We start from the raw sequence: 115,893 nt of genomic DNA, 5'->3' as shown, positions 1-115,893 counted from the left end.
AGCCTTTCATCCTGCTGTGGCTGGCTGCTAGGCCATGAACATGCTCAGCAGAGCCCTTAGTTCTGGGTGGATGAAGGAAGGAGCCCAAGAGGAGCAGCCCCAGACCTCTGCACTGGCCCTGCCACCATGCCCACCCAGCCTGGACTTCACGGGAGCCCCTCCCAGGCCTCCCTCTACCAACCTACTGCCCAGGGTGAGTCCCACTCTAGTCCTGCACCATGGCCATCAAACCTTTGGGGAGAAAACCTCATATCTGCTGATCAGCAACCAACAGATTTATGGTCTCCAGGCTTGGCTGGGCCTGGCACTGCCCGGGAGATACCAGAGCCTTGCTCAGTTCTCTGCTGGTTCCACAAAGTGCCTGGCACTTAGGGTGGGCACATAATGAATGAATTCCAAGCCTGCACATCCCCCCAGCTCTGCCACCACCCCAGCAAACAGCAAAAATAACAATACCCAGAAGCACGTTACCCACATTATGTCCTTCCATCCCCGCAACATGATGGGTTTATCGAGAAGGAAGGCAAAGGACAGTGGGTGTCTTTGCCCTTCATTTCGTTGAGAATAAAAGAACCAGGCCCCTCACCACCTCCCCTAGACTCCCGAGCAGCCCGGGGTTCCACCTGACTCCACCTCTCAGGCAGGGCCACCCTTTGCCTGCCACTGCCCCCCTCCACAGCCCAGCCGAGCCCCCTCTGCACGCCTATGTCTGTCCTTGAAGGTGAGGGGTCACCAGGCCTATGGCCCTCTGCTTCCCACTCCTTCCATCCAGACCAAGATTCCAGAAAGATATTTTTCCCACATTCTCCCACCACACATATTCAGATGCAAAACAGGCCTCATAAGGCCTGGGGGAATTCATGTAGGCAAAGCGCCTGGCCCAATGCCTGGCACGGGGCAGACTCATTCTGGTATGGGCCCCTGCCCACAACCATGCCGCCTCCCGTCCCCCACTTCCACCACACATGCTCCCTCGGCCTCCCAAACATCAATCATCTGTCACCTTTGACTTGATACTCCAAACCATGACATTCTTAAGCCCCCTCCAGCATTGGTGGTCCACACCTTCCTGGCCTTTGTGGTAGGCTCTCTCCTGACCAAGTTTTTTGCCTCCTTTCAGCTCGACTGTGCCCCTTCCTCCTTTTACACTCCTGGGGCCCGCTTCCAAATCCCAACCCTGCCCTCCTGTGGGGCCCTCTCCCAGCTCCCCAGACTCCCCCTTGGTTTCCATGACAACTTGGTGGGGTGTTCTGTTCATAGCCCTCCACTGACTGCCCTTCTCTTCAATGTACCCTCCTTCCCCTCACTGCTGCGCCCCTTCCTCTGATCTACTCTTTCTTCCTCGGCACCTCTTCTAACATACTCACTTCCTTACTGATTAGTGTCTGTCTTGCCCTATGAGAACATAGGCTCCTGTGGTTCACTGGTGTGTCCACAGCCCTGGAATAGTGCCTGTGCCCCATAGATGTGAAGCGTATATCTGCCGAGTGGATAAATAAAAGCTTCAACCCACAGGCTCTTCACACCCACCTTTCTGTTTTCACATCAGACCCTCTCCCAGACTCCAGCACAGGACACATGAGGCAGGAACCCTTGAATGTTGAGTTGACTGTAAAACTGTCTGGATCTGGTGTATTTTTTGTGGGTAGGTTTTTTGTTGCTTCCAGTTATTTAATGTCTATCAGTATATTTAGGTTCCATTTCATCCTGAGTCTAATTTGTTCGCTTTAATTTCTGGGAATACAAGCTATTTCTAAAGAATCAGGTTTTTTTTATTATTTTGCTAATCATCTCTATTTTCTATTTTGTTTTATTCTGTGATATTTCTCTACTTTTTTATTGTGTTATGACTCTTTCCAATTTTTGAGTGGATATTTAACTCAACATTTAGTCTCTCTTTTCTCACAATAAGCGCGTAAGGTTGTCCATTTCCAAGTGCCACTTTAGTTATGTCCCTTAAGTCTTGATAAGTAGTATTTCTAATTTCGTGTTGTTCTGATCTTATAATATCAATTATTTTTTTGGCTTGGGAATTGCTGAAAGTATGCTCACTTACATTTTCTTTTTTTTATGTTTATTATTTTGAGAAAGAGAGAGACGGAGGGAGGGGCAGAGAAAGGGTAAGAGAATCCCAAGCAGGCTCTGCACTGTCAGCACAGAGCCCGATACGGGGCTCAAACCCACGAACTGTGGTATCATAACCTGAGCTGAAATCGAGAGCTGGATGATCAACCAACTGAGCCACCCAGGCACCCCAAGATTTTTTTTACTTTTTAAGTAATCTCTGCACCCAACATGGGGCTTGGACTCACAACTCTGAGATGAAGAGTTGCATGCTCCACTGATCCAAGCCAGCTAGATGCCCCCCATTTTTTATTTTATTTATTTATTTATTTGTTTGTTTGTTTGTTTAAAATTACATTTTTATTGATTTTAAAGAGAAAGATCATAAATTGGGGAAGAACAGGAAGAAAGAGAGAATCCCGGGGCGCCTGGGTGGCTCAGTTGGTTGAGCATCTGACTTCGGCTCAGGTCACGATCTCACTGTCCATGAGTTCGAGCCCCGTGTCGGGCTCTGTGCTGACTGCTCAGAGCCCAGAGCCTGTTTCAGATTCTGTGTCTCCCTCTCTCTCTGACCCTCCCCCGTTCATGCTCTGTCTCTCTCTGTCTCAAAAATAAATAAACGTTTAAAAAATTAAAAAAAAAAAAAGAAAGAAAGAGAGAATCCCAAGCAGGTGCCACCCTACCAGTGCAGAGCCCAACTTGGGGCTAAAACTTATGAACCCTGAGATCATGACCTGAGCTGAAATCAACAGTCAGACACTTCACCCAGGCACCCCTACATTTTCAAATGTATACTAGGTTTTTTGGAGGGAAGACTAAACTTTGGTTGCTGATTTCTTATTTTATTGCATTATGGTGGGAGAAGGAGGAGGTCTGCATAATACTGATCTTTGGGGATTTTGTGAAGACTTTCTTTATAGTGGTATACATGCCCTGCAAGTTTCCTGTTTAATAGGAATTATTGGATGCATGGGGATATATAATCTCCATTATATCAAGCTTGTTAATTGCATTATTACAGTAGTCTATGCCTTTTCTAATTTTGCATCTACTTGATTTATAAATTACCAAGAGAAATGGGTTAAAATCGCACTGCTATGATAGTGGTTTTAGCGGTCTCTCTGTGAAATTTGCCAGTTTGGGTTTTAAATGTTTTGAGAGTATTTTTAACTGTTAACAGCTTTAGAGTTATTATAGCCTCCTGATAAATTATTCTTTTTGTCATTATACAGTACCCCTCATTATCCCTAATCAAGCTTTTGGCCTTAATTTTGTTTTTTCCACCAGTTAGTATACTACAGTCCTTTTTGTGTGTGAGTGTTGACCTCATATATCTTTTTCCATTATGTTCCTTGTATCTTAGGTATGAATTTGATGTACAGTCTGTGTAGCTAGATTTTTTAAATCAATTTTACAGTTTTAAACCTCTAATGGTGTGTTTATTATGTTTGATGATATGCTTTAATTCATTTTTACCGTCTTCCTTTGTATTGTCTACCATTTCTCTCTATGCTTCTTTTTTCTCCCTTTCTGTCCTGAATTGGATGGATCGAGTATTCTATAGTTCCCTTTCCCTCAACTTCCATTGGTTTGGAAATTATGCATTGCCTATCACTTTCATAAATACACTTAAATTTTCAACATGCATAATTAACAAGTTCTAAAGTCATTTACTATCTCTATCTCTTTTCTGTGTAATGATAAAACTAGAACGCTTTAGCTGCAATCATTTCTCTCATCCTCTAGGTTCCTGTCCCTGCCATTTCACCTCCAAATTAATGTTTTTCATTGTTATTCTCACTGTGGAGCCATCAGCACTGGTTTAGATTTGGCCATATGTGAACCTGTTTCTTCACTCACTCTTCCTTCTAGGTTGAAGTTTCTTTTTCCTGAAAGCACACACTTCAGATATTTTTAATGAATGTCTGGTAGTGATAAATTCTTTCAGTCTCTGAAATTTCTTATTTTGCCCTCTTTCTTGAATGAAAATTTAGCAATGTAGAAGTTGAAATTGACAATTATTTTCCTCTCAGTACTTTTTTTTTCCTCTGTGTGTGCTATATTCTGGATAATTTCCCAACTCTGACTTCCACCTCATTAATATTCTCTTTGACTGTGTTTAGTCTGCTGTTAATTCTATCCATATAGTTGGGGGTTTTTTCCATATAGTTTTCTATTTCAATGACTATTGATTTTATTTCTAGAAGTTCAGTTTGGTACATTATCAAATCTGCTCTCTCTTTCTTTATATGGGTTTTTCTTTTTTATTTAATGCAACTTAAAAAATGTCTTCTCTTACCTTTAATCATTTAAAACTATTTATTTTTAAATTTCTAGGCAATAGTTCCATTGTATGACTTTTTTGGGGGGTCTAATCTTGCTCTTTGTGGTGTCTACTGGCTGTCACTCATGGTAGATTATTTCTGTGAAAATTTTGTAATTTGGGGCCATGAACTCAATTGGGCCTGTATTTATGCAGGAATCCTAAGCAGCCTAAATGTGTCCCTTCAGAGAAGTGCCATTATCCCAGGACTCCTTTTTTTTTTTAACTTTTTTCTTTTATTGAGAGAGGGGGAGCATGTGCACGTGTGCATGCTTGAGTGGGGAAAAGGGGGAGAAGGGGAGAGAGAGAATCCCAAGCAAGCTCAAGGATCAGTGCGGAGCCCAGAGCAGGGCTTGACCTTATGACTGTGAGACCATGACCTGAGCTAAAATCAAAAGTCAGACACCCAACTGACTGAGCCATCCAGGTGCCCCTATCCCAGGACTACTTTTACTTTTTTTTTTAATTTATTTTTTTAAATGTTTATTTATTTTTGCGGGAGAGAGAGACAGAGCATGAGTGCGGGAGGGGCAGAGAGAGCAAGGGAGACACAGAATCTGGAGCAGGCTCCAGCTCTGAGCTGTCAGCACAGAGCCCAACGCGGGGCTCGAACTCACGGACAGCGAGATCATGACCTGTGCCGAAGTCAGACGCTCAACTGACTGAGCCACCCAGGTGCCCCTTTTTTTATTTTTTTTTTATTATTATTTTTTTAATGTTCCAGGACTACTTTCATGGTAATTTCTTAGCTTGGTGGTCCTGGGGACTACAAAGAATGAAATAACCCAAACTCCAAAGCTTATGGGGTCAGGCAATAGTTACAACTTCACAGTGAGACTTTTCTACAGAGAGACCACCACAAGGCTTTATGAAAATTGCTTAAATAAAAAGGAAATATGTAACAAGAATTATGAAAATAAATTACTTACTAAGGTGTTTGAGCACTACATGTCCTTCACTAGCCAGCCCCTGTTATTGTTCTCATTTAGCAGATGAGGAAACAAAAGCCATCCAGACTAAGTAACTTACCTTGTCCAAAGTCATGTATGGCTAGACAGTAGAAACCAGGACCTGAACCATGGCAGTGTACATGTGATCCACCAGGGCAAGTGACAATCCTGCCCTGGGATTTTACCTCTTATAACTGTTTCTCCACTCTTGAGATACATAAGAGAGATCTGAACTCAGTAGCTACTGGTGACCAAGATTCCAGCCTTGAGAAGACAACAACACTGAGAGAAATATAGATACAGGAGACAAGGAAGGCTCTGAAGCGTAAGTCCCTAAACGGTGCCTGAAATCTGAAAGCACTTCTGCTTCTCTTGGAGACCCAATACACTTCCCTTCTGGGTTGAGAGTCCACATAATGGATGGGTTGAAGGGCTGTCCTTATAGCAGGTGCCTGGATTAAAGTCCCAGTTCTGCCTCCAAACACCTGGGTGGCCTAGCTGGGTAGGCCTAGCTTTCCTATGTCTTTCCTATGTCTCCAGAGCACAGCTCCATGCTCTGGTAAGTTGAGGACAATGGTAGGAATTATTTCATTCCTTCATTCATTCTGACTACATGCCAGGTCCTGTTTCAAGTTGCTGAGTATGAGGCAAGGCTCACAGGTTGGCTTCTGGCCTCCTGGGCCATTGTGTGGACTAGATGGGATAAGTGGACGTGAAATGCTGACCATAGGCGTGGTGCAACATAAACACTCGAGTTTTTATTAACATCATAAAGCTAGTTCAGATCTGGTTTCTGTCATTTCAACCCAAGGAATGCATCCTAGTGAACATTTTCATACATAGTGGCAAAACAGAGTGATGTGTGGGGATGACTGATCTTTGTTGTATAATCTTAGAAAGAGCATTAGATTTTAAATATTATTTTAATAGTGAAATTAAAAGTTAGAAATATCTGCCTATATAATTTCACAATTAGGATTCCAATGACATTTTCTTGCAAGACTGAGTTTTGCTCACATGTTGACCCATTCCCCCTAACCAAAGATCACTGACAAATCAAGAACTATGTAGGTTTTTTTATTATTATGGTGAAAAATACATAACATCAAAGTTACCATCTTAATCATTTTTAGGTATACAATACAGTAGTGTTAAAAAGAATGATGTATATTTTTAAATCATAAATCCATCCCAGTATTGGAAGACAGGCACATGGATTGTAAATGGAATAGTAGTTTAAAGGAGTCTCTAGGGGCCCCTGGGTAGCTCAGTCGGTTAAGCATCTGAATTCAGCTCAGGTCATGATCTCACGATTTGTGGGAGTGAACCACTTCAGGCTTCGTGCTGACAGCTCAAAGCCTGGAGCCTGCTTCAGATTCTGTGTCTCCCTCTTTCTCTGCCCCTCTCCCACTCATGCTCTCTCTCTCTCTCTCTCTCTCTCTCTCTCTCTCTCTCTCTTAAAAATAAAGTAAACATTAAAAATTTTTAATTAATTTTTTAATTAACAGAAATTAATTTAATTTAATTTAATTTAATTTAATTTAATTTAATTTAAAAAGTGATTCCCAGCCCCCCCTTCTGGATTTCCTCAATGACAGGGCAGCCCTGGCCTACTTTCTGCCAGAGTAGCCTTCCACCTGCTCATCCCTGCCCTCTGTCCTGAAGGGAAGCCCTTCTAGGGATGAACTTCACTCAGGTCATCCTTTTCTATGGAATATTCCATTTTATGAAAATGCCACATTTTGTTTGTCAATTCATCTGTTGAAATGTATATTTGGGTTGTTTCCAGTTTGGGACAATTATGAATAAAACTGCTATGAACATTTGTGTAGAAGTTTTTGTGTGGACTTTTGCTTTCATTTCTCTTGGGTAAATATGTAGGGTTAGAATGGCTATGTCTTATGGTAGATGTATGTATGCTAACTTTTTAAGAAATTGGCAAGCCGTTTTTCCAGAATGGTAGTATCGTTTTAAATTCCTTTAACTTTTTCCTTTCCTCCACATTCTTGCCAATACTTGGCATTGACTTTTTTTTTAATCCTACCCATTTTAATAGATGTGCAGCGGTATCTCCTTGTGTGTTTAAATATACATTTCCCTGATGATACTGAGCATCTTTTCATATGCTTATAGACCATTCATGTGTCTTCTTTTGTGACATGCCTGTTCAAGTCTATTGCTCATTTGTTTAAAACTGGGTAGTTACAATTACTGAAATTTAGTATCTTTTCATATATTCTGGACACAAAAATATTCTTTTGTCCTAAGAAATCTTTGCCTACCACAAGATCACAAAAATTTTCCTCTGTTTCTTTCTTTTTAATTTTTTAAAATATTTATTTATTTTTGAGAGAGAGTACAAGCAGGGGAGGGGCAAAGAGAGAGGGAGACACAGAATCTGAAGCAGGCTCCAGGCTCCTCTGCACTGTCAGCACAGAGCCTGACATGGGGCTCGAACTCCTGAACTGTGAGATCATGACCTGAGCTAAGTTCAGATGCTTAATGGACTGAGCCACCCAGGTGCCCCCCACCTCTATGTTTTCATCTAGAAGTTTTAGTTGTAACATTTAGGTCTACGATTAATTTCAAGTTAGATTTTGTTTGTGTTTTCCATTTTGGGATGTCCAATTGCTTCGGGCCACTTTTTTTTTCTTTTTTATATTTATTTATTTTTGAGAGAGAGAGCGAGACAGAGCACAAGCAGGGGAGGGGCAGAGAGAGAAGGAGACACAGAATGCGAAGCAGGCTCCAGGCTCTGAGCAAGCGTTCAGCACAGAGCCTGACGCGGGCTCAAACCCATGAACCTTGAGATCATGACCTGAGCCGAAGTCAGTCACTTAACCGGCTGAGCCACCCAGGTACCCCTCGGGCCACGTTTTAAATTATTTCAAAGAGCGCCTACATGGCTCAGTCAGTTAAGCCTCCAACTCTTGACTTCAGCTCAAGTCATGATCTCACGGTTCGTGAGTTCCAGCCCCACATTGTGCTCTGTGCTGGCAGTATGGAGCCAGCTTGGGATTCTGTCTTCATTTCTCTCTGTCCCTTCCCCGCTTGCTCTCTATCTCTCTCTCAAAATAAATAAAAATAAGCTTTAAAAAATTTTTCAAAATATTTTTATTGTGGTAAAATATATATATATACATATATATAATATAAAACTTACTATTTTAACCATTTTTAAGTGTGCAGTTCAGTGGCATTAAGTACATTTGCAGTGTTGTGCACTCATCACCACTATTTATCTCCAGAACTTTTTTCATTATCCCGCATGGAAACCGTGCCTTTACACATTAACTCTCCATTCCTCTCTCCTCAGCCCCACTATTGTCTTCTGCCTCTGTAGATTTTGCTGCTTTAGAGGCATCCCAGCACCATTTTGAAAAGGCTTTCCTTTTCCACTGAATTGTCTTTACACCTTTGTTGAAAATCAGTTGATCACATATATGCATATCTATTCCTGATTTTCTGTTCTTTTCCTTCCATCTATATTTATACTTTCTTCAATACCAGGTTGTCTTAATTTCTATAAAGTCTTGAAATCAAGTAGTATAAACCCTACAACTTTGTTCTGTTTTAATCTTGTTGGCTATTCCAGGTCATTTTCATTTCTATATAAATTTTAGAATCAACTTGTCAATGTCTACAACAATTTTTTTAAAACCTGATAGGAATTTGACTGATATTGCATTACATCTATAAATATATCTAGAAAAGGGGCACCCAGGTGGCTCAATCAGTTAGGCGTCTGATTTCAGCTCAGGTCATGATCTCGTGGTTCATGAGTTGGAACCCCACTTCAGGCTCTCTCTGCTGTCAGCACAGAGCCCGCTTCAGATCTTCTCTCTGTCCCCTCTCCAAAAATAAATAAACATTTAAAATATATATCTAGAAAGAATGGATTCTTAACAATATTGAATATCCCAATGTTTAAGCACAGTAAATCCCCTCATTTATTTTGGTCGTCCTTAATTTATCTCAGCAATTCTCAGCAAAGCTTAGTAGTTTTCAGTGTAAAGTTCTTACACATTTTTGTCACATTTATTCCTAAGAATTTTGTTATTTCACATTATTGCAAATGAAAATTTAATTTCACTTCTTTATTTTTAGAATTCATTATTATTATTTTTAGCATGTAGTGTTATATTAATTTCATGTGTATAATATAGTGATTCACTAATTCTATACATTACTCAGTGCTCATTGTGATAAGTGTACTCTTAATCCCTGTCACCTATTTCACCCATCCCCCTACAGTCTTCCCTTGTGGCATCCATCAATTTGCTCTCTACAGTTAGGACTCTTGTTTTTTGTTGGTCTCTTTTTTCCTTTGTTTATTTACTTTGTTTCTAATTTTATTTTATAATTGTTTATTGCTAGTATACACAAATACAACTGATTTTTTTATATAAACTTTGTAGTTTGTAAAATTGTTAAATTCACTTAGTTCTAATAGCATCTTTATTTTTTTTTAATATTTATTTATTTATTTTTGAGAGAGAGAGAGGCGGGGAGGGGCAGAGAGAGAGGGAGACAGAGAATCCGAAGCAGGCTCTAAGCTATTAGTGCAAAGCCCGACATGGGGCTCAGACTCACAAACTGTGAGATCATGACCTGAACCGAAGCTGGATACTTAACCAACTGAGCCACCCGGTTTCTCCTAATAGCATTTTTATGGGTTCCTTAGGATTTTCTACATAAAGAATCAGGTCAACAGCAAATAGCAAAATATTTTCTCCTTTTGAGTTGTCAGGCCTTTTATTTCTTTTTCTTGCCTTGTTGCAACGGCTAGGACCACCAGTACAGTGTTATATAAAAGTGGTAAGAGCAAGCACCCTGGCTTTTCTCTCAATCATAGGAGGAAATGTTTGATATTTCACCATTAAGTACGATGTTACCTGAACGTTTTTTTGGAGGTGGCCTTTATCAGATTTAGGAGGTCCTCTTCTAGCCATCATTTGCAGAGTTTTCACCATGAACAGATGTCTGACCTTGTTAAGGAACTTCTTTGAAATCTTGCTTGATGACTCTGCTTCATCTCATTGGCTAGAACTGAGTCTGGCTGCAAGTGAGCCTAGGAAATGAAGTCCTTTCTTAGGTGAACACATTGTTGATCCCCTACAAAATCAGGGCTCTGTTAATAAGGAAGAAAACATGATGGATATTAGAATAGGCAGCTAGCAATCTGTCACCCTGCGTATATAATTCTAGGTTAACAGTTATGTACACTCCACGTTTTAAACCCACTATGCTGTTGTCATCTGTGTTCTATGTTGACATTGAAATATATGCTGTTTTAAGTTATTTATTCTGTAGATTATTCTTTCTGGATGCTTTTAAGAACCTATTGTCTTTAATATAATTCAATTTCAATATATGTGTAGGTGTTATTTTAGTTTTAGTTGTCCTATTTGGGATTTGTTATGATTCCCAAATTTAGGGGTTATATCTTTCATCAAATCTGGATATTCACTACTTTTATCTTTTTTAATGTTGTGTCTCCTCGGTATCCTCTATTAAAAATATGTTAGATCTCATGGATGAACCTTGAAAACATGAAGTGAAATAAGCCATTCATAAAAGGACAACGATTATATGATCACTCGTATGAGGTATCTCAAATAGGAAAATTCATAGAAACAGATGGCAGACTAGAGGTTACCAGTGGCTGGGGAAGGAGAGACTAGGTTGTTGTTATTTAAAGAGTACAGAGTTTCTGTTTTGTATGATAAAAAAGTTCTGGAAATGGACAATGGTAATGATTCCCACAAGACTGTGAATATATCTAATGAAACTGTAAAGTGTGAAATTTTTTTAAAGATTAAAAATTTTTAAATATGTTAGACCCTCTTGTTCTGAAATATTCTCATCTCCTAATCTATTTTGCATTCTGGGTAATTTCTGTAGGCCCATCTTCTAGTTCAATAATTCTCAGCTGTGTCTAGTTTGCTATTTAATCTGCCCACTGAAATTTCAATTATAGTTTTCTTTTCTAAAGTTATATTCTGTTCATTTTCAGATCTATCAGATTCTTTCCCTTTCCCTGTTTTTTTCTGATCTTTTCTGATTGTTTCTCATCTCTTACTTAGGTTTTCAACTGCTTTTTCTCTGTGAACATTTTTAGCATACTTATATGGTTTGTGATTTTAGATTGTGATCTCATGTTTGGCTAATCCAACCTGTGGGAACCTGGAGAAATTGAGTTCAGACTGATGATTTGCATTTGCTCCTGCTAGGTGCCCCAATGCTGCCAAACTATAATCACTTCAACTCAATCCCAAACCACCCAGGTAGTCTAGATTTAAAACGCACACTCATTTGAAGGTAGTCTATACTTCATGAATTCTGAGGAAAGATTTTATTTCCATCCTGTGGTAAAATTGTTACAAAATCTTTTATTTCTCTTTTTTGAAAAGTAGCCTTTCACTTAAGTTACCTCCGATCTCACTGACTGTAAAAGCTAGAGTTTGGATGTAGATTATAGACTTGTGTACAGCTAATTAGAGCAGAGAAGGATTTAATACTGGAATTAGTGCCTACAAAGTCATTGGAAGGACTGAAAGAGAAGCATCTAGTCTGAACTTCTAGAGATATACTCTCCCCCAGCAGCACCATAGAACTGGTCTCCTAAGGAGTTACTCTTTTTTGCCACAGTTGGCAAACTGAGGTGTCAGAAAGCTGGTGCCCCAACACCAATAGTCCACACCTCTTGGCCTCTTTTGTATCTAGGTCGGGCCATGTCACAGAGTTCTGGAACTGATCTGGGTAGAAATGATATGTGCTGCTCTAGACCTGACCTGTAAATACCTCCTGCTCAAGCCTGCATGCTTTCTCTTCACCCTTCTGCTTGCTGGGTGTAGGCATCCAGGATCCAGGCATTAAAGATGACCTTAAGGGGCGCCTGGGTGGCTTGGTTGGTTATGCGTCCGGCTTCAGCCCAGGTCATGATCTCACGGTCCGTGAGTTCGAGCCCCGCGTCGGACTCTGTGCTGACAGCTCAGAGCCTGGAGCCTGTTTCAGATTCTGTGTCTCCCTCTCTCTCTGCCCCTCCCCTGTCCATGCTTTGTCTCTCTCTGTCTCAAAAATAAATAAACGTTAAAAAAAATTAAAAAAAAAAAGATGACCTTAAATCCACATTTTGAGAATGGCAGCCTTTCGTTTGCCCTGGTCCCTAAATGACTGTATGGAGCAGAGACTCCCCAGTCCCTGCCAATATTGTAAACTTGACTTTCTGTGAACAAGAAATAAACATCTGTTGCATTAAGTCTCTGAGATTTGGAGATTTAGTTATCAATGTGGCTGATGTTTCCTCAACTGATATAAGGGGGGAGCTCTAGAGGCCTCCCAATGGCCCATATGGGCTTCCTGCCTTGGAAGTCCTTGCCTGGACCAGCAAATAGTGTTACATTGGCTGCTCAATATATTTTGAGAACTGGGGAAATTAATACAAGATAAAGTCACATATTCACTGTGTCCATTGTGAGATGAACTGGTCCAGAATGCATATCTCACCTGACCTCCAAAGCACCCTGCTGATCAGTAGACTTTGGAGGCATCAGAGTGTCTGGGAAGTGGCATTAGCTCAGAATCAGTACCTAACAATCCCTGAAAACCTCAAGTGTCCCTCCCCAGCCCACCCCCTGCCCCACTCGCCAGTGCATGGCAATCTGGGCAAAAGTTTGCACCTCCCTGCAGGGGAGGCCACAGGGAAGACTTTGCATGGCCTCGGGTGTTTCCGCCAGGTCTTTCCCTCTGGCAGAAGGCTCAAGGTCTCTGAATGACTCATGTCCAGGAATTGGAAGAGGAGCTGGAGGGACTTTCCTGCATTGTGAGTCAATACAGGCCAGTTCCTGAGACCCAGGGTCTTTCCACCACCGCCCAAGCCTCCACTGGCACTGTCCTCTGTTTGTGTCCTGGAGGGTGACTCCAAGGCAATGAGGCAGTGGTCTCTGAGTCCACACCATTTTGTTTGATCATCATGATAACCACATCTGCCTGGCCATGTAGCCTCTGCCACCCCAATATCTCTTCACCTTGTTCCTTTTCCTCCCTACAGCAGCCAACTTTCCCAGAACCTTTCAAGGGTGTTGCTGTTCCCCTGTCTACTCCAAACTACACTCCTTAATGTCTTGCTGACAGGGTGTCCTCCAGGCCCCCTCAGAGGACACTTAGGGGACAACTGAGCAATTCAAGCACAATACCTTCCTGTCTCAGTCTTTGGATGCCTTTTTCTCCATCGCTCAAAAGAAACAGCAGGCCCCAAGATGGAGTCACTTTTGCTAAGCCCCAGCAAGACTTATCACCTAACCTAATGGCAGTTTCAGCCTCTCCCAGGAGTGGAATTTCAAACCAATGAATCTGCAATTTCCTAGTCAGCACAGTGAGATCATCTGCATGATAAGACCCCTTGTCTTCCCTAAGGAAAGGTGACCTTACCTAAAGCATTCCACTCTTTTAACTTCCTTGTCCCCCTTCCTTCTGCCTATAAAATCCTTCCATTTTGTACAGTTCCTTGGAGCTCCTTTCTACTTACTGGATCGGATACTGCCCCATCCAAGAATCACTGAATAAAGATCATTAGATCTTTAAATTTATTCTGTTGAATATTTGTTTTTCAACACCATTAAACCAAGGAGTTTGCAGCATCTCAACTCCATCACATGGGCCAGTGTGAGGCCTGGTTTTAATTACTAGTGCACAGTCAACACCATCCCAGCCCCTCAGATCCAGAACCGATGCTCACTGTCAGTCCCACCGGATTTAGGGTCATCTTCCTCCAATATCCATCCATCAGGACTTTGCAGAAGATGTGCAAAATGGTGCAATTATCTTGGTGCCTAAGTCTTCTGTTCCCGTGTTTACATTAAATTGCCCCTGTCTTGCTCTGAAAGGCTACACTATGACCAACTGAGAAGTTCACACATCAACCTTATCCCCCTCAAGCCCTTGGACCCGTGCAGGAGCAGCTGCCTCCCAGCCCCACAGCCAGACCTGCACCAGGCAGTGGGTGTCCCGGCTGCCATACACATGGGGTCTAGAGTCTGCTGCTAAGTATTGGATCTGCTCTGGAAGATGTTCATTCTGAGCTTCATCTAGTTCCTTGGAAGCACTGGCAAGGAAAAGTTGTCCCCCACCTGGTCTGTGCAGAACTTCCTTCTGGGAAGAAATCATCATTCCTGATGAAATATGCACATGCAATGATCTGATGAACTTTACTGATGGCATAATTTGCTCTGAAACCAGTCACTAGCCCAGCTGAGTGTCATTCACGGATAAGTGATCTGTAACCAGAGGTTGTTTTGTATCTAGTGTGACTAGTGTATCTGGTGATTCTCCTTCCTGCCCTGAGTGGATCTTTGAAGTGGTCTCAGGCATTAAGGATGCAAGGGTTTTCCCTTGCACGCAAGATTGAATAAAACTTGACCAACTTGACCCCTGTTTGTAACTCAACTGACAAGTTGTCTTCGTCTCTCCACCTTGTTGTCGCCCAGATAAGCCTTATCTTCCCTAGCCCCCTGTGGCCCCTGTGAAAGACCCTCCCTGCCAAAGTCCTCATAGTCCTGGCCAGGCACCACTGCATAAGGACAATAATGGTAAGAATAATAATACAGATTTGCTACATGCCAGCTGAGGCTAAGCCTTGCCTGTGTCAGTTAGCTTATTCCCCCACCAACAGAGGCCAAGGGCAGCAGCTCACAACTAGACAGAGGGGTGGGAGAGGGAGCTCAGACACCAGGGAAAGCCTCACCGAAAGAGACATCCCAATGGACCTGAAGGACGTGGGAGCCAGCCATGCTGATACAAGGTCAAGAATTTCAGATAGGGAGGAGCAAGGTCAGAGGTGCAAGACTAGAAGATGCCAAGGGCAGGGGGCCAAGGGACAGCGCCATCCAAAGCTATACCTCTTCATGCCAGCCACAGCACTCCTGGGCACCCCTCTTCTATTTGCTCAGAACAGCACCCCCTTCCTGGGAGCCCTCCTGCCTCCCGCTCCATTCCAGTGGATGCCATGAGAACCTCCCAGTCAGCACCTTGTTAGAGAATTATTTGGGGGCGCCTGGATGGCGCAGTCGGTTAAACATCCAACTTCAGCTCAGGTCATGATCTCACGGTTCGTGGGTTCAGGCCCTGTGTCAGGCTCTGTGCTGACAGCTCAGAGCCTGGAGCCTGCTTCAGATTCTGTGTCTCCCTCTCTCTCTCTGCCCCTCCCCTGCTCACACTCTGTCTCTCTGTCCCTCTCAAAAATAAATAAAAACAGTGAAAAAAAAGAAAGAATTATTCATGACACTTGTTAAAATGGTAAGCAGTTGGTGGGTAAGCAGTTGGCGGGGTGCAGCCACCATGGAAAACAGTATGAGGTTCCTCGAAAATTTAAAAGTAGAAACACCATATGATCCAGTAATTCCCCTACTCAAAGAATAAGAAAACACCAATTCAAAAAGATATATGTACATTTTTGTTTATGGCAACATTATTCACAATGCCAAATTATGGAAGTAACCTATGTCCACTGACAAACAGATAAAGAAGATGTGGGATATATATACATATAGATATAGATATGTAGATATTATATATTATATAGTTGGTGGGATATATATAATGGAATATTACTCAGCCATAAAAAGGAATGAAATCTTGCTTTTTGCAACAACATGGATGGAGCTAGAGGGTATAATGCTGAGTGAAATGAGTCAGTCAGAGGGGCGCCTGGGTGGCTCAGTCTGTTGAGCATCCAACTTTGGCTCAGGTCATGATCTCGTGGTTCGTAAGTTTGAGCCCCACATCGGGCTCACTGCTGTCAGTGCAGAGCCTGCTTTGGATCCTCTGTCCTCCCCTCTCTGCCCCTGCCCGCCCCCTCATAAATAAAGAAAGAAAAACAAAAAAAGAAATGAGTCAGACAAAGACAAATACCATATGATGTCACTCAGGTGTAGAATTTAAGAAACAAAACAAATAAAAAAGAGACAAACCAAGAAATAGTCTTTTAACTATAGAAAACACACTGATAGTTACCAGAAGGGAGGTAGGTGGGATGGGTGGAATTAAGAATGCACCTATAATGATGAGCACTGGGTGCTGTATAGATTTGTTGGGTCACTGGGGTGCCCAGGTGGCTCAGTCAGTTAAGCATCTGACTCTTGATTTCAGCTCAGGTCATAATCCCAAGGTTGTGAGATTGAGCCCCACATCAGGCTCCACACTCAGCATGGAGATTCTCTCTCTCTCTCTCTGCCCTTCTCCCCTGCTCACACTCTGTCTCTCTAAAATTAAAAAAAAAAAAATTAAGCTTATTCATTTATGTTGAGAGAGGGGAGGGGGCAGAGAGAGAGAGAGAAGGAATCCCAAGCAGACTCCACACTGTCAGCACAGAGCCCGATGTGGGACTCGAACCCACAAAATGTGAGATCATGACCTGAGCCTAAATCAAGAGTCAGACGCTCAACTGACTGAGCCACCAGGACGCCCCTAAAAACATTTTTTAAAGAATTGTTAGGGGTTCTGGGTGTCTCAGTCACTTAAGCAACCAACTCTTGATTTAGCCTCAGGTCATGATGAGCCCGAGTCAGGCTCTGTGCTGACAGCGTGAAGCGTGCTTGGGATTCTGTCTCCCTCTCTCTCTGCCCCTCCCCTGCTCACACTTTCTCTTCCTGTCTAAATACATAAATAAACAAAAAATAAATAAATAAATACATAAATACATAAATAAACACTAAAAAAAAGAATTGTTAGATCACTATCTTGTATATCTGAGGCTAATATAACACTGTATGGTAGCTAACTACAGTTTGTTTGTTTGTTTTTTTTTTAAAGAATACATTTAACCGGGGCGCCTGGGTGGCTCAGTCGGTTGAGCGTCCGACTTCAGCTCAGGTCACGATCTCGCGGTCCGCGAGTTCGAGCCCCGCGTCGGGCTCTGGGCTGATGGCTCAGAGCCTGGAGCCTGCTTCCGATTCTGTGTCTCCCTCTCTCTCTGCCCCTCCCCCATTCATGCTGTGTCTCTCTCTGTCTCAAAAATAAATAAATGTTAAAAAAAAATTTTTTTTAAAAAAAGAACACATCTAACCAATTAAAGAAAGTGGCAAAGCAGACTTCATTTATTCAGGACCATCTCAGTAGGCACCCAGACCACTGTGATAAAATTATGTGGCAGGGGCTCAACTCTGATTACAGCATGGACAAGTGGGACCTGATAGTGATGGGGTTCAGAACATGCTACCCCAAAGTACGACACTTTAGCATACTGAATATTTGAAGCTGAAGGTATTTGAGAAAACAGCAGAACTGAGACGGTCACTCTGACCTCTCTCTCCCTTCCCCCCTGAAACAGGCCATCAAACCTTCCTGTGAGAGGTACCCTCCCTATGCCAGGAGAAAAGGAGCATCCTTATGCCACATACAAAGGAAAGAGCCCCAACAAACTGGCCTTGCTGAGTTTCCTCAGTTTACTAAACTAACCTCATACTCCTTAAGCTGTCATATTCCTCCACAACTGTCCAGTCTTCATCAAACGTAGCAGAAAATACTCAAGTTTAACTGTTTCTTTGGATCGTTTCCGTATGAAGTCTCCCATGTCAGGTGAAACTTATAAAATTAAACAAATGTGTGGGCTTCTCCAGTTAATCTGTCTTTGTCCGTTTAATGTTCAGACCCAGCCAGGGACCCTATGAGGGTCAAGGAAAATTTGACCTACAATAGCCAAAGGGTAGGAGGGGGCCAGTAGACAGAAAGTCACTAAGAAGAAACAATCAGGGGTGAGAGGGGTTCTGGCTAAACCCATCTACCAGGATTCTTGCCAGACAGGCCAGGTGATCAGACATCAGCTGGGGGTGGTGGGGGAGGGTTCTTGCTAAAACTGGGTTTAGCAGATGGGCCTAGAAGAAGGTTCAGGAGCCTGACTAAAGTTTGGTCAAGCAAACCAAAGCTCAGTCCCTTGGTTGAGACATGCACCCACCAGCAGTGCCCTTCTGGAACTAGGACCAATCACACTACCTCAGGGTGGCTGCGGGGAAGCAAACGGGAACAGCGATAGCTGAGAGCAAGGAGCCTGCACAGATGGCCTCCAGTGTCCGGGGCCCGACAGTCAGCCAGTCCCAGAAACCACCACAAAATTCCTTCATACAAGCTTGGGTGTTCGCACTTGAAGCCGCTCCCCCACCCCACCCACCCCACGCAGGCCCAGGAGACGGAGGCCTCTTATCCCTAGGTACAGAAAGACAAGACCAGCACCACTCACTGCAAGGCCCCTCTCCTAACTGTGGGCGTCAGTTCCAAATTAGCAATGTCCCAGGCGTCCAGAGCCACTTCCTGCGCGCTGGCAGGCTGCCCCCCATCAGGGCTCTATCCCAAGCTGACCCTCCTGCCAGCTCCTGCAGCAATGCCAAAAAAGAACTCACATCTCCAAAAGACTCAGACGCCTGCAGAGGCTTGGCTTTGAACAAACATAGCTGGTAGCACACAGACCTTCCCCCTACCTAGAGGTCAGGGCTGGGCTGGCTCAGCGGTCCCGTGTGCGCACACCTGAGCAGCCTCCGGAAACCACAGGGAAAGTGCCAGTCATTTGCATAACATTACAACCACAGGCAGGCTCTTCCCAAGAATAAGGGCAGGTCCTCAGCTGCCTGGGGTAGTTCCCAGCTTGCAGTTAAAAGGGAAGAAAGTGCTTTTGGTCGACTCCTTTTAAACTCCGATTCACAGCGCCGACCAGCTGTGATAGCTCCAATTACAGGTTCAAAGATTTCTGGGCCATGGAAAAACTTTCTGTCCTGGCCACCCGACCCCATACCGCTCCCACGCAAAGGCCCAGAAACCACCCTGGAATGTGCCACCAAGGGGATGGGTGGCCAGAGACTGGTGCCTTCCTTTCCCCACAACGTCAGCAGAGCCTTGACCCCAACCCAGTGTCCAGCCGCATCTCTGAGAGTTCTTACCCTTTCAGTTTTGCTCCCCCACACCCTCCCCGGTCTTGAGCTTTCATGTTTCATGGCGGCTGGGCTCCAGTGGAAGGAAGCTGTGTTCTGGTCCCCCACCCCAGTCCCCAGAGGCCGAGCCAGGGCCCTATCCACTGTCCCGCTGGCTCCAGGGTCAGGAAGCACAGAAAGCCTCCCCAACCAGAAACCCAGGTCCTAGTCTTCCTTAGGCCAGAGGTCCCACAAGGATGACATGAGTTTGTGGGGGAACCTGAGGCTGGAAGGCTGCCCTTGGCAGTCGGGGGGCAACTGCTGGCTGGGGGCCCCCCATTACTACACCCAGTGACACCCGCCTAGCCTTTTTCGGACGCTCCCTCTCACTGAGACAGCTAAACCAACTGGGGAGCAAAAAGGTGAAGTCATCTGTCCAAGGCGATCCAGTGATGGAGCTTAGTCATCTCCGCAGGCAGGTTCTTCCCAGTGTGTAAGCGGGAGGCAGGCCAGACCCGACACCCAGACATGCACACACACCACACACACATACCACACACACACACACTGACACGCAGACACATGCACGGAGGGGAAAGGGTCTGAAAGAATTTGCAATCTCGTGTTTCGAAAAAGCACCAAAAGTAACGTTGAAGGAAAAGTCAGCAGCAGACAGTTGACTCCGCGGCTTTCATTTCGCTTTGTTCATCCAGCGATGCCCACAACACCCAGGTGCTCAGGTCCTTTCAAAAAGGACCCCGAGTCTCCCAGTCCCGGAGTTTGGGGGCCTCGCCCCGCCCGTACCCGCGCGCCGCCCCAGCCTGACCCGCGCCAACCCCGCCAACGGCCTCGGGGTGCAGAGGGGGACCGAGTACGCGCCCCGCGCCCCAGACGCGGACCCCGACCCCGACCCGAAGCCGAACCGGAGCGCCTCTTAGCGTGAGCAGGCCCCGCCCCGCCCCCGCGAAGCCCCGCCCCGTCCCCGCCCCGCGAGGTCCCCGGCCGCCGCGCGCAGAGGGTCACGGGACACGGGGCGGGGACCGGGGGCGGGGCGGGGCCGAGGCGGAAGCGCCCGCGGAGGGCACTGCTGCCAGCTGTCCCGACCCGCCCCGTCCTCCGCCGGGTACTGCCTTCGTCCAGCCGCGCCAGATCCCGCGGGTCAGTGTCATGTGACTTCTGTCTCTGACCACGAGCCTGAGCCTGAGACCTCTGGTGAAGAGGGTCAGGTCGCCTGAGAATCAGGTGTCCTGGTCCCCGAGGGTCTCCAGGGAGTTATATCCCAGGTTACGGTCTCCTGGGTTCTGTTGGGGTCAGGGGTCTCTGGAAAGTCCGGAAGTCCTCTGAGACTTCAGGAAGGGAGTTATCTGGGTCCGGGAGTATTTGGGTCTGGGGTCTCAAGAGGGGGATAGTGCCTGGGTCTGGGGTCTCAGGGGAGAGGTAGTGCCTGGGGTCTCAGAGGAGCATAGTACCTGGATCTGGGGTCTCAGGGGAAAGATAGCGCCTGGATTTGGGGTCTCAGGAGAGACATAGTGCCTGGAGTCTCAGGGGAGGATAGTACCGAGATCTGGATTCTCAGGGGAAGATAGTGCTTGGATCTAGGAGTCTTTGGGTTAGAGCTCTCTGGAGCCAGTTTGCTTTCCTTCCCAAGGGTCTCTTGTGATAGGCCCATCTGTGCTGTGTGCCATGGTGGTACTGTGGGCCCTCGCTCTGGCCTTCGCCATAGGCCTGGCCACTGCTGGCCCACCTAACATCATGCTGATCTTTGCTGATGACCTGGGATATGGGGACCTGGGCTCCTACGGGCATCCTAGCTCCACCACCCCCAACCTGGACCAGCTGGCCGCGGGGGGGCTGCGCTTCACCGACTTCTATGTGCCCGTATCTCTATGCACACCCTCCCGGTAAGTGAGGGGGCCAGGGGAGCCCATACAGCATCTCCCAAATTCACTCTGGGCTCCTATGGAGGAGGCAAAAGGCTCCGTCTCTTTGGAGAAGTTCACGTTTCTCGATCTTTCTCCCCTATCTTTCCTCCTCCACATGTCCACTTCAGCCTTAGTTTCTCTCTGTCTCACAGACTCTGTGACTTGTCCTATAGGGCTGCCCTCCTGACCGGCCGACTCCCAGTTCGGATGGGCCTGTACCCTGGAGTTCTGGAGCCCAGCTCCCGAGGGGGTCTGCCCCTGGAGGAGGTGACCCTGGCTGAGGTCCTGGCTGCCCGGGGCTACCTCACAGGGATAGCTGGCAAGTGGCACCTTGGGGTGGGGCCTGAGGGGGCCTTTCTGCCCCCCCACCAGGGCTTCCATCGATTCCTGGGCATCCCATACTCCCATGATCAGGTAGGAACTTCCAGGGCCCTCAGACACCGTCCTACCTACCTCCTAACAATCCCCTTCCCCTTGACCCCTTGAGCCCCACCCCACAGCCCAGACTCCTCAATGGAACTGCTCCGCCAGGGCCCTTGCCAGAACCTGACCTGCTTTCCGCCATCCACCCCCTGTGATGGCAGCTGTGACCAGGGCCTGGTCCCTATCCCGCTGTTGGCCAACCTGTCCGTGGAGGCACAGCCCCCCTGGCTGCCTGGACTTGAGGCCCGCTATGTGGCTTTCGCCCGTGACCTCATGGCTGATGCCCAGCGCCAGGGCCGGCCATTTTTCCTGTACTATGCCTCTCACGTGAGTGACCTTGACCCACCCCCCGGGGCTGCCCCTGACTCCTACCCAGTGCTAACTCCTGTCTCTGCCCACAGCACACCCACTACCCCCAGTTCAGCGGGCAGAGCTTCTCGGGGCGCTCAGGCCGAGGGCCATTCGGGGACTCCCTGATGGAACTGGATGCAGCGGTGGGGGCTCTGATGACAGCGGTGGGGGACCTGGGGCTGCTCGGAGAGACACTGGTCATCTTCACTGCAGACAATGGGTTTGCTGACAGGGGGGCAGGGGGTGGGGAAATGCTGGTTGGTCCCTCACCGCGGGTCACTGGGGTCTTCCCATCCTGACTACTGGCTGAGGACGTGGTAGGATAAGGGTGTCTGGGGAGATGCTGGCTGTATCACGGTGACCTACAGGGCACGTGGGAGGCTAGGGGCCATGTGCTGGTCTTGGCAGGACACAGAGGGGACAGGCACATGCTGGCCGTTTTTATGCATAGCATGTAACTCTGGGGCTGGGGTCACCAGGGGTCACCCTGAGCTCCCCATCACTGACGACCTCCTTGTGTGTCCCAGGCCTGAGACCATGAGAATGTCCCATGGCGGCTGTTCTGGCCTTCTTCGCTGCGGGAAGGGGACCACCTTTGAGGGGGGTGTCCGAGAGCCTGCCTTGGCCTTCTGGCCAGGCCACATCGCTCCCGGTCAGTCTTAGCCCCCCCCCCCCCCGCCACGAACCCCTGGCCCCACTTCCCCCACCCTGGTGGCACATGGAGTGGTCGTCCTCTGCCTCCAGGTGTGACCCATGAGCTGGCCAGCTCCTTGGACCTGCTGCCAACCCTGGCAGCCCTGACCGGGGCCCCTCTGCCCAACGTCACCTTGGATGGTGTTGACCTCAGCCCCCTGCTGCTGGGTACAGGCAAGGTAGGGCCAGCAAGGCTGAGACCCCGGCCCCCCCGCTCCGCCCCGCAGACCCTCTGGCGAGTGGCCTCCAAGTGGTGCTGCCAGTGGTGTTCCCGGGTGGGGCAGGGGGCAGCAACGCATCCGGGGCCCAGGCTGATGGCTCTAGGTACGTGCACACCAGTGCTGGAGGGCCCTGCCCACCCTGTGATCCCTGACTTTGCCCCCAGAGCCCCCGGCAGTCTCTCTTCTTCTACTCGGCCTACCCAGACGAGGTCCACGGGGTCTTTGCTGTGCGGAGTGGGAAGTACAAAGCGCACTTCTTCACCCAGGGTAATTTCCTCTCCCCCAACCCTGCCAACCCTGTTGTTGCCCCAGAGCCTGGTCCCTCCTCTCGCCCTTGCCCTTTGCACAGACATGCCCCCCCTCCCCAGGCTCTGCCCACAGCGACACCACTGCGGACCCTGCCTGCCACGCCTCTAGTCCTCTGACTGCCCACGAGCCCCCGCTGCTCTTCGACCTGTCTGAGGACCCTGGTGAGAACTACAACCTTCTGGGAGGCGTGGCTGAGGTCACGCCCGAGGCGCTGCAGGCACTAAAGCAGCTTCAGCTGCTTAAGGCCCAGTTTGATGCTGCCTTGACCTTCAGCCCCAGCCAGATGGCCCGGGGCGAGGACCCTGCCCTGCAGATCTGCTGTCAGCCCAGCTGCACCCCCCGGCCATCCTGCTGCCACTGCCCAGAGCCCCAGCCCTGACAGCACTGGTGCAGGCCAGCCGGGGGCCCCTCGCCTGACCCGGGCACGTGATGGTTGACTGCTGTGGTGCGGGTGTGTGGAGGCAGTTTGTACCTGATAATGCTAATAACACCAGCTGGTACTTACAGGTGTGATAATTCCTCTCATCCTCGTGATAACCCCGACGTAGGTGCTGTTCTGCCCGTGTTACAAATGAGGAAACTGAGGCATGGAGCGATCCAGCGACTTGTCTGAGGTCACCCAGCCAGTAAGAGGTTGGGCTGGGATCTGAACCCAAACATCCTGGCTCCGGGAGCTGCCCCACAACCTTTGTGATTGTATGTGTTAGTGCATGCAAGCTTGGGTCCTGAGTGTGAGCACATCCCTTCATGCAGAGCTGTGCTGAGTGCTTTTGTGTGCCAGGAACAGGGTGGGGTGGGTGTGAGGTGTGGTGGGCAGAAGACCCCGAAGTTGCCAAGCCCCCGTGAGCACCAGGTGTCCCCTGGAGGAAGCATACCTGGAGGCTCAATAACCGGACTGTGGGCTCTTAGGAGAAGCCTGTCTGAAGGCAGGTGATGAGGTGCACATTCCAGGCGCAGATCAGGGGAGATAAGCTCTTGAGATGGACCCCGGGCCCTGCCTCTGCCCCTTCCAGAGCTCTCCATTTTCCGCTTTCCCACACACTTCCTGTCTCCCTCCTCCTCCTTTGACTTCAGACAAGCGTTCTCCACCCAGAAAAGACAGACATCAGGTTTGGTTCCTGCTCAAAACTCTGCAGACTTCCCATCGTGCTCAGAATTAAATTCAAACTCACTCCCTTAGAGTGGTCCTGTACCCTCTGAGGTCTGCCCTTCTCCCCACCCAGTACCCCTCATCCCTCAGGCCTGGCATGCTGGCCTGGCTGTCCCCCTGTGAGGCCAGCAGAGAGGACTCACGCAGCAGTGTGGGGCCCGTGCAGAATCACCCTGTGTGTTGCCGACGTCAGGTCCCGTGTGCCTCCAGAGCCGCACTGTAGCCTATGCTCCCTCAGTGTTGGCTCAAAGAGAAGAGCGTTGTCTGGGTGGCCAAGGCCCAGAAGGCAGCCGTCCCCTTCCCTAACAGACCCCCACCGTTCCAGTGGTGGTCAGAGGCCCGTTGAGTAGGAGGTACGTATGGGCTCTCCCTGACCCAGTCTGAGCCAGTCACAATCCAATGCAGTGAGTGGTCCAGGAATGGCATGTAACTAAGAGTCCTGGTCAGTGAAAGGTCGGGGCCAGTCTGTCAGGATCCTTGGGTCCCCTCCAGCATTCCTACTCTGGGGCAGTGAGGGTGGAGCAGTGTTATCGCTGCCCCTGACCAGACATCGTGCAGCTGCTAAACCAGTGTCCCCAGCCACCTACCTCCTAGAGCTCACAGTATAATAAACCCTACCTGTTAAAGCCAGTGCTTGTGGGTCATGTTACTTTCAGCCAAAAGAGGTCCTGCTGGAATGAGACGAGTGAGTGGGATGTATGGCAGCCACGTGTATGAGTGCACGTGACCTGGAGAGTGAGCCTATGGTGTCAGCTGCAGAGTGCTGAGGCCCACTCTGTGTTCTCCATGTGGCCCTCCCATCACTTCTGGTCTGGTCTGGTGCTGCACTGACCATGCCCCAGATCCCACAGTGTCTTAGGGCTGCCCCCTCAGGGCAATGGTTTCCTTGGGGGCCCTTGCAGCCGCTGATGCTGGCATAAGGAGGGCCCAGGTGCACGTGTGGTCGGAGTGGAGGCACTGGCCCCAGATGGGCGAGGCGTGCCGCACCCCTGCAGCCTGCAGCTTCTCCTCCAGCGGGACACACGGTCACCTCCAGGTGCCTTGGTTTCAGAGTGAGGACTGAGAACTGAAGCAGGCACCGTCTGTGCATGGCATCCGAAGACCAAACACTCAACAAGAACCACAGAAATGCTAATACCCAGGCACGACACCAGGCCTGCCGCCCACCTGGGTGAGGAGCACACTTTGTAGTTTATCCGCCACCCAGTGCTGTGCATAGTGCTGGGGTGCAGATTGCCAGAGGGGACCCACCCCTCTTCCCAAGGGACATGAGTATCAACCCTGAGATCTCAGGCTGGATTTCCAGCATGAGAGGATCCCTCCTCCTGTGGGGAGAGTGGGTATGTGGGCTACTGCCTGGGAAAGGACACTAGGGAAATTTCAGGAGCTACAGGTGTTCTCTAACTTGAGGGTGGAAACATGGTGCATACTTCCGTTGTCACATGTTTTTTATACTTTGAGAGAAATGAGAATTTAGCTGGTAAATAGCACAATGGGAGAGTACTTCGTCCTATAAGAGCATAATCATGAGAGGATGCAGAGATAATTGAATACATCAGGGATGCTTCTCTGTTGGCGGAGATCTGAGGAGGGTGCTGAAACCCACCCTCTGCAACCAAGGCTCGAGAGAGAAGCAGATTCACTCACTTGGTCACTACTTTTGATTTTCTCTGATGCTTTTGCAGAAATGCTTGTTTGGCATCGTTTCCGCTGCTTTAGTGGGAGGCACCCTCCTCATACAGTCTTTATGCACACATATGCCCATGTTTGTACACACACACTTGCAAACATGCACACACGCACAGAGACGCACACATACTAGCACATACATGTGAGCACACAGCACACACAGGCCTGCACACATATTCGTGCACACACCTGGCGTGGCCCCAAATGCTGTCTGCACCATCCCTGCATTTCCCATTCTTCTCTGCTATTGTTAATTAAAAAAACAGCTCCTTTTCCTGTGAGCTGAAGATTCATCCGTTCACCAGGCTGGCGGCTTTCCATTCCCACAGAGTGACTTCCTCAGGCAACCCAGTCTCTTCTGGAAGGAGCTATGTGTGTTTGGAACCAACAGAACAAACACATTGGTGCTGCAGTTTCCCGTCAGGTGCGTTAGGAAGGAAGAGGAGGTGTCTGGAGCAGAGGAGCGCCTTCAGGGAGACCACCCCTCCCCTCCATCACCCACTCCTTACTCGCCTGTCCCCCAAGTGACTGGAAGGGGGAGCAAAAGTGACAGTTCGTGGACTAATATTTAAATTCGCCTCTTCCCTGAATGTTTTTAATCACAAAAGGACCGTGCACTTGTTAGAGCTCCCCAGGCAATGCCTGCAGCCACAGTCCAAGGTAAGAAACACTATCAGGCTCTCTGTGCTCACACAAATCATGTTCTAACCGTAACACTAAGTGTAACCTCACTTTGCTGCACCCTGACAGTGCCTGTCCACTGTCCAGTGTGTCCTGTCCTTGACCCCAGGGCTGGTTAGCAATAACAGAGGGAGGGGTGCATTTATTTATGCCTTCCCTCAGCCTCCTTGGTTCCTCCTCTGAGTGGTCACAGCCACAGGGGTGAGGTCTGACCTCTCCCTGCCCCAGCACAACACACCCCACAGCAAGGAGGGAGGACGGAGTCTCTCTCCTCAGGTGGTCTCAGAAGAAAGGGACCCAAGGTAGAAAGAGGGGTCTAGGGTGCCATCTGAGCTGACACGCAACCAGGGCCCTGGAGGGAACAGGTGGGGGGTGGCCTGGCCCAGGATTCCACAGCAAGAATGGAAATACCTTCTCATCACTTTGCAAACCCTGTAACGTGATGCCCAGAGTCTGCCCTCCCCTCCCCAGCGAATACCCAATGCCCTACTGGGACTGCAGCCCCCTCTAACCCCAAGGGAAGGACAGTCAGTCCAATGACCCTGCCCCACTCAGACATGGGTCTCCAGGTGCGGGGAACCCACAGAACACGAGAAAGGGGTCGGTCCATCTGCCCACAGCAGAGCTGCTGCCCATCCATTCCCGAGGTAGCCCCTGACCCTCTGGGGCACCCCTTGTCTAGCCTTCCTTTCTCCCCTGGGAGTCTCCAGCACCCCCCCCCAATAAATTTCCTTTTGGTTAAGTTATCAAGAGTCAGTTTTTATAGTTTGGTTGTGACCACAAAATGCTAACTGATACAGAAGGAAATTAAATACTAACCCCCACCCCCATAATCCCAGCAAATGTGGGCTGGCAGAGAGAGGACTGGTCCCTGCCATCCAGGTCCCTGCCAGAGATTCAGTATAATGTGCTGTGTTTGAGGTAGCAGATGGGGCACTGCTTCCTGGAGACATGAGGCACAGCCCTGGGGGCCCACCTGTGCCCACCCTGCCACCCCTGGGTGGGGGGCCTGCCTGGGAGATGAGCTGTGTCTGAACAGCATGACCTCCTCTGTCTCCTTTGCCACCCTGACTGGACAGGTCACCTCCCCTGAGACGCCCCCCCCCCCATGCGGGCTGCATAGTCCAGTCCCTACCTGGAGGTCCCTGGGGAAGAACGGGGCACGACCTGGTGGCTGGTGGTGCTGAGCCCACTCAGGCTGGCCCCCTTCCCAGGAGCTTCCTCCATGCCCCTCTGCTGCCCACAAATGCAGGGTGGTCAGCCTCCTCTGCGTGTAAGCCTCATGCAGGATGCCCCAAAGGAGCGCAGGTCATGCCCTCCAGGGTCAGCATGTTCTGTCTAGATGAAGGCATGTTCTGTCTAGATGAAGGATGTCTAGTCCTGGGCCCACCGGGTGGTGAGTGGGGTTCTGCAGGGGTGGGGCCTTGCACAGGGCAGGGGCCAGGAGCCAGCTGCTCCTGTCTGCTCCAAATCTCATGAAGAAATAAAAAATAAAATCAAAGTTCTCCTTTTTGCCACCAACTCAAATGAAGGCTGAGACAGCTTTGGGTAGACCGTTTTATCCTCCTCGCTGCAAAGTTCTGCGCATAAAAGGACTTCATTCACAGGTGTGAGGGAGCAGTAGCAGTGCAGCTGACCTTGGATTTGGTGGGTGTGACCTCGGGAGTGGAAGCTAGACATGTGCTGGGTCCTGTCTTCTGGGTTATGTGCCAATTCCACAGGACATGAGCCATGCAGGGTAGGGGGCATGTTCGGGGAGAGATTCCATGCTATGTGCCAATTCCCACCCCCACACACCTCACACTCGTGCAGGTCCCGCCACACCTGTGTCCACACCTGCAAGCCAGGCAAGGCCAGCTCACGGCGGCGGTTTTGGGGATAAGGAGCCCGGTGTCCTGGCTCTGCTCAGCACCAAGGCGGTGTTCCTTAACATCACCTCTGCAGAGAGAGTGCCATTCATGTCCCATCACCCTCATCCTCGGGGGTGGTCTTGGATCCCCACCCGGCAGTTGGAGGGGGGTCTTCCGCCAGGCTCCCTGGTCGTGGGGTTTGCCCTCTGTGCCTCTTTTGAGGAAGTCAGAAACACTGCTCAGCTTGAGAGGCTCAGAAGTTGGGGGCAGGCCTTCTGACCTCAGCTGTGGCTGGCTGGGCCATCCTAAAAGGACTTGCTTCTTCACTCTGCTCTCAGCCTGCCTGTGGGCTGCACACTCCTGGGGCAGCTCTCAACTGGTGGGGGCCAGGAGCCAGCAGGTAAATGTTCCTGTTCCCCAGCCTTCAGGTGATGGTTCAGGGAGGCCTGGAGTTTGGGTCTCCACCAGCTTCTCCTCCCCCCAGTGCCTCTCCCCTTCCCACTCCTCACCAGGGCACTCAGTGGGGCTCTTGCAAGACCAGCTGCCTGCCCCTTTGTCCATGCTCTTCTTCTGTCATGAAAAGGAGCACAGCGCCAGGAGGTACAGCAGCCTTCAGGCAGTCATGAGGACAAAGACCAAGCACCCAAGACCAGGACCAAGGGAAGGAGCCTGCTATGTTCCGAGTAGCCTTCTTCTAGAAGCCAAGCCAGCCTCCACACCTCGTACCCTAATTGATCAGATCGGTCTCCCTGGTGTTTTCTCTTAGAGCTGAATGCTTTGCATCACACCTATTATATGATCTATTGTTGAAATATTTTCATTGACATCCCAAAATAACTGTGTTCTCTATATGCAGAATGTAAAATCCAGGGTGGATGTATGTTTGTTGTACTTCAGTAATTATATATATATATATATATATATATAGAGAGAGAGAGAGAGAGAGAAAGGAGACTAGAAAAAATACACCAGAATATTAGCAATAGTTGTCTTTGAGTTGATATGAGAATTTTTTTATCTTCCTTCTATTTTCTGCAGTGTCCAAAATTCCCATAATGACCGTGTGCTCCTTATAATGGAAAAATAACACTTTAAAAAATAGACAAATTCTATTTTGAATAGTGTTTATAAAAATGATAATGAGCACTATGTGATGAAGTGCTGTTCTTGGCCTTGTCTGCGGGGCAAGTTCATGGAAGCCTCATCAACGTCCAGAGATGCATACTTGTATTGTGGTCCAATAACCTTTCTTGTTTGCATTTAATTAATATACCTTTACTTTTGTATTTTTAGTTTTTCTGTAGATGCTTCTATTGCACTTGGGAGTCTCTAATAAGCACATATAATACTTGAAACAATTAAGACAAGTTCATACAGGAAAAAAGGAAGAGAAGCAGTGAGACCGCCCTTTTTCATGTTCACTCTTTTTTCTAACACAGGTTCTGCACGCTTTTTTTCCTACCATAGCGTAACAAATGTTTTCTGGGTTATTACTTTTTTCATACCTGTCCGATATTTCAATTAGGTAAGTATACCTTAATTTAGCTGGTCAAAATTTAGATTTTTATGCTTTCAACATTTTAAACAAGAATGAATGCAAAGCTTTTCGTTTAGAATGCTATCCTTAGCCTGGTTTCCAGAAGTCAGAGCCATGGCATTAGAGTCTTAGCACACAGGGCTCCAAGGACTTCAGCATGTGTGCACTGGGCTCCCAGAGGACAGGGGGCGTCAGCCACACCCCTGCTGTCTTGGACTCATATTCCACAGCCTCTGCCAGGGGAGCAAGCAGGAGAGACCCCTAATCCAACTCCAAGGCTCAGGGTCCCCCAGCACCCAGGAGGACAGGTCACCCAGCAACATACAGAGGACAACAGATGACCACAGGGAGCTCAGAGGTTCCAAGGGCAGAAAAGGGGTGGAGGGACTGGGGCCTCAAGAGGGGCAGGAACAGGGCAGTTTTGATAGGGAGCCACTGCAGTTTAGGAGGGATAGTGTCTGCTGAGGTTTCTGTTTAAAAGCATGGGGTTAAAAGTGCCAGTGGCTTCACAGATGCGGGTTGAGGCAGGAAGCCTGGAGGAGGCTTTTGATGCACGGAGGTATATAGGCGGACATCAAGGTGGTTTGATCCAGGCAGAGGTGGGGGGATGAAGGGGCAGACTTAGGGGTGGCGGGGTGGAGGTGAAGGCGGCTGCAATGGGGTCTCTAGGGCAACTCTAGTTCAGGTGCCCGAGAAAAAGTGTAAAACCCAGAACACAGTTAAACAAGAGCAGGTGGGGAGATGCTTATGTGAGTTCTAAGTGTCCACAGCCCCTCCTGAGCTGTCTGGGCCCTCTGCACCTCGGTGCTCTCATTAGGGTCATTGCATTTACAGTACTCTGCAAAGCCCCAGCCCACTGACCAGCTGAAGGAGTGGCTTCCAGTGTCAGCTGGGATTGGTGAGTTAATGTGTAGCACACGACTGAGCCAAGTGGTCTGCTCAGAGGCAGAATGTTGGAGCTCTGTACAGGGAAGGCATTGAGTCCAAGGGAAGAAGCCAGTGAGAGAGAACCCAGGATGCAGCCAGGGATGGGGTCTACAGCACAGCTGAACTAGAGGAAACCCTGAGATTCAAGGAGCAGCTGGAAAGGGGAAGAAAGACAGGCAGGTGCAGGAAAGGAGGTCAAAGAGATGGAAGAAAGATGGGCAGGTATGGGAAGGGTCCTGCTAAGAGGGAGCCGTTCCAGATAAAGGACACCCAAACATGGCCAGGCTGGAGGGAAAGGTTAATGCTACAGAAAAATGGGGAGATGATTTGGAGGAACTGAGGTGGAGGTGTGGGTGGGCATGTGGTGCCTTTCCTGGGATGAATGAGGACAGTGAGCACAGGTGGGCAGTGAGGACAAGAGGGCAGTGAGGACAGGAGGGCAGTGAGGACAGGAGGGCAGGAGGACAGAAGGGCAGGAGGGCAGTGAGGACAGTGAAGACAGAAAGGCAGTGAGGACAGGAGGGCAGGGCATGGAGAATTCCTACGTGAGTGAAGGAAGAGCAGAGTGCAGGTGGGTTGGGGGGGGTCCTTTTGGTGATGCACCCAGAGGATCTGTGGGTCATGCTTCCGTGCCCAGGTACATTAGGGTGCAAGTTTCAAACATACACAGCTAGGGCTCTCTGCCTCTTCACAACTTAGTGGGAAAGTCTCCTCACAGACATTCTACTTGGACTCTCGACAGTCGAGCTGGAACGTTCCCGTGTCCTGGTTTGTAAGCTGCGTGTCCACTGCGCAGCTAGTCCCTGCTCTGTTGGTGGGGCTGTCTACATACCAAAGGTCCGGACCATTTATTAACTCTTATTTTGAGTAGAGGCATGTGATTTTTTTAAGTCTGTTTATTTATTTACTTATTTATTTATTTATAGCACGCGAGTGGGGAGAGAGAGAATCACAAGCAGGCTCTGCATCGTCAGCACAGAGCCCCATGCAGGGCTCAAACTCATGACCGTGAGATCATGACCTGAGCCAAAATCGAGTCAGATGCTCAACCAGCTGAGCCATCCGGGCATCCCCACAGCATGTGGTTTTCATAGACACTAGTTTTAAATTTATATGCAGTGAATCTGTCTAACCTTCCCATCACTCACTCTCATTTCATAACTTGTCCTGTAATCTTCCTAGTGTTGGTTGCACTGGTCTGGCTCTGGGGGAAGGACCCAGACCCACCCTCATGAAGGCCCTGCCTGTCACACTGACCTCAGCACCCAAGATCTGGGGCTCACCTGGGGACCGGGGACAGGAAACCCATTCTCCGGTAGATAGTATCTACAACCAGCTAGAGGCCTAGTGACAAATAGCCACATTTCTTCTTCTGGATTTCTGTGAAAAATTTTTTCAACACCAATTTTAAGATTGAAACAGACTGACCCCCTGCTCTCCCTCTCACACACTCACAAGCGTGCATATACACCCATGGGCACATGCACACACACACACATGCACACACACTGATCTGAGCTATACCAGCTCCTCCATGTGACCACCCCCAGCCTGGAGATCTGGTGTGGACAGAGGAACACACAGGTGTGACCAGTGCCCCCTCTCTTTCTCTGGGCCCAGCTTCCTCCCTGGCCAATCAAGCACATTTGGGGAGAATCCCTAGGAAGGTCCACGGCATGATTTTGGAGAGTACTTCTCACGGCTCCATCAACCTGGAGTCTCGGTCCCCACTGCCAGGGGCAGCTCCCAGTCCCTTATCTGTGCCACCGTCCCCCAGAAACAGCCAGTGTCACACCAAGCAGAGAGTTTATTGAGGCGCTAGACTGCGGGGAGTGTGTGCAGCGGCGAAGCGGACGCTGGTGCGACCAGGGCCAGGGCGGGCGCCCTCCTCCTAGCGTCTGGGGGCTTGGGGTAAGCATCCAGAGCTACTCCTAATCTCCCCCAAGCCCCTTCTGGGGAACCCCTCCCTGCTTCCCCCTGAGCTCCACGGAGGGCAGTATGGGGGGTCCCTCTCTTTGTCCCTGTGGTCAAGGATGGGATAATCCCTTGAGATTCACTATAAAAATTAAAATTCCTTTATAAATCACAGGGGAGGGGCAGGAGGGGATCACCTGGGAGCTTGGTGCCACTGGCCACCTAGAGCCTCTCCTTCCTCTACAACCCTCCCAGTTCTGACCCCAAGTAAAGAGCAGAGGGTGAGAGTTTGCAGGCACAGAGAGGGGCAGAGACAGAAACAAGGAGATAGGAGGAGGTCAAGGGGCAGATGAGGGCGACACAGAGAGAAAGAACGGATCGGAGGGAAAGTGGAGAGGTGCGGACTCCTCTCTCCCGAAGCCCCTGGGGAGCACGGAGGAAACCCCTGGACGTCAGTTCCCACGTGCCCCCAATCCAGTTCTTGCCAAAGCCGCAGTGGCTTCTTGAGACACACCCAGCCCCAGCTGCACCTGCAGCAGGAGACCGGTGGCGGCTACTCCAGGTAGATGTCCTCTGTGGGGCAGGCGTACTCCAGGTGCTCCTGGTAGTACTCCAGGAAGGCGCGGCTGGGGGAGAGAGCGTCATCTACCAGCCACTCGGGGCTACCTGAGTCACCCGCACCCCCACGCCCCAAGTTCTCCCTCCTCACCCACCTGGGCCTGCCCATGTCACCCCTGGCCCCCATTCCTCAGCTCTCCAGGCCCGTGGGGCAACATGCCTCTTCCACCCCCAACACCCTCCCCCTAGGCTTCTGCCCCACATCTGCAAACTTGCTTTCCACCAACTTCTTCCAACTCTCCAGCTCTATGGCTCCTCATCTGGCCTTCCCCTCACTCCTGTACAAACTCCCCACCCCATGCCAGGCCTTCCCCACAAACCTCACCTCCCTGCCTGTCTTCCCAGCCCTACTCTCCCCACCCCCCGCCGGGCACTCACGCACCAGTTCTGCGTCCCACACGCCCCCCAGCCAACCCTCCCCACCCCAGCTCACCCCACACTCTGGGCCACGGGCCTCATGGACTCCTGGGACACAAAGACGTGGCAGGCAAAACGGCTCAGCAGAGGGTGTTTGGTGATGAAGCCGAAATAGCTGAAGGGGAGTTGGTGCAGAAGAACGTGAGAGCACACACACCGCAGGCCCCCCTTAAGATCTGGAGAGGAGTCGGGGACAGAGGGCTCCGGAGGAGAGTAAGGGGAGGGGACAGTGTGTGGGTCACAGGACTTCAAGATTTCAAGGTGACTTTTTGGGTTCTAGTGCAAGCACAGTGCTCGGCACCTAAGAGGAGTGAGTGGCCTGTGCTACTTTCTCCACGACAGGGGAGCCCCGCCAGGGCCACCCGCCTCCGTGGCTCCCCACCCAGAGCACACAGCAGGGCCTCCTTCCTGCCCTCTAGATGTGAGTCACGTGAGCCTGCACAGTCCCATCTCTGGTCCTGCAAACTCTTGCAGCTCTTATCTGAGCTCTGATTCGGGGCATGGCGTTGGCCCTCAACCTGCAAAACCCTCTTCGTGGAGAGACACCTCCCACTCTGGTTCTGTCACAACCTTTCAGTCACCGCCCCAACTCTTCCCTGAATCTGCCCTGTTCTCTTCACGAAGACATTAACGAAAGTTACTGTCCAGAGGGAGAGCCTGTCAGAGCCCCACGGCGTGAGTCTGGAGTCTCCCCCACTGTGGCCCATCCAACCCACATCACACTGGATTGGGCTCCTGTGGTTCTGCCACATGGGAATCCACATGACAGTGTCACGGCCAAAACAACATGCTCATGCTGTCGGTGAAGAGCCGCACCTCAAACGCCGCGTTCAGTCACATTTATCGTCACCGACGCTTCGATGGGGCTACCGAGTCCTGGGCACCACCCTCAGCCCTTCCTGTTCTCACCTCACATAAACTTCACGACAGCTCCGTGAGGTTAGTGTCCCGTTCTACTGTCTCTAGATGATGGAAATGAGGCGCCGAGGCAGTCAGAAACCTGCCCAAGGACGCACGGCCAGTCTGTGGCAGCGCAGGAGTACTTGTGGCAATCTGTGACCTAACAAGCCACATACTCCAGTTTCATCCGGCACATTCCGGACCCGCTGCCTCCTTCACAAGGAAATGAGCTACCCCTTCGCCTAACGCTATTTGCTCAGCGCCTCCTTACCATGAAGGACTGCACCGAGTTCTGGAGTAATACGTATTAGGAAGGTCTGGGCCAGGAGAGCAGCTCCTGTGTCCCCTCCCCTCCACCCACCACCTCCACTGCTTGAATCCTAAACCACTGGTCTGACCCTCCTTCTCTCACGGGCTTGCACTTGGGTCGTGTTTAGGTGTCTAGACCTGAGCTTGTGGCGCATGCAGTCTCCCTCCCGGTAGTGCCACCCTCAGCCCGCCGCCCATGCAGGTGTGGCCTCCATGCAGACCAGTCCTGTGGTGCCCAAGCGCCCTGCTGTTTGGTCTGAGCCCTGACACTCTATCCAGCTCTGCATCCTGACAAGCCAGCTGGTCAACCCAACTGAGTCACATTCAGTGACACCACTGCAAATGGGATGAAATACAAGCTCTTTGACAGAGTCAAAGGGCACCGGTACTCCTAGTGTCCCTCCAGCCTCATTCCAGCTGTTCCCCAAGACACCTAGTGCCCCCCACCCACAGCCTTGGCTCAACTGGCTCCCTACCAAGACCTGCCCCGTTACTTACTTGTCTTCCAAGGCTCACAGAATGCTTTCCAGTCCCCACCTGCGTCCCAAGAGAACTCACCCACCTCTCTACAGGTCTGCTCACTGGAGCCCCATAGCGACATCTGCCAGGCCCCGATAGATGCTTCTAGTGCTCACTTGTCTAGGTGTCTGTTTCCCCACCCGGACCAGATGGGAGCTTGTTTTAGCCATGTCTCCTGAGCCCAGTGCAGAGCGGGCGCCATGTAAGGGCTCAACTCACAGAGCCACGTGGCTGCAGGCAGGGCAGTCAGGGCGGTGGAGGACGGGACTCATAGAGGGGCGGCCCTTGGGTTTTATGGGGACTCTGAGGAAGAGAAGGCTCTCACCAGCTGTTGCGGGGATGGCAGCCACAGAAGGAGATGTTCTTCATCTGGAAGAAGTGGCTGCAATGCTGGAACTAGAGCAGAGGCGGCAGGCGTCTGCCAAGTTAGACGGAGGGCCTGGAGCCACTCCTGGCACCCTTGCCACCCTCCCTCCGTCGGACCCTCTTGCCTTAGCCCGTCCCCAGCCTCCCCTGTGCCTCAGACCCCTACACCCCCACCTCAGGTCCTCCGCTTAGACTCAGCTTGACCCCCCGAAGGGAAATCTCAAGGTCACAGGAGGCAGGAGGACGCAGGTGGACCGTCAGCTTCCGGGCAGTAGCAATCTGGGGAAGAAGTTAGGGAGAGAGGGTCTCAAGGGCCTACAAGGGTGTCTTCGTCTCCCCTTGGTGCAACATTTGCATTATGGATGAACGCTCTTGGCACTGACTCTCGAACGTGTGAGCCAGGGGTCTTGGCCATTCCTTAGGCTCAGGACCACCTGGTCACCTCTCTGCACAAAGCCTGCCATTTCCTTCTGTTCCTCCAGCTCCCACCACCCCGGCCTCCTCGCTGCCCACCCCACGAGCTGGATGGGAGTTCTCAGGCACAGGGCCGTCCTGCTCTTCGGCTGCTTTTCTACTCAGTCACAGGACCAGTAGAGGGCAGGTGCTCATTAAATGTTGACTAAGAACAAATGAGGGAGCAAATGACGGAGTGAGAGTTGGTCTTGATTTGCAGACAAAAAGAAGACGGACTGCAGGAAAGTAGAGGTCCCACTGAACCCGCCAAGAGACCCCAAGGTGCTGGGAGGCAGCTGCCAAGCTCTGCCCTCTGACCAGGCCTCTGAATCAGAGCTGGGATCCCTGCCCCCTGAGGCTCCCAAGGCCCCACCTGAACCCTCTGTGGTCAGAGGCCTGGGGCCTCCAGAGGCTGTGAAAGCCTACAGGACTGAGGTGGACCCCTGCCTCCAGACTGACCTTCTGCATGGCCGCACACAGGATGCCATTGCCCTGGTGACAGGGCACCTCTACAGAGCCCAGGAACTGCACGTCGAAGCGCTCCACCCAGCAGGGACTCCGCTTGCTCCCTGGAGGGGTGGGGAGGGGAGGGGAGTATCATAAGGGGTCTAGCTCAGACCAGTGGCGGGGGGCGGGGGGGGAGAGGAGGAGGGCGGCGGCTGGGTAGCAAACTACACCTCAGGGATGGGACCTCACCCAGCAGGTCCTTGGCAGGGCCGGGCACCGCGTGGGCGTAGAAGGCAGGGAAGACCCCACGCTCCCCTGTGCGCATGTTGAAGCCACGGAACCAGAAGTCGTCCTCCTCGGCCTCCACCAGCACCGGGTCATCCACATCCAGCTCCAGTTCATCCGGATGGCGGGGGATGAACCTGAGATGAGGTCGGAGGTGGGAGATCACTGGAGGAGGGGCAGCACTGGCTGGGATGCGTCCCCCCGGGCCCAACGGTGTCTGCAGACCGAGGTTGGGGATCACTGCCGGCACCTGAGGAGGCAGTACCTGAAGACAGCCCGATGGGTTTGCTCTCGCTCCTCCCCGTTGACCAAGCAGGAAAAAAGGCCAAAGGACTCGGTGCCTGAGTGACAGAGACAGGGAAAGACAGACTCAGAGGTGGGAAAGGAAAGTACTTGAAGGCCTGGCCAACTTCCTCCCCCCAACAGTCTGCTGTAGGTCGTCCTGAGTCAGGGAGGGAAAGGGAACCGGCCCATCGGGGCGAGGAGGAGCATCGATCCCCGCAGGCGTCCCCGCCCTGTGAGGGACCTCAGGCTGCCCTGGGCGCACTCTGGGGACCTGCCTGCTCCCCGGGACCGTCCCCCTTCCCCCACTTCCCACTCACTGGAAGAACGAGATGTGCTGTTGACAAAGACATTGAGGAACTTCTTGGAGAAGGTGAGGTCAGGGCTGTCTGGGGAGGCGTCCTCCGGGCCCTGACCGCCACTCAGAAGTGCAGCTGCTGTCTCTTCCTCGCTGGCCTCCCCGCCACTGTCCTCCTCGCTGGCCTCCCCGCCGCTGTCCTCCTCGCTGTCCTCCCCGAGGCCAGCGCAGCGCCGAAGGCTCACCAGCTCTAGCTGCGTGTGCTCGTCCACCACCAGCGTGTACTTGACCGCATCGTACACCAGCGAGGCGTCCAGCGGCGCGGCGGGGCCCGCGCTCCGGCCCCCAGGGGGCCCCGCCTTGTCTTCAGTGTCATCCTCTTCCTCTTCCTCCTCGTCGTCCTCCTCCTCCGAGCAGGCGGCAGAGCAGGTGCGGCCGGGACGGGCGCCGAGGCCCGGAGCGGCCCACAGCGGCGTGATCGTGTCGCGTGTGGGGTTGCTGAGGAAGAGGCAGGGCCCAGGCTGCGCAGGGCCAGGCCGGGGTGCCGAGGGCACGGGCGGCGGCGGCCCGCACAGCGTCTCTATGTCCACCAGCTCCACGCCGCCCGGCCCCGCAGCCGCCTCAGGGGCCTGTATGGCCCCGCCAGCCGGCGACACGGGCTCCCCCGAGGGACGCGACGCGGGGGACAGACACTGGCCAGGGCAGCGGATGGGCGAGGAGCCCTCGGAGATCATGCGGCTCACGAGGTTGCTGAGCAGCCAGGGCGAGTCGGCGTCCTCGCTGAGGTCTGGCTCGGACTCGGACCCTGACTCGTACTCGCTGTTGGTGTCGTCGTGGCCCACCGGCAGGAAGGCGGGGCGGCGCGGGGGCTCGCACGGGGCCTCGGGCTCGGGCTCGGGCTCGGAGGCAGGCGACGAGGCCTCCTCGATGGAGTTGGTGAGGTGCGAGGAGCGGCCGCTGCTGCTACTGCCGCCGTCGCTGCTCAGCTCCAGCTCCGTCTCGGAGATGGAGGAAATCATGCGCCCCAGGCGTGCGGCCCCAGCGTCCTCCGAGTCGGAGCCTGGCGACGACAGCTCCTGGCTGCTGCGCCGGCCTCCGCGGCCCCCGCTGGAGCGGCTGCCCAGGTCGGCCTCGATGCCAGGATCTGACGAGGGCGAGGCCCCACAGGGCGCGGGGGGGCCCACCGGCCGGTTCCCTTCGCAGTCGCAGCCTGGGCGCACAGGCGACTGTGCCCTGCAGGGGCTCGCGTCTGTGGGCTGGAGGGGGGCGGGTGACTCTGCCGAGCAGGGGTATATGTCAGCAAGCCCACCCGGTTCCCTTCCTCCCTTCCTCCCTCCCTCACCTCCTGTGACCCCACCACCAGCACCGCCACCCCGCTAACCTCTGGGGGGCTCCTGGGGAGGTGAGCACAGGACTGTTTCCTGCCAGGAAGCTGGAGGCGCTGGGGCAAAGCCTCCATTGTTGTTCAGGGAGTCCTGGGGGGGGGGGGGTTGGGGGGGGAACAGCAGTAAGACAGTGGTGCCGAGGAGGGTCTCCAGCTCTCAGGGGTAGGACAGGCTGTCATGGGGAGCAGAGTTCCAGATGGTGGAAACCCAGGTTTAGTTCCAGGGTGCTGTAGGTGGGTCTGGATGCTCACCTGGGCTCCCAGTGTAGTCAGGTGGAGCGTGGTGGGCCGATTCTTGTGGGGCTCCTCCATGGAGGGGGAGGGGATCAGGGCCTCCTCTGGGGCAGGGGCCTCTAAGCCAGGGCCTCCTCCCTCCTTGCCCTCCCCTTCTCCTTCCTCCTCTTCTTCCTCCTCCTCCTCCTCTTCTTCCTCCTCCTCCTCTTCATTGTCATCGATCATCTCAAACTCCTGGAAGTCATCCTGGAAGGAGCAGATGGGGTGCGGCTGCTCCGAACGTCCCAGGGAGAGACTGTCCTGCAAGAAGGAGGGACAGGCAGAGCTGGGCCAGAGCTCAATAGTGACCGGGGGTTCCAGGTGCCAGGAAAGGGGAAAGCAGAAAACTGTAAGTTAAGGGAGAGAAGACTCCAGTTCACTCTGCTCCCCATCAGCTGATCAGTTGTTTATTTGTTTGTTTTTCAACCTGCATAAGATACAAAAGGATCCCTTCAGTTCTTGCTAAGAGCCCAGACTCTTAAGCTTAAGTGACAGAAATTCTCAGAGCGGCCGCAACCCACCTGCCATCCTCATGTTGCTCCCAAACCTCGTCACATTTGACACCAGCACTCCTGCCTTCATAGCACTTTGACACAACTCACAATTACTCTACACCCCCAGCAAGCTGCAAGCCTCACCAGAGCAGGGCCATGTCCATATTGTGTACCCTACACCGAAAACAAGACTTAGCCTGTGGATGCTAAGTGGAATGCATGAAGACAGCCCAGGATAAACCAAGCTTGCACCCACCTCAGGGCCTTTGACACAGTTAATCACTTTCCTCCACTCCCTACTTCCCTCACCTGCCCAACCCCAGCTAGTCGTCCCTAAGGGCAAGGTTGTGTGCCATTTCCACCAGAAAATCTCCCTAATGGCTTCAGTCTCTGTTGAGTTCCCTTCCCCCTCAGTGCACCTAGGAGCCCAGTCCTTGATACTCAGGCAGCCAGCCATTGCCTCTTATGACTTTCTCCCCTACTGAGTTAGAAGCTCCCAAGGGCAAGGGCCACACTGGTCCCATTCTCCTTCCACACACCTGGAAGCCCCCAGCACTTGCCACGTGGCAGTTCCTCAGAAATGTTCTAGAGTGAGTAAAAACAAAAACGTGGAGAAAGGGAGGGAGAAGAGAAGAAGGAGGAGATGGGGAGGAGAAAAGATTGGGGTGGAGACGTAGGGCAGATATGTGGAAGCTTGAGAGATGGGGATAGGGTTAGGAAGGAGATGGCAGCTGGAAGGGGTTAGATCTTCCTAGAAAGTAGTCTGAAGACAGAAGGCACCCAAACCATAGGCACACCTCCCCTCCCCCAAGCTAGCCCAGTGACAGGGCCAGGGGAGGAATGCTAGGGACAGCCCTCTGTGGAGGGCATAGAGTCTGAGAAAAGAGAGGTTTGATATCAAGGAAGACCCTGGACCAGGAGGCCAAAAGGGAGGGGGGAGTCAAAGGATTTCTATTTCAAGGCTGAGCGTAGACCCACCCTAAAACTCCAAGTGAGCATTAAACAGATCCGAAGTGAAGTTCTCCCTTAACAGGGTTCCATGACCCCAGCCCATTTCCCACCTTCTCGCAGTGGTCCGAGTCATAGCTGAGGCCCAGGCCACAGTCATCGGTGATCTCAGACAGGTCCTCATCGTCAAATTCTTCCAGGCTTATGTCCTGGGGGGGCCTGGGGAGGGGACCAGGGTCAGAGAGCAAGGACAGGGCTCCTGAGGGAGCCACCACCCCTGGACTCCCTCCCTGTCTGGAGGCTGGTCCTAAGGAGGAACCCCCAGCTGCTAGGCCCCATGGTCTCCAGAAACCCCAATTCTCAGATCCACATCCTGCCATCACCTTGAACCCCAAGCTCTGCTCTTCAGTGGATCCCCCACAATCTGAGCCATGACCAGTCCAGAAGAGCCATCTGTCCCCCCAATCCTCCCCACCCCCTCCTCCTCTCTCCTCCAGGCTACAGGCCCCTCTGGGTCACAGCTTCAGCCCCAGGGGAGTCAGTCTGAGCAGAGTGGGGGAAGGGGGGGAAGGGGGAGCTGAAGCTGCAGCAGCAGAAGGGGGGGGTGCGTTCAGGTGGGCCTGCTCTGAGAGCAGAGTCTAGCCACTTTGTCTCCCATTCTGCCTAAGGCAGGTCTACACCCAAAGGTCCAACCTTCTCCCCACCTCAGTCCCTTCCCCCAGGGCTCCAGGCTTGATTTCAACTCTCTCCCTCCCGGAGCTTTACAGGCCAAGACAGGCCTTCAGCAAAGAGAGGCCCAGCAAGGCCAAAAGGACACTGCCAAGCACAGAGGGCGGCTCAGCATCCGGCCCAGACAGGCTGCCCCTCAAAGGCTCAACCCAGGTCCTCCACCCTTGAGGGGTCAGCTGCCCCAGCTGGGTGCAGCACAGGGTCCTAGCGGGATATGGGGGTAGGGGCATTAGGCCTTGGAGAAGGGGGAGGAGAGGAGGACAAAAATAGACCCTGAAGGGAAGGAGGAGGATGTACAGGAGTCAGAGGCCTTAGGACCAGACAGGGGACTGGGGCTTGGGTCCCCAAAGGCGATGGGGGTGGGGTGGCAGGCCCGGGTCGGAGGAGGCTGGGGATGGGTCGGGGCGGGGGCTGCAGGAAGATAAGGGCCTGCCGAGGCCCGGGGCGCCAGAGTGCGTACCTGCAGCCTGGCGGCGACAGCGAGTGAAAGGTGGAAAGAGAAAACATCTCCGCCCGATCCGCCATCTTCTCCGGGGAAAGGCCTGCCGACTGCGGCGGGGGGAGGGGTGCGCGGAGCGACGGCCCCGCACGCCCTTCGTCGCTCCCTCCCTCGGTCCTCAGCCCTCCCCGAGTCACCTCGTGACACGCCCTGCGACACCCCGCCCGCCGACACACCTCGACACCCTGCCAGGACACCGCGGCAGGCGAGCGGCAGCGCCGCAGGGGGAGGGGAGGAGGGGAGGGAGGATCCGGGAGAGGAGGGAGGGGACAGAGGAGGGAGGGAGGGGGACGGCGGGGAAGCTGGTTGGAGGAGAGAAGATGGTTTGACTGAGAGGCTCTGGTTCGGGAGCGATCGGGTTTGGGGTTTTTCTCGGGGTGGGGGGAGCAGGTGAGAAGCGGATTGGCGGGGATGAGGGTTAGGTATATGTACAGGAGGGTCTGCGGGTGGGGAGAGACAGAGTGAGACCCTTAAATGAGAACCCTACGGTGGGAAAGTGGAGGAAGGCAGCTGTCTGGGTCCACAGACCTCTGGTTAACCGTGGGATTGGATTGTGGGGGCTCGTGGAGGGGCGGGTGCCGCCCCGGAGCTGAGCTGACGTCCCGACGAATCAGAAGAGTTGGGGTCCCAAGCCTGGGTCTGAGGGGATGGAGACCGAGGCTGGGCTGGCTGCGGGTCCTAAGGGGCTGAGGGAGCTGTCCGCCTCTGGGTGCTGATCAGGGCTGGTTGGAGCTGTCCCACAAAGGGTGCTGATTGGGCCGCCGGAGATTTCTCCCTAAAACGTGCTGACTGGGCTGGAGGAGCTATTTCCCTGACGGGAGCTGATCACAGCTGAAGGAGCTGCTCTCCCAAATCTTGCTGATCGGTGCTGGACAGAGACATCTGACCAGGGATGCTGAGCTGGCTGGATTCGAAGTTAATCACACAGGATGCTTGATTGAGACTAAGACGGAACTTTCAGGACACAGTACAGACTACGCAGACTGGACCGAGGTACTGTTGGGAATTGGGTGATAACCCTGAGGCTATGTTCATTCAACTAGAAAAACTATTTCTTGAGCACCAAATATGTGATTGGCATTGTTCAGGATACTGACGTGTTCTGGCTTGTTGCGGAGCTGTGTGGGGAGAGCGATGGTTGAAATGGAGCTCAAAGAGTTAGATTAGGTCAGGGTCAGCAGGTATTGGGGCAGAGGGAGGGCAGATCAGTGTTATGAGTACAGTTGACACAGACAGGTTGGAGGGGCAGTTTAGGGAGACATTGTGGAGAAGACTTGGCTAAAGAAGGAAGCTGGAGTTTCAACAAGAGTGCCATGAAAGTATCCTTTTCCCCCCTTGATGGAAATTATGTGCGCTGACATTTCTTTGTCTGAATTATTTCTGTGGGAAGGATGTGGCTCTTGAATGATTAATGCCTGGAAACCACAAGGCAGAAGGAGCTCTTGCAAGTTGGGAAGGGCAACATCATTCTTTGGGAAAGACCTATGGCCAAGGGCAGACTGTGCCTGCTTTTGTGCCTAATCACAATTTACATTTTGTCTCAATTATGGTATTTTTCTAAGAATGGTACTTAATAGTTTATGTCATCCTCCCTAATGAATGAGAACTACAGGAGAGCAGAGACACTATCTTATCTCTCTTTGAACCTCCAAAGAGGTTCTTCTTTGAACCTCCAGTGCCTGGAACACAGCACATGCTCAGGAAATGTGTGAGTGAGCAAATGAATGAATGAGAGGGCTTATGGACTTCACCAGTCCATAAATGGGACATTAAGTCCTTGTCTCCATGCTGTCTTTTCAATTTTAGGAGCACTAAGAACATTCCTCATTTCTGAGGTTCAAGGAGTCTGGACATATTAACAACTCCATGACTTTCCCCCACAAAACTCCGGATCACTCCCTAGAATTCACAGAGTTTTTACCCCAACTTCCCAGACTTCCTTTCAATCCTGTCTTGTCGTGAAACTAGACATCCACATAAATGGTCCATCCAACAACACCATGGTAAGACAGTTCCTTGACTTCTGATCAGTCAACAGTCTTCAACTCTTTCAACTCTAGCAACCTCTCCCATAAAGAGCCTCAGGATTTACTTCTGCCTGGAATTGCACCAACTTTGAATCCTTATATGTCTAAATTCCGTCTCAAATTATCACTCCTACAATCCTCTTCAAGCCTCTCCACTTACTTCCCTCCCTCTTATCAGATGATACACCTGCGGATTCCAGGAGTATAAAGGTCATGAAGTTGGGGCTCCCACTCCTAATTTTACCTGTGAAGTCTTCCGTTTGCCCCCAGAGCACAAATGGAAGGTCACCAGCCTTAGAGTCTGAGAGATTGTGGTACTAATCTTTATCTTGCCATCAATTCTCTGAACATGGGAAAGTTACTCAATCCTACGGACCCCAGTTTCTTCATCTATACACTGATGCTATGAGGATCACGTGAGATAACACATGTAAAGCTCTAGGCATGGACCCAGGTCCCAATCATGATCATTCAATATTCCTTCTCTCCCTGCTCCTCACCCTGGGACCCGTTTCCTCCCAAACCCTCAGGACTCTGCTCTTTCCATCTCAGAGATACATTGATATGAAAAGGCAAAGTCTCCTGAAGGGGTTTATGCTCCTTACATCTCCTACATTTCTTCAAATCTACACGTCACCTCATGTGATCCTCATAGCATCCTTGTATGGATGAAATAACAGATCCAGAGAGAGAGCTGATCAATCGCTCCTTGAAGTTCTTTCTTCCCTCAGCCTGTGGGTCCCATGCACTATTGGTTTTCCTCTTGCCTTCCTAACCACCCATTGTCAGTGTCCTTCCAGACTCCTTTTCCTTCCCTTAAACTACTCCACCACTTTAATAATTCGGTTTGCTCTATGGTCCACTAATGGTATGGACAGTTACTACAAAACACAAAATTGACTGGACTTATGTGGGAAAATTGAAATAGCAACACAGTTTCAGCAATCCTCAGCACAGATCAATTCTAAAAAATCAGAGGACGTTTCCTGACAATTTTCTCATAGATTAGAAAAGAAGTAAGTGCAAACTAATCTGCTTTTATTCTGTTCATATACCATAGAAGTCCCACACACAAAAAAAGCAAAAATGCCAATGGCTGAAACTATGAACAGAAATCTATAAAAAGGATGAAAAGCTTAAGAGCCACACTTTATGGGGAATGCTGTCATAACCAATAACTTCACCACCTCCTGAATTTTTTTAATGTTTATTTCTTTTTGAGAGAGAGACAGAGTGTGAGTGGGGGAGGGGCAGAGAGAGAGGGAGACACAGAATCCAAAGCAGGCTGCAGGCTGCAGGCTCTGAGCCGTCAGCACAGAGCCCAGCGTGGGGCCCGAACCCACAGACCGCGAGATCATGACCTGAGCCGAAGTCAGATGCTTAACCAACTGAGCCACCAGGCGCCCCACCACCTCCTGAATTTTGATTTTAGGCATCCAGTTCTCTGACCAACGCCTCCTACTTTTCTTGCTTTCTTACTATTATCACAATGACACCCACAATTCTTTGACCCAATAAGAAGCCTGTTCCAATTACTATTGCTGTGTAGAAAATTATCACTAAGTTGATTTTTTTTAAAGCATTTTATTCTGCTTACAGTTTTGCAGTCATAAATTTGGGATTTAAAAGTCCTTGTCTGGGGCCTTTGGTGTGGTGTGGTTACTGTCAGAGATCAGCTGGCCTGGATGTCCAAGATGGCTCACTCACAAGGCTGGCAGTTGATATTGACTATTGACTGAGAGCTCAGCTGGGGCTGTCAACCAGCACCTACACCTGGCCTCTCTGGCATGGTATAGTCTCAGGGTAACTGGACTTTTTACAAGATGGCTGGCTTCCTCCAGAGTGAGTATCCTAGGAGGGCCAGGCAGAAGCTGCATGGCCTTTTAAGATATAGCTTTGAAAGTCATATGGCATCACTTCTGCTATATGACTTTCATACCTATTGGTCAAAGTAGTCCCAAGACCCTCCAGATTCAAGAGAGAGGTCATAGACCCACCTCTCAGTAGGCAGTAGGAGGAGTGTCAAGGAATTGGGGGCCATGTTCTAAAGCCACAGATCTCCAGTACGGTGACCCTCTCATTGTTCTCATTGCCATTCAAGCTCTTCTCTCTTGCATCATCAATGTCTCCTTCTCTTCTGGATCATTTCCATCAGCAAACAAGCAAAATCTAGGAATAAACAAGGAATCCAAAGTCATGGGGTTTACAGATATTGTTATGCCTTCAAGAAAAAGACAGTAAAAGAATATCCTTTATGGTTTAAGAAAGGAATCTCACAAACAGTTATGCCTTTCAGAAAACAGATTTCTACCAATAAGGAAAATGGTCATGACAATAAATCAGAGTTGAAGTTTTTTAAGGGATGGTTACTCTTAGGAAATAGCAACAATCTGAAATCTCAATGTCTTAAAACATTTCTTCATACAGAGTAGGACACCCAAAGACAGTTACATAAAAATTGAATACAGAAGAGGACTGTACGTTTTCACATGAGTCTTCACACTTGACCAGTATCATTGTCCCACATGGGACTATACTGGAGCCTTGACATCATGAATCTCAGAGACCTTCCCATTTGTTGTGATGAGTGCAAAGGGACTACCCCAGCAAAGCACTCCAGGAAATATCAGGCTGGGGAATATTTGGTGAGAATGGCTTCTCAAGTTTCCCCTGTCCTTCCCAAAGACACACTAGACAGTGGTCAGCCTGACCAGGGAGAGGTCCTGAAAGGTTGTGGGAGGCCCAGAGTGGAGATGTACAAGGCCTCTTCCACTCACAAACTTGTTACCCTAGAAATTCCAGCATAATTACCTTATTTGGTTGACAAAAATTGCCTTTATCAATCTTGCAGCACAGACTACAGGTTAGATAACAAGGACCAGGCCACTGGCATGATGCCCCTTTTTCTCTTCCCTGCCTCCTCCTCCCACCCTGTCACCTTCATTTCCTGTACTTCCAAATAAGCTACTCGCCCCTGAACCCTTGTCCCAGCCCCTATTTTTGAAAGAATCTGATCTAAGGCACCCTTTTACTTATGATACCCAGTTTACTCTTAACAAAGCCTAAAGTTAATGGATGTTTCTATCCTCTTCCTGAACAGCATAAAGACCCTAGAAGACTCTAACTGGATTCACTGCAGTCCCAATTAAATTTCATTGTACATTTTAATTTTCCTTTTAGAGACACACAAGGAATTGTTATTTTTGCTTTAAAAAGGTTTTTTTTTTCTTTTTAGTGTTTTTACTTATTTTTGAGACAGAGAAAGACAGAGCATGAGCAGGGGAGGGGCAGATAGAAAGGGAGACACAGAATCCGAAGCAGGCTCCAGGCTCTGAACTGTCAGCACAGAGCCCGACGCGGGGCTGGAACTCACAGACCATGAGATCATGACCTGAGCCGAAGTCGGACGCTTAACGGACTGAGCCACCCAGGTACCCCTAAAAAGTTTTTTTAATGTTTATTTATTTTTGAGAAAGACAGAGACAGAGACAGAGCACAAGCAGGGGAGAGGCAGAGAGAGAGGGAGACACAGGATCTGAAGCAGACTCCAGGCTCTGAGCTGTCAGCACAGAGCCTGATGCGGGTCTCAAACCCACAAGCTGTGAGGTCATGACCTGAGCCGAAGTCAGATGCTTAACTGACTGAGCCACCCACGTGCCCTGGAATTGTTATTTTTGCTTTAAAGAGTCAATGTTTACTTAGATTTACCCAAATGTTTACCTCTTTATGTATTCTTCCTTACTTGCACCTCAGACCTTCCTGTGATACCCTTTCCTTTTGCCTGACATACAATATTTAGCATTTTTTTTTAATTGGGAGCTCTGTGCAGTAAACTCTCCATTTGTCTAGGAAATTCTTTATTTTGCCCTAACTCCCCAAAAATCATTTTACTGGATGAAATCTAGGTCAGGTAATTTGTTGCCACCAACATCTCAAAGGTATCATTTTGCTGTCTTCTGAATTGCCTTGTTGCTGCAAGAAGTCATTTCTCAGTCCCCCATTCTCTTGAAGACCATTTCTCTTTCCTCTCCAGCTTCATTTAGGACTTTCTCCTTTGTCTTTGGGTTTCTGAAGTTTCAATACAGTGGATCTAGGTGTCCATTTGTTTTTCTGTTTTTTTCGGCCTGAGGTTTACTAACCTTTTTTTTATGTTTATTTATTTTTGAGAGAGAGAGAGAGAGAAGCAGAGAGAGTTAGAGGGGGAGGGGCAGAGAGAGGGAGACAGAGAATCCTAAGCAGGCTCCAGGCTGTCAGCTCAGAGCCCAACATGGGGCTCGAACTCATGAACCATGAGATCATGACCTGAGCCAAGATCAACAGTCGGACGCCACCGAGGCTCCCCCTGAGCCTCTTAACCATATGGATTTCTCCACATAGTTTCCTCAGTTTAGAAATTTCACAGCCAATGTGTCCTTGAATATCGCCTCCCCCATTTCCTCTTTCTCACCGGGGGCCCCACTCAGACCCCGTGGACCTTCTCATTCTAGCCTCTGTGGCTCTTAATGCCTATACATCTTCCAGGCAATATCCAGGATAATTGATTCTCATTTATCTCTTAGTTCATGCATTCACTCTTCAGTTGTTTATTATTTGCTGTTATTCAAGCTGCGCACTGAGTTTTACATTTATTTGAAATTAAAATTCAAGTGAAACATAAACTAAATTAAAACTTTATTTTAGAACTTCCGTCTGGAACTTCTTTTCAGAAAGTTTGATTATTCTTCATAGTTTCTCAGTTTCCACACATATTTTCAGCCTTACCATTTATTACTTAAATGATATTGAACATAGGCCTTTTGTAACACATTTGATAATTCCATTACCTGAAGCGTACTGTCTGTGGTTACTGCTGGTTTGTTCTCATGATCCCTCATTATCATTCATCACCTTTTTTTTTTTAAACTTAGGGATGCCCATTAGCCTTGGGATTGCATTCGTGGGAAACTCTGTGGCCTAGGAGGAGGTAGAAACCACCAGGGAGAGTTTGTATTTTGTCTACCAGGCACCTATAAGCATTAGCAACCTGAGGTCACTCTATATTCAATGTCCCATCGAAGGGTTCTTGGAGCACCCTGACCATATGAACTTGAACTGCCAACCTACATGAGGGCCAGCTTCCTCTTCTAAGTTTTCAGCATCTCTGTCTCTCTCTTGCACACACACACACACACACACACTTCACTTCACTCCAAATTTGAAATAATTTTCTCTGCACTCCCTGAAGGACAGAGTATTTCTCTAATTCACCCTAATACTGAGGGTTTAACTCTTTGAAGTCCAAGGTTTGCAGAGGATTGGTTTCTTATTAAATTCTCCTCCTTAACAGACTCTGATTTGTCTCTGTCTTCTGCGTTTCAAAGGGTACATATTCATTTTCTAGGGCTGCCATTAAAAAGTACCACAAAGTTGGTGGCTTCAACAACAAAAATTTGTTCTCTCGTATTTATGGAGGCTAGAAGCCCCAAGTCAACATGTCAGCAGGGCGAGACTCTCTCCAAAGGGTCTAGGAGAGGGTTCTCCCTTGCCTCTTCCCAGCTTCTGGTGGTTTCCAGCTCCTTGGTTCATAAATGCATCCCTCCAGTCTCTGTCTACATTGTCCCATGAGCTTCTCTCCTAGGTTTTTGTGTCTGTGTCCAAATATCCCTATTTTTAAAATTAGTCTCTATTAAAAAAAAAAAAAATTGTTGATTGAGGGGGGGGACACAAGTGAGCATGGACAGAGAGACAGAGGGAGAGAAAGAGAGAGAGAAACGGGGCTCACCAGAAGTGCAGCCCGAACTCACCTGAAGCAGGGCACGAGCTCACAAACTGTGAGATCATGACCTGAGCCAAAGTCAGATACCTAATGACTTGAGCCACCCAGGTGCCCAAATTTCTCTCTTATTATAAGGATACCAGTAATCGGATTAGGACCCACCCTAATCCAGTGTGACTTTATTTTAACTAATTTTATCTGCAAAGACACTATTTATAAATAAGGGCACTTTTTTTTTTAGGTAGGCTCCATGCCCAAGGTGAGGCTTGAACTCATGACCTTAAGATCAAGAGCTGCACACTCCACTGACTGAGCCAACCAGGTACCCCAATACGGTCACATTCTGAGGTTCTGGGTGGGTATGCACTGTGGGGGAGGACACTATTTAACTATCTATTCATAGCATAGGCTATAAAACCCCAATCAAATTCTCTCTGTTCATCAAATGGCTCTGATCGAACACAGTATGCTGTGCTCCACTGCCCCTCTGGCCTCCCTTCTTACTTCGTCCCTTATTTTCTTATTAGATCATCAATGACTTTTGAAAACACTTTTTAAGAAAACAGTTTGTCCTACATTCTTTTACTGAAGTATAGTTGACACATAATGTTACGTTAGTTTCAGGTGTACAACATAGAGATTGGACAAGTCTATGCATTATGTTGTGCTCACCATCGGTCATCACACAATGCTGTTACAAGACCACTGACTGTATTCCCTATGCTCTACCTTGTATTCCCTTACATTCCCATTTATCCCATAACTGGAAGCCTGTGTCTCTCACTCCCCTTCACCCATTCTGCCCACCCCCCACCCCATTAGTTTGTTCTCTGTATTTATGGGTCTGTTTCTGCTTTTTGTTTTGTTTTTTAGATTCCACATATAAGTGAAATCATATGGTATGTGTCTTTCTCTGTTTGACTTACTTGACTTAGAGTAATACCCTCTAAAGTCCATCCATGTAGTCGCAAATGGCAAGATCTCATTCTTTTTCATTGCTGAGTAATAATCCATTATATGTGTATGTGTGTATATATATTCTATATGTATGTGTGTATAAAACATATGTGTGTATATATCCATTCTTCTATCATTGGACATTGGCTGCTTCCATATCTTGGCTATTCTAGATAATGCTGCAATAAATATATGGGTGCATATATCTTTTTGAAATGGTGTTTGTTTTCTTTGGGTAAATACCCAGTATTAATTACTGGATCATACGGTATTTCTATTTTTAATTTTTTGAGGAACCTCCATACTGTTTTCACAGTGGCTGTACCAGTTTGCATTCTTACCAATAATGCATGAGGATTCCTTTTTCTCCACATCCTTGCCGACACTTGTTATTTTTTGGTTTATCCTTCATTTTATGGGGCACCTGGGTGGCTCAGTTGGTTAAGCATCTGACTCTTGATTTCAGGTCCAGTCACAATCTCATGGTTGTGAGATTGAGCCCTGCGTTGGGCTCCACACTGGGCATGGAGGCTGCTTAAGATTCTCTCTTTGTCTCCCTCTGCCCCTCTCCTGTTTTCGCATGCTCTCTCTTTCTCTCTATATCTCAAAAAAAAAAAAAAAAAGTCCAAAACATTTTCATCAGGAAGTTCTATTTAGGAATCTAGCTTGCCATATTACATTTGCATTCATTTTATGAAAAGAAACTATAGGGGCGCCTGAGTGGCTCAGTTGGTTGAGCGTCTGACTTCGGTTCAGGTCATGATCTCACAGCTCGTGAGTTCAAGACCCACATTGGGCTCCGTGCTGACAGCTCGGAGCCTGGAGCCTGCTTCGGATTCTGTGCCTCCCTCTCTCTCTGCCCCAACCCACTCGCATTCTGTCTCTGTCTCTCTCAAAAATAAATAAACATTAAAAAAAATTGTTTTAAAGAAAAGAAACTACAACATGTAAGACTAGCTCAAGAAAATTAATGAATTATATGTCTATTTCACTTACAAGCATATATACAAAATTCCCAACAAAATACTAGATAATGAAACTCAACAGTTTATATTTGTAAATGCATTCTGATCCCAGAAATCCAAGGATGGTTCAATATCTCACTTTCACTTCCAATGGTAACCCACCACATTCATGGACTAAGAGGAAATTTGCATAAGCATCTCAATAGATGTGAAGTGTATAACATTCAACAATTATTTATGATTTTTAAAGAATTATTTATTATTTTTTAAATGGCTTCCAGCCATTATGGAATAACTGCTATCAGACTTTCCTTCCTTCCAAAGGGGGTGTGTAGGAAACCCCAGAAAACTGAACAAAATATAGGGAGCAACTATTTTCAGACATTGGACAAAGGACAGCACAGGACTGTGTTCCCTAAGGGAATCAATGACATAAAGCCTATGATTGCCCTCATTTTCCACAGAGAGGAACTTCTGGACTGCAGGAACTTCCAGAAATCAGAGTGTGGCAGTCATGATGAGTTTAAAAGACAGAGTTAGAGCTTGCAGAGGCCAAGGTATTTGGAATTTTCAGACAGAGAGAGAGAGGATCAACTCAGAGAAAGAGTTCCAGAAATCTTCGATAGGGTCCCTCCCCCAAGTTATTCTACACAAGCAGCCTGCTGTGTAGTATACAAGAGAATACTCTTCAGTGCCCTCTCCAGATGTGAACATGAAGCATAAACCAAGGAAGAACCCTAAAGGACAGAGCTGGGAGCTTTCAAAACAAGTAACTTTCTCTTCTTCCAGGGTAGAGGTCTTCATTATTCATGCTTAATAGGATTTGGAAATTGCCACAGACCATAGACTGATATATTTCCCATGTTGCCTTTTCTAAATAGAGGTTTTACCTTTTATCCTATTCTTACTCTCTCATTGCATATTTGGGACACATAAAATATTTTTCAGTTTATAAATCACTAAATTTATAAACTACTGTACATTGATTATGTTGGGAGAACAAATAACATATCATTTCATTTTTAAATCACTGGACCACAAGAATCTACATCAGACCCTTTTGAACAAACTGTACATAACTCAGAGAACCTAAACTGTGAGCTGGATGCTGCTCAGCCCAGCTGCAACTGTTGGAACTGTTACAAATGGTCTCCCTTAGGGATGAAGTGAGCTTGTTCCAGATACAGCAGAGTGCACAGATAACAAGAATGGCCAAAAGAGAGTACTGCAGCAGAAACTGCCAATTGTCCCCCAATATCTCTTCTCCTGTTCCTCTATGATTTTAGAATCCCTGATTTTCAGTCAGCCATTTAGCCTTCCAAAATAAATACGTATTTCAGTCCCCCTTGCACTAGTGGCACAGGGCAGCATCCAGGTATTTCCCTTAGGAGATCACTGGCATGAGGCATTTGTGCCCATCCTTATCCTTGCTGGCTAAAAATGGAAGCACTTGTTGGAGCAGTCATCTTGGATCATGAAGTAACCTTGGGAATGGAGGACATAAAGGCAGAAGAAAATAAAAGAAACCTAGATCTTTACAGACTTCATGGAATAGAGCCACCATTCAAGCCCAGGGACGGCTACCTCTAAACTCTTACATGAGATAAATAAAATTATATTATGTAAACTGCATAAAATTGTACATGTCGTGTACTGTGTGATTCCAGGGACCCCACTAAGTGTATTCTGTGTGTTCAACCACACACAGCAACACTAAAATTTCCCTTTTACTTAAGACACTGTTATCCTGGGTCTTTGTGATTCATGGCCAAACAGTATTTTAATTGCTACAGAGCATAAAGTGGGATAATCAATTTGGGGAGAAGTTTAGCAATACTTAGTAAAACTGAAAATACACATATCCTATGGTCCCTATGATATACTATTACAGTGCTTCTCAAAATACGGTCCGTGGACCCTGGAGTTTCTAAAGGTCAACAAGGCCCAAATTATCTTTATAACACTAAGACGTGACGTGTCTTTCCACTGTGCTGGCATTCGCATTTATTGTGCAAAAGCAATGGTTAGGTAGCATAAATCAAAGCTGGGGTACCAAACTGTAACAGTAATCACTGAATTCTTCACTATGGTCAGAGGTCGAAGGGAGGAAAAAGCAGTTTCACTTAGGAATTTTGTTGATTAATGGGGCACCTGGGTGGCTCAGTCGGTTAAGCGTCTGACTCTTGGTTTTGGCTCGGGTCATGATCTCATGGTTCCTGAGTTCGAGCCCCACAGTGTGGAGCCTGCTTGGGATTTTCTGTCTCCCTCTCTCTCTCTGCTCCTCCCCCACTCACTCTCTCTCTCTCAAAATTAATAAACTTTAAAAAAAATAATTTTGTTGATTAAGCAATAAAAAAATTTAATTTTATTGTCTTGACACTTACCAATTCTTAATATTCAGGGAGATGGCATAAAGGACTACATACTAAAGTACAATCGTGTCATAGCTACTTTACATCATTGTTTATCTGGGCTGCTGAACGCATCACGTTTTTCATGAAACACCATTTTTACTTAAAAGAAAATGGACAAATGGGGCACCTGGATGGCCCAGTTGGTTAAGCATCTGACGCTTGATCTCACTCAGCTCAGGTCATGATCTCATGGTTGTGAGTTCGAGCCCCACGTCGTGTTGAGCCCCTAAACTGTGTTTATTCTCACTTGGGTATCTGGAAGACACTTTCTCAAAAATGAATAATGTAGCATGTCACTTCAAGGAAAAGAACTGATAGTATTTGATAAAATTTGAGTTTTTATGGGGCACCTGGCTGGTCTGGTACATTAAGCATCTGACCTCAATTTTGGCTCAGGTCATGATCTCACAGTTTGTGACATACAGTGACACATTAGCATCTGCACTGACAGTGCAGAACCTGCTTGGGATTCTCTCTCTCTCTCTCTCTCTCTCTCTCTCTCTCTCTCTGCCCCATCCCTGCTCACACATGTTCTCTCTCTCTCTCAAAATAAATAAATAAACTTAAAAAAATTTTTTGAGCTTTTAAGCAAAAATTAGAATTTTGGAAAACCTGTGTCTATCACCATGAGCTTAAAGTTTCCCAATGCTTAAATATTTTTTGATAATATATAATAAAATGTGTCCAAATTTGGAAGATCTATGTAACTTAGTGAGCCAATATTTTCCAAATAACCGATGGATGAATGATGTTTCAAAATTATACATAAGTAAAAGATCCATTCAGCGTGAACATAACATACTTCAAGTATACAGGCAAAAAAAAAAAAAAATGAAACCATGTTCAAGGGAGAAAAACTATTGCCCTTTTCAACTGTAATATCCAATACTGGAGTCGTATGAAGCAAAGAGCTGGGAGCTCTGAGGGAAAGTACTGTGGGGGGCTGAGAAAACCATGTCCCAATGGACATCCACATCCTAACCCAGAACCTGTCAATGTGACCTTATTTGGAAAAAGGATCTTCACAGAAGTGATCAAATTAAAGATTTTGAGATGAGGAGATGATCCTGAATTACCCAGTTGGCCCTAATGTGATCATAAGTTTCCTTATCAGAAAAACAGAAGGAGATCACATAGTCGGACGAGGAGGAAGCGATGTTGACCCTGGAGGCAGAGCCTGGAGTGGGGCAGCCACATGCTGAGGAACATCTGTGGCCACCAGAGGCCAGAAGAGGCAAGGAATGGACTCTCCCTCAGAGCAGCTCTGCTGCCACCTTGATCTCAGCCCAGTGACCCTGATTTCAAACTTCTGGCCTCCAGGACTGTGAGAGAGTACATTTCTGTTGTTTTAAATCACCAAGGTTGTGGTAATTTGTTACAGTGGCACTAGGAAACTAACGGTGACCCGAGAATATTAAGCTGAGGCCAGCTGCTATTGAAGCACAAGCATATAGATGCCAATTGAGTCATGGGCACAAATGAGACCAGTTAGGGTTCACAGACCCAACAGACCCGACACATAATCAAATATTTTACAGCCCTTCACCATCTTGAAAAGAAATTCATGACATAATCTAACATATTTTCAAATCAACATAATGGATTAATGAAGAGAAACAGAGAGGGGAGACTGGCGGCCATTAGATACATAACAAGTCTGTTCCAGCACATTCTCACCTTCTCACAGTGCAGGCTGCCAATGAGTCCAGGCTCCACTCAGCCAACTAAGCACAGCTACAACTTATCCCAGGGCTTTAGCCCAAACACTGAATCCAGAATCTGTTTGGAGTAAGTACACCCATGTCGATAAATTTGAACTAATCTACAATTCGTTCTTGGCTTTGTATCCTTGTAATCCATTCCCACACATATTCTCCAGTATTTTTTTGTGGATATAAATTGGCAAAAATCTCTGTTCTTTTATTGTGTGTCTTTGTTTGGGTTCTTCCGAAAGCAGAGCCTAAGGCGGAGACTTGGGTATAAGTGGTTTGCTCAGGAAGTGATGCCATGAAATGAAAGTGAGGGAGGGGGTGAGTGAGACAGGAAAGGAGGAATCAAAACATAGTGTTCCTGAGGTCAATGCTCTGGCTAACAACCTTGACTTCACTAGGACCTCCTGAGAAGTGTCCAGAATGTCTCCTAGGATTCTCCAATTATTCACCCACTGCCTTCTGTCCCCAGCCCCTAGGGTTACCTCTAGAGACTGGGCTGTGCTGCTAAGCAGGTCAGGTGGGCTCCTGTGGTGTCAGAGAAGGGCTCCGGCAGAAAGTGTAGATATACAGCAGGTGCCAGGGAGGCATCTCTGTAAACCCACTGTAATTAAAGGTGTGCTGAGGGCATTAGTCAAGACACCAGCCCTTACAGCCCTCAGATCTACCCACGCACCACATTAAGTCCAATCTGTCATGATTCTTTGAGGTGAAGGCTGGTCACAACCTCTACAAAAGCCTTAACAGAACAAAAATAGTCCATACTATTGCAGCTGCTCCTAAGGCTATAACTCATACTCATTATTATCTCCCTTCTCTGCCTATTCTAGACTTCCCTCACCCTCAGCCAGCATTTGATGAAGTCACGCAGTCGTTCATTCCTGGGGGTTCTGAGCCCTTGGTTCCCTTGCCCTTGGCAGGCTGAGGCTGCTGAAAATGTCTTTTCACTGTTATCACTTGGCATGGAAGCAACCAGACCCCAAAGTAAATCCTCAAAGTACCAGACAAACTCTTGAAGGCCCCCTAAGTAGCAGTAACCCTATCTCCTCATAATCATCAGGATCAATTATCCACTCCTTCTTTGCCTGCTGGTTCACAAGCATGAGGAGCTCAAAATGACCCTATAGGATTTTCAGACTGAGGCTCTGTGTGGGTGTCCTTCCCTGGAACCAGTGGAGTCCCCTCATAGAAATAAACGTTCTCTACGTGGGAACAGCAGAGATTAATTTTGCAGAGACAGAATGTGCAAATTCTACAAACTGAGCTTTGGATGACGAAAGGATCATCTTTGGATGATGAAAGGATCCCGATGCTCTGGATCACTGAGCATGGTGATGAAAGATATCCCAACCCATGGGTTCTTAGACCTGTGTCTTTGTTCCTGGATTCCTATATTGCATCTACTGGGGGATAGCACCATATACTGGGCTGTGATTCAGTGTATGTATCTGAACTCCTTAAGGTACTGTCCAGAGCTAGGACCTTTGCTAGAAAGATGTCATTCTATCTCTCTACTCGATGGGCTGCTTGTGGACAATGCAGGATATTAGAGAAACGGTGGCTCCCATGGCCATTCATACATCATTGTATCTCTTTCACTGCGAAATGAGTTTCTTGGCCCAAGATAATGTTATACATGATCCTATGTTAGTAAATCCAGTATTCTCTAAGCTCCTGGATAGGGACGTTACTCTGAGATACTGTGGATGTGTGGATGTGTGGGTGTGTGGGTGTGTGGATATGTGGATACATGGCTGTGTGGCTATGTGGCTACATGGATATGTGGATATGTGGATATGTGGATATAGGGAAGCAAACCCACAGCCAGAGCAGGTGTCAGTTCCAATAAGGATGAATCAATGCCGTCTCCTGGGTGGCAAGGATCTGCCAAAACCAACTTGTCACTGAGTCATCTAGGGACGGTGCCATATTGGGGCTCAGCACTGATACTGGCTGCTAAGAGGTCAGAAATTCAGTGACCATTAGTAATAATAATTCAGTAATAATTAAATAAGCCTCGATAAGAGAGAGCCCATGTTAGTGGACATAACTTGCACTCCTGCCAACATAGCAACTCCATTCACAGGCCCACCATTTAAGCACAAGGGTAGCCAAGAACACAGGCTGGATGACATCTATCCATCCACTTTGTCATTCAGTGACCCCTCTGCAGTGAGTATTAATATGAGGCACAAAGATGCACACATTTGTGACAACTTCATAGGCTCGTCTTCTTTTCCAGAATTCCTTGTCTCCAACATTCCCCTCTTGCTCTTTCCAACCAGCAAGACATCTGTCACCACTCAGAACTTCATGTGCATTCTTTCTTTAGGCCACTACTCTGTCCACCCCACTCCCTCCCTACAAAGTAGATATCCAAGTGTACTGCTCGAAGCTCTGCCCTCTAGAGGATTTCCCCCCATTACTTTCCTTTAGAGCCACTTTGAATGGGGCTGTAGTGCAGCAGTGATTCAGATCTGAATTTTTCTTCCTGTCTTCTAAGATAGAGGCATCAGTGCCACAGAGACATGGGGGCCACAGCCATCTCTTCCTGTAAATGACTGGTGCTTTCTGAACAAGCTTGGATCCAATTCTTTTTGTGCAATGAATTGCTGCTGAACCTACCCAACCCATTGGCTTCATGGATCTGTCAAGATCTAGCTCAGGACAGGCAGTTTTGGTCACATGGTCATTTGGTGCCCCATAATCAGGCGCTAAGTCTCTACTTGGGTCCAGCAGTGTGCCAGAAGCTTCTTTCAAGTGGTGAGTAGTTCTCTACTGCAGCAGGCACGGCTTTGCTTCAAAACCCTGCGTACGCACTACAAATCTGTGGGAGCGTGCCAAAGGTGCCATATAGGGTCGCTACTCACCACAAATAAACCCAACACTAACTCACCGGTTCTGCTAAGTGGCAGGGGAACCCATCCTCCAATCTGGATCAGCAGAGCCCTCCTTTGTTCTGGACTCCACTCTAAACTGACAGTTTTTCAAGTCACCCAACAAATGGGTCAGAATAGTATTCCCAAGTATGGTACACGCCAACTCCAAAACCCAGAGGTGCACCAAGTACTATGCGTCCTTCTTTGTGACAGGGTTGCAAGATACAACTTCTCCTCATCTTAGAGGTGATACCCTGGCTCGCCCTACAACAGTGCATCCTGAAAACTTCACTGATGACAGGCTCCACAACTTCTTTTAAGTTTCTATTTATTTATTTACTTCAGAGACACAGAGAGTGAGTGGGGGGAGGGGCGGAGAGAGGGGGAAAGAGAGAATCCCAAGCAGGCTCTGTGCTGTCAGCACAGGAGACTGAGGCGGGGCTCGAACTCACAAATCTGTCAGATCATGACCTGAGTCGAAACCTAGAGTCAGATGCTTAACAAACTGAGCCACCCAGGCGCCCCAGCCTCACAACTTCTGAGGGTTTCTCTCTCATCCTCTGCCACGCATTGTTTTATCAAGGACAGAATACTTGTCACTTCCTTCTTCACCATGTCCACTTAGCACGATGTCATCAGTGTTATGTGGAATGTCTGGATGATCGAGAGCTCAACGGATTAATTGTGACGGAGAGCAGGAAAGTTAAAACCAGCTTGAAGTAAGACAATGAATATGTTCAGCTGTTCCTCCTATAAAAACGTGAGACGCTTTTGGGAATTTACTCTTTACTACTGGAAATTGAAAAGAATGTTCACCAAATTGAGAATTGCATTACTAAGTGCCAGCGGTGCATGAATTGGTTCCAGTAAAAATATCTCACCTGACACAGCTGCTGTGATTGGGGGTACTACTTGGCTAAGTTTGTGGTGGCTCACCACCATTTACTTGAATCCACCCAGATTCTGCAGGGGCCATACATACTTAAGATATAACGGGCATCACCACTTTATGTCTTTGAGAGTGACAAATCTCTGCAGTCCCACCAGGAATGCAGCACGTTTCTGCTTTAGTATTGTGGTAGGGTCCCCTCCCTATGGAAAGAAAAAAAACCTCAAGGCAACCTGGCTATACGCATACGTGACAACATCCGTTGTGATCTTGTAACATGAGACCACTTAATCAGACTACATGTTTGTGTGTTACCATATATGGGACACAAAGAGGTAAAAAATATATATATTTAAAAAACTACACCACGAGGCATTCAGGGCTCAGTTCTTTGGGTACGAACCCAACTGAGCGGTGCCGGCAGGAATAAAGTTGCTTCCTGGAAAGAAAAGCCTCGGTGTCACGACTCTTCGGGCAAGAATCTTGCTACAGTGTTCTAGAGGACGTGAGAGTCAGTGTGGGGGTAGTTTCAGTGGCTTCACTTTGCTCATCCTCGATTCTGATTCCACAGGTCAGGGATCAATGTATAGGCTCTGCCCACTGCTAGGTATAATTATCCCAAGATGTACTGGGACCAAAAAAGTAACCACAGGACTTGGGTCAGGATTCCATTTATTATGTGGCTTCCATAGTCCCTACTCTAACCAGTGTTTCATGATGCTTCAGGTACCTTGGCACAAGTGTCTCAGATCCTGTATCTAACAGCTCTTGAAAGGTCTGGATAGTCCCTTTCCCAAAGCAAATTATTTGTTAAGTGGCTCTAGGTTCCTCTGGGGAAGGATTAGAGGACTTTTTTTTTTTTTTCATATGCTTTCAGTGGCATCACAGGATCCTTCCTTGAAGGACCAAGCCTCCCTTTCAACCAGTGGACTCCAGGTCTCAGAACTGGCTCAGATTTAAACGGAGTGAGGGATCCTGATTTCCACAGCAGCAACTGACATCTGCCTTCTGGTCACAAATTCTTTGTTTCTTTCTGGTTATTCAAATCAATTAACACTCTAGTCAGCTGCCTATCTATTTTATCCCAAAGAACACTATGGTCCAACATGCATGGCCACAGATCCCTAGGGTCAAGTCATTCTGGTTGCCACTCCAGTCTGCAGCAGAAGCAGAAATGCAGGAGGTTGTGTATTTTAGGTGGGACCCCACCAAGGTGGGGTGAGTCTGATCGGTCCTCAAACTGCCAAGGTGGGCCAAGGAGACGTTATACAGCACCAGGTGTTTGCTCCAAGGTGTGCCTTCCCCTGGATTTGATGTTCTAACTGGCCTAGGTCTGGAGGCAAGGGTAGTGGAGTCGGGCATGAAGACATTGGTTTCAAGCACGACAAGAGATTCCTCAGAGGTGCGCTTCAACTTACAGGACAGGCTTAGCTGTGATTAGGGATGGAAGGCACCTGGAGTCATCAGAATTGTCCCAAGGGTCCCAAACTCTCATTCACTCAACAAATGTTTATTCGGCACCTACCACGTGCCCCCACACTCTCTACTCCATGGAGGGGAGTCACACACACCGTCTCCCCCTCCAGGTGGGACCCACACTCAGGATCGGGCGCTCAATGCTTGCTCGACTTCCCCAGGGGAGGGGTTGGGGCGCAAACCTATCCAGCGAGTGGCCGCCGCCGCCTGCGCTGCCCCGTCCGCTCCCCGAGGCTGGCGAAGGCACATCTCCGTTCACCGGCACCTCCCTGAGTACACCTGCCCTTTAGCACCCGGCCCACCCCACTCCCGCCAGCGGAATAGCTCGCTCGCTGCCTGAGGACACACCGCCCCGCCCACGTGACCCACCTTCGCGACGCGCCACAGGGCAGCGCGACCAGCTGCTCAAGACACTTCTGGTCGGCCCCCGTCGTTTCCTCGGCTCCGGCCGCAGGCCAAACAGCTGCCTGTCTTTTCAGCGGCCCCGCCCAGAGAGAGAGGTCATTGGTCTTCGCCCGGAGCAGGGGCGGGACGCTCCCCGAGCACGCAGGCTTTGGCTTTCGGAATAGGTAGGCGACCAGGGTCACGGAAAGAGCCGAGCGCCGCCGCAGAGAGCCGAAAAGAGCCGGAGAGACCCGAGTATGACCGGAGAAGAGCAGGCTAGCCGGAAGCAGACCCGAGCGCAGCCGGAAGGAGCCGAGTCTGCCCGAAGGGGGCTGAGCGCGACTGGACTTTGGGCTTGGCCCAGGCGCGCCATGGCTGCCGAGGGGACAGCTGTGGTCGGAGGCGGGGCTGTTGGCGGCAGCCTGGCTAAGGACGGCTTGCTGCAGTCTCAGTGCCTGGACGCGGCCCCGAGCCGGCGGCGCAGCTCGTCGCTATCGCGTGACGCCGAGCGCCGAGCCTACCAGTGCTGCCGGGAGTACTTGGGCGGGGCCTGGCGCCGAGTGCGGCCCGAACAGCTGAGGGTTGACCCTGTGAGGTGGGAGGTCAGGGGTCGAGCTCGGGCCCTCAGGACACCGCGTTTCGGCGGCCTCGCGCGCGCGCGGGGACGGGGGCGGGGCCGGCCTGGCCGGGGGCGGACGCGGGGGAAGCCCGGCGGGAGTGGGGTGGGGGTCCGGGACGGGGGCGGCCGACCGCGGGCTGAGCGCACCCCGGTGTGGGTCTGCAGCGGAGGCCTCAGTAACCTGCTCTTCCGCTGCTCGCTGCCGGACCACCTGCCCAGCGTCGGCAAGGAGCCCCGCGAGGTGCTGCTGCGACTGTACGGGGCCATCCTTCAGGTGAGGAGGGAGTGTGGGCCGCAGCGGCCAGTGGCATTAGGACCTCCCAGCAAGCGGGGAGGGGGGGGGGGGGGGCTAAGCAGCTTGTAAATTACCGTAGCCACGCCGGGGTCTGGAGCCTGCGGGCTGTAGAGCGGGAAGTGAAGCGGTGATGGGAGGGGAAAGCAGAGCCTCCGGTGTTAGCACCGCTCTGCCCGCTTTGTTGTCCGTCTTTCTTCAGGGCGTGGATTCCTTGGTCCTTGAAAGTGTGATGTTCGCCATCCTGGCGGAGCGGTCGCTGGGGCCCCAGCTCTATGGAGTCTTTCCAGAGGGCCGGCTGGAACAGTACATCCCAGTATGAGCCCAGCCCGGCCCTGACCTCCCTGAGGCACCTCCTTCCCCCCAGCCCCTGTTCCCCTTTCCAGTGCGTGCCTTCACACCCCTTACCCCAGGTAGGGCATTTTCCCCAAGACCCTGACTTCCCCCCCCCCCCTCACCCACCCATTCCCCTACCCCTTCCCCCTCCTGCCCCAGCCCCCTCACCACCCTGATAGGTTCCTGGGTGCAGAGCCGGCCACTGAAAACGTGTGAGCTTCGAGAGCCGGTGTTGTCAGCAGAAATCGCCACGAAGATGGCCCGGTTCCATGGCATGGAGATGCCGTTCACTAAGGAGCCCCACTGGCTGTTTGGAACCATGGAACGGTGAGTCAGGAGCCTCCTCGGGGCTCCTGCACACCTGGTCTGAACCCTACTGCTGGCAGGTACTACCCTGGGCTGCAACTGAATGTGTCCATGACTGTCCAGTCCTCCAGCTGAGCGGATGACGCATCCCAGTGTCGTCTAGTATGGTCTCTCCCAGAACAAGCTTCCAAATAATGCAGACAAGTCAGAAAAATCCATCAGACAAGTCATACAGTGCTAGGAAAAAGGTAGATAGGGAGGTAGGGAGGGATCACAGCGAGCATATCTTACTCTTTGGGCTTCAGGTACCTAAAGCAGATCCAGGACCTGCCCCACACTGGCCTCCCACAGATGAACCTGCTGGAGATGTACAGCCTGAAGGATGAGATGGGTAACCTCAGGTGAGGGAAGGCAGGGCAGGAGAACAGAATAGCACAGGAGGCAGTTCCGGGTACCGAATGGGGTCCTTCCCAGGATTTACTGAGGGCTGGGTCAGGGCCTGGCCCACGAGGGTGACTCACCCTCCTCTGGCCACTCCTACTCAGGACCCATGCCCCTGTTTCCCTGCAGGAAATTGCTAGACTCTACCCCATCACCAGTGGTCTTCTGTCACAATGACATCCAGGAAGGTAGGAGAAAGCATCTGAGTCTCCTAACCTAAGGTGAGGGGGGCCAGAGAACCCTGGAGTGACCAGAACTGCACCCCTTCTCCCAGGGAACATCTTGTTGCTCTCAGAGCCAGAAAACACCGACAGACTGATGCTGGTCGACTTTGAGTACAGTAGTTACAACTACAGGTGAGGGTTAAGAGAATAGTCTCCATGGGTCTGCTTCCAAGCACTCTGGAAAACAGACTAGGCCTTCTCTCTGCATCCCAGCCACCCAGGGTATTTGGGGACTGAGTGTCTACCTTTTTCTCCCAGGGGCTTTGACATTGGGAACCATTTTTGTGAGTGGGTTTATGATTATACTCACGACGAGTGGCCTTTCTACAAAGCACAGCCTGCAGACTACCCCACCCGGGGGCAGCAGGTATGTTGACCAGAGGCTGGGGAGCGGGACCTGGCCTATGAGGGACGAGGAAGGTGATGTCTGAAAAGAATATCAAGAAAGGATGTTCGCTGGGAAAGGCTCCAGTCTCATTTCCTGACTCTTGTCTGTTGATCTCAGCTCCATTTTATTCGCCATTACCTAGCAGAGGTCAAGAAAGGTGAGACCATCTCCCAAGAGGAGCAGAGGAAACTGGAAGAAGATTTGCTGGTAGAGGCTAATCGGTGAGGAAGGATGGGTGGGAGCAGGGGTAGAGCAGGGTGCAGAGGAAAGGGGGCTGAGGAAGGAGGCAGGCAGGTGGGCCGACTCACAGGATTGCAGGTAAGGTGCCAGTGCCTGGTGGGGGCAGAGAGTGCAGATGAGGCTGATGGAGAGTGGTGACAGGACAGGGTTGGGGTTAGGGCAGTGGGGGAGAAGTTGGAGCTCTGGGGCCTGACCAACCTCAGGGATAGGATCCAGGTAATACCAAGTACGCTCTGAACCCCTCTGTTTCTCCTGCCCCCCTTAGGTATGCTCTGGCATCCCATTTCTTTTGGGGTCTCTGGTCTATCCTCCAGGCATCTATGTCCACCATAGAATTTGGTTACCTGGTGAGTAACCCAGGTGGGCAGGTTAGGTGTGACGGGAGGTGGGGTGCATCAGGGGCCATGTGCTCTCCAGGAAGTCTGTGGGTAGACTTGGTGGGGGGCTGGGTGTGCCTGACCCACCCTTCTCACAAGTCTGTGGGGTGGGTTCTCCCCCCAGGAGTACGCCCAGTCTCGGTTCCAGTTCTACTTCCAGCAGAAGGGACAGCTGAGCAGCTTCCAGCCCTCATCCTGACTCTCCACAGCCCCCAACCGCCAGATTTCTCCTGGAGTCTCCAGGGCAGGACCTTGGAGGGAGGGGCAAAGGGTGGGGAGGGGCTCTGGGAACTGGGCTGAGCCCTGGAGTGAGATTGGGGTTGAGGAGGCTGACCTCTCCCCACAGCTGGAAGATGGTGGGAGGGAACCCCTGGGCTGTGCACCTTAAGAGAATAAACAAGCTTCTTCCTTCACACCCTGTCCTAGCTCTGCAGCACAAAGTACCAACCAAGGAATGCACACAGGGTGACAAAGTGACCGTGGCTCTGAACCTCACTTTCCCTTTCTGAAAAGCATGGCTGTTTGGTGCTCTGGGCTTGAGAGTCGTTAAGGGTCCACTCTGCCAAATGGAGCCCCTGGCCCTCTCTCTCCCTGGCTCCAGCTTAGAAGTGATGCACACTAGAGACACTGGGGTGGGGGACTGGGGAGTAATGGGGGTACAAAGAGGGCCCTGGGGTGGGGCTGCCCAACCCTGAGCACTGGAGAGTAGGGGACAGGCAGCACAGCTGACACATGGATGACCTTTTCCCTACATTCGGCTATTTTTAGCTCTAATGCTACCATCCTCACGTGAGACCCTTTAGGCCCCCCCAGGTTACCAGACCTCTGAGTAATCTCAGCTTGCAGAAACCGGGACCGCCCCCACTCCTGATTCCCACCACAGAGGGAAGGGGATTCTGGTTGCCGCCCCACATCTGTTTTCTCAACCCAAATTTGGGAGTGGGTGTCAGGTTCCCGGTGAGGGCGGGGCGGGGATGGCCAGGCCTGAAGGACGTGGGGACACGGGCCAGAGCTACTCGCCCCACACGCTGACAGGAGCGAACCCAACCCGTGAGTGGAGTGGGGGGCAACACAGGGCCACCGGTCCGGCTCAGAGTCCCAGAGCAGAGCAGGGGACCAGGACGGCGCCGGGGTCCCTCCCAGGCGGGGCTGGGAGTGCCCAGACCCGGCCTTGCTCCAGACCAACTCTGCGTCTCGCCCCCACCCCGAGGCAGCCATTCTGCAGATTTTACGGCTCGACCCCTGCACCACCGTGACGGACCCTGCCCGGAACGCGGGCGCGAGGGTTCCGCGGCCGTTGGTCAGGCTGCGGGGCCGTGCGAAGCGGAAGGGCGGGGGACGGCCGCCAGCGCGGTGCGGGCGGGGGCGCGGCCCGGCCGGGGGCGGAGGGAGGGGGCCTCCGCGCAGAGGGCGGCCGGGGGCGGGGTCAGCCTGAGCCCGCCCGCGCACCCTCCTGCCCCCTCCCAGGTGACGACCAACCTCCAGGATGGCGGAAGCGCACCAGGCCGTGGCCTTCCAGTTCACGGTGACCCCAGATGGGGTCGACTTCCGGCTCAGTCGGGAGGCCCTGAAACACGTCTACCTGTCTGGGATCAACTCCTGGAAGAAACGCCTGATTCGCATCAAGGTGGGCGCAGGTGGTTCTGGCTTCTTCCAGCAAGTGCAGAATAGAGTCCTCCCGGAGACAGAGGCCAGGTGTCAGCTGCTGCCCCTTTGTTAAGATCCTCCACCCCCACCTTGGCTGGCAGTACTGCTGGGTGACAGGTTCTAGCAGTCCAGAAACCAGAGCGGCGCTCAAGGTGTGGCGGGGAGATGGGCATACAAGGAGTGGCAGAGGGACACAGTGAGTAATGGGGTGCTGCAGGTGTGGGAGTGTGGAGAAGGGGAAGACCAGACATGAGGGAGGAAGAAGAACACAACAGGTGAGAGACCCGGGACCCCACAGGTGCCTGCTCACCGCCGTCACTCCTGCTGTAAGTGTGCTTGTTTCTGCCCCACAGAATGGTATCCTTAGGGGTGTGTACCCTGGCAGCCCCACCAGCTGGCTGGTCGTCGTCATGGCAACCGTGGGTTCTTCCTACTGCAAAGTGGACATCTCCATGGGACTCATCTGCTGTATCCAGAGATGCCTCCCTGAGGGGTGAGAAGCAGGGCTATGAGAGAGGGCCGGGCAGGCTCTAAGGCCAGGGTTCCTGAGCTGGGCAGATGCAGGACAGTAGCCATTGGAGGTCCTAGGGCAGCCCTCCCTGGGGGCTGCCATCACCAGAGTCCCACATTCGTAAGTTTGTATGTTATGCATTCAGACACGAGTGTGCCCAGGAATGTTATTCTTCAGCACCTCCCCCAAGATGGTTTGTACCATCAAAACTTCAGAGTCAGAATTTCCCCAAGGCTGGCCTCAAGTGGACCCCCTGCAGCCCTCTCCCTTCTCTGACAGATGTGGCCCCTACCGGACCCCACAGACCCGGGCACTTCTCAGCATGGCTATCTTCTCCACGGGGGTCTGGATGATGGGCATCTTCTTCTTCCGCCAAACCCTGAAAATGCTTCTTTCCTACCATGGCTGGATGTTTGAGATGCACGGCCAGACCAGCCACTTCACCAAAGTCTGGGCTGTGAGCAGAAGCCAGGGGAGGGGTTCAGGCATCTGGTTTGAGACCCTGGGGGCCTCATTTGGGGTTCTAACTTGGAGGGGAGAGGCAGACAGGGCACTGGTGCCTGGTGCATAGGTTTGTCCTGGTTCTGAGGGTCGGGGGCCCAAGTCCTCAAGTGTTTGCTAGTTTGTTTCCATTATTTCCCCTGGTTCTCACCAGAAACACTCTGTGCTCTGTACGCCCAGTTCTGTGTCCGCCTTCTGTCCAGCCGGCGGCCCATGCTCTACAGCTTCCAGACATCCCTGCCCAAGCTTCCTGTGCCCAGTGTGCCAGCCACAATTCACCGGGTGAGGGCCTGAGTCAGACATCCCAATGTGCAGGCTAGGCTGGACCCAGAGGACTTCTGCAAACATAAGGAACTGTCCCCTGCAAAGAGCGCGGTTTAGAGCAATGGGGCTGGGTTGGAAGAGGGTCGGGACAGAGGTGGTTGTTGCTGTTTGGCCCCCACACTGACAATAATTTGGCTGGACAGTACCTGGAGTCTGTGCGGCCCTTGCTGGATGATGAGGAATATTACCGAATGGAGACGCTGGCCAAAGAATTCCAGGACAAGACTGCTCCCAGGCTGCAGAAGTACCTGGTCCTCAAGTCATGGTGGGCAACTAACTATGTGAGTCCCCTCCCGGGCTTACCCTCACCTCCGCTTGTGTCAGGGGGATCTGTCCCCTGCCCTCTGCCCCAGCCCTCACTGCTCCCTCCCTCCTGCAGGTGAGTGACTGGTGGGAAGAGTACGTGTATCTGCGCAGCAGGGCCCCCCTCGTGGTGAACAGCAACTACTATGTCATGGTGCGAGAGAATTCGGGGACAGGGAAGATGGGGGAGGTCCTGGAGGAACAGTCAGGAAGCAGCTTCAGGGCTGCAGAAATACCGAGGATCTAGAGAACTGGGTAGCCACACAGCCTGACGCTGTCAGTCTCAGAGTCCCCAGGCTCCGTCACTTCCTGCCTTGGTTCCCTTGCTGGCCTCCCAGCCGCATGTTCCCAGCTCTCCTAACACCATCCCCAGGGAATCTCCTTCATCTTGCCTCCCTTTTGTGTCACCATGTGGACCCAGAGCAGCTTCTCTGAGAGCTCAGGAGGTCACTGTTGGTCTCTGACCCTCCCATGGCCAGCCCCCCACCCCCAGCACATGCTTGTGCGCAGCCACCAGGGTCCCCCCACCGCCCAGCCACAGGTCCATGCAGCATGCCTCTATCTCCTCTCCCACTGTCCAAAACACACTGTGAATCCCCTCCTCCACAAAACTGTCCTCCTCACAGTTTATATATAGCTTGTCCACACCAGAGGTTTCAAACTGTTTTTTAGTGGTGGGAACTTCTTTTTCGATGCAAAATAAACAAAATACGAACAAAAATAGATTATGGAAAAGCAGATCAAAGATTCAGGCTGGGCAGAGGGGTTACGTGATCAGTTACGCATTTCATCTCTGGCAGTGCACCCCGACCGAATGTGCAGGATGGACTGGGGGAAGGGGTCAAGACACCCTGTTCTTAGGCAGGGAGACCCAGGTGACCTGTGCACATTTGTCACACCACCTGCAAGCTCTGTCCTCTCTCTGTAGGACTTTGTGCTCATCAAGAACACAGACATACAGGCAGCCCGCCTGGGAAACATCGTCCACGCTATGATCATGTATCGTCGTAAACTGGACCGTGAAGAGATCAAGCCTGTGAGTTGTGTTGGGTTGAGGGCATGACAGGGAAAGGAGGCCTGAGTCTGAGCCATGCTGGGCCTTCCTCCCAGGTGATGGCACTGGGCATCGTGCCCATGTGCTCCTACCAGATGGAGAGGATGTTCAACACCACCCGGATCCCAGGCAAGGAGACAGGTACTGGCCACAACCAGGAGCCCGTGGTGGGACCATCCAGACGGAGTTCCCTCCCGCCCAGCTCTGGGCCTGCCATGGCTGGTCACCCTACCACCTGCTCATCCATCACCAAGCATCCTGGGTGTCTCAGGGTCATGTAATTGTGACTCTACTATTCACAGGCATGATGCTAGTGCTGGGACCCTGCGGGCCCAAAACAGAGCCCCTCCTGTCCTGTCCGGGCTTCACAGGCCAGGGGAAGGTAGTCTGAGGAAGGAGCAGCAGGGGGGCGGAGCCTTCCGTGAGCCCTTCATGGAGCCTGTAGGACCAGAAGGCTGCTCGCAGACCCTGGGGCAGTGTGTGGGCTTCCTGCCCTGTGAAGTGCTTCACAGGGTGTTGGCCTTAAACAAGAGGTGTGGAGGCAACCAGCATAGGGCCTGGTTCAGTGCAGGCCCCCTCCACCCCAGCACCCCCCTCCCCCCCGGGGAAGGAAAGCCCAGCTGGCAACGTACAGAGCAGGTGGAGTGGGAGCAAGGCATGCCATGCCACACTGCCTCAGCCTTCCTGCCCACTTCCGCTGCAGACCTGCTACAGCACCTCTCCGACAGCAGGCACGTGGCCGTCTACCACAAGGGCCGCTTCTTCAAGGTGTGGCTCTACGAGGGCTCGCACCTGCTCAAGCCTTGTGACCTGGAGATGCAGTTCCAGAGGATCCTGGATGACCCCTCCCCACCTCAGCCTGGGGAGGAGAAGCTGGCAGCCCTCACTGCGGGGGGAAGGTATCAGGGCCCCACGAGGGGAGGGGCTTGGCCCTGAGCGCCGCCCTGGAACTTGGGGCCAGAGGCATGACTGAGGGAGGGAAGTGCTGGCATGGCATCCTCTGTCCACAGCAGGACCCTCTGTGGCGAGGGGCACTGCTGGTCAGTGGCTGTAACCCACTGCATCTCCAGCCACATCCAGCTCGGTGATGGCCAGGTGGGAGTGTGTGGAGGACAAGGACGCCTTCCAGGAGAGGCTGGTACCCCCAGCTCTGGGCCCTGCTGGGTCCTGGGAGGTGCCCTTCTCTGCCACCCACAGTGTCTCCAGCTCTCACCCTGCCCTTATGCCCCCAGAGTGGAGTGGGCACAGGCACGCCAGGCTTTCTTCAGCTCCGGCAAGAACAAGACTGCTCTAGACGCCATCGAGCGCGCTGCTTTCTTTGTGGCCCTGGACGAGGAGTCTCCCCACTACGACCCTGAAGATGAGGCCAGCCTCAGCCTCTATGGCAAGGCCCTACTTCACGGCAACTGCTACAACAGGTGCGGCACCCCAGCCCCGGTGCAGGCCCCCCGCCTCTCCGTCCATCTCGGTGTGCTCCGCTCATTGCCTGCCTCCTTTCCTGCAGGTGGTTCGACAAGTCTTTTACTATCATTGCCTTCAAGAATGGCCAGCTGGGCCTCAACACGGAACACGCGTGGGCAGACGCCCCTATCATAGGGCACCTCTGGGAGGTAACGGGCCCTGACAGGCATCCTGTAGGGCAGGCTGGGTGCGGGACACGTGGGTGGTCTCTCAGCCTGACCTTCTCCCTGCAGTTTGTCCTAGGCACTGACACCTTCCACCTGGGCTACACGGAGACTGGCCACTGCCTGGGCAAACCGAACCCCATGCTTGCAGCTCCCCAGCGGCTGCAGTGGGACATTCCCGAGCAGGTGTGCCGCTGCGAAGGAACAGGGACGGGCTTGTGAGAGTGACAAGTATGACAAGTACCTGGGATGCTCTCGGGGGAGGGACAGGAGCTTCTCAGAGTCCATATGGTGGTTAGAGAAAGATGTGAGGTGTGAGAGTCATCCGTGGATCACCTGTTAGTGCCTCCCTCTTCCCACAAAGCCCTACCTGACCTCTGGTGGCTGCTGCCCCCAGGTTGCCCTTTGTGTCTGAAGACGGAGAAGGTGCACCGAGACCTGCCCAGCCCCGCTTTTCATCTATCACCTAAACTTCAGGCCTCCCAGATGTGACCCTGGAGTCCTGCTTAGAGAGCTCTGCCCCCAGCTGACCCTTCCATGTCTTGGCAGTGCCAGGCGGTCATCGAGAGCTCCTACCAGGTGGCCACAGCGCTGGCAGACGATGTGGAGCTGTATTGCTTCCAGTTCTTGCCATTTGGCAAAGGCCTCATCAAGAAGTGTCGGACCAGCCCTGACGCCTTTGTGCAGATTGCCCTGCAGCTGGCCCACTTCCGGGTAGGAGCCCCGCAGGGCCGCTGAGGGGAGCAGGGTGGCACCAGACTCACCTGCCAGATTCACCCCTCTCTGCTCCTCAGGACAGGGGCAAGTTCTGCCTGACCTATGAAGCTTCCATGACTAGAATGTTCCGAGAGGGACGGACCGAGACTGTACGTTCCTGTACCAGCGAGTCCACAGCCTTTGTTCAGGCTATGGTGAAGGGGTCCCACATGGTGAGCCTCCCCGACCAGCCACACTGTGAGGTGACCCCTCTACCTTCTGCCCACCTTGGGGTCAGGGCTACTCTTCACTGCTCCACTTCTGCTCCCCAGAAAGCAGATCTCCAAGATCTCTTCCGGAAAGCTTCCAAGAAACACCAGAATATGTACCGCCTGGCCATGACAGGGGCTGGGATAGACAGGCACCTCTTCTGCCTTTACGTGGTCTCCAAGTACCTGGGGGTCAGCTCCCCTTTCCTGGCTGAGGTCAGCATTGTTGGTGGGTGTGTCCTCTGTCCCCATGCCCTCTCCTGGGGGGGCTTGGCCTGTTTTCTTTCTGGCCAGCTCCCCAGAAGCTGCCCTCGAGGGCTGGGGCTGGCTTTCCCACTCTACAGCCCATCCAGGCTTGTGGTCCTGGCTCTGAGTGGGAACCTCCCCTCACGGAGCTGGTGTTCTCATGAGAGTGTCAGGTGGTGACAGCACTTGTGAGGAAAGCGTAGAGGCTGCAGTATCAGGGTGGGCAGAATACCCAGGCAGAGGAACCTCCGGTGCCCAGACACTGAGGCAGGGGTGTGGGTGTGCAACGAACAGCAGGAGGGGAGGGAGCAGAACCAAGGAAGGGATAGGCTGGTAGGAGAGGAGGCCCAGGGGACAGTTAGGTCACATGGGGCCTTAAGGGTTTTGTGCAGATGCTGACATGGCTGAGAACAGACTGGCAGGGCGGGCGAGGGGCAGCGTCACTCGTACTGGTGCTAAGGCACCACCTGTCAGCAGGTGCATGCTCGGTGCATGGCGCTCCGTGCATGGTGTCTCACTGCTGGGGCCCCCTTGTTGCAGGTGCTCTCAGAACCCTGGCGCCTCTCCACCAGCCAGATCGCTCAATTCCAGATCCGTATGTTTGACCCAGAGCAGTACCCGAATCACTTGGGCGCCGGTGGTGGCTTTGGCCCTGTAAGTGCCCTTGAAAGGGGACGATGAGCAGGACTGGGCCCCAGGGGTTTCAGTGGAGAGTGCAGTCTTGAAGTCAGACCAGAGGTGGGAGCATGGCCCCGGGGCTTGCCCTGCATGGAAACAGCATGAGTAGCTATGGGCCTGACCTGAAGACAGAAGACAGAAGACGGGTGCCTGGGGCCCACCCAGGCCAACACTCCTCAATACTCCCAGCTGCAGCATGACCACACCCAGGGCTGGTTTCCTCCTCTGAAGTGTGTGCTTCCCAGAGACAGCCCAGGCCTCCCACTGAGAAGTTCAAGTGGGCTAGTTTGTCTGTCACCCCCCCCCCCACACCCCCCCCCCCCCCCCCCCGGAGAGAAGCGGTGATATTGAGCCTCCTGAAAGAAACACAAGGTCCTGGGTTCCTGGTAGTGTCTGGAGCTGCATCAGGCAGAGCCCCTTGGTTTTCACGCTTTTTCCTGGGGGTGTTCCTGACCTCAGGAAAAACGCAGCATCTGGGGTGGGGCCCCTTCCTGGGAATATTGTGGGGAGAACAAGCATGAAGTCAGCTTGGCTTTCAGATCCACAAAGTTTGGTTTACTTGTTCTTTACTCTCGTGCTGCCCTCAGGTGGCAGATGATGGCTATGGGGTTTCCTACATGATTGCGGGCGAAAACACCATCTTCTTCCACATCTCCAGCAAGTTTTCAAGCTCAGAGACAGTGAGTCTCCCCAGTTCCTGCGCAGGCCTGAGGAGGGGATGCCACCTGGGGCCCTGTCTGGGCAGGGTGGGGGAAGAGTCCTCAGTTTTAGGGGCAGAGGGACAGGGGTTCACCTGAAGGTTGGTCTGAGCTCTTGGCTCCCACAGAATGCCCAGCGCTTTGGGAACCACATCCGCCAGGCTCTGCTGGACATCGCTGATCTTTTCCAAGTTCCCAAGGCTGACAGCTGAGAGCTGGAGAAATGCCAGCTGCCCTTTCATCCCCACGTTGTGGAGGGAGGGGCCTGTGGTCGGCTCACAGGCACAGGGTGGCCTTGCACAGGTGTCCAGGCTCCAAGGACAGTTCTGGCAGCCGGCACTTTCCAGGCAGATAGATGCTGCTGGCTGAGGGCCCAGGTGGTGAAGGTGGGGTTGGAGCAGGGAGGGGATTTTGATTTTCTTTTTCTTGCTAGATACTAATAAAGATAAGGCTGTGTAATTTTCTCTTAGCTCTCAGGTACCTTTGTTTTGCTGGGGACTATGAGGCCCTCCCCTGCCCAAGTCCAGACCAGAGAAGTGGCAGGGTGGGGAGCTGGGGCTGGGAGACTGAGAGGCATACGACCTACTTTGAAATGCGTGTCTCTCCTGAGGTCACCGCTGTCCACACTCACATGTGCACTTGGAATAAATTCTCGCTTTAGAACCTTCACCTGGTCCCTGGGGCCACTTCTGTTTGCCAACCAGAGAGTGGGGCCCACCTGCCTCCTCCATGAATAGTCATGCCCTCTGCACCCCTGCACAGCCCTGTGGAGGCCCTTGGCCTCCTCCTGGCCAAAGGGAGGGGCTGTAACCTCAGGCCCGAGGTCAAGGTGCCAAGTGGCCATGTCTGTGAGACGGCACACACTATAATCTGGAGCAACACATGCTCCTTCCCTCAGGTTGGCCTTTACATTAAATTAACATCAGGAGTAAACAAAAAATAATTTGTTTGGAAAGTATAAGTAGACAGCACTATCACTGCATACTAGAATGAATCTGGATCTCAGCCCTATGCTTGGTGCTAAGAACCCAGAAATGAAGGGGCACCTGGGAGGCTCAGTTGGTTAAGCATCTGACTTTGGCTCAGGTCACGACCTCATGGTTCGTGGGTTCGAGCCCCACATTGGGCTCTGTGCTGACGGTTCAGAGCCTGGAGCCTGCTTTGGATTTTGTGTTTCCCTCTCTCTGCCCCTCCCCTGCTCATGCTCTGTCTGTCTCAAAAAAAAAAAAAAAAAAAAAAAAAGAGCCCAGAAATGAATTAGACATAATCCTGGGCCTTCTCTCATGAAGCTCTGTTTGTCGAGCTCTGTGCTGGGGGTTCAGTGGTGAACAAGGCACCAATCTATGTGGAATTCACTATTAGGTGAGACAGGCATGGATCAGGGGACGGAGTGGCTGGCAGGGAAACCAGGAGGCTTTTGGAATAATTCACTTAGTAAGTACTTATTGAGTGCTACTGTGGGCTAGGCACTGGGATACAGCTGTGAATAAAACTGGCCAAAACAGTCCCTCCCTCTGGGGCTTAGAGTCTAGTGGGGAGGCAAGCATTAACGAAGAAGAATGAGTAAATTATATAGTAAGTCAAATAGTAATAAGTGCTAAGGAGAAAAGTAAGGGGAGGGAGCGCCGAGTGGTGGGTGGCAATTTCAGATGGGGTTGCACAGGGAGGCCTTCCGGAACGGGGCCATTGGACTCAGACCTGAAGGAAATGAGCATGCAAGGGCAGCAGATACCTGGCAGAGTGGACAGCAAGAGCCAAAGCTTCAAGGTGGAAGCATTGCCTGCTGCAATGCAGGAACAGTACTGGACGGTCTGTGGCTGGCACAAAATTAGTGGGGGGGCGGAGCCGGGGGGGGACAGGTGGACTGTGCCAGACTCTGGTTTCCCTGAATGATGGGGGAAGACGTTGAGGTTTGAGCAGAGGGTGATATAACCTGCCCTAAATTTTAACGGGATCATCATGGCCAACCTAAATGACATTAGAACCAACGGCGGGGGGCGGGGGGTTGTGCACCTGACTCGACTCAGTTGAGCATCTGACTCTTGATTTCAACTCAGATCATGATCTCATGGTTCATGGGTTCGAGCCACATATCAGGTTCTGTGCTGACAGTGTGGAGTCAGCTTGGGATTCCCTCTCTCTCTGCCCCTCCCATACTCATGCTCTGTCTTTCAAAATAAATAAATATGGGTGCCTGGGTAGCTCAGTCAGTTAAGCATTTAACTATTGGTTTCAGCTCAGGTCATGATCTCATGGTTTGTGAGTTTGAGCCCCACATCGGGCTCCTTGCTGACACTGTGGAGACTGCTTGGGATTCTCTCTCTCTCTCTCTCTCTCTCTCCCTCCCTCCCTCCCTCTCTGCCCCTCTCCCCGCCTCTCTCAAAAATAAATAAATAAATTCAATAAATAAACTTTTTTTTTTAATTCTTTAAAAAAAAATAACAAAGTAGGGGCTGGTAAGGACAGAAAGGAGACCTGTCATTACTGCTCTTGGGGGGGGGGGGGGCGGGGTTGGGAGAAATGGCAGGACTTAGACTAAAGAAGGGAGTCTCAGGAAACTGAGAATGTTGAAGGTCTGAAAAACCTGATAGGGAGGCACCAAAGATATTCATATTTTCTGCTTTGGGTGATTGGGATATTGGATGAGAATTTTAAATGTTGAGTTTGATGTGCCTATAGGCAGTATTCGTGAAAATGTCTCAGACTCTTCAAAATATAACTTGAAAGCTAAGTAGATGTAGGCTCCTGAGAACAACTTTGAAGATCATTAAAACCCTAAGAGCACATGAGAGGATTCCCAGAGCAGAGACTCCTAACCTCCTTTGAGTCTCAGTGAGAAGCTTATAAAACTAAATCTAAGCTCACAAAATGTTACGTTCCATTTCAGAGTTTTCTTGGTCTTCCAAAAATATCTTCACAGACCTCTGCCACTCTGGGCATCTGTGTAACCTACCTTGGGTAGGTGTCTGGGTTTTGGCAGGTGTCTGGGCTCATCAGTTCACCCAGCTCTGGGAGATCAGTAAGCAGGGTCTCCAAAAAGCTGGCTTTTAATTAATGTTGAAATCCAAAGTTTTTTTTTTTTATCTGATTTGTTCTTGGTTAAAATAAGTAAGAGGAGAAACCATAGTGGTAAACCAAGATATAAACCTCTGGTGACAACCCATCAAACCTGAACAAGCTACTTGTCTCTCATAGGTTTACAGATCTGCACTAGTAAAGGCTAGCAGCCATAACAGATAAATCCTGACATCTTCATGGTTTAACCCAAGGGAAATTTAGTTCTTGTTCAGTTGGCTGAGATGGAGACTCAGCTCCATACCATTATTCAAAGGCATGCTGACAGAAGCCCTGCCTTCCTCAAGTAGGTCCCAAGTTGCCTTGGACATCAACATCCAGCAGGTACACGGGGAAGAGAGAGAAAGTATCACTCGTGGGAAGCTTTTACGGATCTGGCCTGGTAATGATACAGGGCACTTACTGCCACATTCACTGGCCAGGGCTCATAATGCAAGGGAGGCTGGAAAATACAGTCTGGCTATATGACAAGGATATAAAGAAAACATTTGGTGAATAGTTAGCTGGTTTTGGATGCACAGGGGCATGGGAAGACCAGACTGACATCTCTGGCCTTACCGAGAGCCCAACCTTCTTGGCCTGAGCTCTGCAGGGTTCTTCAGATAGCCCACCTCATCCACTAGGCAGCGTACCCAAGGCCCTCACATTCCAGCCCAAATGATCTTCTGCCTCAACTCAAGAATCCTGAGCCCCAACCAAACTCTCCATTCCCTAAATGAAGAAGGCTTTTTCACATCCTTGCCTTTACCTTTGATAGAACTTTTGCCTGAAATCCTGTATTGTTCTCATCTTGGTAAACTCCTACTCTTTCCTGAAGCTGTCTTCATCACCCATCAGAGTTATTGCTGATTAGTATTTTTCTGAGATGCTGTAACAGGAATCAGCTCTGGGAAGTCTAAGCAAAGGTGGAAGGAATAGAAGTATGCAGGGTGGCTCACAGGTGGGAAGGGACAGCAAGGGAACCAGGTTCAGAAGGGGCAGGAACCTGCCAGCTTGGGGAGGGGGTATGGCCTCAATAGATGGGCAAATACTCTGTGCCCAGAACTGTCTGGCTCAGTTATAGCTCTGTTTCCTATTCTGCAATCAGTCCACTAAAAATCAGAATCCTTGAAAGAAAATTCAGTGGGTCCCAGGTTTATCTGGAATCTCAAAGTGTTCAAAACTGGTTAACAGCCTTCCAAATCAGCTTCTCCCCCACTGCTCCCCAACTCAGCCAGTGATCACCCTCCAGACAGCCACCAACCCATTCCTTCTTTCTTCTTCACTTCCCACATTACCAAGCCCTGTCAAGTCTATCTTCTAAAAGGCTTCTACTCTGTGTACTTCCCTCCACCCCGTCCACATCTCCAACATCATTCACCCACACAGCAACAGTCTGTTTCATCTCTCCCTCCAGCAGCCAGAGAGACCTCTTCACCATGTCACTCCTCTGCCTCCCACCCTTCCGAAGTGCCCTCTAAGTAAAGACTGAGCTCCTTAGACTGGCCTGTTGAGGTGTGAGCAATCTCTCCGGCCTCCTCTGGACCACAGCTTAACGTGCAGACCCACAGCTTAACGTGCAGAACCGTGAGCGGTTCTCTTGCCTGTCCTGACTTGGGGCTATGTGCTTCCACCGCCTGGAGGCCAGTGATGCCTGGCAGGCCTGGACTGGAGCCAGAGCTCACACTCTCCCCAGTTGCATGTACTTCTTCTGTTTCCTGCTCTGTAAGACAGATGCAACAATGTCCGCCACCACTGTAGTTGTCAAGACTGAATATATTTGGGCGTCGAACTAATTGAACCAATATTTACTAGCACCTGCTGTGCCAAGTGCTGTCCTGAACACTGGGGGCACAGTGGTCAAGCAGACAGGGCTCTGAGTGCATACCTTACACTCATGAGCCACAGAGAGGAACACAACGATCAGGACCACCAGCGGACCCTCGCTGCAATTCTGCTCTCCCGAGATCTCAGCCAGTCCTCAGTCTGGGAACTCGGCCCATCTGCGACCCAGAGCCCCACGTGCGAGACCAGCCGGAGACGACTCCGCCCCTTCCGCTCTACAGAGTAGCCAATGAGACCTGGAGGCTGACACTTGGGACCAGCCAGAAGTGGGCGCATTCACGTGTTTGTGACCCCGCCCCTTCCACTCCGGGAGACTGGCCAATGAGGGCGAGAAGCCACTTCTGGGGGCGGATCTGGTAACGGAAAGGGGCGGCGTGCCTTTCCGAGCTTGGACCTCGTGCCCCAGGCTGCGTAGGTGGACGGCGGATCCTGACGCGAGCGCAGGCGGTGCGGGAGGTGAGCCACGCCCTCGCTGCGCGCCCTGACCGCAGCGTCCCCACTCCTTATCACGACGTAACCCTTGACCTCGCCCCAGTCTCCTCGCCCCCACACCCCCACCCTTCACGTGTCTTCTCCCCTCACAAACCCCCACCCCTCACGTGTCTCCTCCCCCAACCCCCCCATCCCCACGTGTCCCCTCACCCTGCACCCCCCCTCACCTCAGTCTCCTCCCCCCACCCCCCCACGTGTCTCCTCCCCCCACACACACCCCACCCCCACGGGTCTCCTCACCCCAATCTTCTCACCCCGACCCCCCCCACCCCTGCCCCCCACGTGTCACCTCACCCCGCACCCCCCCCATGTGTCTCCTGACCTGGCACCTCCCTCACCCCCCCCCGTCTCCTCACCCCCCCCCCGTCTCCTCACCCCGACCCCCCCACGTGTCTCCTCACTCCGCACCCCCCCCCCCCCCCCCCCCCCGCCTCCTGCAGACACCACACACTGCACATCCCAGACCCCGGACCTTCCCGCACAACCTGTTGCCGCCACAGCTGGAGCACCTGCGCTCGCTAGACCGCACTCTCCGGTTCCTGACGTCCGCTCACCGGGAGCGGCCCCAGGGCCTCTCGCCCCGTCGCTCCGGGACTCCCACCGCGCGCGCGCCCCTCGCCCTCACACAGCCTCAGTGACCCCAGCGCCCCTCTGGTCTCAACCGAGGGGGGCCCAGACTCCAGCGGACTCTTCGGACTCCAGGCCCTGGAGTTCTGCACGCCTGTGCGCTCTGCGGCGCCCGGGACCCCTGCGACCCCGAGCCTTTCACGCCCCGAGTGATCCCCAACCCTCCTGCTCTCCCCCCCCTCCCCCGCTCCCCCCCTCGCCCAACCCCCTTAGTCTCCTGTTCCCCGCGTTCCCTTGGCTTTGGCACCGGTCTGGCCCTCCGTTCCGCCCCGGGCTTGCTCACCCCCTTTCCCCGTCTAGCCATCCCTCCCCTGAGACCCAGCGTCACCCTGGCCACAGCCCCCAGCCCCAGGCCACCTGGGCCTCGACCTCATGTCCCCACTGGGCCTCCGCTGGCTCCCCACGCATCCTCTTAGCCCTAAGTCCGCTGCTTTACGTCCGTCCTCACCCTGCCCGTCCACCCGACACGTTTCAAAATCCCCGGCCAGCCACGTCCATCCCCTCTCTCAGTGCCACCCCGGAGTCCTGCGTATGCTGTGCAGCCGTGTGGCCTCAGCACGCCACCCCTGCTTCTCCGCGGCACGTCTGGGTGCCTGTAGGGGGCGCACAGCTTTAACCCTTATTATTCTCCTCAAACCGAGAATGCCTGTTAGAAGAACCTTTTCATTGCCATTTGCGGGCGAGCTAGAGACCTCAGCTGAGCCTGGGCCACCTGGACCCTTAACCCGCCTTACCCTTCCCTTCCCTTCTCAGGGTCATGTGACCACTTTCCTACCGGAAACCAGTCCCTGCGCCATCAGTTACCCTTTCTCCGCATTCTTCAGCCTTTTCCGTTCAACTAGCTCTTTCCACACAGGCAGGTTTCTGCCTTTGTGAATTAAAAAACAGAAGAAAACGTTCCCTCTGTCACCTTCTTACTCTCTCCTATTTCTCCTGTCTCCATGAAATCTGCATGTGCTATCTCTTTTGTCTAATGCTTCATTAATTCTTCTTTATTCGTGGAAATCTTGTTGTTACTGTTACTCACTTAGGCCTGACACCCCAATAAGATGTCCTAAATTCGTTTGGTCCTTTTGTAATATTTGACATTGGTGTAACATCTCCCAACGTAAAACAAAAGACACCTGTGACTGCACATTACATTCCAGCTACTGGCCCTTTCTCTGCTTCTCTTTGAACCAGAACAGGCAAGTTTCTACTTCTCTTCTTACCCTCTCTGTAAACACATTGCAATCAGGCTTTTGTCCATGCCACCTCATGAAAACGACTTCTGTCAAGATTGCCAGTGACCTTCAGGTTGTCAAATCCATGGTCACTTTTTATTCCTTATGCTACTTTTTTTTTATGTTTATTTATTTTGAGAGATTGAGAGCATGTGTGAGCCGGAGAGGGAGAGAGGAAGAGAGAGAGAGAATGCCAAGCAGGCTCCATTCATACTCTCTGCACAGAGCCATGGGGCTCAATCCCACCAACAGTGAGATCATGATCTGAGCGGAAATCAGGAGTCAGATGCTTAATCGACTGAACCACCCAAGTGCCCCTGCTTATGCTACTTTATATGAGACACAATGGATCACTCTTTGTTTACTTTCTTTGCTGGTTTTTATTCTACCTTTGCTGGTCCTCTTCTTCCCAAATTCTAAATATTGAAGAGGTCAGACCTCTCTTCCATCTACTCTCACTTCCTAGGAGATCTCAACTAGTCCCATGGCTTTAAGTGTCATCTGTACCCCAGTGACTCCCAAATAAGGATGTTCAGCCAGACTTTTCACCACACTCCAGATTTATATTTCTACTTGGATGCCAGGACATACTGTTGGCTCAATGTTTACAACACATTTAGGATCCAGTCACTTCTCATTATTTCCACTATTTTTTTTTTTTTTTTGAGAGAGAGAGAGAGCATGTGCATGTGCACACACGTGAGCGGGGGGAAGGGGTAGAAGGAGAGGGTGAAAGGAATCTTAAGCAGGCTCCACACCCAGCACGGAGCTCTGTCTTGGGACCATGAGATCACGACCTGAGCCAAAGTCAAGAGTCAGAGGGTTAACTGCAACTGAGCCATCCAAGCAACCCTCGCTACTCCCACTTCTAACACTCTGGTCCAGGCCTTGTCATCCCTCACCTGGAGTTTTGCCACAGTTTCCTCTCTGCTCTACCATCTCCGCCGTTGCAACCAGAGTGATCCTTTTAAATCAGGACTCGAATCCTATCACCTCTGTCGAATTTTTCTAACGTCTCCTCATACGACTCAGAATAAAAGCCAAAGTCTTATATAAACTGCAATGTCCTCTCCAGTCTTTCAGCCTCATCTAACAGCCTACCCTCCTTCACGCCACTCCAGCATTTCTAGCCTTCTTGATCTCCTTCAACCACACCCAAGCACACGTACCCTCAAGGCTTTTTCTTTCCTGTTCCCTCTGCACAGTACTCCTCCCCAAGATAGCCACAGGACTCCTGTGCTCACTTTCTTGAGGCTATTTGAAGATTCACCTCAGAGCAGATTTCCATAGTGGTTCCTCCCACTCCCATTATTTTTTAGCCTACCTTACTTTGCCTTATTTTCTTCATGGTGCTTAGTTCCACCTGACATTTTATATGTTTATGTATTCATATACATACATATTTTATAGATTTATATATGATGTATTTATACACATAAATTATGTATTTATGTATCTGTCTCCCTTGACTAGAATGTAAACTCCACAAGGGCAAGGCTTATTGTCTTTTGTTTGCTAATATACCCCTAGCACCTAAAACAGTTCCTGACATTTAATAAATATTTGTTGACTAAATGAATTAATTGGCCAGTCCCTCCTCTCTTCTGTGGTCTCGACTACACACTCCCCAGTTCTCTACATTTCTGACTGTTTATCAGTGCCTTTTATGGGCTTGTTTCCAACTGCTCTTAAGAGCTGGTTTTTAAGGACTTTTCCAAGTCCATTTTCCCTTCTCCTTTTATACATTCACCGTGAATGATTTTATCTTTTCCCATAATTTAAACTACCATCAAACATTTATTTTCAGTTTACCCTCTCTCTTGGGCTCCAATCCTGTATTTCAACTTTGTTAAATAACTTTACCTGGGTACACCATAGGCACCACACACTCAAGCTGCCCCAAATTGAACTCCTATAGCCTCTTCATTCCATTCCTCTACCCCCATTCTTTCTCCCCCTTTGTTCCATCTGTCAAGCTCAAAACTACCCACTGTATTGTCTGAGGCAGTTGTGAGAAAATGTAATGCTAATGAGCTCCATCTCTAGAATCAGGACTGGGTTTGAATCCAGGCCTACTACTATTTAGCTGTGTGTCTTTGGATAGACCCTTCCACAGTCCTCTGTTTCCTTATCTGTACAACAGGGAGAATCATAGCACTTAATTTTGTCACGTTGTTGTGAAATCAGTCAAGGTTTGTTGAGAATTTATGCAGTTCCTGGCACATATTAATAATGCATGAAATAAATGTTATCTTTTATATTATTAGATTCACATCTCTTTCTCACCTAATTATAGTAAAATGTTTTCTGAGCAACTACTCTGTGTGTACCTCGTGTTACACATACAGTCACGCCTACTATTTAATTTGTTAATTTGGGTGCCTACTCTATCCATAGCTATGTACATCTTCACAATAACCTACAAAGGAGCTGTCATTTCCATTTTACACAAGGGGAAACTAAGACTTAAACTTTCCAGTGTCTCACAGTCAGTAAATGGCAGAGCCTGGATTCTAGTCCAGGATTTCGGGGTACACAGAAGTTTTTCTTTAGTTGCTTACTACATTTCATTGGTTGTGTTCACTCACATATTTATCAAGAATTTATTGCATGCCAGTAGTATAATGTGTGAGCACGCAGACTGCAGCCAGATTGTCAGGACGCAATTCTCAGATCTGTGTCTTTGCTGTCTGACCTTGGGCAGTTTAGTTAATTTCTCTGAGCCTTGTTTTCCTCATCTGTAAGTTGGAATAATAATAGTACTTACCTTATATGGTTTTGATAAAGATGCAAATGCTTACAACAATATCTGGCTAGAAGGAGGTGTAGAAGTTGTGGGAACATAAGAGAGGTGAAACCTTCAGGGTTGGCTGATTAGAAATGTAAGGAGAGATTTCTAGAAGTGGCCCTTGAACTAAGTCTTTAAAAACAGAGAGAGTGAGGCAAGCGTATTTCAGGCAGTAGCATAATATATATAAACACATAGAGGCAAGAGAGAACATGGTGTTCTCAGAGTCCTCAATGACATGGCTATAAAGGCTATTTAAATGAGCAGGATTTGGTTTGAAGCTGAGCAAGGACATTTGGACGAATGGCTATTGCTCTTCAGAGAATCTTGTGGTACAACAGGTCTCTTTTTACCAGACTTATTTCTTTGTTGGCATGACTATGTACCTATTTATTTATTTACTTTAATGTTTACTTTTTTGAGAGAGAGAGAATCTGTGTGTGTGCATGGCGGGGAGGGGCAGAGAGAGGGAAACGGAGGATCCAAAGCACTCCGCTAAGAGTGGAGAGCCCAATGCAGGGCTTGAACTCACAAACCTGTGAGATCATGACTTGAGCCAAAATAAGACATTTAATTGACTGAGCCACCCAGGTGCCCCATACCTATTTATTTTTTAATCTCCGATTTCTGTAGTGGCTGGCATATGGTACACACCCCAATTTACAAAATCTTTGATATGACTGAAGCTTAGGGTATATATGAGGACACGGCTAGATATTGATAAATATGAGCTTTGGTGCCTTTAAAGGCATTATTTAGACAGAGAAAAGAGTATTTGAATGTTTGATTTTAAAAATTAATATTTTATTAAAGTTACTAATATTAAAAATCCATCTTTCCTTGAGCATTTAAGTTTAGTTTATAAATGTTATTCTAAATCAGATTATTAGATTACTTATGCTCAATAAGATTATCTCATTCTAAAGGTTTTTTTTTAATGTTTATTTATTTTTGAGAGAGCACAAGTCGGGGAAGGCGCAGAGAGAGGGGGACAGAAGATCCAAAGCGGGCCGTGTGCTGACAGGCTGACAGAAGCAACGGATGTGGGGTTAGAACTCATTAACCACGAGATCATGACCTGAGCTGAAGTCAGACGCTCAGCCCCTCAGCCAACTAAGCCACCCAGGTGCCCTCATTCTAAACTTTTAATCTTGTCGTAGGCTAGCAAATGAAATAATTATTTAAATAACATTATTGTTATGTTTTCTATTTATAAATTTAAACTCATTTAATTATAAACTTAATATAGTTCATTTCTTTAAGTATCTCAATTGTCTTAATAAGAAAACTTCCCACTTTTTTTTTAATGTTTATTTTTGAGAGAGAGAGAGAGCATGAAAGGGGGAGGAGAAGAGAGAGAGGGAGACACAGAATCCGAAGCAGGCTCTAGGCTCCGAGCTGTCAGCACAGAGCCCGATGCAGGGCTCAAACTCATGAACCGTGAGATCATGACCTGAGCCGAAGTCGGACACTTAACTGACTGAGCCACCCAGGCTCCCCAAAACCTTCCCACTCTCTTAAATAATTCTTATAAATATTGGGGCGCCTGGGGTGGCTCAGTCGGTTGAGCGGCCGGCTTCGGCTCAGGTCATGATCTCGCGGTCCATGAGTTTAAGCCCCGTGTCGGGCTCTATGCTGACAGCTCAGAACCTGGAGCCTGTTTCAGATTCTGTGTCTCCCTCTCTCTGACCCTCCCCCCTTCATGCTCTGTCTCTCTCTGTCTCAAAAATAAATAAACGTTGAAAAAAATTAAAAAATAAAATAAAATAAATATCATAAGTCAAACTAATAAATATAATGAACCTCAGATTCCCTAAAAATGTCCTAAATCTCTTTATAAACTTAGTAAGATTTTGACTTAAAATTATAAGCCATAATCAATTTCACATTTTAAGCTAGAATGACAAAGTTGACCTGTTACTCTAATAAGCCAAATTCTCTTAAACATAGAAATGCATAAAATACCAAATACTCGCAGTAATTCTAGCTTTTTATGGTCTTGAACATGTCCTATCTTTGTTCCTTACCTTCTCAACATTGTAAGTTATTCACTCACTAAGGAAGCATCTATTTTATCCCATGCAATTTTTAAAGTTCCCTTCTCTTGTACTTTTCAGAGTACATCTCAGTTTCCTGAGATGTCATATGATCAGAGGACGCTGGCTGGGGTCCAGGGATTCTCTGAGAGTCTGGACTTTACTTAAGACTCTGACTGGTTCTCCTTCTACCTCTCTGGCCCCTCTTCTTCAGTTGCTTTGGCTAGATTCTTCACATCTCCCCAAACTTGATGATGGACTTATCTCCCTTGATCTCACCCATTGTCATGTCTTTAAATAGCATCTATACGGTGATGACTCCCAAGTTTCTATCTTTAGCCTACTCTCTCTGAATTCCTTTATCCAGTTGCCTACTCATCATACCCACTCAGATGCCTCATAGGCATCTTAATATGTTCAAAACTGAGTTCTTTCTTCTCCCCACACAACCCAGTGTCTTCCAGTTTCCCCCCATCTCAGTTAATGGTATCTCCATTTCTGGTTAACCTGTCAAAAATTTTAGTGTCTTCCCTGACTCCACACTGACTTACCAGCAAATCCTGTTGGCCCTGCCCTCAAAATATACCCTGAACTATTCTATTCTCCTTCATACTACTTACATCATTCCTATGTTGATTCAAGCTATTATCTCTTACCTGCATTATTCCAGTGGCCTCCTAGTCACCCTGCTTCTGCCCATGTCCAGACAAGCTACTCTCAATCCAGTGATTTATTAACACATAAATCAGATTATCATCCTCCCAGCTCCCGTCTCACTCAAAGAAAAAGCCAGAGTCTTTTTGGTGGACTACAAGGCCCACCATAATTCTGCACCCCACAATTTTGACATCATCTTCTACTGCTCTCCCCTTCACTCTCTCTGTACCAACTATATTGCCTTTGCTGCTCTTCCTTCAGCTCATCCAGCTGACTCCTAGCTCAGGGCCTTTGTTCTTACTCTCTTCTCTGCCTGGGATGCACTTTTCCCAGATATCTGCATGGCTCATTCTCTCACTTCCTACAAGTCTCTGGTGAAAATCTAGTCAAAAGACCTTCCCTGTACACTTATTTATTTTTAAGTTTTTGTTTAAATTATATTTAATTGGGTACCTGGGTGGCTTAGTCATTAAGCATCTAACTTCGGCTCAGGTCATAATCTCACGATTCATGAGTTCAAGCCCCACATTTGGTGAGCATGAGCCCCGCTTAGGGTAAAACATGAGCCCCTGCTTCAGATGAGCCCTGCTTCTCTCTCAAAATTAATATAATATAATATAATATAATATAATATAATATAATATTCCATTTTGTTAGCATACAGTGCAATATTAATTTCAGGTGTACAATATAGTGAGCAACTCAACACTTTCAATAAGACCTGGTACTCACACAAGTGCACTCCTTAATCCCTATCACCAATTTAACCCATCTCCCCACCCACCTCCCTATTAGTAACCCTCAGTCCTCTATGGTTAAGTCTGTTTCTTGGTTTGCCTCCTTCTTTCTCCCCCCCCTTTACTCCTTTGTTTTGTTTCTTTTTAAGTTTTTATTTAAATTCTATTTAGTTAGCATACAGCATAATATTAATCAGCACTTCCATACATCACCTGGTGCTCATCACAAGACTGTACACTTATTTAAATTTCATCCATCACCTTACACACACTTCCTCCCACACTCCATCTCTGGTTGACTTTTTTCCTTGGTACTTATCCCCTCCTTATGTTTATTTCACTTATTAATCTTGTTTATTGTCTCTTCTCACCATGGAGTATGAATTCCATGAAACCAAGGATTTTAACCTGTTTTGTTCACTGCTGTATTTTCAGAATCTAGAGTAGTGCTCAATAAATATGTGTTAAATGTATGGGTAAAAGAATATAACTGCAATCTTATAAATTAGCAAATTGAGCAAGTACCCTACACAACATAGATATGAATTGTGTATCTACTTTGCCTTCACAGAGATTTTTGCAACCACCTACATGATAGAATTATTTTATTATATTTTTTATTTATTTAGCTCTTTTGTAGGAAAACTGTAGATTTTTTAACCTTGCAGAGTTTTGTGGTTTTTTCATGGATATTTTTTTATCACGTCTCATTGAAATACACAACTCTTACAGATTTTAAATATCTCAATAAATTCTAGATCTCTCTTTTTAAAATGTATTTATTTTGAGAGAGAGAGGGAATGCAAGTGGGGAAGGGGCGAAGGGAGAGAGGGAGAGAGAGAAAATCCCAAGCAAGCTCCACACTGTCAGTGCAGAGCCTGATGTGGGGCTCAAACTCACAAACTGTGAGATCATGACCTGAGCTGAAGTTGGACACAACCAACTGAGCCACCCAGGAGCCCAAATTCTAGATCTCTTAAGGCTTTCTTCAATTATTTGGTCACAACTCAGAACTGGATGAGAATGGGAACAGTCAGGAGCTAGATATTAAGGGATCTTGTATCTATAGTAAAGAGATTATATTTTATCCTGAAAGAAGATGGGAGCTATTGAAAGGTTGCAAAGAGAGTGACATGGTCAGATTTGCATGTTAGGTAAGGTCATTCTGGAGGTGAACTGGAAGATGGATTTGACAAGAGGAAGCTAAAAGCAGAAAAATCAGTCAAGAGTCTATGAAAATAGTCCAAATGAAAGGTGAAGAGAGCCTGCACCATCAGTTCCAAACTCTGTATTTTCAACTCCAGCCTTTCTCCTGAGCTCCAGGCCTATATATTCGACTGCCTATTTGAATCTCCACTTGGAGGCCTAATAGGCATCTCACATTAACATTCAAAATAGAGCATTTGGTTTCCCTTCTAATCTCCTCTCTTAGCCTTCCCCTTTTTGGCTAATAATACCACCATGTATCAAATTGTTCTCATAAAAATTAGGAATCATTTTGATATCTCTCTCCCTATCATTTACCCCTGCAAATATAGACACATCAGATCCTCTTCCAAATTCTTTTGGCTCATCTTCCAAACTATAACATGAACCCTTCCACTTTTCACCACTGATATCATTACCTACCACCCTAGTCCAAGCTACATCCATCTCCAGATCATTCTAATGCTCTCTTAACTGACTGGTTTCCCACTTTTGCCTCCTCTCACCCTTCTGCACTAGTCCAGTTTCCAACCAGCAGCTGAAGTCGTTATCTTTTTTCAATGTTTATTTATTACTTTTTTTGAAAGAGAGAGCATGTGAGCAGGGGAGGGGGAAAGGGGGGCAGTATATAGAGGATCTGAAGCAGGCCCCGCACTGACAGCAGAGAGCCTGATGCAGGGCTCAAACCCATGAACCATGAGATCATGACCTGAGCTGAAGTTGACCACTAACCGACTGAGCCACCCAAGCACCCCTGAAGTCATTATCTTAAAATATATCCCCTGCTCTCAACCTCCAGTGGCTTTCCCTCACACTCAAAATAAAACCAAAATTCTGGAGGCACCTGGGTGGCCCAGTAGGTTGAGCATCAGACTCTTGATTTCGGCTCAGATCATGATCCCAGGGTTGTGAGATCAAGCTCTGCCTTGAGCTCCTTGCTGAGCATGGAGCATGCTTGGGATTCTCCCTCTCATTCTCTGTCTCTGTCTCTCTCTCCCCTGCTCACGTGTGCGTGTGCTTGCTCGCTCGCTCTCTCCCAAATTAAAAAAAAAAAAAAAATCTTGCCTACCTAGCTGATCTCGTCTCATACCACTTTTCTCCTAAACCCCATTCTTTACTTTCTTTTCATGCCTTAAAGCAGAACATATCAGGCCACTCCCACCTTTTCTTGAGCCGTTCCCTCTACCTAGAACTCTTCCCCTAGCTCTTTATATGCCAACTCCTTTTTATCATTCAAGTGTCAATTCAAATGTCACTTCATTAGAAAGGACTTATCTCACTTTATAAGCAAAAGCACCCCTCCCCATGAAATATCCTCTTTATTAAACCACCCTGTCTTGTTTTTTTTGTGCAGTGAACCACAAACTGAAGGTATGCTTACCATTCCGTTGTTTATTATTCGTCTCCTCCATGGAATGGAAGCTCTGTGAGAGCATGGGTTTTTCTGTCTGGATCTACAAATACACTGAAATTTCCACATCCATAGTAGACATCTGACACATAGTAGATGCTCAGTAAATCTATTCAATGGTGGTTAATGGAATGGACCTGAATTAAAGCTGCAACCTTGGAGAGAGAAAGGAAGGGACTGAGAGATTTTAAAGAGCTGGGCCAGGCTATGAGTTCCACAAAGGCAGTGTTCAGTTCACTGGTGACTCCCAAGCAGCAGACCTTCTTGACCCATAGATGATTAAATATTTATTCCATGAACAAATAAAATTGGTGAGTTTCAGTGGCCCATTTGGTCAGGAAAAGAAGATAAGGAGGAATTAAAGATGGCCTTGGGTTTCTGGCTTGGGCTACCCAGGTATAAGTAATAGAGCTGGAATTGAAACGTCAGTCTGTCTCACTGCATCTTCTTTTGTGCACTGCCTAGATGGCTGATTCTGATCCTGGAGAAAGAAACTATGACAACATGCTGAAAATGCTGTCAGACCTGAATAAAGACTTGGAAAAGCTACTAGAAGAGATGGAGAAAATCTCAGGTACAATGTCTTCCCCCTTACGTCCAGTAGCTCAGATTCTTCCTACACTGCTGAGCTCAAATCAAGTGCCTTAACAGGCCTTCCCTGACCACTTCTCAGCTTCTATACCATGTAACTACTATGCCACAAAATTTGACAATACCACTAAATATTTCCTTGCATTATTTTCTGATTACTTTATGTGTGTTTTCATGTTGCTTCTTCAACTGGACTATTATCCTCCTGTGGGCAGAAATAGTGATTTCTTTTTTGTAACTGGGCACAGTACCAAACCCAAGCTCAAGTATTCAGAAAATGACAATGTTAATATAACACCTATGAACAGAATTGGAACATTCTTCCTGTGAGTCGTTTCAATAGAAAGAGTTCAGAGTAATAGCGCTAAGACTGATGAGGTGCTGAAATGGGAGGTACAGTTAGTTCAGTGGAATAGAACAAGAATAGAGTTGAACAAATTTCTCCATTTTTGAATAAGAATGTTAGTCTGTTAGTCCACATGTTTCCACTAAGTGATAACCAGCAGTGGTGGAGATACTATTATAATTTCTTTGTTTTTTTAAGACTTTATTTTGGGGACACCTGGGTGGCTCAGTCAGTTAAGCATCCAACTCTTGGGTTTGGCTCAGAACATGATCTCACAGTTCGTTAGATCAAGCCCCCAGTCAGGCTCTGTGATGACAGTGTGGAACCTACTTCAGATTCTCTCTCGTACCTCTCTCTGCCCCTCCCATGTGCTCTTTCTCTCTCTCTCTGTCTAAATAAATAAATAAACCTAAACAAAAAAGGCTTTATTTTTAAGTGATCTCTACACCCAGTGTGGGGTTTGAACTCACAGCCCTGAGATCAAGAGTCACGTGGCCTACTGACTGAGTCAGCCAGGCATCCCCCCACCATTATAATTTCTTTAATTTGTTCTTTACTAATTCAGAATATGTATAATTCTTTAATTTATAAGCCTAAGTTTTATTAGAGAAAATAATAATGTAAAACAAATTTTAGAAAGCGTGCATACTCTACTCAAAATGAGAAACAGCCTTTTTTTAAGGACATTTTTAGTTTGCAAACAATCTCCATTTATTACAACAGGCTTTAGAAAATTTCTACTTCAGTGGTGCCTGGGTGGCTCAGTTGGTAAGCGTCCAACTTCAGCTCAGGTCATGATCTCACGGTTTGTGAGTTCAAGCCCCGCGTCGGGCTCTGTGCTGACAGCTTGGAGCCTGAAGCCTACTTCGGATTCTGTGTCTCCCCCTCTCTCTGCCCCTCCCCTGCTCATGCTCTGTCTCTCTCTATCTCTCAATAATGAATAAAGTTTAAAAAAAAAATTAGAAAATTTCTACTTGAAATGTTGGCAATTTTTTTGCCTATGTACTTGAAAGTTTTTTATATTTTGTAAACTGTCTTTTAAAAATGTTCTAGGGGGCACCTGGATGACTCAGTCAGTTCAGCGTCCAACTCCTGATTTCAGCCCAGGTCATAATCTCATGGTCCATGGGTTCAAGCCCCGCTTGGGGTTCTGTCTCCCTCTCTCTCTGCCCTTCCCCTGCTTATGCAGTCTCTCACTTTCTCTATCTCTCTCAAAATAAATACACTTTAAAAATAAATAAATAAACAAATGAATAATTAATTAATTAAAAAGTCCTATAATTTGTTTTCTACCAAAAGTTATATAATTCCTTCAATCTAATAAAATATTCTCCTATCTAACAGTATTCACTTAGTACCTACTATATGCTATTGTAGGATTAGGATGGAATAGAGATATCAAATAGAGATGCTCCTTCATTAAAAGAAGTAGGTAGGGGGCCAGAAACAGACATCAAGATGACTAATTATAATTTAAATATGTAAATTAAAACATTTTAATTTTCTATTAAAACTGTAATCTAGTAAATGCTGATAATGGTGTATACCAACTACTGGGGAGGGAGCAGAGAAGAAAGAGAGGCTGACTGCTTGGGGAGGCAAGTGAGGCTCTGAACAGCGCATTAGGGAAGGAATTCAGATTGGACAGATGAGGTAGGGATGCTGGAGGTAGAGAGGAGGGGCAGTCCTGTAGAAGAAATAGCCAGATGTGTGTGTGCCAGTGAGGGAAAGCTGGGCATAGGGAGCAAGATTAGCGCATGAGAACCACAAGAGGGCAGGCCAAAGAAGAGGCTGAAAAGGTGAGAAGAAGGGTCTTCAACATCAGCCTAAGGAATTTGACCTTTCTTTTCCTTTGTTTCTTTTCTTATTTAGGTAATAGATAGCCACTGGGATTTCAAGGAAGACACTTGGTTTTAGAAAGATACCTCTGGTAACCAAGGAGGGATGGTTTGGAGAGGGATGACTAGTGGAAGGATCAATTATGAAGCTTTGCAAAACTAAAAGCTAAAAAGGAACTAGCCTTAACTCTGGCTTGGCACTGAGAACAAGACGGAAATAGCAGACTTCTGTGATAGACTCTCTTGATTTGTAAGAGGTCTTTATGTATTAAGACTATAAAGTCTGGGGCACCTGGGTGTCTCAGTTGGTTGAGCCTCTGACTTCGGCTCAGGTCATGATCTCTCAGGTTTGTGAGTTCAAGTCCCAAGTTGGCCTACTGCTGTCAGCGCAGAGCCCACTTTTGAATCCTCTGCTCCCCTCTCTCTCTGCCCCTCCCCTGCTTTCAGATGCTTGCTCCGTCTCTCAAAATAAATAAATAAACTTTAAAAAAACTTTAAAAAAAGGATTTAAAACAAAAAGAAAATATTTCCCTAATCTGAGATTAGGGAAATATTTACTTATATTTTCTCCTACTTTACTTTGTGTTCCTCTTTTTAAAATTTTTAAAATTTTTATTTATTCATTTTGAGAGAGACAGAGACAGTGTGAGTGGGGGAGAGGCAAAGAGCAAGAGAGAGCAAGAGCGAGAGAGAGAGAGAGAGAGAGAGAGAGAGAGAGAGAAAGAATCCCAAGCAGGCTCTACACTGCCAGCACAGAGCCCAGTGCAGGGCTCGAACCCACAAACCGTGAGATCATGACCTGAGCCAAAACCAAGAATTGGACCGACTGAGCTACCCAGGCACCCCTCTTTGTGTTCCTTTTTAACATTTACTTCCAAACCACCCGGTGTGCCAAAGGAACCAAACAGCATATTGCATTTTTATTTAGATCTGCTAGCGACTCTTTTTTCAGCAAATATTCCAATAATACTTAAGGTAGTAGCTAAGTAAGTTATTAAGTAACAATAGTTAAGTCAGTTAATGTTGCTAAGGTAATAGTGTTATTAAAAATACTCTCTCCTTTCAAGATAAGGTTGACAGGTATTTATATTGAAATAAGTCACATAAAACACTCAGCTTTGACAATTTTGTAAATGTGAGTAAAATTAAAGTTGTCTGATACTTGCAACTATTATATTTAAGCAGCTACACTTCTTGAAAGGCTTGTGCATTTCTTTTCTCACGGGAATGAAAAAGGTTTAGCGTATGTACACTTGGCATAAGTGAGGCTTTTATCATGCACAATTCCCCACCCTCTCCGCTTGGTGCTTTTTCCACATCACACCCCTTGAATTGATACAAGGTCCATTGTTTGCTCTTTAGCTGATTCTTTCCTTAGTTTTAGTTTCACATATTTTCCTCTTTTTTATAATTCTATTTTTATATAAATGTTCTGCACAGTAGTCTGATTTGGGGGTAATATAAGTCTTTGTAGAAATTTCTTGAGGCGCCTGAATGGCTCAGTTGGTTAAGTGTCCAACTTAATTTCAGCTCAGGTCATGATCTTACAATTTGTGGGTTCAAGCCCCGTGTCAGGCTCTGTGCTGACAGAGTGGAGCCTGCTTGGGATTCTCTCCCTCCCTCTTTCTGCCCCTTCCCTGCTTGCATGCATGTTCTCCCCCTCTCTCTGAAAAAAATAAATGTACTTAGTATATAGATCTTGAGTGTTCTCACCACACAAAATAAATAATAACTGTGAGGTGATAGAAATGTTAATTACCTTGTCTGTGGTAATCATTTCATAATGTATACAAATATCAAAACATCACATTGTATGCCTTAAATATATACAATTTTTTATCTCAGTTATACTTTTAAAAAGCTGGAAAAATATAATCTCAGAGCCAAAGAAATATCATGACTTGGGGGCAGGGTTAAAGCACCATTCATTCATTCATTCACTCAACAAGTACTTCCTGAATGAACACATGCCAAGCCCTGCACTTTAATTGCTTATAATCTAATGGGGGAAATAAATGTATAGACATATAAATGCAGTATACAGGGGTGCCTGGATGGCTCAGTCAACTAAGCATCTGATTCTTGATTTCCGGTCAGGTCATGATCTCATAGTCATGATGAGCCCTGTGTCGGGATCTGTGCTGAGCATGGAGCCTGCTTGGGATTCTCTCTCTCTGCTTCTCTCTCTGCCCCTCCCCACCACCCTCTCTCTCTCTCAAAATAAAATAAACATTTAATAAATAAATAAACAATTAATAAATGCAGTATACTATGTTAATTGGTATAATAAAAGGAGAGTAAAGTTCCAGTGAGATTTGGAATCGATGGCTGAAATCTGTCTGGTAAATTATGGAAATTTTTTTTGAGAGAGAGACAGAGTGTGAGTGGGGGAGGAGCAGAGAGAGAAGGAGACACAGAATCCAAAGCGGGCTCCAGGCTCTGAGCTGTGAGCACAGAGCCTGATGCAGGGCTCGAACTCACAAACCACGAGATCATGACCCGAGCTGAAGTCGGACACTTACCGACTGAGCCACTCAGGTGCCCCTAAATTATGGAAATTTTTAAGAGGAAGCATGAAGCATTTCTCTGAAGTAGGAGTTGTTAGGAGTTTCTCAAATAGACAAGTGATGGGCAAGGCTTTCAAATAGAACAATTTGTGCCAAGGAACAAAAGTAGAAGAAAGTTGGTTGGATTTAATGTTAAACTTCTACAGAATAAACTACAAGTGGAAGTGGAAGAGAATAAATCTAAATGAATCATTTGGGGTCAAATCATGAAAGACTTTGTGTACCACACTAAGAAGTCATTCTGTAGTCAACAGGGGAATAATTGAAGAAAGCTAAGCAGAGGAAAAACATAAAGATTTATAGAAAGGGTTTAGAAAGATTATATAGCGGTGTGGAAGAGATTGGAAGCTACCTCAGCAATGACCTCACAGATAAATATTACCAGATACAGCATTGGTGGTATAGTGGCGAGCAAAGCTGCCTTCCAAATACATGAAATGATAAGCCACTGTGAGTGAAAGTCCACAGAAGCAAGAGTCAACATATTTAGATCTCCAAGGACTATAGGTGATGTCAGATGCAGAATGCAAATAGCTGTGTATAAAGTGGCTACAGAAGTAATGGATGCAGTTACAAAGATGAGTATAAAAGAAACTCAAGGGGGGCGCCTGGGTGGCTCAGTCGGTTAAGCGGCCGACTTCAGCTCAGGTCATGATCTCACGGTCCGTGAGTTCGAGCCCCGCATCGGGCTCTGTGCTGACAGCTCAGAGCCTGGAGCCTGTTTCAGATTCTGTGTCTCCCTCTCTCTCTGCCCCTCCCCCGTTCATGCTCTGTCTCTCTCTGTCTCAAAAATAAATAAACGTTAAAAAAAATTTTTTTTAAATAAAAGAAACTCAAGGATAGACATTTTTGAAAAGAACAAATGGAGTCTCTTAAAAAGAAAAATATAACTGTGAGATAAAAACGAAATCAACAACAGTTGAAGAGATGATTAATTGCAGGATAGTGCATCAAAAAGAGATAAAGAAAGTAAAAGTATGAAGAGATTAAGAGACTTGTGATATAGACCAAGAAGTTCTAATATATACCTCATTAGCATCTCAGGAAAAAAAGACATTAGAGACAATGGAATAATGGCAATACCTAATAATATAATGTCTGTGAATTTTCCAGAACTAATGAAAAATTGAATCATAGATCCAAGAAACAAAATACATTAAGTAAAATAAAATTATATCCATACCTAGACACATAATAGTGAAACTTCAGAACACCAAAGACAAAGAGAAAAACTACAGGAAACCAGAGAGAGAGAGAGAGATCAAAGGAGTAACAATTGGAGTGAACTTTGATAAATGGACTAAATGCGCCAATCAAAAGACATAGGGTATCAGAATGGAGTGAACTTTGAACAATAATTGTGAGAACCAGAACTTAGTGGAATAATATCTAAATGTCATAAAAACACTATTGATGCAGAATTATGCATCCAACAAAATTATCATTCAGTAATGAGGAAAAAATAAAGACATTTTCAAATGAATAAAAACTTACAATATTTGTCACAAAGAGACCTGCTTTAAAGGAACTACTAAAAGTTTTACTTAAGTAAAAGGAATATGATCTCAGAAGGAAGGTCTGAAATGCACAGGGCAATGGAAAACAAATAAAATATTAAACATGAAGGTAAATCCTATGAATAGTTCATTAAGTACATTTTCTCCCTTCCACATTACTTCCTGTGACAGTGTTGCTAAATCTTCTGCCACCACATAGCAAGTATCTCCTCTCCCCTAGTTTCCAATAAGAGTTTCCTCACTTTTCTGTAAATCCTCATTGGCAGCCTCCTCAAACTCCAAATCCTATGAACAGTGTGCTCAAGGTACTTTAATCTTTCACTAATGCTTTCCTCAGAATCCTTACAGCTTTTCCAGCTCCCATCCCCTGAAACACTCCAAAGCCACTCCTACATTTCACAGTTTTGTTACAGGAGCACTTACTCAAGTACCAAAATCTGTATTAGTTATCTATTGCTTCATAACAAGTTAACCCAAATTTAGCAACTGAAAACAAAAAATATTTATTATCACACAGTTTCTGAAGATCAGGAATCTAGGAGTAGCTAAGCTGGGCTCTGGATATGTATTTTATGAGTTTGCAGTCAAACTGTTGGCTGTGGTTTCAATCTCCAGATGTTTGACCAGAGGCTGGAGAATCTCCTTCTGAGCTCACATAGCTGTTGGCAGGCCACTTTCTATGTGGCCTCACCAGAAGGCTGTTCATAACATAAACTTACCCCAGAGCAATTACATGTAATATAATATAGTATAATACTACATACACACATGAAAGAGCCAGAGACAGAAGGTACGATCTTTTATAAGCTCATCTTAGAAGTGACATACCATCACTTCTGTCATATTTTACTTGTCACATGGATCTACTCTAGTACAGTGTGAGAGAGAACTACATAAGGGTGTGATTAGCAGAAGGCCGGGACTACTACAGGGCTCAACTTGGAAGCTGGCTACCACACTTACGCAGAACATCTAAAACACATGTAATTGGAGATAATATGTTACATGAAAGATAAGTGTACAAAAGTTAATTGCATTTACATATACCAGCAACAAGGAATTAGAACACATTTTTTAAAGGCATTTACAACAGTAACACACAACCATACACATGCACGTGCATAGACACATCTATTAATTCCCCTGGAAGAAATGTAACAAGAAATGTGCAAGGCCTATATGCAGAAAATTATAAAACTTGACTAACAGATACTAAAGATCAAAATAAATGGAGCTGTAGCTACATTTATGAATAGAAAGACTTAAAGTAATATGTCTGTTCTCCCCAGAGTTCATCATTTGCTTTAAAGTAGTTTTAGTGAAAATCCTAATAGGGTTTATCATGGAACTTGACAAGTTTATTCTAAAACATTTATGAGAGACTTACAACCCAAAAATAGCTAAGATATTTCTGAGAAAGACAAGGACAGAGGATTCACCCTACCATTACCAGGACTTATTATAAAACTATATAGTTAATATAGTGTCATATTGACTTAGAAATAGACAAATTGAGCAACAGAATGCAACAGAGAGCCCAGAAACAGACAGACACACACACACGCTCACACACACACACATCACACACACACACGCTCACACACTCACACATAAACATACACACACATACACACGTGAACACACACACTCTCACACACATGTACACACATAACATGCTCATATACACAAACATGCACATGTGTACATACATACACACTCACAGGAATTTTTATATATAATAGGTGAAATGACAGATCAGTGAAGGAAAGAATAAACCATTTATTTTTATTTTTTAAGAAGGAACTATTTAATAAGTAAGCTGGAGAAATTGGTTATCCATAAGAATAAAAATTACAAATGCATCCCTACCCACACATACACACAATAGCTTCAGAACAATAAGGGCTTAGGTATCAAAAATGTTTAAAACTTGGAAAGAAAATAGGGGAGAATATCTTGTGACTTTGGGGGTGGAGTAGAATTTCCTAAACAAGAGGCAAAAATGCTAAACACAGAATAAAAGATTGATACGTTGAACTACATTAACGTTAAGAACTTCTATTCATCAAAAGGTAATTTAAATGTCACCTTCTTGGGGCACCTGGGTGGCTCAGTCAGTTGAGCATCCAACTTTAGCTCAGATCATGATCTTGAGGTTCGTGGGTTCTTGCCCCGCGTTGGGCTTTCTGCTGACAGCCCAGCGCCTGCTTCAGATTCTCTGTCTCCTTCTCTCTCTACCCCTGCCCCACTCACTCTCTCTCAAAAATAAATAAACATTAAAAATTTAATAAATAAATAAAAATGTCACCTTCTCCATGAAGTGTTTCCCAAGTGCTCTTCTTTTTTTTTTTTTTTTAAACGTTTATTTATTTTTGAGACAGAGAGAGACAGAGCATGAACGGGGGAGAGGCAGAGAGAGGGAGACACAGAATCCGAAACAGGCCCCAGGCTCTGAGCCGTCAGCACAGAGCCCGACGCGGGGCTCGAACTCACGGACCGCGAGATCATGACCTGAGCCGAGGTCGGCCGCCCAACCAATGAGCCACCCAGGCGCCCCCCAAGTGCTCTTCTTGAAATTGCAAATCCTTTTTCCCTGGCACTCTCAACCCTCCTTCATGGATTTATTTTTCTCCTCAGCACTTATTACTTTCTTTTTTTTTTTTTTTAACGTTTTTATTCATCTTTTGAGAGACAGAGAGAGAACAAGCAGGGGAGGAGCAGAGAGAGAGGGCTGAAGCAGGCTCCAAGCTCTGAGCTTTCAGCACGGAGCCCAGTGCAAGGTTCGAACCCACAAACCTCAAGATCATGACCTGAGCCAAAATCAGCTGTTTAACCTACTGAGCTACCCAGGCGCCCCAGCACTTATTACTTTCTAACATACTATATAGGTTTACTTATTGTTATTTTTTTGATGTTTATTTATTTTGAGAGAGAGAGTGCACATGTGCACAAGCATGCAAATAGAGGAGGGGCAGAGAGAGAGGGAGAGAGGGAATCCCAGCTCCATGTTGTCAGTGCAGAGCCCGACTGGGGGCTCTATCTCACGAACTGGGAGATCTTACGACCCGGGAGATCATGATCTGAGCTGATCAAGAGTTGGAAGCTTAACCAACTGAGTCACCCAGGCGCCCCTACTTACTGTTATTTATTATATAATGGTCATGAGGCCAAGACTTTTTGACATTCTTTCTCACTGCTCTGTCCCCAGAATAGATGCTGACCCATAATAGATGTTTAATAGATATATTTTTTTAATTTTTTTAACGTTTATTTGTTATTGATAGAGAGATACAGAGTGTGAGCAGAGGAGGGGGAGAGACGGGGAGACACAGAATCCGAAGTAGGCTCCAGGCTCTGAGCTGTCAGCACAGAGCCCAACGCAGGGCTCGAATTCACGAACTCTGAGATCTTGACCTGAGCCGAAGTCAATCGCCTAACCAACTGAGCCACCCAGGCGCCCCTAATAGATATTTTTTAAGTGAATGAATGTGTCTTAGCTCCCTGATTTTTTATGCACTTTAATAAAGCTGTATCTTAAGCTTCCTGACATCATCCTTTCCTAGTACAGTGCTAACAGTGAAATAGATATTGGAATATGATAATTTCCATGGTACCTACTTGCGTGGCAAAATGAGGACAGTGTGGTATGTTTTTAATTTGTAATTGATAATAGATCATACCCTTTCTACCATAGTGGGTCCTTCGTTTGTTGTTTTCTAATTATTTTGGTTTTGTTGGTTTGTTTTTCTTTAGAGTTCTCTGGCAGAGAGTTGGCATACTTTTCAGCTCACAGCATGTTATCATCATTAATCCATATAAGAATCTTCCCTTTTTTGTTTACATTCTTTTATTTCCATTTCTTTTTTTTTGTATGTCACTTTTTTTATATTATGTATAAAGTTTCTGCTTTTATTTTTTTAAGTTTATTTATTTTGAGAGAAAGAGAGAAGAGGGAGTGGGGGAGGGGCAGAGAGAGAGGGAGAAATTCTCAAGCAGGCTGTGAGTGTCAGCAGGGCTTGAACTCAAGAACCATGAGATTATGACCTGAGCTGAAACCAAGAGTCAGATGCTTAACCAACTGAGCCACCCAGGTGTCCCCCTACATCTTAAATAGAAAAATTTTAGGTGAGGGGCACCTGGGTGGCTCAATCAGTTGACTGACCGGCTCTTTATTTCAACTCAGCTCATGATCCCAGGGTTGTGGGATCGAGCCCCATGTCGGGCTCCACGCTGAGTGTGGAGCCTGCTTAAGATTCTCCTCTCTCTCTCCCTTTGCCCCTCTCCCGGACTCATTCTCTCTCTTTTAGAGAAAAGTTTAAATTTAAATATGAAAGATAGAAACATCTTAAATTTAAATAGAAAAGTTTAGGTGAGGGGTTCCTAGGTAGGTCTGTTGGTTAAGCATCCAACTCTTGGTTTAGGCTCAAGTCATGATCTCACAGTTTTGTGAGTTTGAGCCCCGCATGGGGCTCTATTCTGACAGTGCAGAGCCTGCTTGGGATTCTCTCTCTCACCCTCTCTCTCTCTCTCTCTCTGCCTCTCCCCCACTCACGCTGTCTCTGTGTCTCTCAAAAATAAATAAGCTTTAAAAAAACAACTTAGGTGAAATCCACATACCATATAATTAACCATTTTAAAGTATACATTCAGTAGCATTTAATGCATTCACAATGTCATACAGCCACCAAGTCTATCCAGTTCAAAATGTTTTCATCATTCAAAAAAGACACTATGTGGGGGCACCTGGGTGGCTCAGTTAAGTTTCTGACTCTTGGTTTCAGCTCAGGTCATGATCTCAGGTTTCATGGGTTCAAGCCCTGAATCGGGCTCTGCGCTGACAGCATGGAGGCTGGTTGGGATTCTCTCTTTCCCTCTTTCTCTTCCCCTCCCACCTGTGGGCTCATGCTCTCTCTCTCACAAAGTAAATAAGTAAACTTTTTAAAAAAGACACTTTGTACCCCTAAGCAGTCACCCCCATATGCCTCTATCCTCAGCCTTTGGCAACCACCAATCTGTTTTCAGTCTCTATGGATTTACCCATTCTGGATATTTCATATAAATGAATCATATGGTATGTGAATACAATTTGTTTCTGGATTCTTTTACTTAGCATATTTTCAAGGTTCATCAATATTATAGAATATGTTAGTACTTCATTCCTCTCTATGGTTGAATAATTATCCCATTGTATGGATATATCACATTTTCTTTATTCATTCATCCTTTGATTGATATTTGGGTTGTGTCCACCTTTTAGCTATTGTGAATAGCACTGTTGTGAACATCTATATGCAAGTATGTGTTTGAGTACCTGTTCTCAATTGTTTGGAGAATTACCTAGAAGTGGAATTTATGTCTAGCTTTCTGAAGAAGGCCAAACTGTTTTACACAATGATGCACCATTTTACAATCCTACCAACAGTATACCAGGGTATACTGGTACTCACAGTCTGTGAGTTTGAGCCCTGCGTCGGGCTCTGTGCTGACAGCTCGGAGCCTGGAGCCTGTTTCAGATTCTGTGGCTCCCTCTTTCTCTGACCCTCCCCTGTTCATGCTGTCTCTCTCTCTCTCTGTCTCAAAAATAAATAAACGTTAAAAAAAATTTTTTTAAGTAAAAATGAATAAGTAAATAAATAAAAAGGGAATATATACATAGCTTCTCCGTTAAGTATATATGTTGTAAGTTTTGGTATATCACTTTTAGTAAGCTTAAGATGTCTCCCATTATTTCTAATTTGTTAGAGTTGATTTTTTTAAACCACAAATAGGTATTAAATTTTGTTAACTGCCCTTTTTTTGGGCATTAATTGAGCTATTCCTATGATTTCCCCCTTTTTATTTATTTTTATTTTTTTAACGAAGTTGAATGTATTATTATTAAACTATTTATCTTCCTGCAAGGCTGTTGCTTCACCATATTAAAAATAGCACCAGCTATTTTGAAAGCACAGTATATTGCAAAATTAAGGTAGTATTCTTTATCTGACACTACAGAACTAACAAACCTTTCTCCACTGCCAGTTATTTCCAATGGATAGATCATTTAAGTATTTTGACTCCAATCCAGGGAGAGATGCAAACAAGTTACGATATTCCCTAAGACTTAAGATGACAGTGTTATCCTTGAATTACATAATTTTTATAACTAGTTTTTAACCACAAATAATTACAGGATTCTGAATGTTATAACTAGAGCCTAGCCTAAAAATCATAAGGTATGGCAAAAAAGATACTTGCTATGTTTATCTGCAATCATTAGAAAGTTAAGGGGTGTTTTCTTTCATTAATGTTGTTGCGAGTGATTTCTTTTTGCACTAGTATTGCTAAAAGTTGCTATTTTATTTATTTATTCATTTTTAATTTTTTAATGTTTATTTATTTTTGAGAGAAAGAGAGAGCATGAGCGGGGGAGGGGCAGAGAGAGAGGAGGACATAGAATCCGAAACAGGCTCCAGGCTCTGCGCTGTCAGCACAGAGCCCAATGGGGGGCTCCAACCCACAAACCGGAGATCATGACCTGAGCCAAAGTCCCAGGCTCAACGACTGAGCCACCCAGGTGCCCCAAAAGTTGCTATTTTAAATCCTCCATGCACCACTAATTTAAGACAATTATGCTAGATTAAATTGTTTCATACTAGTTTATTTAGGGGTTCCATTTTCACTCATCAATAGGTTTTATGTATTTCTCATATGCTTCTTCACACATTAATTCATCCAGTTCTGAAGGGTTACTGAGTGTTATCTTGACCAGCCAACCATCTTCATAACAAGATTTGTTGACAAGTCCTGGATTTTCACAAGAGCTTCATTAATTTCAGTTACTTCTCCTGATAGAGGAGAATAGAGTTCACTAGCAGCTTTCACACTTTCTAAAGCACCAAACTCCTCTTGTTTGTTCAATTTTGTCCCAACTTCAGGCAGACTACAATAAATATCATCTCCCAAAGCTTCCTGTGCAAAATTGCTGATTCCCACTGTTCCAATACCATTTTCTGTTGTTATCCATTCATGTTTGTCTGTGAATTTATGCACAGAGAGCAGAGCAGAGCCTGTGCGCAGCATCCTGATGGCACCCGCACTCAGCCCCCAGGGCTGAATTTCTGTTACAAATTCTACATCATAACATGCTATTTTAACACATTGTTAGGTTTGGTTAGTTCATGTTATGTTTAGAGTTTTGTATCTATATTGATATAAAATAGAACTATATTTTTTCATATAATCTTTGATTTTGGAACAAACTAACTTAGGGAAAATTATGTATTTATTTTTGTTTATCTCTGTACTCAAATTTTCTAGAACATAAATGGAATGCTCCTATATCCATACAGTGAGGTTATCACTCTTCTTTTTCTAATTTCTGGAATTGTATTATGTAAGAATTAACTGTTCTTTCAAATTTTGGTAGAATTCATCTGTAAGACCATCTGGGGCCTGAGATTTGGGAGATATAACTTCACCAATTACATTTAAAATGTTGATTGGTCTGTTTTGCCAAAGGTGGGAATTAGCCCGTGGCTATAAAGTCCAGGCCCATCTTTGTCCCTTTATCACATGGCTGAGCCTGCCCTTTGTCATCATTCCTGTACTCCCTGTCTACCTTCTAGGCCCTCAAAGCAAATTCACTTACTACATCCCTAAGTGATGTCCTCCCCTCTCCTACAACAGAATTTTGGAACACTTTATCTTCATCCTTTGAACTCTGCATTTAGGTGTACAGCTTGAGTGGTTATTTATTTATTTAGTTACTCATTTATTTTGAGAGAGAGAGAGAGTGCATACATGTATGAACAGGGAAGGGGAGGGCGGGGAGGGGATCCCAGGCAGGCTCCATACCAGCATCACAGAGCCCGAAGCAGGGCTTAAACCCATGAACCCTGAGATCATGACCTAAATTGAAATCAAGAGTCAGTCACTTAACCGACTGAGCCACCCAGGTGCCCCACATCTTGGCTGTTTTTTCTTGATTTCTGTATGAGGATTTTAGTCCTACCCAGCAGGTAGTGTATCAGGTGAGCCCTAGTTGGCTTCTTAGAATATCTGCTGTTCAGGCTTTTCCAGAGATTATGACCTTGGCTTTGCTAAAGTGCAGGCCTTACCAAAAGCTCTCAGAGAGAGCCTGCCCTTACCATCTGGTTTAAAGACTCCTCCTACTCCATTCCTCTGTCCCAACACATGCTGCTTATTGCCGTACAGCACCCTTCCCAACCTGTGATTGTCTTGTGTGTTTATTCTATCTCCCATGGCCCCTATAGACACTTCCTGAAGGTGGGGTGTGTCTATCTTGCATACTGCTATATTGCCAGGAGACCAGGAGTGCCTTAGCAAAATGCCAACACAAAGGTGCTCAATAAATATTGAATGAATGAAAAACTCAAGAGATGTGCATTTCTGGAGGATCTTCTGATGATCATGAGTTCTTTCTTTTCTATGCATTCTGAATTTTCTTCCTTGGATCAAATTAAAAAGGGCTTTGCTCTTGATATAGTGTTTTGGTGTCTCATTGAATTGCCTTTTCTGGACTGTGTTTTGGCAATATGCCAACAGCTTTCTTTTACCAGTGATTACAAAAATAGACATAGAAGAATCACTTTGTATTTCAAGTAGAGATGTTGTCAAGGATATTTTCAACTATATTATATGCTTCTCATAGAATATACCTATAGGAAAATTTTTTCTTAGGATAAAAGCATCTAATGGTTGTTTTGTTTATTTATTTTTGAGAGAGAGAAAAAGCACAAGTGAGGGAGGGGCAGAGAGAGAGGGAGACACAGAAGCAGGCTCCAGACTCTGAGCTGTCAGCACAGAGCCTGATGTGGGGCTTGAACCCATGAACCACAAGATCATGACCTGAGTGGAAGTCAGACGCTGAGCTGAGTTAACCGACTGAGCCACCCAGGTGCCCGTTTTTGTTGTTGTTGTTGTTGTTTATTTATTTATGAGAGAGAGAGAGTGTGTGTGTGTGTGTGTGTGTGTGAGCAAGGGAGGGGCAGAGGGAGAGGGAGACACAGGATCCAAAGCGGGCTCCATGCTGACAGCAACAAGCCCAGTGTGGGGCTTGAACTCAGGAACCGTGAGGTCATGACCTGAGCCGCAGTTGAACACTCAACTGCTCAACTGACTGAGCCACCCAGGTGTCCTTCATGGGTTTGTTTTTATTTTATGGCCACCGAGTTTCAAATCTGAGCATGTTTCCCCTGCTTTCACCTTAGGAAATTCAGAGCTAGAATTCCAACTGTTGTGTGGAACCATATGAGACTCATTTCTGCAAGCTCTTTTTTCCTTCTGAATTTTTATTTCTTACCCACTCTCTTTGCCCTGAATACCTCTTATTTATTTTATGGCAAGGGTTTCTCCTGTCTTGAACACCATAATATGTGCTAGGCATTTTACATATCATCCATTTAATCATAGCCAGCTGTGAGACTGGGATGTTGTCTCTCCTTTACAAATGAGGTTGGTGAACTTAAGTCACTTGTTTGTGGGCACACAGGTAGCAAGTAGAGAGAGCCAGAAAGCAAACTGTTCTGACTCCCAGGTACATGCTGCACCTGCTGTCCAGGCAGTCTATAAGGGTGGTCTCCTTGTTAAAATTCAGGTTCCTGGGCACCATTCACAACATGTTAGACAAGACCCTCTTTGAGTTGTGGGAGCGGCCAGTGATCTACATTTTAAAAGGTGTCCCAAGTGACTCTCATACATCCAAAAGTTCAAGAATTCCTGTACACGCCATATAACTATATGCCCTCTGTTAAGATACTGCACATAGCTTTTCTAACAATTTTTCCTTAACCAAACGTTACTTTCTGTAAAACATCAAGTCTGTCATTGCTGCTGACCTTGGTTGTATGTAGATATTCATGTGTTATTATTTGCTTATCTCCTCTTTGGTTAATTTCCTTGAGGACATAGTTCCCCAAAGTGTCCAGTATGTTTTAGCCCAGCAAAGAGCAGTTTTAAGGGGGAGATATATGTACTGTGGTTGGCTGTCGTGTGGAAGGGAGATGACCTTTGTTCTTTGTAATTATAGAGGGTAGAACCACACCAGTGCGGTGGGTGCTGCAGAGAGATGAGGTTTCTGCAGACTTCCGTTGAATTTGTATAAGAAGCATGTGTTCACCTATAAGCCCTCGGGTAGCTCTCGATGGGAAACAGCAAGAAACTCAGTGCAGTGGTGAGCACCAAAGGACACCTAACATGGGATGCAGCAAACCTTTCCAGAAGGAGGAGTCCCTGGGCTGGCCTTAATGAAAGCACAGAGGTACCCAGACAGAAGCGGGCAGGCATCCCAGGCCACTGTGCGTAAGGTAACATGAGGCTCAGGGCTTTGCAGGAGTAGGAATAATCAGTCCTACTTGAGCATGTGAGCTTGGATGGGTGTTACGACCCCTCAGGGTTCACCCTGCAACCACTAGCTATAAACTGCAGATAGGTAAGGACCTGAGTTTGCTCTAAATGGTCCTAATATTTTATATCAGACAGGCCTCCAGTCTTAGCATCACAGGCTGATGTATCCAGAAGTTAAGACTTGTGTGAGATCAGGGAAGTGTCAGTAGTGCTCTGTGTAGGAAGAAGTTTTAATACTGGTTTTTATGAACCCTATAACGTGTAGCCTACCAGCCACTCAGCAGGATCTGGTCCCTGGGATGCTTAGCATGGCTGGAGGCATCTGGCCCTCCCTGGAGTGCTCAGAGCCACAGCCCCATTCTGTAGCCTGATCAGGGCCCATCTGGTTGTTGCAGTGCAAGCCACATGGATGGCCTACGACATGGTGGTGATGCGCACCAACCCCACACTGGCGGAGTCCATGCGCCGGCTGGAGGATGCCTTCCTCAACTGCAAGGAGGAGATGGAGAAGAACTGGCAAGGGCTGCTCACTGAGACCAAGCACAAACAGTAGGCCCCCTGCCCACCCACGGCCACCGTGCTTCTGCCTGCCAGTGTGGAGAAGCCCCGGGGGCACAGAGCCCTCTCTGCTTGGCAGAGTAACAGCAACCGTAATATATAGCTGTATGAACTGTACTTGTTTTTCAATAAACTTATTTTTAAGAGCAACCTGAGGACCCCTTTCTGTCCTACCCAGCAGCATAGCGAGCCTTGTGAGCAAAAAATGAGAATCATAAGATGTAGATGCTTTCAATGAATTAAATGTATTTAGTGCCAGTAGTACCAAGGATGGAATAAAAAGCAAAATAAAAAGGGCCAGATGGGGCAAACCAGGGCACACGGTGGGACAGGCAGCAGTGTTCAGTCAGATTTATTTACCTTCCTGTGATGGATTCCAAAATGAGTAAAGGGGAACATTATCTATTCATCCTGGGCACTGCGCTAGGCGCTCACATGTGTCCTTATGCCCTCACAGCTCTCCTGAGTAACAGATGTTCATTTTCCCCACTACACAGATGAGAAGAATGGAATCCGATGTCTCGGCTAAGTCCGCAGCTAACAAGGGAAAGAGCTCAGGTGAAACCTGGGTCTCACATAAGAACAGGGGGTGGTGGGAAGTGAGGCTGCTTCTGGAGGGGCAAAGCGGGGGGAAGAGACCCCACAGGCTGCAGAGGGGCATGAGCCCAAGTGGTTACAGGCAGGGCCTACAGTCAGCAGAACAGTTTCACAGGCAAGGGTTCCAGGCCTCTGGGGACCAATCGGACAAAGGAGGGCTACAGAGTTTTTCCCAGGAAGACCCAAACCAGGCTCCCAAGGCCTGAGGCAAGAACATTTTTCTGGGGACTCTCTGTTCCTTGTTCCCCTGTCCCATTCCCTTACAGACCTCTTGCCCAGCTTGGAGCCCTAGGGACAGAACGGAGAAGTGTGACTATCTCTCTAGCCACCTCCTTCCTTGGCTCAGCAGTCAGCCCCTCTGCAGGCCAAATCCTGGTCTTCAAGGACACATCGGTCCCTGGCTCTCAAAGCACCAGAGGGACCCCCACACAGATTTTTCCAGGCAGTGCAGTGCTGCAAGAGGGAACCTGGCTCCTGGGAGCCCAGAGGAGGAGGAGGAGGAGGAGGAGGAGGAGGAGCCCCCTGGAGGAGGGGCTGGGCTGTGTGAGCCAGCTGAGGCGTCAGGGCAAGAACTAAGCGGAAAAGGCAGTAAACAGCATGCTGTGGTGGGAAGGTTAGAAGCCGGCTTCTAACCAGATGCAAGGAGCCTGAGCTCCAGGGGGAGAGGGCTCTTTCAGGGAAGGCGGTAGGGAAGGGGGAGATCATGAGCCTTATTAGAACAGAAAAACAAAGCTGTCCCGGAAACAACAGCAGAAGGTTCTGCCAGCCACCTCCTGTGCTCCACTTGCCCTCAGACCCCCAGGCCCAGGGTCTCCCTAGAGAGCAGCAACTCAGAGGGCTGTTTGCAGCCGGTCGGTGGCAGGCAGAGTCAAGATGAATGGACAGAGGACCCCCTTACTCCCCAGAGGAAAGGGCTGCAACTCCCTGGCCTGGAACTGGGCAGTCCCCTCAGAGACCGTAAAGGTGGCGGTGACCTGGTGGTTGAGGCAGTAAATGGTGTTGCCTAGTGCGGTGCAGTGCAGGGGGGCCGGGTCGGGCAGGGGCAGGGAGGCAGCCCGGCTCCAGGAGCCCGTTACAGTGTTGTAGCGCATCACCGCAGCGCCCACACCCCGCAGCAGGTCGAAGCGGTACAGGAAACCCCCCAATGCCACCATGTCGCTGGGACGCCGGTGGCTGGCACTGTAGGGGCACTCATCCCACGCATCCTTCGCAGGGCTGTACCTGAGCAAGCGGTAGAAGAGGTGGCCCCCAGTGACATAGATGTCCCCACGGCAGGCCACAGCCTCGTGTGCCACAGGGAAGGTGCCCGCAGGGAGGGGCGCGCGCGAGGTCCAGGCATCCGTGCGCGGGTCATAGCGCTCCATGCTGTACAGGCACTCTCCACCGATGGCGTAAAGAAGCCCATCCAGGGCCACCAGCTTGAGCTGGGCACGGGCCTGCTGCATGGGCCGCACCTGGCTCCAGATGTTGGTCAGTGGGTTGTAGCAGAAGACCTCGTTGGAGCAGACAGCCTTGGCACCGGAGCCGCGGATGCCCCCTGCCAGGAACAGGTAGTTGTGCATGGTGCAGAGTCCACAGCCCCGCAGCGGGGCCTCCTCCGGCACCTGTGTCAGGGGCCGCCATGTGTTTTCTTGGGGGTTGAACACGTGCAAGTGCGTGCGAGGAGGCAGGGGTGCGGGTCCCACCGTAGGGGCCTCCTCCCCACAAGGGCCCCTTGTAAGCCCCGAGCGGCTCAGCGGGTAGAGGCTGGGCAGCACAAGGACCCCCACCACCGCCTGGCCCCGGCCCGTCCGGAGGCTCAGGATGCGCTCCCGCTCGGCCCCGCTCAGCTGCCGGTAGAGGCCCGGGTCTCCTAGCACATGCAGCAGATTGTCGCTCATCAACGCATAGGTCTCCTGCACCAGGCCAGGCTGCCCGTGCTGCTGGGCAAAGGCCAGTACATCCAGGCAGCTGCCCAGGTCCAGCCGCTGTCGTCGAGCCGCGGCCAGAGTGGGCTCCTGGGCTAGGGAGCTGGGCTTCCGAGGCCCCTCCGCCACCCCCCGGCTCCCGGGCCTCTGCAGAAGCACCTTGAGTTTTCGGGCCTCCTGCTTTTCTGTGAGGACTGCCCCGCTGCCTGCAGGGCGGGGCCTCTCCCCTGGAGCCTCTCCCTCCTGCCTCAGTGGTACCATCTGGCTGACCTCCCGCTCAGAGCTCTCTGCTATTTCACACATGCTGCGTTTCCGGGGCCGTGGGACAGGCTGTGAGACCCCCCTCGCGGTGGGGGAGGGTACAGGGCCAGGTTGCCTCTGCCCAGGGGACCGTGATGGGGCCCCGGGCATTGCGGCTCCAGGCAGTGGGGAGTCTGGATGTTTCTCATCCACTGCATCTGGCCTTGGGCCTGAGGGAGGGTCTGGAGTAGGAGCCTCCCTGGTATCCGAGCTTCTCTGCTGTTGCAGACACCCAGCCTCAGGCAGGCCCCCTGTGCCAGCTTCTGTGACCATTCCAACGGCAGAGCCGTTCCTGACCTCCAGGCTGGTGGCGGCCCCTTCGGGGGGAGAACCAGACTCTCTGTTCTCAGAGGGTGCATCAGTGCTGGGATCTCTAGGGCTCCTGGGAGCTGCCCTTGGGGCTCTCCCTTGGCGTCTCTCTTGCCTGGGGAAAGGGTGACTCCGAAGAACCATCGAAATAAGGTTTTCCCAGCTAGATGAGATCTGCCCTTCCTGGTTGTCCTTGCAGAGAGCCACACTGGGCTCCTGGGACATAGGCCTTGACTCACTACTTGGGGTAGGGGTCGGAAATGGGGCTGGGGCTGGGGCTGGGGCTGGGGCTGACACTGCCCTGAGAGTTTCATCCTCGGCAGAACCCTGACTAACTCTGAGGGACAAAGAGTCTGAAGGAGAGGAGGTCGGAAGGGTTGAGCCTGCAGGTAAGAGGCCTCCGTGAGGATGTGCTGTGGGCGGGGAAGCCAAGGGCGGGAGGGGCTTAGGGATGCGCGGGGAGAGCGTGGCTGAGCCGGGGGTGTCTGGGGGGCGCTTTTCCGTGTCCAGACTGCCTGCCTCTTGCCCGCTGCTCTGCCCACGCTGGCCTTGCCAAGATGGTCTCCCTTCTAGGAGGCCATGGCCCCGTTGCTGCTCTGCCCCGCCCGGCCCTGAGCTGAAGAAAGAGCAGTCTCCAGAGCCTTGAGCCCCAGCCTTTACCGCATTGCTGGCGTCTGCGGTCCCCCGTCCTTGAGACAAGAGTGGATGTCCGCATTGCGACCCCTCTGGCCATGGGCCCATGGAGTCAGGGGTCTGGACGAAGCTCCTCTCCCACGGCCAGCCTTCCACGGAGGCTGGGGGTCCCTGAGACTCCCTGGGAGCCTGGGGCCCAGCCTCCCTGCTCTCCAGAGCTAGGACTGAGGCTGGATGGAGGCTGCTCTCCCTGTGCCCCTTCACTGTGCCCTCTGTCAAAGGCCCAGTCTGCGTGGCACGTGGTGGAGGCAGCTCCAAGGGGAGAGGAGGCCTCTGGGAGCCTGTGGAGAGGCTGCTGGCTGCATCCACGGCATCCCACACACTCACCACAGAGCCCAGGCGGAGGGGGTCCAGCTTTGGGAGGCGGCGGTGTCTATCTTCTGAGCCTTGGTCCACCTGCCACCGCCGGCTTCTTCGACCTCTCTCTAGCGAGCCAGGTGGCCCTACACCTTGTTGCCAGGGGCTGGTGTCCTGTTCTGCTGTGTGGACCAGGGCCTGGTGAGCTGGCACCTTGGCTTGAACACCTCCTGCCTCCACTTGCCCTTCAGTCTCTCTGCCAGGACTCCGAGGGGTGAAGTGTATCAGGAGGGGGCCGGATGTCCCCCCTACTTTGCTCCAACCCAGGAAGGCAGTATCTGGCCTGAGAGGCTCCCTTCCTTTACCTCGCAGGGCTTCCGGAGTGGCACTGTCGTGCTGCCGTCCCAAGGCCCCTCCGCTGGCCACCTCGCCGGGTGTCTTGAGTGGAGGTGCCGCTGTGGCAGCCAGGCCACCTCCCCGGAGCTCCTGATCTTGGGCCCCTGCTGCAGCTGGACTCCCCTGGCCACGTCCTGGAGGGTCTGGCTGCCCCTGCCCTGAGCTGTGTCCCTCGACACCACCACTGACCTTGGGCTGCAGGGGCAGGGCTGGGCTGGCTCCTCCAGCCTGTAAAGGCTGGGCCCCGGGGGTTGTAGATGCAGGTCCTGCCGCCTCCTGGTCCTGCCCAGAGCCAAACCAGTGCAAAGCCAGTGCCGTGGCAGCCACCACAGCCAGCGCCAGCAGGGTGAGGACAGCGCTGTCCCAGTCATCCTCCCCATCCCAGCCCCAGCCGGGGCCATCAGGCTCCAAGGCCCCCTGGACCATGGTGCGGGGCTGCAGACTCAGCGTGAGGAGCTGGGTCACAGGCTGGAAGCTTGGAGTGCTGCCTGCAAGTCTGTCCCACACTCGGGCCTGGACTGCTGTCTGCACAGGCATCAACAATGCGCCCCGCCCACAGGGCTGCCCAGTTAAGGTGGACCTGTGCTGGGGGACAGTCTTTCTGCCTGGCCTGGGGGGGGGGGGTGTCTCTTCGCCCACACCCGGATTGGGGGTTTGTCTAGGTGGAGCTGTCAGGAGACAACATAATGCACAAGAGCTCCAGGAGCTCAGGGCCTCTGCAGGCAAACCCGCCCCTTCTCTTTTTTCCACAGGTTCCAGTGGCGAGTGACATCGTTCCTCAAAGCTGTTCCGGTATCCCAGACCTTCACAGACCCTCACAGCCCCCCAGATCTCCACCCTATTGTTCCAACTCTCAGCCTGTGTCCAGCCTCAGAGGCTCTGTTAGGGAAGAGCATAGTGAGATGCTATCTGTAGCTCTAGCAACATGATGCAGCCCTGATGAAATTACCAGAAACCCAAGAAGACGATTCCACTGTGGGCCAGTGGGGGAGGGGTGGGCGGGCACATACTCCATGGTGCCAACCCTGCAGGCTGGCCTCTGAGAGAGACCATGGAGGGCATGGTGTCCTGACAGGAAGCTCTGCCTTAGAAAGTGCAACCTCCTGTCACCTCAGGTGTGAAGTAGAGATTTGCACTATTGTCTCCCAGGATATATAGGGGTGCGTGAGAGGGGCCAAGGCTGAAGGCCCCACCTCCCCTCCTCCGGCAGCCTCTGGACCTCCCTTACCCTGAGTTCAGCAGAGATGGAATAGTTTTCCAAAGGAATTTTCTAAGCTGTCAAGAGGGGGGGGAAATGAACAAAATAAAGAAAATCCAAAAGTTGCACTTTTCTCTTTATTAGCCTGTCTTATTAGAAACCCACCTGCCCTTTCTAGAGCCTCCTAGGCCTCCCCCTGCACCCTGTGGGCCATCTTGACTGCTCCAACACCTCTCTCCTGGTGCCCCCACAGAACCCTAAGCTCAGCCTGCTGTTACCCCTGGTACATCATCATCCAGCCACCAGGATCACTCAGAGACCCTCGTCTGAACCCAGGTACTCTATCAACCTGATTTCTGGGTGTCCCATCTCATTCCTTGGCCTTCCGTCATCTTCGCCAAATCACTCCGCCCCAGCCTCTTCACTGAAACTCAGCCCCCTCGGGCATGTGCCTGGCCTCCTTCAGTTTGGTTTCTCAGCTAAGGAGCCATGTCTCCTCCGTCTGCTTCACACTTAAGCTGATCTCAGGAATAAGTCTTGGGACAGGTAGAACACAGATATGAATAAGAGCCAGGAGCCTCTGGGACAAAGGCAGGGCCCTCATAACATGTACTTGTTCCTTCCTCCAGGACACAGGACTTCTCCCTCAGGCAGTGAGATGGCCAAGGAGCATCCCTGGCACCCAGCCTGCGCTCTGCTAGAACTCAGGTACCTCACCCATCTGATCGCTTCCCAGCTCCCCTGAGCATATTAGATGACAGTAAGAGGGTGGAGGGTGTGCCCATGCCTTAAGGTGGACCTCAGTTTGGTGTCAGGCTTTATGGGCACTGCCCTTATTCCTGTCCCAGTCCTAGGCTCTACCTCTTGGTTGTTTGGGGTCCAGAGACCTAGAAAGAATGGAGATGGAATACCCACCTGCACCTTACAGGCCACAGCACCTCATCAGGCCTTTCTGCCTAGCTTCTGAAGACACCCGTTGTTAGTCAGGGCCCCAGGCTGCTGTCAGAGAACAGAAGTGTCCACCAAGTGATACCTTAGGGTGCCGTGGTGGGGAGGAACCAGCACAGAAAATCATCCCAATCAGTTTCACAAGGTGTCAAGGACCATGATGGGTCTTGGTGGCACACAGGTGACCAAGGAAGGGTCTAGTCCCATCCTCTGTGAAAAGAAAACACCTCCCTTTGTCAAAATCCAGGTGGAAGGCAAAACTCTGTGGCATGGAGAAACTCCCTGTTGGGAAGGTGACTGAGGAAATGTTCCCTCCCTAAGTTGTGGGAGATTTGCCCTCCTAACTTCCCAGAGAGAGTAAAAATGTAGTACCACCGGAAAGGTGACAGAACATGAAGTCACCTACACAAATTGTGAAATGAAAGTAATTGTTATAGTTGTACTATGAGACAGAGTAAGTATCAAAATTACCATCAAGGTAAAAAGCAAACATGAACAAAGTAGATCCCTAGAAGGTCTGACCTTTAGTGGCCTCCTGTTGAGGCAGAAACCCTTCTCCAATCTACGAAAGGAAGAGAGACGGCTTCATGCCTGGTACGTGAAGCTTGTTTCCTCAGACAGTACAAAACGGGAATGGAAGGGTCTCCTTCCTATCAGCTGTCACCACCATCCGTGCACTGGGCGCCTGGGAGCAGAAAATGCATCCACATATGAGCTGACCCACTGTAGCTGCTCATAGAAAACCCCAGCACTGCCTGGTCACTGAGCCTGAACAAAGCTGGACAGTGCTCTGGCCACCAGGGTGCCCTTTGTAAAACATTTAGTGGAAGAAAAGCACAGTGACATGATGACATAATTCCAAATGGAGAATACACGAGATGGTGGAGAGCAGCAAACCTCACCAAATGTAGGGTTTCTCTATCATTGGAATTTTGTAAAAGTAGGAAATATTTATCATCAGAAATGATATAAAAGAGAATACAACATTATATAATATTTATAAGTTAAAAGTATACATGTATTTTTATGTATGTATAAATAAACGTAGAATAAGTTTTAAGGCTTAGAAAATATAAATCCCAGATTTAGGGGTGCCTGGGTAGTTCAGCCTCTGAACTAACAGCTAGTCGGTTAAGCATCTGACTCTTAGTTTCAGCTTGGGTCATGATCTCGCAGTTCATGGGTTTGAGCCCCACGATGGGCTCCGTACTGTCAGCATGGAGCCTTCTGGCATTCTCTCTGTCTCTCTCTCTCTGTCTCTCTCTCTCTCCCCCTCCTCTGCTCTCTCTGTCACTCAAAGTAAATAACTTAAAAAATTTTTTTAAATAAAAGAATTAAATACTTGGTAATAAATCTAACCAAGGAGGTGAAAGACTTGTATGCTGAAAACTACAAACATTTTGCTGAAAGAAATTAAAGACCTAAGTAAATGGAAAGCCATCCCATACTCATGGATTGGAGGACTTACTATTGCTAAGATGTCAGTACTACCAGGGCACCTGGGTGTCTCAGTCAGTTAAGCATCTGATTCTTGATTTCAGCTTAGGTCATGATCTCACAGTTCATGGGATCAAGCCCAATGTCAGGCCCCACACTTGAGTGTGGGGTCTGCTTGGGATTCTCTGTCTCTCACTCTGCCCCTCTCCCCAACTCATGCATGCACTCTCTCTCTAAAATAAAATAATAATAATAATAAAGATGTCGATACTACCTACAGTGACCTATAGATTCAATGCAACCTCTATCAAAATTCCAATGCTCACTTTTGTAGAAATGGAAAAACCAACCCTCAGATTCATATGGAATTGCAAGAGGCCTCAAATAACCAAAACAATCTTGAAAAGAATAAAATTAAAGACCTCACACTTCTCAACTCCAAACTTAGTACAAATCTACAGTATTCAAAACAGTGTGTGGTATTGGCACAAGGACAGACATATAGACCAATGGAATAGAAGTGAAAGTCCAGAAATAAATCCATGCATCTATGACCAGTTGATTTTTGGCAAGGGTGCAAGGGCTTTTCAATGGAGAGAGAATGGTCTCCTTGATAAA

The 115,893-nt window shown here is 49.0% G+C and overlaps 6 protein-coding genes across 19 annotated transcripts; 4 read left to right on the top strand and 2 right to left on the bottom strand.

Moving 5' to 3' along the window:
• Positions 1–20,246: 20,246 nt before the first annotated feature.
• On the top strand, positions 20,247–23,658 carry ARSA (arylsulfatase A). 6 transcript variants are annotated; one of them, XM_027070333.2, is made up of 9 exons: positions 20,248–20,393; positions 20,899–21,136; positions 21,331–21,571; positions 21,689–21,907; positions 21,982–22,151; positions 22,459–22,583; positions 22,676–22,803; positions 23,010–23,112; positions 23,214–23,658. In XM_027070333.2, exons 2-9 carry the CDS (start codon positions 20,919–20,921, stop codon positions 23,531–23,533), a joined length of 1,524 nt encoding a protein of 507 aa, XP_026926134.1. In that variant the 5' UTR covers positions 20,248–20,393; positions 20,899–20,918; the 3' UTR covers positions 23,534–23,658. The 6 variants fall into 6 exon arrangements, with proteins under 6 accessions (XP_026926140.1, XP_026926134.1, XP_026926136.1 ...); XM_027070335.2 differs by having other exon boundaries at positions 20,258–20,393; positions 20,884–21,136; XM_027070334.2 differs by having other exon boundaries at positions 20,348–20,477; positions 20,884–21,136.
• A 9,119-nt stretch (positions 23,659–32,777) lies between these two features.
• MAPK8IP2 (mitogen-activated protein kinase 8 interacting protein 2) lies at positions 32,778–61,704 on the bottom strand. 5 transcript variants are annotated; one of them, XM_053199595.1, is made up of 14 exons: positions 61,564–61,700; positions 59,711–59,921; positions 46,148–46,319; positions 41,009–41,114; positions 39,433–39,714; positions 39,178–39,271; positions 37,819–39,072; positions 37,482–37,557; positions 37,181–37,353; positions 36,944–37,053; positions 36,206–36,310; positions 35,991–36,061; positions 33,954–34,052; positions 32,778–33,528 (listed from the first exon to the last, which is right to left on the bottom strand). In XM_053199595.1, the coding sequence occupies exons 3-14, from the start codon at positions 46,189–46,191 to the stop codon at positions 33,456–33,458; spliced, it is 2,487 nt and encodes an 828-aa protein (XP_053055570.1). In that variant the 5' UTR covers positions 46,192–46,319; positions 59,711–59,921; positions 61,564–61,700; the 3' UTR covers positions 32,778–33,455. The 5 variants fall into 5 exon arrangements, with proteins under 5 accessions (XP_053055570.1, XP_026926132.2, XP_053055571.1 ...); XM_027070331.2 differs by lacking the exon at positions 59,711–59,921 and having other exon boundaries at positions 61,564–61,704; XM_053199596.1 differs by lacking the exon at positions 41,009–41,114.
• Positions 61,705–61,835: 131 nt separating this feature from the next.
• Positions 61,836–65,214, top strand: CHKB (choline kinase beta). Of its 2 annotated transcripts, XM_053199599.1 has the most exons (12): positions 61,836–62,173; positions 62,363–62,471; positions 62,692–62,805; positions 63,019–63,152; positions 63,437–63,532; positions 63,702–63,760; positions 63,847–63,928; positions 64,055–64,163; positions 64,302–64,405; positions 64,690–64,771; positions 64,926–65,038; positions 65,112–65,214. In XM_053199599.1, exons 1-11 carry the CDS (start codon positions 61,836–61,838, stop codon positions 64,998–65,000), a joined length of 1,302 nt encoding a protein of 433 aa, XP_053055574.1. In that variant the 3' UTR covers positions 65,001–65,038; positions 65,112–65,214. The 2 variants fall into 2 exon arrangements, with proteins under 2 accessions (XP_053055574.1, XP_026926142.1); XM_027070341.2 differs by lacking the exons at positions 63,437–63,532; positions 65,112–65,214 and having other exon boundaries at positions 64,926–65,104.
• A 246-nt stretch (positions 65,215–65,460) lies between these two features.
• On the top strand, positions 65,461–73,822 carry CPT1B (carnitine palmitoyltransferase 1B). 3 transcript variants are annotated; one of them, XM_027070332.2, is made up of 19 exons: positions 65,461–66,101; positions 66,269–66,428; positions 66,802–66,941; positions 67,239–67,416; positions 67,641–67,742; positions 67,928–68,065; positions 68,164–68,241; positions 69,016–69,123; positions 69,198–69,282; positions 69,845–70,040; positions 70,374–70,559; positions 70,646–70,751; positions 70,836–70,952; positions 71,316–71,480; positions 71,561–71,695; positions 71,795–71,947; positions 72,518–72,631; positions 73,243–73,335; positions 73,482–73,822. In XM_027070332.2, exons 2-19 carry the CDS (start codon positions 66,288–66,290, stop codon positions 73,563–73,565), a joined length of 2,319 nt encoding a protein of 772 aa, XP_026926133.1. In that variant the 5' UTR covers positions 65,461–66,101; positions 66,269–66,287; the 3' UTR covers positions 73,566–73,822. The 3 variants fall into 3 exon arrangements, with proteins under 3 accessions (XP_026926133.1, XP_014941422.1, XP_053055573.1); XM_015085936.3 differs by having other exon boundaries at positions 65,462–65,851; XM_053199598.1 differs by lacking the exons at positions 65,461–66,101; positions 66,269–66,428 and having other exon boundaries at positions 66,437–66,941.
• A 4,735-nt stretch (positions 73,823–78,557) lies between these two features.
• On the top strand, positions 78,558–109,142 carry SYCE3 (synaptonemal complex central element protein 3). Of its 2 annotated transcripts, XR_008288940.1 has the most exons (5): positions 78,558–78,708; positions 89,895–90,003; positions 107,031–107,298; positions 107,691–107,751; positions 109,004–109,142. XR_008288940.1 is itself a non-coding variant. In XM_015085924.3 (3 exons), the coding sequence occupies exons 2-3, from the start codon at positions 89,895–89,897 to the stop codon at positions 107,186–107,188; spliced, it is 267 nt and encodes an 88-aa protein (XP_014941410.1). In that variant the 5' UTR covers positions 78,558–78,708; the 3' UTR covers positions 107,189–107,343. The 2 variants fall into 2 exon arrangements, 1 of the variants encoding a protein (XP_014941410.1); XM_015085924.3 differs by lacking the exons at positions 107,691–107,751; positions 109,004–109,142 and having other exon boundaries at positions 107,031–107,343.
• KLHDC7B (kelch domain containing 7B) lies at positions 107,337–114,937 on the bottom strand. The gene has a single exon (XM_027070342.2). The coding sequence runs from the start codon at positions 112,227–112,229 to the stop codon at positions 108,621–108,623; it is 3,609 nt and encodes a 1,202-aa protein (XP_026926143.2). The 5' UTR covers positions 112,230–114,937; the 3' UTR covers positions 107,337–108,620.
• Between the last annotated feature and the right edge of the window lie 956 nt (positions 114,938–115,893).

This window comes from Acinonyx jubatus, chromosome B4 (assembly GCF_027475565.1).
Source record: "Acinonyx jubatus isolate Ajub_Pintada_27869175 chromosome B4, VMU_Ajub_asm_v1.0, whole genome shotgun sequence".
In the NCBI taxonomy this organism is placed as follows: domain Eukaryota; kingdom Metazoa; phylum Chordata; class Mammalia; order Carnivora; family Felidae; genus Acinonyx; species Acinonyx jubatus.
The sequence above is the reverse complement of the archived record's forward strand: the minus strand, read 5'-3'. Positions and strand labels throughout refer to the sequence as shown.

Coding starts and splice junctions, on each gene's coding strand:
- MAPK8IP2 (XM_027070330.2), bottom strand. CDS start 42,149: ATGGCGGATCGGGCGGAGATGTTTTCTCTTTCCACCTTTCACTCGCTG. Junction 39,272..39,432: donor TGACTACACTGGGAGCCCAG/GTGAGCATCCAG, acceptor CCCCCCCCCCAG/GACTCCCTGAACAACAATGG. Junction 37,354..37,481: donor ACCCATCGGGCTGTCTTCAG/GTACTGCCTCCT, acceptor ACCTCATCTCAG/GTTCATCCCCCGCCATCCGG.
- ARSA (XM_027070333.2), top strand. CDS start 20,919: ATGGTGGTACTGTGGGCCCTCGCTCTGGCCTTCGCCATAGGCCTGGCC. Junction 21,137..21,330: donor TCTCTATGCACACCCTCCCG/GTAAGTGAGGGG, acceptor CTTGTCCTATAG/GGCTGCCCTCCTGACCGGCC. Junction 22,152..22,458: donor ATCTTCACTGCAGACAATGG/GTTTGCTGACAG, acceptor TGTGTGTCCCAG/GCCTGAGACCATGAGAATGT.
- SYCE3 (XM_015085924.3), top strand. CDS start 89,895: ATGGCTGATTCTGATCCTGGAGAAAGAAACTATGACAACATGCTGAAA. Junction 90,004..107,030: donor AGAGATGGAGAAAATCTCAG/GTACAATGTCTT, acceptor TGGTTGTTGCAG/TGCAAGCCACATGGATGGCC.
- KLHDC7B (XM_027070342.2), bottom strand. CDS start 112,229: ATGCCTGTGCAGACAGCAGTCCAGGCCCGAGTGTGGGACAGACTTGCA.
- CHKB (XM_053199599.1), top strand. CDS start 61,836: ATGACCGGAGAAGAGCAGGCTAGCCGGAAGCAGACCCGAGCGCAGCCG. Junction 63,153..63,436: donor CTGTTTGGAACCATGGAACG/GTGAGTCAGGAG, acceptor TTTGGGCTTCAG/GTACCTAAAGCAGATCCAGG. Junction 63,929..64,054: donor TACAGTAGTTACAACTACAG/GTGAGGGTTAAG, acceptor TTTTTCTCCCAG/GGGCTTTGACATTGGGAACC.
- CPT1B (XM_053199598.1), top strand. CDS start 66,652: ATGGGGTGCTGCAGGTGTGGGAGTGTGGAGAAGGGGAAGACCAGACAT. Junction 67,417..67,640: donor ACTTCACCAAAGTCTGGGCT/GTGAGCAGAAGC, acceptor CTGTACGCCCAG/TTCTGTGTCCGCCTTCTGTC. Junction 71,481..71,560: donor TGCAGCTGGCCCACTTCCGG/GTAGGAGCCCCG, acceptor TCTGCTCCTCAG/GACAGGGGCAAGTTCTGCCT.